The following is a 144,179-nucleotide window of genomic DNA, read 5'->3' as shown; positions in this document are numbered from 1 at the left end:
AATCATGCATGTAAAATGTATGGGATGGAAAGTTACTAAGTACATTTATTCCAGTTTAAGGTACTTTAATTGACTATTTACATTTTTGCTACTTTTATACTGATACTCCACCACATTTCAGAGAAAAAATATACTTTTTATTGCATTACTTTTAACAGCCATAGTTATTCGTTAAATTTCATGCAAAACATATGATCACTTAAGTTACGATGCATTTATTTCCTGCAAAATTCTTTTTGTTATCAAGTCATTTCAGTCTATATTTGCTAACCACATTTTTTCCCCTCAAAACATGTAATAAGAATAAGAATATTCCACCCTGTTTTCAGTTCTAATCAGTTTGTTTCAAACATTTAACGCGTTTAAATGTTTCTTAATTCTCAAGCAGCAGCACACACCTTGAAATGAATATGAAAGTTACGTTTTTAGAACCCAGAACTGTCTTTATAAGATTGTGTCTTTTGTACCGTTAAAGAACGAACTGCCCAATAGTACATAAAGTAGTCAAAACTAGCTCCACCTCAGCCAGTTAGTAGTGTAAACTGCTGCTCACACATTGATGCATCAGCCCACTCAGCAATAAAAATGAGCTGGTAGTGATTCACAGTGAGCTGCTCAGTGATTCTTCTTCTCTAAATCCACAAAAAGAGGAAGGAAATCCAGAGTATTTATTATGTTAAGGATACATACAAACGAATGACGAAAGAGGACATACACGTAAGGTGTTTAATACTGCTGGAATATAAAGAGTGTATGCACTCAAGTACTGTATATTTAGATTCGAGTATTTCCTTTTATTCTAACTCCACTACATTTATTTTACAGATATTACAGAATCCAGATATTTTACCAAAGTCAGAGTATCAATACCACAATTTAAATACAGTCCTGCAAATAAAATCTTACTTTAGTAAAATAATACATCAAGTATTATCTGCAAAATGTAGTTTAAGTTTTTTTTTTTAAAAAAGTAAAAGCATGTAGCTGAAATGGGCTGTGTGAGTGCTGCAGATGTTATGCATTACATCCACTAGTACATACACCACATATAAATAAGTCATTTTATTCTTATTTATATTACTGCATAATATGTTCATTATAGGTTAGAAGTCTTAATCTGCAAAGTAACAACTACTGGTGTTAGATAAATGTGGTGGAGTAAAAAGTAAATTTTTTTTCCTCCGAAATATATTGGAGCAGAAGTAGTAGAAGTATAAAGTAGCATAAAATTTTAAAGTAATACTTTAGTAAAGCATTTGAGACTTGTAATTGAGTAGATGTACTTAGTTACGTCCCACCACTGGTATTCAGATCCTGTAGGGTCTAGGGTATAGGGTCTAGGTTTTTACCCTAGAGTATAGGGTAAAAATACTCCATTACAAGTAAAAGTCTTGCATTTATGGTTTTGCTTCAGTTAAAGCAAGAATTATCAGCTAAATGTACTTGAAGTGTAAAAAGTAAAAATATACATTATACCACATTGTCTCCTTCAGGGTGTCCAGTCATCACCAATTGCTACAACATGGCTGGTATTGTTTTCACCTGTGAGTCTGTGTGTGTGTGTCATGATGGTAGACTGTGGTCCTGGAGACAACCTCTGTAGCAGGGGATCCCACAGAGGAGGTTTTCAGTACTCTGGCAGGTGTAACACCTGTAGACAGATTTTGTTGCCTTGATAGTGTCACAGCTGTGCAAGATACAGAAAACTTTACAGCTAAGTAGTAGAGAGTAGTTGACATGTGTGGTTGCACCATGAATATTGAGTACTCTTGTAATAATGTAGTAATGACTACTGAGGAATCATGGGTTGCGGTGTCGACGTGTTGACGGGTGTCATGGCTGAGGTGGTCACAACATGGTCTCTTGTTTTATATTATATTATGGGATTATTATTAGCTAATACATTAACATACTATCATAATATTATAATCTTGCAGGGGATCACTACAGCTGGTCAACATGTTGACGTTCCAACCAACTACCATATTATTACATAGTTACAAAATCTCTCCGCAGACACATAAACACCCGCCAGAGTACTCAAACCCTCCTCTGTGGTCATTCTCACAACAGTAGGTGTCTTCCAGGACCACATTTTGCCCTGCTGATACACATACAAACACACACACAGACTCACAAGGTGAAAAAAATACCAGCCACACTGTTGCAGCTGGTAAAAAAAACCATGTAAGGTTTTTTCTTAAACCTTCAGTGAACTGATAAAGTGATAAGTTGTTAAGTCTTCCAGGGCTCCATAGAGGCAGAACAAATTTTGGCTACTATATACAGACTATTACTGGGTAGTTAAATCTGTAACAATGCGCCATCATAAAGTTTATATGTAAAAATACTGAACTGCAAAATACTATCAAATAAATGTTAAGTAAAAAGACTTTTACTTGGGATGACTCATTTCTGCTTTGCACCACTGCTGCATTTACATATACACATTAGTTAGCGACAGAGACCAAAGCTGCACTTCAAAGCAGATTTCTAAGATTATTAACTATGCTATATAGCTGCAAATGTACTTTCAGAACGTCAAAGTGGATGCATATGTCTACCAAAAAAAAGTAACATTTGTACACTGTTAATTACCTGTTTTTCACACTCAAGTCAACAAGGTAGAAATGTGCGATCACACCCATGCGTCACCCAAATGTACTTTTCAGCTTGTGATAACCACACGTCTTAACCACTGTTTCCATCATGTAAATATTCCACTGAGTCACCTCCAGACTCTGTAAAGTTACAGAAGTAAATACTTTTTACAAAACATTAATTAAAGAAAGAAATTTAATAGGAATAATAATTCAAGCAAACTTTAATACATAAATATTGTATCTTCAGTATATGTCTGACAATATTATTGTTCCTTTTTGTCGTCATTCTGTTGTACTTTGTAATTGGATTGTGATCACCAGAAACAGCTGCAGCAGATAAATATCTAACTCTTTGTTAGGAAACAAGTCAACAAGTTCAGAATCAAACAGAGACTGACTAACATGGTCTATAAACAAGATGTTTGAGAGCAGGATGTTAGTATTTGTTTACTATTACAAAGTGGTGGAGTGATCTGTGTTGTTGTATGTAATGCAAATGTGTCATGTGCTCCACCAAAACACTGAGGCAGACTTCACAGAGGTATCACGTCCGTTGACCACAGGGTGAAGTTTCGCCTCCAGCATTGGGGAAGACAACGTGTCGAATGTAGGCAGGCTGTAGTTAGCAAAAAAAAGTATGGTTTCACTAATATAGCATTGTGTTCTCTCCTGGGAGAGGAGCTAAGCAGCTGTTATGACCAACAAAAAGCAGAAGTTGTTATGCTGATATGATTATTAAGTTAGTAATGTGTCAGAGAGCAAACACATTAACACACAGCATGTGTCTTTACACATTAATGCAAACCCCATACAACTGTTATGTTAATCTTAAATCAAATGTAGGCTATCTATTAAATGTCAACAGTAGCTACCCCACCATTTTTCATTTTTGTGAACATGCACACAAACTGACACTGACTGACTGACTGACGCAGTTATGCCATTGGTCGGCTGGCCGAGTGTTGGAGTTTGCCCATTGGCCGTTACTCTTTCAAAGTAAATTGGTGCAACATCAGGCGACATTTACAGGCAGCGTTGCCAACTTAGTGCCTTTACCTCTTGAGGAGATGGTTGCATTATGGTTTGTTTGTAGCCTTAGATGTTGCTAGGCAAGTGAGTGCCTTCAAGGTGTTATTTCATATTTTATAATCAGGGTTGTCTAATATTGAGGCCAATATGGAGGATTTCTTCAGTGTGTCATAACTCAATCTGGAACTGAGTATATTACATGACTGCCTGATCAGTAAAAACCATGAAGGTCAACATGGTTTCTATTTATTGCTAAAATCACAGACTAGAGAGAAAATCATTCCACTCCTCCCTCTCCCTGTTCTGCTACTCTGTTGTGTTCATTGTCTCAGGTAATGCAGGAATCAGGAGCTTGCTGGCCTGTGAGTCCACCATAACGATGTGTTCCAGCAGCTACTATCTTGAAGCCTTGGTCTGAGAGGAGACGTAAACCAGTAGCACATTTGTGTTTTAACAGACAGCCCCTCCAGCTCCCATCCCTGACTTTGGCCTTCTCTGATTGGTTAGAAGGACGAGGCTCATGCAAAATTTTTGAAAGGAGATGTCTGCGCGCAGCTGCCAGGCTGTTTAATGAGTCTGGGTCACAGAAGCCTTTGACACCGCCTCTACACATTAAGATATGTTTTGAATCATATTTCAACAAAAGGGTTTTAGAAAAAAAAGTTACACACTGTGACTTTAAGATGGGAACTCTGTGGCATGAGGAACAGTGATGACCTAGTGTTGACACATCCTGTGCAGTTAATTATTATTTTTTCTTTTCATTTCTGCTTTTTCCTCAGATATAGAAAAGATCCCATTCTTATCACTGCTAATGAGGCTGTGGATAAACACAGACACTTTTTGTCATCTGTTAGCAAAAGGATCTCACCAAATTATTGATTTAGTGATGTCACAGTTCACCACATCATCGCCTGTGTGAACAGGTAATGCACGTAGACCACATAATAATACATACCGGTGTTATATTTTCCTATTTGACTTGAATATAAATCCCCCAGCACTTACCAACATCAAAAATGTGTTTGCAGATGTAAACTCTACACTTTTTTTTGGTGCTGCTTTCAAGATTACTCAGCAGTCTGCACTACTGCTATTGTGCAGGAGCACAGATGGTGGCATTTACCAGAGTTTTTCACACAGTTCCCATCAACGTTCATCAACTTCCTCAGGACAACCTGTCCCTACCAAACTATTCCTTTTAAAGCAGAAAATACCTCTGATTAAGAACTTCAGTCATGTTACTTGGTGCTGGTCTCAAGCCCTGAATACACCCACTGATTACTCTTTCCTCCAAATCAACCTTCCTCTGCACCAACACTGGCTTCTCTTCTAAACTAGCGTCACATGTCATTAGATAATCAAAATCCTAACCCTAACCCTCTGCATGTAAGAGTGCCATTGCCTGCATCTGAATCTTGACAGAAAATTCTTACAGAATTCACCACCTGTACTTTAAATGTGTAGAAACAGTTCAGTTTAGTATCTCCCGCTTATTCCGGAATCAGGTCGCAGTGGCAACAGGCTAAGCAGGGCTTTCCAGACGTCCCTCTCCCTGGCAATGTTTTCCAGCTCCTCCTGGGGGATTCCAAAGTGTTCCCAGGCCAGAAGAGACACATAATCTCTCCAACGCATCCTGGGTCTACCCCAGGGTCTCCTCCCAGTTGGGCCTGCCTGGAAGATCTCCAAAGGGAGTCTCCTAGGAGGCATCCTAACCAGATGCCCGAACTACCTCAACTGGCTCCTTTCAATGCAAAGGAGCAGGGGCTCTACTCCGAGCTCCCTCCGGATGTCCAGGCTTCTCACCCTATCTCTAAGGCTGAGCCCAGACACTCTCCGGAGGAAACTCACTTCAGCCGCCTGTATCCGTGATCTCATTCTTTCGGTCACTACCCAGATCTCGTGACCATAGGTGAGAATCGGAATGTAGATCAATAAATTTGGTAAATTGAAAGCTTTGCCTTTCGACTCAGCTCCCTCTTCACCACAACGGTCCGGTACAGTGACCACATTACTGCTGATGCCACACCAATCCACCTGTCAATTTCAAGCTCCATCCTCCCGTCCCTTGTGAACAAGACCCCAAGATACTTAAACTCCTTCGCTTTAGGCAGCAACTCTCCCCCCATCCGGAGGGAACAATCCACCATTTTCTGGCTGAGAACCATGGGCTCAGATTTGGAGGTGCTGACCCTCATCCCCACCGCTTCACACTCAGCTGCAAACTGCCCCAGTGCATGCTGAAGGTCACGGTCTGTCGTCAACAAAACCACATCGTCTGCAAAAAGCGGAGACACGATTCTGAGGTTCCCAAACCGGACACAATCCTTACTTTGGCTGCACTTGAGATCCTGTCAATACCACAAACAGGACCGGAGACAAGGGACAACCTTAGTGCAGTCCTACACCCACCAGAAATGTGTTTGACTAGAGCTAGTCTGCGCCACCAGGCGTTAGCACGCCTGGGGCCCTGCCTTTGCCTGCCACCCGACTGGCAAAGCATCCGACCCCAATGCCTATCCCCGCAGGTGGTGGGTCCACGGGGTGGCAGCTCTATGTAATTTGTTCAGGCTGAGCCTGGCCGGGTCCCACGAGCAAAAGCCTGGCCACCAGATGCTCCCCTTCCAGGTCTGGCTCTGGAAAGGTGCCCTGGTTCCCCTTGTCCGGGTGAGGTGGCCAACTCTCGAATATTCCGTATCATTAGGGTTTTGTTTTGAACCGCTCTTTGTCTGGCCCCTCCACTAGGACCAGTTTGCCTTGAGAGACCCTACCAGGGGCTATTGCCCCGGATAACATAGCTCCCAGGTTCATGGGGGCACTCAACCCCCCCCCCACCACGATAAGGTGTGTAGAAACAGTAAAAATGTTATTGTTAGCATGAATTTGGATTCAAGATCAAGATATTATCCATCTATATGCAACCTCCCCAAACCCTTAATCTGATATGACTGAACGTTATGGAAAAAATGCTGATTTGCCATCACTGTCATTATTTCTAGTTGTCTGCTGATACGTACACCGTGTTTTCATTTATGTAATTGTTCCTCCTGTCTATACTGGCTTCAGAGAGATCCTTTCCTAATGTGATTTAAGTGATGGAGACAAAACTTACATTCTTTTAGGCCTCAGCAGTCTGAGTTAGAGCCAAATTGCGTGGACATTCCCTCTAGAGTGGGGGCATTTAAAAAAAAAAAAAGAAGAAGAAGAAAAGAAAAAGACCATAACTGATTGAACTTGATTTGCCTAACTTAGACTGCCCTATATTAGCTTCGGCTGATCTTTAGAACTCCATTGTGCACCGAAAGACCCAATACCACCTGACAAAATACTTCTCAATGCACATATGGGCATGTGAGTATTGATACTGACAGGGACTCTTGCTAATGCTGAGGTAGATGAGAGTTAGGAATACCATCCTTTAACTTGTATTAAAGTAAACAGAGGCTTTCAAGCCCCAATAAAAGAGAATTAGCCTCATTCCCATGGAAGATTTACTTGAAGTCTGACTATTTTATATCTGTTTTTCTTTATGCACCTGAGTTTGCACACCAGTGTTTTGGGTTGGAGATGTTTTTCCCTTCAGGGCAGCAGCTTCTTTAATCCCCAAACAAAGTGACCAACTAGGTAGTTCAGCCTGCTTTACACTTAATGTGGCTTTGGTACAATGATAAGAGTGGCAGCACAACATTTAACTGTTGAGACATGACAGTTGGCAGCAGAGAGTAACTGTAAATACCCAAGCACCTAAGGGTGTAGAACCTAAATGCATAACAAGAACAATGATGTAATCTCAGTGATATGTCTGCTGTGGCTCTCTAACAAATTAGTCAAATATTTGAGGTGGCGTAAATTTTTTACACAATGTAGGTTTAAAGAAACACTTATGGATCTTTAGAATAAGACAGAATTAAAACTGTACAGTTGTGGGTGAAACAGCCAAACAATGAGCTGAAAGCTCTGTAAAGTTGAGGGGAGCTGAGGATTCAGGTGATTTTTCTCTGTTGGTTCATTACTACAAGCATCATCTTTTCACACTGATATATTGTCATTACAAAAATATGGATTAAAGGTGCTTTACATAAAGCAAACACCTCATGCATGATAGTTTCAGAGCATCTTGTGGGTCGATATACAATTAGATGGCCACAAATGATGCTAGCAAATAAGGTAGGAGAAAAGTAAAATGCTCATCAGGTACCAGTGTGCTCCAACCTGTCTAGCTGGTTAACAGAACACACACAACAAACAATGCAGTTGTGTTTACAGTACAACATACAGCGCTTGAAGATTTAGTGAACCAATTAACCTCTGAAAACTGCACAAATTTTCAATGGAGCAAATGAGCGAGGTGCACAATGGGTTAATTATTTTTCTATACAGGCACATAGTATGCGCATATGTGTAAATCTGAAGATTATTTACCTTTACTGCCCATTACGAACAGAATGGCTTCAAGAGAACGCAAGCAGCAAGCAGGAAGAGAGCTGGTCATATGGCCATATGACTCACCTTTCTGGTCCATTTCCAGTAACTGGACATACTGCTGGTGCATTCTTATTCCATGATCCATTTTTCTCTCTTCCCAGAAGTCAGTGATAGCAATAGTGAATGACCTTCATCTGTTGGGATGACAATACATGATCTCAAGATCCATTGACTCCTGCTTACAATGAAATTTTGAGTGACATTTAGGGGCAGCTGTCAAATGATCGCATGATTTACGTGTTGAGCAGGAACAGCCAATCAGTGACAAGGATTTATACTACTTCTGCCATATAGCTCATTCTTGAAAAAAATTATTCCTTACTTTTTACTTAACAGTATTCTGGGGTAACATGTTATTTTTATTATCAAAAAGGTTAATTTTATCTGAGTGAAAGCCTTAACGTCTCTGGTAACAATTAACAAGTAGAATCAATTAAATATTTATAGAATGCATTCATAGGAATTAAGAAAAGAAAAACAAACTGAAACAGGTGCTGTTTACATTACAGAAAAAAGCGAATTTTAGTGTCGCATCAACAGATGCAGAAAACGAATACGTGCAGAGCAATAAAAAAAAAAAGCGCAGTTTAATATTTGTAATACTTATGAGGGCCATATGCTGTAGTTGACAAAGAGTTAACACTGACAACAAGTCCTGTCCCAGCCTGGGAAAAACAGAGAAATTTTTGAGCTCCCCAGGGAGATCTAAACACCAAGCCTACTACTTACTAACACCAACTCCAAATCCCCCAACCTCAATCCCTCTCCCTCTCAACTGAGGTCCACTTTGCAGAGTTTGGTCATGTGACAAAACCTCAGATTCCCTGATAGTTCAGTGTCCCCCCAGGGATCTAATGAAAACACCATTTACCAAAGAGAAAAATGCCCTTTCTCCTTAACTCTGTGAGACATCACCTCCCCAATTTCCTTGCGTAACATTTATCAACTAACTTGGGATTCAAGAGAAAATCAATTAGCAGTTTATCTCTGTACGTATGTGTGCGCGTGCGTGTGCTCCTGTTTGTCTCTGTATTTGAGTGTGGATGTGCCAATAAGTATCACATTCTCTGTTTCTCTCCTACAAGTGCAGATCTGTATTTTGTTGTTTATTTTACTGTTGCGGTTTATGACTGTGCATGCTTTGCTCTCACACGAGTCGAGCGCCAACAGTTTGAAAGCCTTATTAAGGTTTAAAGATCCTCTGTGTTCTAAATAAGGGAACAGATCACTGAGCGACAAGTCGGGATTTGTCCATACTCCCCTGTCAATTCCTACATTCCTTCAATCAAATTCAATGATATTACTGATTCTAAAAAAATGAGACTGAAACTGCCAATAAAGCCAGAACAGGCCAGCTGTGTACATGGCTGTGTTTGCTCTAGAGACACAGTCCAGCTAATCATACATCCCACACAATCTTCCCATGTTAATAAGGAGTAAACTCTCCTGGGAGTCAGGTTACTCCCCCACTTCTGTAAAACAGTATGGGTTAAAGGTGGAACTCTTGGGATGAGGATGTAATCTGGATTTAACCTCTATAAACATTCCAAAAATTATCAGCGGTGGGATCAGTTGTTGTGAAGACATTAAAAAAGAGTCCATAAACACTGACAGACAACTGATGGCAAACAGTAGAAGCTGCTCAGCTGTTCTGCAGCCTGCTCCTTTAACGAAAAGCTGATATTTTGCAATTATTATGTTCAGCGACAGTGCTTTAGAACATTCAGTAACTATCAGTATATACTGTATATTTACATACAAAAACCATGTGTGTGCTTACAACTAAATTTATTTAATGTGTACATAGTGCTTATGAATGCTAAATTGTTACAGTGAAGGGCGTCTAAACAACTGGGTTACGGTAAGGAAAAGATTGTCCACACAGTAAATATTTAAATAGCAAGTTAGCCAAAGATACTTATGTCAAAAAAGTGGAACTGGGGATTGAGGAGCAGATGTCCTTTGTTCTTTGTGCCGAGTTCATTCACTGTTTGCTCTTGAGGTGAGGTGGTTCCCTCTGTTCTTTGTCCTTTGTTTCTGAGTTCATCGAGTGAGTAAATTTTATTTGATACTCCAAGTCAAGACTAGTAAGTGGATAGCCAAACATTTTATGAATGAATGAACTACTTACAGTGAAGGTGGTTATCAAAAACCTGATGCAAGTCAGCTAAAGGAAGTGTGATTTCAGTTCTCTGTCTGAATGAATGCTATGCTTTATGTCTTTGTCTTTGTGTATCTACAGTCTCTGAAACAAGGTGATAGGTTTTACTGTACGTCCTGAAACATGTCTTAATTGAATCTGATCAGAACATGTCAGCATTAAATTGTGCTTGCCTGCAAAATGTATTTAGAATACCATCTGATTAGACTGTCCAAGTGATATTTGGAGGTGGTCAGAGCAACATCTAACTATGACAGCAGTGTGAACACAGTTGCATCCCTGATACATTAAGGAACTGCAGAGACAACTATATCATCTGCATAAGCTGATGTATGTGCATCAACCACATGTCAATGTCATTAAAGTGAGAAACCAGTCATGGCAACATTCCTCTGTACGTTCTTAAGCAATAACAGAGCAGTATGCTGTAGACCTCCATTGATGGAGTGTAAATAAGAGAAGTTGACAAATTCCTGGTTTATATTTAGTAATAAAAGTTCCCCAGAGTTTCTGCACAAAAGTGGAATCTGATCACAGTGGTCACTTGAGACCCAGATAGGACCATTAGCACAGATTAAACACAGTGTGTTTGGGAGCTTGCGATCCTGGGGTCAATTCTAGGCACCCATGGGAAAATCCTACTGTTATCTTATCAGAAAAATAGTAACATCTTCCGAATAAGATAAAAAAGGAATAATAATAACAGTAGTTTATCTATAGAATGTTTTTTGGGTCTTGAATGTGATTAATGATACTTAAAAATGGATTGTGAAAGAGACTGGAAGTCAAGATTTGTAAGATTTGTGATTTGTAAGAAATGCTTTCTTCTGGCCAGTTAACTGGAAGTGGGACAGAAAAGTATAATATGCAATGCTCTCTGTGATACTAAAAGACAGAATTGATTTCAGTTATTCCTCAGTTGATAAAAACTAATGCCTTAACATGTTGCTTAAGAGTCAAGCCACAGTCCAAGATAACACTGATAACACCAGATTTTTTGTGACTGACTTTTTGTTAAGAGTGATTGGGTCAAAAGGTGGCTGTGTTTGTTTTAAGAGGTGTTCAGGACTGATAACTTTTGGGATGAATTTGGGGAGGTACTTACGGGACAGCCAGTGTTTTACACTAAGCGGCTATGCAGTGAAGCCAGTTTGCTAATGTCAGTAGGTTTAATTGGCAGACACAGCTATGTATCATCTGTGTAATTAAAGATTAAATGAAGTCATATTGCCCAAGAGTAACACGTAAACACAGAGTAAACAGGTCCCACAGTGGTGCAGTGGACACCTGTTTCTATTTCTATATGTAACTTTCTTGGCATCACCTTGTGAGCCAGCCATCTGAGGAAACTGGTTCCAGGGGATACACATACACACACAACACACTACACACACAACAAGCTTCAAACTAAGGCTGTTCCAAAGCGAGTTAAGCAGTGTACTGTATAATACACGAGATATCACAGCATCAAGGCCATTCATTTTAATGGCATGAGCATTTAACCTCAGGCAATAAGACTTGTCAACAATCTCGAGTGCACAGAGGCAAGGAGCCACTAACCCACTGTGTTTTCCGTTCTATATTCTCACTTGGTTTTTATGTACTTGTTGATACATGTACACTGTGCCTCTATTGTCAACCCTATCTTCTAGAAATTACATTACAAATGACACAATAAATTGCAACATTAAATATGTGTTGTTAGTGTTCAGAGGCTTTCTTTTTTTTTTTTATGAATGACGTGCTACTTTTCTTAACAGCAGCGGATGCACTGGAAGGTGGTTGGGGTGAATGCTGGATGTACAAAGCGCACAACTGTCACACCACAGACTGGAGTTTACATCCAAAGTCCTGTCTGTGGTCAGGTTTAGGCAACAAAAGCACTGAACTTTGTTCTGTGCTAAACCAGACCAGGATCTTTCCCTAACTTTAACCATGTGCTGGGAGTTTGAGTTTAATTGCATGGAAATATAGAGGTGTTACAGTTTAATACATATGACAATACATTCTTTTAATCCCATCCATTAATGACTACACCTTTTGAAAAATGTATATTTTCAGAGAAAAATGAACACAGGTGGGCACTGTAGCGACTTCTTGTTGTGACCAGTCAAGTGACACTAGCAATGTGCAACTTCAGCAGCATTATAGCATCTGGTTGGCTCAAAATGAGTACAGCTTTATTGCTTGTTTAAATGGATTAAAATATACCAGTCATGTATTGTGTGTGTACAGTAAATAATAGCAGTGCACATGTGTGTGCAGCTTGGCTGTGCAAATGTTAGTGAAACCCGATGAATCTTGATGTTTTTAACTAATCATTTTCTTTAGCGTTTATTTTACTTGAGTAGGCACAGTTTGATTATCTGTTGATTGACTGATTATAATTATTATACGCTGATGTAACGTTCTTTGTTCAGTTTGTAGGCTTTATTGGTTTATGCCTGAGTCAACTGTGATAAAAAAAAAAGATTTTGGTGCTTATGGGTGAGCTGGTTTAAAATTAATCTCAACTGAAACTAGACACAAGCTTGACGCATTTTTTGAGCAAGATCAGAGATGTTGTGAAATGATGTCAACTTCCAGTTATTGCTATCTTTCCTTAACAGAAGCAAATATGTTGCTTGTTTTTTTTTTTCAAATGAAAGTTTAATGATTAACCCATACAAGTCCGATAGCAAATCAAAATCCGCAGCAAGGTTTTCATCATGTAACTAATAGATTGTATATCTAAGCAAAGGAAACACTTGGAAAAACTGTGATGTTAATGTTTAACCATTCAGAAACAGAATGTCTTCCCAAAGCCTGTTATTTTACCAATTATTTACCAGAAGAGATGTACTCGTGGGGGAAAAAACAGCTTTGCTTAAAACACAGTCATCGCAAATGTGCTGAACATAAACGTTGACAAGCTGGTTTTGAGATTATTTATTTATTTAGTTAGTAGAAGTAGAAGAATGTAGATGAATGGGGAAATTGCAAAACAGTGAACATGAAGTGAATCCAGATGACTCGTCTTTACTGACTGATTTGTTTACTGTAGGTTTTAGTCTTTAATGCTTTAAATCAAAATCTGTAAATTTGTTGTTTTTTTTTCAGAAGCTAAAGGTAAAGTTGTCAGTTTTCTCTCCAAAAAGTATATGGTATAAAGTTATTCAGTTACAGAGGAATAAATGTGATTAGTTACTCCCACTTCTGAACAGATGTAACGTTTCTAAGTCATGACTCATTGCCTAATGGCACTGACTCTGTACATACAGCCTGTTCCGTACTATCTTGACAACACATGCCTGAAAGAAAGACCACTGAGTTTTATCTTTACCAGCTGCAGTATGAAGATTTGGTGTGTGTGTGTGTGTGTGTGTGTGTGTGTGTGTGTGTGTGTGCGCGCATGTGCGTATGTGTGTGAACCGGCAGTCCTGCAGGAGTCGAGCCGCACTGTCACACATCTGACCCGCCACTTGTTTTCTTAGACAGAGACAGATCCTTCCTGACTTCCTGGATGTGAGGCAAATGAGGGGCAGGCACTGAGCTTCCTCTGGCATCTTTTCCCTACACGCGCACTCCTCTCCCTCTGTTCACTTTAAGACATTGTTTTTAATCTGTCCCAAAGTTTTCCCTCTCAATCAGTACATTCATAAAGAACCCCAGACACTTATGGCTATAATTATGTTCATCAGCTCGACACTCAGGTGCGGTTTTAACATAAGCTTTAGAGGAACAAGTCTCGACAGTTGCAAACTATTCCCCTCCGGCAGCTCGAAGAGCAAACATCAAGTGCCTCACATCCCACAGCTCTCACAGTATTTTTGTATGTGCAAGAGACAGAGACGGGGGGAGATACATTATATAATTACCAAATTAAGATGCATGCCAAAACCTTTCATGAACCTTTCATCCTATACACAAACACAGCTCAGGGTTATATGCCTGTACTTCACCTAGGTTGACCCTGAATCCAACATGCCTCAGCAGACACCAACTCTGTGAACAGTTGACCTTGTCTGACCTTGTTTTTTACACTGCTGAACCGTGGCCATCATTTTGCATGTCTTATGAGCAATGAAGCATACTGCTCTGAGCAAACATTTAAGGGGAAATCTACCCTGAGACCTGTGTGAGTGTAAATGTTAGTTTTGTAGTATGGTGTTGTCTCTTCTGATGTTAACACCTTAACACAAGTTATGTTATGTGTGTCTTACGTTTACATTATGATATGACTTTATTGGGTGAAATCATCAGGACAGCAGACTGTATGTTGTGTTTCTGGGTGTATTTTTCCTTTTAGTTGAGCAACAGATGTTATTTCTAAGAACGATTTACTCACTTGCATTTTATATCAGAATTTAATGAGACAATCATTAGTCTTGAGCAGCAGGAGCTGGCATCTGTTATGATACCACAGTGCCACACCTGTCCTCTTCTGCATTCCTTGACAATAAATGTGCTCTGATGATGACGGTTGCACTTCTACGCTACTACGTGCCAGTTTGACTGTTTACAAATGCATGCATGTATATGTATGCATATTGGCATGTCTGCACATTTTTGTTTGTTTCATGTTCTTGGGTAGTTTTGTTTCATTTGATGAGGTGAGATAAACACTGAGATACGACTTCTACAAATGTACACACACGTCTCTCACTCACTAACTCAAGCACTCACTGGCTACTGTTCAGGTGTTTTCTTATTAGTGCTTTCCACCATTTTATCCCCCAGGCACCCTACAGGTTACAAAACAAAATATAATAACTGCTGCTACCTACGGGGACACAAAGGAACCTTTGTCTGACTAAACTGGCACTCAGACTCATCTGCATGCCAGCTATACGGGGGAAAATAATCACCTTAATTTTAGATACTTCCAGAGTTTCCTCAGGCGCTTGTCTTTTCGCACATTCATCTACCGTCAAATAAAAATAAGTCTTTTATCGGCAAACAAGCTTTATAAAAGTACTGACATCTATCAAGGCCTTTACTGTATTTGGCTGTTTCGCTTTGTGGATTTGTTTGATTTCTGTGAAATGGGTGTGGATTGTGGCTATCATCTCCAGTAAGTGGATACACTCAAGCAAATCTAAAAAAAAACAAAAGACACAGAGTAATCATTCTACTGTATTTGAGTCCACAAACTAGATTTTCTTGCTTGAAGGGTGTACACATGTTTAAGTCCTGTTGATACCTTTTGACTGCCAAATTATTGTTGAATTATTATCTTAACAAAACAAAGTCATATTTGTTTTAACTGTCGGGTCTTTATGCAATGCGATTTTTATTTGATGTTCTCGCCATCCTTTTCTGAGATGACTTTGTTCTACTGCACAGTTTTGCACTGCAGGAAGGTGGGGGCTGGGGGTGGGGTGTGGGGGGGGGTGGGGGGGGTACATTGCCTTAATCCAAAGACCAAACAGTCCTTCATTAAATGGAAAAAAAAGAGACAAATTATTTTCCTTTATTTTGACATTTTGAGCTGCACCGTTGTCTTTCCCCAGTCTGAGTCTGACTCCATTGTGGCCAGTAGCATTTTTTAGAGGCTGTGCCATGCGTCATTGCTCCACACACGTCATACACTGGTCAGGTGGCTGCCTGCAACCAACCAGTAACTAGAGCAGATGGAAGAGAGGACATCAGAATGGTTATTTATATTGAGTAAATATGTTCAAAATAAAAAGTGTTCCCATTAGAACTGCATATTTCTATATAAAAACTGATGTATGTGTATTGTTTTCATGATTCCCATAGTGACTTTTTTTTCCCTGTCCCCTTCCAGTCACATGATGAATAGTAAAATTGACTCCTATCCCACAGGAATCCCACAGGAATCCCATGGCCCACAGAATTCCCGCAAAAATGTCAGCTGCTACTCTGGAACTGCAGTGATATGATATGACATCAGTCATGTCAGTCAGAAACATGCTGTGAATATTTATGCTACAGTTAGACAGACTGGAGAATGCAGCCTGATGGTGACACAAAAAAGGCAAGGGTGGGCCATTAGTAAGCAAAGCAAAGTTCATGGAAATGTGGCCATTAACTTTTAAAAGACCTTTTTATGGACCAAACTGCTGACAAATTACCCTTGGCATTAGAGGAATAATACTCACAGTTATGATAATATATAATGTATTTCATTCCCAGCACCGCTTATCCTCCAAGGGTTGTGGAGGGGCTGGAGCCAATCCCAGCTGACATTGGGTAAAAGGCAGGGGCTGACATATATAGCCAAACAACCATTCACTCTTACATTCACATCTATGGGCAATTTAGAGAATCAACCAAACGTGAATGGCTCTGGATTGTAGGAAAAAGCTGTAGTACCCAGAGAGAAGCCTTTATCTTAATGAGGGACAAATTCACACAGAATGTAAAAATACAAAATTACATTAGATTAAGCACAAAGTATTCCTACAGTTTTTCTGTACTTCCATGTTCACTTTAGAGACAGTGTTTCCATCCACCTGTTTTTAAGCATATTTTAAATTTCCATTTGCAGCCGAGGTGGAAAAGATGGCTTGTTAAGTCTCGATAGTCTTGATAAAAGCAAAATGCTACAAAGTGCAATGGAAACAGATGTAGTGAATTAATCATGACATGACTCATGAGACCGAGGGTCCACTGAAGAAACTAAATATTGCAACAGATAAAACAACAGGCATGCATAGACCGATAAGGAGACTGTAATGCTACAAGAACAAAAACATAAACATATTTCCATTTTGTTTTCTGCCTTTTGAGTTTTAACTGAGACTTGTTGATCTTTTCATCTTGCTGTATCCTGCAATGGTTCAATTGCAACTGAGAATTATTGTCACCAACATCAACCATCAACTTGTAATATTTGTATATTAGAGGTAGATGGAAATGCACATTAGTATGAATTTTGATTTTATGGATGATTAAATAATTCTGTTAATACTTTCTTGGGGGCTATATTGTTACAAAATTATTCATTTTGAGTTTTGTATCTGGCCACCTGTTGAATAGAATTTTCAGATTTTGGTCTCCACCAACTCCTGAGGGAAATATCTGGCTCTTTACTGCTACTAAATGCTTCACTATAGCTCACTAGCTTGTCAATAGCTTTATCTGTCTGCCATTCGGTGCTGGGCTGGTGGCATACAGTCAGTTTATCAGAGCTTTTTCAATCAAAACAGCTTCCTGCTACGAACAGGAACCAGGCTGAGGTCAGTGGTGAGCCTCAACCAGAACAGAATAGTTGTAGGCTGAAGACCAAAACAATGAGATGATAACATGGCTGAAGGGAATTGCAGAGGTGGCGATCATTCTCTGTGCGTTTATCACTGTTCTTCACCTTTCACATTAAACACAACCTTTTTTTTCCATTGTTAATATTAAAAAAAATGTTTAATGCAGCTTTATGTTTTCTGAAAGATATCTCTATATAATGAGGGAATACAATTTTTAAAGTGAAAAATCTTTCATTATACTACCTCTCTTTGTTATAGGTGCATTTGAAGTGATTTTACTTATTAGAGAAACAGGAGAAGAGTACTGAAGTAAATCATTAATGACATCATTTACAAAAAACGTAACGTTAACTGATGTGATCTGAAAAGCAGAGGAAAATAATCCATGATTGATTTTAATTATCAGAAATCACCAGCGTCTTCCTTGACAAAACATTCACTGTTTAATATCAATACTGCTATGTGCCTGTGTGTGTGTTTCTAAGGACAGGATATGTCTGTATAGTGAGGTTTTCCACGCCTGGTCATAGAATGTTGTGTTTATTGGAACATGGATGAAAGCTCTAACACTTTATATGACTCTCTGACCTCACATCCCGACACACAGGTACAAGTCCTTTCCATCTGTGCAAAACTATGGTCCTCTGGACAGACATTCATCTTTGACACCCCATCAAATGAAAGGAAAAGGATATACAGTAGGTAAAAATGTGAGAACAAAGTGTTATGTAGGATGTCTGTGGGACCCTATCAATTGTTGATTTCCAAGCTGTTTTTTAATTTTAAATATAGAGCATGAAATTCACACTGTACAGAACCAATGCCTGATATCAGTGGAACTTGCTAAAATTTCAACAGTTCAGCTTTAAATCTTTTTCATATCAATTATGATAAGATTGTGCAACTAAACAGGGATGATCCATGCTGTGTAGTTGAGTTTTATTGCGCAAGCTGTAGAATCTGAGGCTATTATCAGTGAAAAGTGAAGGGGAAAAAAGCCAGGGAGGAGGAGATAGATCGAAGCTAGAGTGAAAATGTGGGAAAGGCAAAAGACAAATCACTCTGTGCTTACATTTGTCTGAATTTAACTGAGCTTTGCAGGAAAAGACAGCAAAGTAATTTTCTTTGTGCTGAAGAGAAACATTGGTCAGGCAGTGTGTTTTGATGTACCACACACTAAGAACTTAAGTCAATATCCTTAAAAGGCCAGCGGTCTTATTTCTGCTAACGTGTTTTATGTTGGTATGAAGACCTAGAATGTAAAAGCTTCTTGTTTCTCTTGATTTACAGGATACCCTGTGTGAAAGACTTAAAAAAAATGTTTGAATGTATTTTCTATGAGCCTAATAAACATGACTTCGCTGATTGGCAGTTTAACTTGGGGACAGCAGATCAAGCTGTAAACACTACACTGACATACTGTGTATGACCTAATAAACTTGCTAGTAAGTTCCTCATTTATTCATCCAGCAGACACAGAGCAAAACCACAGTTATGTTTCTGATCACTTAAATGCAAATCCAGTACTGACTCTTTTTGGCTCTGTTTTGTTCTCCACCAACTCCTAAATGCTCTGCTGTGTTCACTATATAATAGTGAACTACAAAGTGAGGTGATAATTCTCTGTGGGTTCACATTATATGCAGTCATATGACCCATTGGTGATATATAAAATATTGATTAGTGCAGCTTTAAAGAGTAATAAGGTGTAATGTCTTTTTGTCAGTTTTCATGACAACCAAACAAGCCAACAAAAAGATCTGAGTTACAGCCTGCACAGCTTCAACTTAGCACTAAATGTTGCCATGCTATCTATAAGCCAGGTAAATCAAAATGAATATGCTGATATACTAAATTCTGGTGTACTAAAAATGCTGATATACTAAAAAGGAGCATTACATTGCCTTAGCTTAGCTTTCTGTTTTGTGTTTGAAAACAGGGGGGGAGGAATGGAGAAAAGATTGAAAGCCAGAATTTAGGTCAGACCGAAGTCGTGGGAGCAACATCAGCTGGCTAATCCAAAGAAACACAAATCATATTGGCTCCCTTAGTGTCACTTGCCAGTTTCTTATTCATCCTTGACGTCCCTACCCACCACACTGCAGATGTGCTGCTGACTGTTATCTTTTGTTGTGCATGGTTTCATATGAAGTTGTGATGAGAATCTCTAGTTTTTTTAAATTTAATAAAAGATCAAACATAAGATGAAAAGACTCACACCACATTTTTCCATGAGTAAAACTTCTTTCAATCAGTTATACAGATCAGGCTACTGATCAATGTAGGACCGTTGTTCTCTTCGTTAAAAGGAAGCATTTAAGTCATGATGTTCTAAATGTTCATCAAAATACGGTGAATAACAAGGTGCGGTTGCAGAACACCCACAGTCTGTGAAAGATATACTGCCACGTCATACAAGATAGATGTATGTGTATATTTTCATGTGTTCTTTGTGGAATGGCAGGGGGCCGTTGGGGCCTGCAAGTAGAGTGATGAAATATTTGTAGAGAAAAACAAAGCACTTCCTGTTTGAGGCGGGCAGCTTGCACAGGCGGCTTCCTGAGTGTCAGACCAGCTCGGCCAGGTTGTGCTCGTTAGCAGCCAGGAACACAAGACGGAGGTAAAGGTCGGGCAGAATGTCATCCATCTTCATCATGGAGCTGTGAGGCATTGTTGCAAAAACAAGCACTGGATTTATGAAAACAAAAGGAGAGCCTGGTCTTGGCTCATTGAGAGTGGGCTGTATGACTGGCGTTCATGTGTATCCCAGGCTGGCGCACCTTCATGGTCCATCAAGAAGCTCTCATGCTCTGTCAAACCACAGTTCTCACCATGTTGGTTACGATTGCAACATTATGATATAGCTCATTTCTTGAATCACTGTTGTTTTATTTCTATATGCAATTCTGCCAACTGTGCCAAGGCTGTTTATGTGAATAATCATGTCTGACTTAACAGTCAAAAAAAATGCTGCACTTGGCTCACTGGGGTGTGAAAATCTACAGAGCCCACCTGTTTGTTCTCTTACAGTCAGTTGGAGTTAAATCCAACAGACTAAGACTGAAAGACATCTTAGATATAAATATATTTGCTATTCAAGCCAGAGATAAAGATTTAGATTATAAAAAACAATTATATAAAGTTATTATTATAAGATATAGATTTATCATATCACTATGTCACATATTTTTTCACCAGTGCAATTTTGTAGCATCTACATTAATCACTTGAACGACTGATGATGACCAGCTAACAGTTGGATTTCAGGCATGTTAGATAATTTGAGTGGCATGTTAGCCGGTTTGAGTATGTACATGTTGCAATTTCACACACGTTATATTCACACTATCTGTATAAAAGTCCTTTAAAAGGACTGCACTTATATAATGCTGTTTTACCTTAGTGGTTTACAAAGTGCTTTACATTTTTTACCTTTTTATTCACCCATTCACACATTGACAGACCAGAGGCAGCAGAGCTGCTATGCAAAATGCTTGCCTACCATCAGGAGCTGCCAGGGACTGAGCCTCCAATTCTAATGAATAACCCGCCCTACAACCTGAACAACAGGAACAAATGACTAAATACAGCATCTGTATATTTTGAATACCATGAGTATATTAAAAATATAAAAGGTTGAACAAATGTGGAGAAAGAGTAAGTATTCAGCAAGGCAGTTTGTGAAATACTCATCAGTATGTACATGGACACGAATTTTCCACTTTTTCAGTCAGCTATAGGGCACTGAATGTAAACACTGAGTTACAGTTTTCTAGCTGATAAGTTTTCAACATTTAGCTCACTTTCCTCACATTTAGCTATTTTTTCCCCCTCACATTTAAGGGAAAATAAAAAATAAAAAAAATATTATGATTAAATAAAATAAAAATCTAAATATTAAATCTACTTCTAAATATGAAATCTAAATATTAAATGTTAAATCTAAATGGGTTGCCAAGTGTAAAGCTAACTATTTAGAAAAGATGCAAATGAGCCCCGCCCCCTTGCTTTTCACCCCCTTTCACTTCCTGATTCACAGTCAGTGGTGTGGGCGGGTCTGTGTGCCCTGAGGCTACTGCAAGGGGTGGGGCTCATTTGCATATTTCCTACATATTTAGCTTTACACTCGGTGAACCATTAACATTTTACTTTCTGCACCCCATAAAAATATTGTACTTATTTCAATTGGAAACATATTTTTTGAATGAATAAAGCGTTACATTTATGAACAGCGGCAGTTGTGGCAGTAGATCTTTTACTGTCGTGAAAAAAACTTAAAATACCTGTAAAATATGTACACGCATCAGTACATCAAATTTTGTGACTATTTCACAAACTGCCATGACAATAGATTGCAAGCTGAAATATATTCGTTAGAAATTTAATCTGCGTGTCACGGGAAAAAAAAAATTCGTGTCTGTGCACATGACTCAATAGATTCCCGTGACTATTTCACCAGGTGAAATTAGACTGGGTTGCATGTTCACACAAGGCAGCAGATAAATATGCATGTACTAAAAAAAAAAAAAATCCTGTGTAGGTGGAATCTGGATATTTTGCAAAAGTTGGACCCAGTTTGCAGGGTGACTTTTTAAAAAAATATTTAATCCCAAAAGCTTGAATGAATGAATAAATGAATGCTTTCAGTAGATTTTGATTCTGTAGATTTTTCCGTTTTTAGTCTTTTTTTTTTTTTTTTTTTTTTTAAATCTCCTGGTTTCACTCCCTAGAGCTCCTTAATTAGCACAGGTGAGTCTAATCAGCAGCTGATTAGTGCCAGGCTTTAAAAACCAGTCCTTCGTTCACTCCTGTTGCTCAGAAATGCAAAACAAATGCCAAGTTAGAGCAGTGTGAAATGTTTGTGAACTTTAGCATGAAGGCTTCATGCTCTAAGTGCATGGTTAGAAGTTGTGGATAACATTCAGACATGAGCTACTCAGTATGTTTACTGATTATTCCACAGATGATAGAATCTGTCCTTGAATTTTGTATTTTCTGGTTAAGACATATGGGAAAAGCTTATATTATTCAGGATATAAAAGCATTCTCTAGACATGTATAACATGCATTTGGAAAATGCATCTCTGCTAAAATTTTTGCAGCCGTTTACTTCATATGGCCTCTTGCCTGATTAGTCCGGTCTGTATGTTGCACACAAACCAACTAGACAAGACTTTGCAAAGTTGGGTTAGAGATGCATAACCCCCCCACCCCCAAAAAACAAAACACATTTAACATTTAAACATTATGTGAAAGACTTGGATATCAGCAGGTTTTTTGAATACACACAAAGATCACACTGACCTTTTCAATTAGGTCACGTGGTGCGTGTAACATTAATCTGAGCATGCACGGCTGCATGTAAATGGAAATATTAGTAGAATATCCATTTTCATTTAAACAGCTGAATGGGAATACTGTCTTTTTTTAGAATTAAGGCAACCTGCATATTTTGTGCATGTAAATGTGATTTAGCAAAAGTCTGACACATTTAAACCCAAAAGTTCCCTTATTTAACACACAAGCATAAAGTAACACAAGAACTGTGTGTAATTAACTTCTGAATAATAAATATAGAAAAATGATTAGTTCATCGTGTCTATAAATTTAAATAGTTGATTAGAGCCACTGTCAACAGTCCTCTAAATCCAGTCTTTTGTTCTGTTGCTGCGGCTGTCACACAGTTTTCTGTTATGTCATTCAGTGTTTTGACTTCAAACTGAACATAGATTGACAAGTAACAAAAAATGGGATTTTTTTTTTTTTCCCAGTTTGCTCTGACATCACAGCAGTGTATTACAATACCTCAGAAAATGCTGTCAACAACTAACCACTTAATTGTGCCACATTGTGTGTTACCCATGTTAACAAGGGAAGTTTGTTTTAAACATTAGACTTGTGAACAGCCCTGAGGCCTGTACTATGAAGCAGCTTCAATATATCCCGCATATCTTTTTGTTATCTGGCTTGACTTAACCTAACAATCACAGTCTGGCTAAGCGACGTTTCGACGCTGGTTATGAACTCATTAAATCAACCCGGGATTTCCCGAGCGTGTTCACGAGAGAGGCAGAGTTGTTAGTTAAAGACAGTGTTGTCAGAACCATGAGCAAACTACCTAATAGAAGTAATAATGATAGCTGCATGTCGTTTTGGTTCTGGCGACGTCCAAAAATGACTTAACAAGGTGAAATATGAACAATATGATTACATGACTAAAATCAAAACACTAGAAATAATTCTCAGTTATCAAAGTCAAGCTGAGAATTTATTATAAATAAGTATATGCTTTTTAGTTACCAAGTGAGCTTTTTTGCTCTTGTCTGATGGTGATTTTAATCTGAGTTACTCTGAATACGTGAAGCAGATCAAACAGTTACAGTAATGTCAGACTGTTTCTGCTGCCAAAGCAGAGAGGAGAGAGTTAATGTCTGATGGGGTTGATCTGACTGAAATGTTCAGTTATAATCCTGGGAAATATTCAATAGTGTGTGGATAAAAACATCTTTGTTCAATCAAAATGACAATATAACAGTTCATACGTGATGATTTAGTGTGAAAATCTCTCTCTCTGTTTATTGTGGACATCATGGAAAGACAGAAACAAAACAATTCCACCAAGTTATAAAAAATATCTATTGATCTTTATTTGTCACTTTATTGTAAACTCAGTTCCTGTCAGGATCCTCCAGAAATAACACTAGTTTTCCAGTGATCTGATTGGTCAGTAGTAGGGCTGTTGACAGATTTTGATCCTGTCCTCTGAAGTTAACCTGCCCTGGAGCAGGCTAGCCATTCAGCATAAGTTAAACCTTAAGTTACCTCAGTTTACCTTATGTTTAGACTGATTAATGCACTTTTTGACAGTCTCTTCATGATGTTGAATTTTATTGGCTAGCTACAGGTTGGCCACTGGTATCAACCCATATGTAGTTCAACTTGTTTCTTACATTTATCATCATCATTTTGTCTTCTGAGATTTGTTTTATACATGTACATGAATTATTTTTGCATACTTTGTGTTTGCAAACTTCGTTTCCTCGGATTTCCCCTTGTTGACTTCAACTCAAAAAGCCCCTGTACATAATTCTCTTACTTTCATCAGCATTGATTTAATCTCATTTGCAGGTGTTCTGACAGGTTATATCAAAGTGTCAGTGTGTCTGAAGATGAAATACAAAATATTCATCAGGCTACTTGTTAAACCTGTTAATTTTAGGGAGATGACATGACACTAATCCTGGATATATCTTATTTCTTTTTCTTTCCAATAAACTGCTTCCCTTACTTTCCCTAGTTCATCATTTGTTTCCATTTCCCATTGTGTTCCATTTGCTGTGCTGTTATTTTCATCCTAGGTGTTGCCTTGTTCCATGTAGGTTTGCTTGTGGTGAGATTAACTTGCCTGCTAGTTTTGTTAGCAGAGGGATGTTCGCACGTCACAATTTACCTCTCTTCACATCACCGCTCATGCATATCTATGTGTCCTTAGTGTCTCATATTTTCCTCTCAGACTGGCACTATGACACAGGTTAAATCAACAGCATACGTCCATCGAAATACGTCAATATATCATTTGACCTGGAGTTAGAATGTGCAAAGAGAAACTGAAACATTATCACGTGTAATGTCATTTAGTGATTTTTAGATGTAATTTGTACCTACAGTACAGACCTAAATTTAGTAATCATTTTATGAACTGTCAGTGATCAAAGCCATGGGGACATAGGAAGTTAATTAATAGAATAAATGAGCATGATAAATTACAAAATGAAAACAAATAAATAAATAAATAAGCAGATTAGTAGTTAAAACTAAAGTGGTGTTTTTCAGAATGGATTTATTTAATATATTTTACATAAATGTATCTACTTAGACATTTCCTCCTTTTATTCATTCCGGTATTTATTTATTCATTCAATTATACATATCCTCACATTCATTAATTTACATTTTGTAATATTTCCACAAAAGAAATCAATAAAAATAAATGTGCATTAGCCCATTAGGTTTTATTTTGCCAACTTCTTTGTATAATGCATCATGCTCATTCATTTACACGTTCATCATGCAGTGGTTATATTATTATAGTACATTAAAGATTTCCTGTGGCCGCCTTCCTTTATCACCAGTAAATCCTATGACAGACTGTGGACTGTGCCATGAATTTCATTTCCTGGCAGTTTTGTAATATAGTACATTCCAGAGCCCTGATACATATTTGAGTGGCTTGGGAATAGGTCTTGATGAGATTTCTTTGAATGATGATAGTTTAATGACATCATTTGTACACAAGGTTATGAGCAACCATACCAAGTGTCCCTGTTTAGGTGTTCATGCACATCACTGGGTTTATGCAAAATCTAACCTCAAAAAGAAAATCCCTGCTTTTTGCAGATGAAGTATGTGGCAGCAAATTCCATTTCAAATTCTTAAGATTGTTGACCCCTGCACTATCTCAGTATTTTTAAGTCTCACTGCTGCTCCATAGTCCACTGAAACCAAAATCAAGAACTGGGCTTGAAATCATTATTCTTTCTCTTACAGATCATCACATTGTCAGGATCTCAACCAAACCAGAAATTGAGCTATTTAGACCATTAGGTGTTTAGTATGTTGAAGTCAAGAATTCCCTGACTTCCCTGACACACACAACTTTTCTTCTTTATGCTAAGCTAAGTCTCCTCTGGCTCTGGTTTCGTATTTGCCACACAGACACAAAAGTACACAAGGGGTTGTCAATCTTTTCATGATACTGTTGGCAAGAAAGTAAATAAATGTACATCTTAAGATCACTCACTATCAGTACACTCAACCTCAAGTTATACCATGCTTACCACCCCACCCCCCCTCTGTGGCAATAGTGAGTCGTCTTCCAAGGCTGAATTATAGATCTGTATAAAGCAGGTAAATGTAAGCCAGCGTCATCTTGATACATTGCGGTGTCTATGTTTCTGATCTATGTGCTTTCAAAACACCCACAGGCAAACTGTGTGACCACCCACTACTGTCCCTTGGACTGAATCATTTTGAAGAATGTGCATGTTTATTAGCAAGACTGGAATGGAAAAAAATGCTCCCCATCAGGGCTTTGAACAGATTAATTGATAAGCCTGTCTTTTATAAATGCTACAAACATGATAACATGTAAACAAACCATTATTATATTATTTGTCTACTAGATAACTATGGGATTCATGCCTTGGGCAATGAGGCATGCTGGCCTAAAATTTTTAGATGAGTGCTTCATGTCGTCATCATCATGTTTGATTTTAAAATTTTCCCAGTGTTTTTCATGTCATGCTTATTAAATTACTACCTACGTAGATGCTCTTTCAGTCCACACATCTTCCACATCTCCTGCATTTGTGCCTTGAAAACATGAAATGATGCAGTTTTGAATGTCACCTACTTGTAGGAATCAATTTAAGAAACACATGTTTGCTTTCTTGCAGAGTTGGATGATAAAATGGATCCCAGTCTTATGTCTAAATATAAAGCTACAGCCAGCACTGCTACTGTAACAGGACACCACAAGTAACCTGTAACACCACAAGCTGTTTCCAGACTTCAGTTATATGCTGATTGAATAAAGAGATTGGTGTTTCCAGTGTTTATGCTAAGATAACCAGTTCATATAGATGACAGTGGTATCTATCTATCTGAACATTAACTTTTACGTGAAATACCCTAATAGTGTTGTGGTTTACAAGTTAAGTAGTTTTTGTTTTTGTTTTGTTTTTTTTCCCATTATGAGAACTTGACCTTATTGGAATCAGTTGAAAAAAAGCAAACTTGCAAACATCAATTAAGTATACAATTTAGAATATTATAAATGATAAAATATGAATGAAAATTAACTCAGTTGATCACAAACCTAATTTTATGGCAGCCACATCTGCTGAATATATTAGTTTTACACACAGTCCAACACATGAGGTAATTAGTAGGACAGCTCTTATCACCAAGAACATGAGCCATAACACTTGAAGCTGCTGAAGCACTGAAGTGTCTCAGATGGTTGACATCATCAGTAAGCTGCTAATTAATTAATTTAAAAAACAGTTTTCAACACCTGCAACGTGTACAGAGAAAGCAATAGTCTGAGCTCAGGAAGTGACAGAGCGAGATGAAGAGAATAAAATAAGAAAAATCTGTGCAAGTACCAGATAAAAATGGGTGGAAATGGACACCATATTGGACAAGCTCGACAAGCATGCTGAGTCGGTTTATTTACCAGAAAACTACACTTTTAACTCAAGTAGGAACTTAAGGAAATTACTTACCAGTCCACCAGGAATCACTTTTCTCTATCAACATTTCCTGAGTAACACTGAAAATGATCGTCAGCCCTTCTGCTGAACTCATTCATGCAATTTTCCTCATTGCTGGAGGGATGATAAAATAGTTTGATTGTCTGGCAGGTTCTCAATCGCGGAAAAAAATCCATGTTGTTCCCAGGCAGTATTTTAATGTGCCCTCGTCTTACATCACCATAACCAGTTTAGACATGAAAGGGAATGTATACCTTAGATTTATGTAACAAAGTAATGATGTGTAAGTAGAGAGTTATGTTCTGGATATGATCTGTATAACTGAATGTACTGTACTAACTGAAAAAATGGGGGTGATAGTACCACCTCTCATGAAAAAAGGAATACACCCAAACTAATTTCTGTATATTAAAACTCCTTTTTTGAAGTTTGTTTATGAACCACATCATTGTGAAATTAAATGAGATTATGTTTCTGTGTGCTAATCAGCTGATGAGCCTAGTCCAGTTGAAATAATGTGGACGTTGATAAGCATATGTAGTTACGTAAAGAAGTATGATGGCCCAGTTTGACACTTCTGTGACAGCATGCATCGATAGCCTACTGCTGAAGTATCCTTGAGCAAGGGGACAGTGACCTCTGGCTCCCCGTGTTGGGAGACGTGAGAGCAAACTTCTTCCAAAATGTTCTCATGATTTAATTTTAGCATTTCTAGATTACATCTGGATTCAGGATCCATTTTGAGAGTTTGCGCAATAGCTGTAATTGAGATTGTAGTGTTTAGAGATTAAAATGAGATTGGATCACCTTTTTTTAAGGCAAATCTGAGGTGGTTATGTTTTTCATGGAACTGAAAAAAGTGGAAAAATATTGTTGCAGAGACGTAGCAGTGGGTTTGTCTCCAGCCAAGATATCTGAGGAGAACATGTCTGTGGTATGATTTTAAAGCTTCTTATGACAGCACTAGCCCTCTGGCTAATTATTCTATATCTCTTTGAGTAGTGACACTACTGGTTCTGTGCTCCAAATCATTTAAAGATGGGGAAGAGGAAGGAAAAGGAAACCCCCACCATTAACAGTACACACACAAGGGTAATAGCCCTGATGAATGACACCTTTTTTTTTTATTATTGCTTAGTAACATCAACATCTACATGTTATTGGAAAACAGAATGATGCTATTTCTACACTAACACCAAAAAAATAGAGAGAGACAAAACACATTTACAGACAACTGCTGCACAAATGGAAGAGTCATAAGCTCTCAAATCTTTTTGTTGCTCTTGTTATCTGTTGTCAAGGAAGGAAGCTACAGCTAGCTGGTTACTTAAGAAGTGTTACAGCACAGTAAAACCACAACCACAACAATGGTTGCTTTTTTTAAGCAAATGAGACATATGACGCATCTTAATTAGTGAGCTTTCGAGGCGCTGGTAGGCATATTCTGTTAACTCTAGTGTCCAGTCTCTATGCTAAGCTAAGCTAACCAGGTGCTGGCTGCAACTTCTACAGTCATGACTTTGGTAATGTCATGTTCTACTCACCCTCAGCAAAAAGCAAACTATTAATTAATTAATTAATTAGTTTTCAATTAATTAATTCTTTACACTATTATCATGTCACCTGGCCCTCAATAGATATATTTTTACATACATGATAGTAAAATGTCATCATCTGAATACAGTGTGACCAGTAGCATGTATAAAGACTGATATGAAGTCTTGCTGCATATTGTGTCTGTCTCTTGAGCTACTGTTCCTCATTTCCGTGGGAAAGGAGATGGAGCCACACAGCACTCTGAGTGACCCTGGCGAGACTACGTCTGTGGATGCAAGGATGCAAGCTCTGGTGTCCCCTCCTGACCAGCGAGGGACTCCAGGCCAAATAATTAGTGTGTGATCTGTCGAAGATACAAATGCTTTCCCAGAGAAAGTGGGGACATTTAATGCCTCTCTAATTCCATGGGGGGTGAGCATGTTTGTGGGCACGCGTGATTATGGACTCACTCAGAGGAGTGAAAATCTGTTTGGGATCCTTTCTTCGAACTGCCAGATGAGCACTTCATTCTGTCTGTTGTCAAGAGCTATAATAGATTCTCTGCCATGTGTAATGCCCCTGGAATGACGCATCAGGAGACAGCTGTATTGTCCCATCTCTTAAACAACTCCTCTCTCATCTCTGTACACTGAAAACACCAAACCTGTGGTGGAGCAATTAGTATTTTCCCTGTGTTTATCTCTCATCTATCATATCTGAATATGTTTAAGTCTCAAACTATTTTGTTTAATGCAGACGGGAAGATTTAAGAGTAATTTTTAAGTGTTAAAATTAAAAGATGCAGCAGCTCGGACAATTGTTATAAAACATTTCATTGTTGGTCTTCATCCAATTATAATTTTTGTGTTTCAAAGGTCTTTTCTCACCAAGGGAATAAATGTTGAATCAAACATTGAGGTTAAGTTAAAAAGAGTTTGGTAGTAATCTTTGCGACAGTTTTATTTGAGACTAGGTGAGTGATAAGTGGAAATAGGTGATTTGGTGGCTCTTTTTGGGGATCAGCTTGCCAAACTATGCATAGCAGACCACTTGCTCCCATGTGACCTTAATATGCCATTTGATTTTGCCCTGACGATTGCAAAAAAACATTTCAAAAACGTTCCCAAGGATGCCTGTCCCTAGGCCTTTTAAAAGTTGGCCTTACTTGGTTTTGTAAACACTCTGTCCCAAAAAAATGGTTTTGGTCTGGAAGGAGGATCAGCACAGTAACAAGCTGGCACCCCTGTCGGCAGAAGACAATAACATTGGCCAGGCCTGACCACTGCTGCCACACAGACCAGATTACACTCAACAGACACACCAGGTCTGGTTCAAGTTGTGTTGAGATGTTGGGAGATGTAAATGAGGAGAGACTGCAAGGCCCTATGACACATTAAAAGCTCTTGAAACTGTATTAATGACAACATACAATATTAAATAAATTAATAATAAATAATTAAAGCTGCTCTAATCAATATTTTTATATTAGAGGATCAACCGACTGTGTGTAATGTGCAAGGGGTTGCTCATAGTAATTAACCCACAGAAAATTATTATCTTTCAACTCTGTACTTACCCTCCGCTTTCCATAGCTTTTTAGTGTCTTTTAGTTCATTGTTTTGTTTTGTTTTGTTTTGTTAGAGATTAGCTGGTGAAGAATTTAGCAGCAAAAGGATCAGATATTTCCACTGAGAGTTGGCAGAGACTCAGTTTGTTTAAACATCCCCTCCTTGATTTAACTTTATGATGAGTCGTTAGCAAGTTTTGGCTTTGGTTGGTTTCCCCTTAATTGTTCCTCTGGGAATAAGGAACTAAAAACACACAAACATAATGATAAAACCAACCTGCTTAGAAAAGTGCACAGTTGCATGAGAAGAACTTTAGCCCACTGGATCTTGTGGGCTCAAACAGGAAAGATGCTGAGAGGAGATATGTATTAGTCCCCAGATCTTTGGCAAGATTCAGGCTGCTAAGCATAGAAGTGATGCAGCTGCAGTAACCAACTGCTTTATTGGTTGTGTAATACTGATACAGTTGACATAGAAGCTTTCTCTGTGTCCACACCTTCTGCAGAATTCAAGGAAGGTCATGTTCACCATATGCAGTTTATACCATGTATAATCTGTAATTCAACAGTTAAAAAGTAAAAAAAAAAAAAAAAAAAAAAAAAAAAAACAAGAAGAAAAAAAACAGTACATTGTGCTTGTGAAAAGAGATAACAGCTCTATTAATTAAACGTCCTGCCTTGATGAAGGCCTTGAGATGTGTCTGAAAACTCAAAAAAAAAAAAGCTCTAGTATGTGGGCCTTGAGTAACAATAGTTTTTTGTTGTTTGATTCACTCCTTTCTTTGAACTGTTGTTTCCAATGTCAATACAATTTGTCAATTTGAACACTTTTATAAACAGTTTTAAATTAATTTGAAAGTTAAGCATCAAACTTAATTACTTTACTCACCAAGAGCTGTCTCTATCAATAGAAAGCAATGGCAATGTTTTGCTTCTAGTGCAATCTGTTCTTTTCTTCTGCTGAAGTAAGCATGCTAACCAGCTAGCCCAGGCCCAACAAGCACAATTCATCAATTTCCTATAGTGACTCACTGTAGCGTCCAGACTGCCCTGAAGAAGCTGTGCTGCACATAGGATCTATTCTAACCTCTAGCTGAAGCTCTTGGCAAGTGACCATCACCACCAACCGCTCTGGGCAAGAAATCATATTCTGCAGCAGAGAAAACTTGCAAATAGCCCCTTTTTAAAATAAAGGCAAGAAAATAACCTTTATCACTCATCAAACTTGGTCAAGGCTCATTGCAAGGAATTTGATAGGATTTTATTAACCATAACCCTAGGATGGCAAACTGTTACCTTAATTGTTGACACACAGTTTGTCAGTTACTGTGTATACTAAGCATTTTAGAATACATAAACTTTCCTGGCTCTGACTAGAGGAAACTGAATAAATGACTGTCTTTGAAATAGGTAGTATTACTATGATCCTAAAATATAATATCTACAGTATTTGTAACAAATTTTCTCTACCTGTCATCCAAGGATCTAGAAGGTTTTCATATCCTACATGGTATCACTGTATTTCATCATTTATTTTCTTGTGGATATATATATATAATGAGATGACATTGTGTGTGTGTGTGTGTGTGTGTGTTTCTCTTTACTCAATTATTACTATGCATATATTTTTTACTACGATAATGTTACTGTAAATACTTGAGGGACATGTGTGTGAGTCTTCAGTCATGTGTCGTGTGTGTTTGTCAAGGTCTCCCTGTGAACATTTCAAGGGCAACATTTCCAGTAAAGCAAATGTTGCCCTTTCCAAAGAAACTGTCACTGCGTTCGACCCAGACATTAGACCTGTGCAATTGTGAGATCACTGTATAAACAGCTAATCAAACAGAGAGACCTTCCTGATTATTTCAGATTGTATCTTTGAAAGCAAATCAAAGCAGTAAGAAACATATTGACTCTGTATTGTAGCACAATAATCAGCGACTGCGTACAGAAAGTTGTGAATCTATAACTTCAGTCTGTTACAGATTTACCTGTGTACTCAAGATTATCAATATGTTAAGTTAGGATTTGTGAAATGTGTAAATATGTGGCTTTAAAACTTGGAAAAAGTCATAAGTCATAAACCCTCTATCAAAAGTCTGAGTAAGCTTTTGTAAATATCATCATGTTACAAAATTATCCTCCTGTAATATTGACATATTAAGAAAAACCCCAAGGGGGAAGTTTGATTAAAGTGATAAATGTTTAACAAAATATAAAAAAACACTTGTGACACAGTACAATTCAACAGCATCACAGAGCAGTGCATGACAATATGTTCATTTTAATTTAATTTCATTAACCATGGGCTGTTACCATTGTAACAGCAGTGCTTTGTAAATAAAACAACCCACCAATCCCACGGATACCAATCTACACTGTTTCATGGGGCAGGTCAAAATGAAGGCAGCCAAAGGAATGTATGATTACGAGTGTGCCCATGTATAATTTGTGTAAGAGCTTTGGATGAACATCTGTCGACCCGTCAGTAGATAACTCGCAGCTAAGGAGTCAGATAAGGACTGATCGAGCCTTTAAAGTGAGAGGAACTGGAACAAAGACGCACAGAACAGAACATCACAGTATGGACATGAGGGTTTCTTCCGCACAGAACAACATGTTTCTACATAGAAAACACGGAGGCTGAGAATGTACAGAGCTGACCACAGGAAAGACTGGGTTGAAAAATGAGAAGCCTTTGCTTTTCACTGGAAATTGATAGTTATAATGCAACCAGGATGTCTGTATCCCCACATTTTCCAGTAATGGAAAATACTGAATTTATCTATGGTATGTATTAAATCACTAACTTTTGTTACTTTGTTTGGCTTATTAGAGAATATTTAAAGGTAAATTGCATGCCATTACTAAAAACTTCAAATAGGCTTTCAGAATATTTACAACTCACGATGATTGATGGCAAACTAGATGTTGCATTAATAGGTTTTATAGTAGGACCCAGCCAAGAGCACCAGTCAGTGCTTTGGTGTAATGTTGGCCAAGGAGTCTAAGAAGTGTAGTCGCAGTGTTTTCCTTTGGTTTATTTACATCACTAAGCAAAGCTGGCTCTATTTGCTGCTAGAGCACACTGTGAGATGACGGAGAAGGTGCTGCCATGTGTGAAATTGTGCTGCAGGTGCCAAGTATTTCCACTAAATGATGACAGTGGATTTGACGTGACCCAGTGTTGTCTTAATGCCCTTGTTGAAATGGAAAAGTAGGCACACAGAGCAGAGTGCACATGTGTATGTTCACGTACACCTACATAAGTATGTTAATTCCCTGCCTCCTCAGCATCCTCATCAGCGCTAAATGCATAACTGACTCAGACTTGATCGTAATCTCCGCTCTTACCTTAAAGGGGTAGTTCCACATTTTAGGGAATATGCTTAGTTAAACGAAAAGATTAATGCCACTCTCATATCTGTTTGCTAAATATGAAGCTACAGCCAGCAGCTGGTTAGCTTTTCTGTGCCCAGGGGTCCATTTTCACATAATCCATCTTTGAGTACCCTCACTTGTGATCCAGAGCACTTAAGTGTATTCATCACCGCCAGGTAGTAGACATCACAAAGCGCATCTCACGTCCGGGGGGGGGGGGGGGGGGGCATCAACACAGTACACTTGACCTGCACTTGATGTGTACTTTTTGTGATGCCACTTTGAGGTGTTACAAAGTAAGTGTATCCCACAATTCATCATGGTTTACTGCCCCACACCTGTCCAGTTACTGGCAGTAGCACACCCATAGACTGGTTTTAGGACCAACAGTAATGAGCAGATTTGGAGAAGTTTAAGGTTCTGACACATTGGATTATATGATGGATATATTAATTATGCTAAGGTTTTAGTAGAACCTCCACAGATGATTATCACATTATTTTATTATCTGTCCTTCTTGATGGAACTGCTACTTTATATCTGACACTGTCAACATAGAATTAAATATCTTATCCTTTTATCAAAGACTTTATTGAAGCCATTTCATCCTCAAATGTTTCATCAGATAGAAACCATCCAGACTGATATCATGTCATGTCCCTTTAATGTACAGTAGATCTACCTGCTTCTAGATAACTTGCTATATTACTCCTCTCAGCCCCTGAATGTCCATGATCTGATTGTAACTGTTCTACTGTATATTACTACTTATTTATTCAAACAAATCCATCTGAGCTGGATTGAGCCATGAATATTTGTATTTGTGGGAGTGACAGAATGTCCTTATGAAACAACTGTGTCCATGAGAGCCTCGACAAACTTCCCCACACTTGTGGTCTTAACAAGCACTGTGGCAATTATCAGGAATTTGGCGTTATTTCAGACTTGACTACTTACAAGTACCGCAAGCGTGGCTACCATACCGGGTATAGTCGTTTCCTTTCCTTCTGTGTGTCATTTCTTCATGTTGTGGAACCACAGCTCCACACTCTGGTTGTATTTTAATTACAGATAATGGCCCACTACAAAAATTCAGATGGTCTGACATTGCACTTACCCCCATTAGAGTGCTTCTGAGGAAAAAGAGCTGACATTCAGTTGGCAGATGATAAAAGTCTAGCATGGTGCAAAAACAAGACCTCACAGATTGTACTCTTCTGTGTTTTCTATAATTTATAGAGAGAGCATTGCCCAAACCTTTACTCTGCTTGTGAATTCCAGGTAATGACAAGTTTGAATGGTTTAAGTGAGAATCAGAGAGGAAGTGCATGTTTTAATGATCAGGGTGTTATCATGGTTAAGTCAGTGATGTAACGCTGACTCAGAGAGATCAAGTGTAGAGAGAGTAAAAGCTGAAGTCTTGTGGGTGGCCGTGAGAAGTTCTCCTGTGTGTCTGACAGGAGCAGCGGGGAGATCTTTACCTGTGACGGAGGCAGCATCAGGTGAAGAATGTTTATGTAACAACTTGAAGAACTCACTCCCACAAAGTTTAGTCATCAGGATGTGTGCCCACGAAAAAACCAAGACACACTGGCAGTTTGGGAGAGGTTACAGTGGTAATAACACCTCTCAGTGTGTAAATCATTCAGGTGTCAATTCAGTATGAACTTGTTTACAGTGGGATAATGTTTCTTGGTGGAATATTTTGACATTTCAAGAAATGAATACATTAAAAAATGTGAGAGTGCTGCAAAATAACAACATACCTGCCTCCTTTTAAATATGTTTCTTCCATAAATACTGTAAATACAATACTGTAACAAACATACAGTAGTTTAACAAGGATGAAGGTAAGACAGGATTCATATACATTTACTTGAAGCCAGTACAGAACATTTACTCAAGTACACTGGTTAAGTTCAACATTTAGATACTTTACTGGAATATTTGCATTTCATACTGCTTTATATATCTAAATCACTTCCGTTCAAGGGGGACATAGTTTCCCCCTCCTTGATCAGCCACAACAGTAAAATGCTGCTCACATTCATTCATTAGCAATTGTGATAGATAATATATAAAACAATAACACTCCCAAGAGACATTTTTCTGCAGGAGTATTTTTACTTTTGACATCTTAAGTACATTTTGCTGATAATATTAACATACTTACTTGTTACTGAGTATTTTACCAGTATGGTAGTGCTGTAAAATGATTTTATCACTGACAAGTAAAGGCTCTGAGCACATCCTCCACCACCGCTTGAAATAAGGTCCAGATGTTTTGTAGCTACGCAAGAATTCAACCCAGAAGTATTCAACACATAGGGTTGTTTACTGTCATTCTCTTGTGCTAAAGAGAACATGATAGGATTTACTCAGATACTAAATTTCAGGTATACAATAACTTTCATACGTAATAAACTGATCACAGATGTTATGTATTAATATCTGTATTTAAATACTTGATGTGAAGTAATGTGGCTGTGCATGAAAAGAGTAGCAGTGAACTGTCCATAAAGTAACTGAGTGGCAGTATAAAGTAAAGTAATCTGCATTATGAAGCTGCTCTGTGGCTGCTATAAAGTATGTGTATAGTAAAATCCAGAATGCATGTTGTTTGTGGTGTCAGTGACAGAGACTCACCAGCTGAGAAAAATGATAAATAACTTCTCTGCAAAACTGTTTAAAGTGACTGTAACAAACAAGAATGGGGTTCTTTGTTTTGTCACTGTTGATCACAAGCTCACCACAAGAGGGCGCTGTGAGACTAACTGTGGCAACGCCTCTCCTGCACTCTGATCTGCAAGGTACTGAATAGAAGCCCCATGGTCTCGATGAAAAACTGTCTCCTGAATATTAAAAACAGATGACATTATGAAACATTACTCGCTGTTTCTTTTGCTGTGTCATCCTGGAATTTCACTGTATTTTACACCACTCTTTAGCACTGCAATGCACATTTTTTTAAAAATCTTTTAGTTGTGAAACATCTGTGACATCTGAGTATTGCTCTACCCCCTTTAAAAAAGATCTAATGCCCCCGGGATCATTATCAAAAAGCAATATAACCTCACTACACTAGCCAATAATACCTTTCCTTTCTCAGTCTCAGCAGGAGGTCACTTTCTAAAGTGCAGATTAAAGGGTCATGGAGGGGGGCTATTGACTTTGTCTCTCCTCTCCTGTGAGTGCCAGCCTAAAAAATATGGCAAGCTGTATTCAGACTAACAAAGAAAACAGAGAAAAGCTCCTAGTAGCAAATGTACTGAATCTTCATAGAGCTGACAGAGATGTCTGTATGGTAAGAACAATCTGTTTATGCATCACATTTAAAGCTTTAAGTTAGCTTCCATGAGGTCTATGTTTTCTGCAACTGGTCTAATCAATACAAGACTAAGACTTTACAGCCATGCTAGTGAATATAGGCTACTTAGGAATAGCAGTGATTTGAGCTAAATGCTGTTGTCAGCTGCTCACTGCTCACTTAAATATTGAGACATTTCACTCAAAACCACTACAAACTCATAGTGGCATTAAAGAAAAACTCAGGGGATCACCAGAGTCATTTGGATTCATCCTCTGGGAAACATGAATGTCTGTTCAAAATTTCATGGTAATCTATCGACTAGTTGTTGAGATATTTTAGTCTGGACCATAGTGGTGGACCAAACAACAGGCAAACATTGCCATCTCTACAGCCATGCCACTAGCAAGGTGACTAATCTTAAGTTAGCAGACTGGTTCACCAGTCTGAAGTCTGGGCAGCCATGTTCCATGCCCAGCAGTCATCCACCACAGACGCAACAGGGTTCAGCTGGTTCAGACAGACACACACACACACACACACAAAAACCCACTGCTGTGCACACAGTTAGCTTGTCTTTGTGTGTTGCATCCAGAAAAACAGGTCAGACTCTGTTATTTTCTGCCTGGCATTTTTAAATAATTCCATGCCAGCACACAACACTGGACAGAATAAGGTCTAGCAATCACTGAAAGGTATGACACAGTTGTAATGCTGAATGCTTTGTATATACTGTACAGAGTGTCATAACTGAGAATGTAAAACTATGGGCTCATATGAACTTTGATTGATTGAACTCTGCCTCACTTCCCCTCTGTCTCTCTCAGTCAATTGTATGGCCAGACACACACACACACACACACACACACACACACACACACACACACACACACACACACACACACACACTGGAGTGACACATTGGTGTTGTCAGCTCAGCAGGGTGCCAACTGGCCCAGAGAAATACCACAGAGATGCCAGGCAGGGAAGACAGAGGGACTTCTCATGGATGCAGTATAGTCTGTGCACCTGTGTGTTCCCTCCTAGGATAATGTGTTGTACTTCCTTACTGTACAACACATTTACATATGATATTGTTTTTCCACAGAATTTTACAGAGTTAGTATCAGTGTGTCTGTTTTCAGATTATATTTCATAGTCCTCCACACCACATAAGACAAAAGATTGGCTATTTAAAAGAGGAACATGGACATGTCAGTGGTGAGATCATTTTACTAAAGTAACAGTAGTAATACCACACTGTAACAATATATTACAAGAAAAAATCCTGCATTCAAAGTATTTTCACCAAAATGCATTTTATCAAAAGTAAAAGTACTCATTATGCAGAACACTCTCTGTCTGAATTATATCATATCTTATTATATTATTTAATTATTATTACTAATGGAGAGACATGTAATCAGTATTTTAACATTACAATTGGTCAAGGTGGATCAAATTTGGATGACTTACTACACAGCTAGTTGGTATAATCTATAAAAACACATCATATATTATAAGCTGTTTATTTGTATTTTATGTGACGAATAAATGTAGAGGAATAGATGGTGATATTTCCCTCTGAAATGTAGTGGAGTAATTAATTTCCTTCATTGCATAACAAATAACTCATCTCTACAATGTTTAACTACTGTAATTCAAAGCACTCATAATGTGATACCTGTAATATAAAGATGAATTGTGTATCGACCTTGTCAAGGTGAACAGTTTTACTCCTCAAACACATGGTGCCTGCTGGCTGTGTCATTGCTGGGGCTTCTCATGACTTACTGGGACATCTAAATTCAATTACACCTACAGCTATACTAAAGATCTACATTGATTTATAGCAGTTCAAGTGTAAAATATATGTAGTTTTGTAATTAACACAAATCTAACAGTGAAAAGATATTTTATCCATAAACCCACTCTCTTCTGAGCAGCACCATGGCCTTAATTGTGGCCCCATGCCAAGTCAGGGCAGATGGCTGTCTTAGTGCCAACAAATCATGAAAAACCCTTTCATATTAGAGGTTATTATGTTGCTTTACAGGTACTTGACATTTATGTATTTGATTTAGAGATATCTTATGTCCTCATTCACAGCTGCTCAAGTGTAGTAAGCTTGGTGGGTATTTTGATGTAATATAAATAGTAAAATAGATTAAACAATAAAGAGATGCTAAAATCATAGGAATACTTTAAAGATAGAAAATAGAATAAAACCACAACATAATAAAACAACCAGGAGCATACAAATAATAAAATTCAAAATGAAGTAATAAATTAAAAGTGAGTTTTTAGAAATGAGGGGCATGGACAGAAAAGACTCAATCACCCCAAATAATAAAGCAAGGGGTTGGAACGATCAGGGAACCCCTGTCTGAGGATGTCAGGCTACACTGATGCTCATAGGCAATTAACACTTCAACATGGACTGTGACTCTGCAAAGCCTTAAAAATTAGTAGCAAAATCTTCAGTTCATTCAGAATCAATTCTAAAACTATTGCAATCTGATCTGCCTGAGTTTTTTTTTTTTTTTTTTTTTTTTGTGAGCTGTTGTCTTGTGTTCCAGGCTGGAATGAAGAGAATTACAGTCATCAAAGGGAGAGGAAATAAAAGCAGGGACTACTGTCTCAGTTGTTAAAAATTCTTCAAGTAAGCATGATTGTGCTACCCTAGAGATTTGGTTGTCAAATGACAGGTGGGAGTCAAATATATCACCAAGGTTGCAAGCAGACTCTGCTGACTATATTTTATGAAAGACAACCAAGTTGGGAGAGGAGGAACTGTAAAGGGAGGGAAGCAGGCAGTAATAAAACATCCTTTGATTCTTCATCCTTTGAATTGTGCTTACAGTCTGTAATTCACCCTGTGATACAAGTGGTAAGGTTTGTCATCAGCACTCACAGATACTGTAAGTGTATTGCACTTGTAGGCTAATGTACAGCAGCAGTTCCTCATTTAATATGGGATTATTCCATGTGGTTGTAGTATTTACATTGTTTAATTCACTGTGATAGAGAGCTAGGGTTGTGGTGAGCAGATGGTCTACAGTGGAGATGGCTTTTATATCTATGTGTTACTAAAAAGAAGATTCTATGTGAAATGACGTGAAGCATATTTACTTCAGGTCAATTAACCTACCTCTTTTGCTTCACAATCTAATCAAATTTTGATGTGTAATTGCAAATTTATATTTATACACCTACCCACACTGCTTCCTGCTGCCTCCTGCTTTTGGCTAAGCCATGCAAGTAAATTTCACCAGGAAAATTATGCTCTGACCACACTTCCAGAAAACTTGCAGGAGGGAACACAAGCAGCCAATCACAGTTCTTGCTGTCACCATGTGGTATGTCTGTCACCACCATAACCCTGACATGCTGTTAAGTTTTTGAGGAGGTGCATGTCAACTAAGGTCTAGCTTCTGGGCCTATGCATGAAGCTGCCACAGGTACAATGTAACCACTTCATGCAGATGTATAAAACCAGTATTGAAGACAATAACTAGATTTGTAGTGTCACCAGATTTAAGAGGAAAGCAATGCTATGTTTAGAAAATCATTGAAAATAAAAGAGGATCTAAAATTGAGCCTTGGAGGACACCATAGGTGAGGGAGGCAGGTGTGGACCTCTATCACAAAGGCAGGAGCAAAACCTGTATCCGTACTGCACACCTACTTTTTCAAACTGTTCATTAAAACACAAATGCAGAACTCAAATCAAGCAAGATCAAAACAGGTCACTAACTAGTCGTCAGGAACAGAAATCTGTTTAATGAGTGGGATTCCAATGCTATAAAAAGAGTGACAGTCATGGAAAGCAGAAGACAAAATAAGAGAAAAAGGACTAAAACTGAACACTGCACTACATTTTTACTGGTACTGAAGTAACTCAAGCAAACTTAAAAATACTGCTACCGCAATGTGTCGTATTAGGTTGAATGGCAATTAGCTGCATTTGCCAGCTGAACGAGGTGATTTAAATGACTCTTTGATATGTGAATTTTCAAAGCGACATGAGAGAAAACAGAGAGCTCTGACAGAGCAGGTGCATTGTTTAAACTTATTTAATATGTACAGGACAAACAGACAAGTAACTATCAGCATGAAAAACATATATACAATATAGAGGTTTTATAGGGGAAAATTATTATTAAGTTTGAGTCAATGTACACGCTTTGGTAAAAACCCCTTTTATGTAAGTGTTCAAATATTTTTGCCCGAATGAATCCTGTTGTTTCTACATGTATATTTACAGTTCTTTCCCTTTTGTTTCTTGACTGAATAAATCCCTTTGGTTTCCAGTCTCAGTGAGTGCATTATACAGTATGTCTCACTCCTTTGTTGTTTTTTATAAGTGACCTGAGGCATCACAGGATTTGATGTTTTGTAAGACCCATAAGGGTTTAAGGTTTTGAATTATTAAAATCCTTCCATGTTCATTTTTGAGCTGCCTGTCTACACACAGACACAAATGTATGCAAACAAAACAAAATCCTAGCAGTCCCATCCATCAATCCTCAATCCAAAAAGAAAGAAAGAAAGAAAGAAACAAACAAACAAACAAAAACACACAGAAACAGACATACATGAATGTCCATCTCATTCTTGTCTAGGAGGGGTCTAGGAGACTTTTGGTTGCAGCCTGTTGTATTTTTAATGCTTTCTTCTTTCCCAGCTGTGTATGATGAATGTTTGATACAACCTCCCGTGGCCTGAGGAGAATATGACCAGGCCTGGCCGACCAGGCCACAAAGGCTCTGAAATATTCACATCCAGGATCTGCTGAGTGGACTCCTGTTCCTGATAGCCTTTTAAAGTCAGTAACACACCTGCGGTGACCCCATCCATGAGATTCAATCACATCAATGAGGCTTGCCAGAGGGAACTCCAGCATGAAGGTCAGGGTTTGCATGTGCGTGAGCGCATGTCCCTTTGTATCTAAGCATCCTGTTCTGTCTCTGTCAAATCTGTGGCGTCTGTTCTTGCAGCAGTCGGCTACAGCTCTGAAGTCTGTCTGCTTTCACAGGGGGCAAAGTTTCAGCTGCTAGATTATTATCCTGGGGAAAACTGAGCATCTTTTATGTTGATATCATAAGATAGAATGGCTTATTATTCACTGCCAACTATATTTAACATCTACACATACTACACACACTATTTCCTTTCTAATAAAATATGACAGACTGCAGTCCTGTGTGATCTCCATTCTTTTCATTTGCTATTCATTTGTAGCTACTCATCTTTAACCCCTCCTCTGATCTGATCTTTCTTTCATATGAAAACTTGTTTTTGGTTAGATGGAGGCTTTCCACAATCAAAGAGATTCTCTTTTTTCTGACGAATATCCTATTAGACTGTGAGGGACCAACCTGAGTCACATCAAAGATGGATACTGTGATCAGACACTTGTATCTATGGCCATTATTTCTAAATATGAAGGACTGGTGGTATGGTTAGAAGCAAAACACTTTATTCATAGATGGGTCAGTGACTAAAGAAACAGAAACATCATGTGTGAACAATGCCTGGACCATTTTCTGACATTGTCATATATTAGCTGTGTGGGTATATGATCTTGACAGAGGTATGACTCTGGGAAAACTGTGAATGGCAGAGTGCACAGGCTGTACTGTGGTGATGTTCTGAGTATTCTTGACTGGAATTCAAGAAATTTAAAATCTAATTAGGTTAGATTAAATAAAGCTTTATTCATGGGCCAAGAGGTTTAAGGGGTTGACCATGAACTAGTTCGGCCATAGTCATTCCTCATCTCTCCCCTGTTTCCTGTCATCTCTTGACTTGTTGCTCTAATGGGAACTCTCTAATAAAGGCATTAAATGCCACCTAAACAGCAACTGATTTTATTTATGCTCTAGTTTATACTTACCAAAACAGCTTTAATGCACTTAGCTGATTTTTATTGTACAACAGCACTTTTTGTGCTAAACTGTGGCTTTGTGTATATGTAACTGAAAGAAAGCAGTCATCACACCAGAGCATCCTGTTTTATACACAGAATCAACCTCTGGGTTCATATTTGCATTAGCATCATCCCTGTAAAGCAAACTGTATGTCCTCAGATGACTGAGTTCAAACCCCTAATTAATAAAAGAAGTTACTGGGACTAAATTATTTTTTTTAAAGTTAAGACTGCAGAGGAGACCATAAAAACAGAGAAACAACTGGAATCTGATAACTCTGCTGTAAATAACAGGTTGCTGAGCTACGTAGCTCATATTCAGAGCTTGTACAGGCTACTGAATGAAACAGCTTGGACTACCAACAGATTGTATAGACTACTGAACTGAAGACAGTCAGTGTCAACACTAAATGTTGTGTCAGTATGATCTATGCAACAAGTCCTCCAACCCGAACGACCATAAAGGTCGTTGTCCCTCTCTGATTCGACCCAAAGGAACATGTCCTGAGATAGTGCACCTACAGCAGCAAGCACACCAGACCTTCACTGTCAAAGTTACAGTAAGAAACATGTGGTCATGCTTATGGGACAGTCATGGTTTGGTTAGGTTTAGGCACGAAAACAACTTGGTTAGAATTAGGAAACAACTGAATGTTTGATAGTTTGAATTGAAATACGTACTTTGTCGTGGTTACAATAATAATGGGTTAATAAAAGGTTGTGGCACAGTCAAGGATAAAAAAAAACAACAACAATGACTCTCAGTTTCAAATGGCAATGTCCTTTATTTCTCCTGTCATGATTACTATGGCCACTAGAGATCGTCTAACAGACAACCCTAAGTATGAATCAAAATAAGCTGCTGCAGAGACAGGAAAACAATCTCAACCTACGCACTGAGGAAAATTTGAACAGTTGCGTTTAGAAAAAATTGAACGAACCACATCAGTGACAACGAATGTTTGAACTGAACTGAAAATCATTCGACAAATTTGACTCAGCAAAAAGATTGCACTGCTAGCCCCTCCCATAGGTGTGGCTAAAAAAGAAAATGCTGGAAAACCAAATTTTTGGTAATACAACTGAACAGCATCTTTAAACAGAGCCCTCGATGCTTGATAACTGCCTTCCTCTTTCAAACCACACCTCCCCACTCTGTAATGCAGCTTTATGTTAATTTAAAAACAGCATGGCCCCCCTTTAAGAGGTAGAACAGTTGAAAGTGTATGTGAACTTCAGTACAAAAACAGCCAGTTATCATTTACTGGTTTTACATGCAAAATGAATTAATAAAAGTCTTGCTGAAAGTAATTTTCGAGCTGTCTCACAACCTATATGCTCCCTTTAAATCCAGTTCAGAGCCAGAGTATTTGTTTTGTTTTGCTTTTAAATCAAGCCAAGAGTTTTGAAGGGATGGTCTTAAAACAGCTTTAGTAATTATTTTTGAATGAGCAGTATCCTCACTATTGAAAAGTAAAATCATTTGTAACAAGTGATTGATGGATATGTACAGCACAAAGCATCAAATCTCTCTGACTTCCGGAGGCGTTTGATTCGTTGCGAATGACATCAGCTGCGGAGTGAGTTTGCGAAAAAAAAAAAAAAGCCCCGGCGCCCTCTTCTCTCCCCGGTTACCGAATATGACACAATGTCTGCTGGTATAAAAAGCTAGGGCCACTCCTATCAGGCCTCCACTTGTATGTCTGGAGACCACTCCGGTGCTCTGCAGCGAATAAAGGGAGGAGGCTGCTGTTGGGATCCTGCCTTTGCACGGGAGAGACAGAGACAGAGACAGAGAGAGACCAGAGAGGAGAGAGGATGGCCACCCTGGTAGAATCTGCAGAAATGGAGACTTTAGGCGGTCAAAGCCACACCGGGGCATCTCCGACATCCTCCAGCCCCTCGCAGCACTTCAACGACAGCAAATTTTACCTGCTGGTGGTCATCGGGGAGATCGTAACGGAGGATCACCTAAAGTGTGCCATTGCGGACATAGAGAAAGGTAAGATGGAGCTTTGGGAGGTGGGTGTAGGCCACCGAGAGCTGAACTTGTCATCTTGATAACAACTTGAACAGAGATGTATATCTCTGAAGTTCGTCTTAAAGCTTTACAAGCCATGTAAGCTGGATGCACCTGTTTGTGATGTTCAACTTTACGCACGATGCGATAATGCGAATTACGCATATTAATGAGTAATTAACAATATCTGAAGCGATTTATTTATTTATTTGGACAACCATGATAATTCGATGTGATGTTGTTCAGCTGTTCATAATAGCACTACTGAACAGCCCCTCCCAGTAACACCGCCACCAGCCATCGCCAAATAGTGACACTTCCCACATCTTTTCTCCCACAAGTACCCTCTCTGCCACCCACCCGCTTTTGTTTAGGAACAGTTTAGCTCATTATAATTGTCTTTTTTTCCCTTGTCATATTAATACCATCAGGCCCAATTGTTGTGATCCACACACGTGGGCCAGATCCTCTAATAAAGCTGACAACAGTGATTCAGCATTAAATCCGGTCTATGCGTCAACAGTGCATCGCATGGCATTTCTTTGGCTCCAATGCAGCTGCGTTTTTCTTCCGCGGCACCATGCCAGGCTTTATTCAGGTGCGTCAGGCTTTTGTTTTGTGGAGAGCGGAGTGTCCCACGCATCAACTCACAGCCAGGAAGAGACAATAAGGTTATAGGTTTCTCACTGTTTGTGTTGTTGTGGGGGGAAAAGAATGTCTCCCCCGATATAGCGGAATAAATCAGCTTTGTGTTTTGAGACTAGAATGATTATGATTACGCTGTAGTCATGAATAAAGTCCCCGTCCATCCTGTGGAAACACATCTCCATCATCATCATCATCATTATCATCCCGCATCCAGCTCTCTCATCCCACACCGGCTGGTGGGCGTGGCTCGGTCCGCACTGCGGTCCCTACGGCAAGCCACAAGGACCGATCTTCAAAGTGAGCAGGGCGTTTTAGAAATGCCACAGCTGCTGTAGTGCCTCCATGGCCTTAGGTGCACTGTTTGTGTATGTGAGAGAGAGGAGAGGGGCGACGAGAGTATGGCGCAGTTACAGTGTCGGTGTAACATGAAGTACATTTTACAGGCAGAAGGAAAGCTTCTAAAGTGGGAATTTGGAGTGATGTTTTTCCTTCAGTTTGTGACTCTGACAAAAACAAGCGCAAATCAGCTCTGACATTTATTGGTTAGTGTTTAAAGTGTTTGCTTCCTATTCAATTGAACTAACATTCATAGATTATTGCTTGGCCCTAAATAAGCCAAATCATTCAAAGCCAGATGATTCAAATCATTATGTAATATGTATTATTTGCACCACACTGTATGAGCTTCCACTGCAAATGGTTCAATTTATGTCAAATTAGATGTTGTTTATTCTATAAAATGTATTTAATTTTGTTTTCATTTTCTATTTTCATTCATCAGAATTATTCTGTATTATGATATGCATTATACATGTAATATTATTCTTGTTCATTCTGTAGTTTATTGATTGGACAAAGAAAGAAAGTACTATTTTTTTTCTGCTGTTAATTAGTCATTAGTGCCACACCCTTTGTTTTATGTTTAGACCAACTATTGCAGAAATGAAATAAAATGTCTACCTTTAATGTGTTATTAACCTCAGAGGTAACAACTTGTTTAAAGTCTTTTTCTTTCTCTTACCACTTCATGTCATCATCTAACTTTGCAAAGGCTGCCATTAGGCCTCCATTCTGGAGAGAGGATGATGCCACCATGACTCAGCTCAGTGCAGGCTAACAGTGCCAGGGCTATAGATATTTCCTATTATAGATTTTGTTTCTCATGCCAAACCACTATCAAGTCTATACATGTTTACTCTGAGATTTTCCAGTGAACATGAGGTAAAGGATCAGTGAAATCGATGTGTGGGTGAGGGTTAGACTTTTCACATTTATTGCCAAGTCCTCTATGCAGTGTCTGCTGCGTGTATTGATTCATCGGAACTAACATATTTTTTTCTTCACTGGTGTCTTTCCTTCCCCTTGCTCTCTTTTATTTTCTCTCGTTGATTTTGTGTTTGTTTGTTTATGTTGCAGGGATCCGCTCATGGGACACCAACCTTATCGACTGCAACCTCGACCAGGAACTGAAGCTGTTTGTCTCTAGACACTCAGCTCGTTTCTCCGCAGATGTCAGAGGTAAACTGGAAATAAAAGACATTTTCACTGATAATTTCAAACCAGCAGTCTGATTAACGCCTTAATATGTTTCTAATAGCCTCAACTGCATCCTGCACAAAACCTGAGATACACTCTTTCCTAGTGATGGAAGAGGTATGAAGATCATTTACTTAAACGCACAGTATTCAGTTTCTGCTGCTGTGGGGACTCTCAGTCAAAACAATAACAAAAGATGTAGTTTAATGACATCATGAAGTAGTTAGGATTTGTTTGGTGTCAATCATTCAAGATGTTTTTACCAGCGGTTGAATTATCCACAGAGGTCTTTTCCTCTCCAAAACAAACAGACCAGGTGACTAAATCCAGTAAAAACACAGAATAAAGCAGTTTCACATTAAAAATTAATGTTTCTCCAACAGTGTTCAGTGGAGCTGAGCTGTTACTAACATTTGGTCAGCATATTTCTCTGATAACTTACGTCTGATAACTAAAATCCTTCATCCAGCTAAAATATACAGTTACAGATGACTAAGATCAAAAAAGTGTAGCATAAAAATGTGGCTTAAAACTGGATAAAAATTCCACAACACTGACGCATGCAAAAAGGGATATGACCACACTGACAGATGACCAAATGAAACAGAATCTGTAATTTTGATCAGAGTAATAACCTTGATAACAGATTAAAATTACAGATTTCTCCAGGTTTGAAAATTGCTAGAAACATTTGGAATACTATAAGTAGGGTAAGTAAGTAGTAATATAAATAAATAAATATTTAACATAGGTCTAGTTGACTGCATAAAAAATGACACATTATACCTTTAAGTGAAAGTAAAACCTGCAACAAGATAAAAATACACGTCATGCATTCAGCATCTTACTTAAGTGAAAGTACATATGTATTAATAGCCAAATGTAATAGTTATAAGTGTTCACTATGTGCATTGTGCAGCAGAATTTTTGCTGTGGTTAGTTGAGGTGATTTTGATATTATAGAGCGGTAGGTTAATCTGCAAAAATCTTCAAATCTATAACTTAATCCTTAAAAAACATTTTCACCTTTTTTTTTTTTTTTTACAGGATAGTTTTTAATCCAAAATGTTCTAGAAATGAGTTTGTAATGAAACAAGATAAAATAAGGCAGAAAAATTTTGATATTTGAAAATATTGAAATTTTATATTTTTCACTGTTAATGTGAAACTAAATTGAAATACATAATCTGCAAAATATACCAAATAACAAGTTTCAGAAAATGTAGTAAAGTACAAGTGCAATATAGTAGAAGTATAAAGTAGTGACAAGTGTTAATACTCATGTAAATGAATTACCTCTACTATACTTATGTGCATAACTTGAGTAAATGTACTTAGTTACATTCCACCATTGCACTTCTCAGCAGTGTATACTGTCATATCACAGTCAGCTGTTACTTCTCTGCAGTGTACTAAGCAGAGGGGTTTTATTACCTATCCTTGGATATGCCCTCTCAGCATTTTGTTGCATGGTGCTTTTATATAGCTGTATCATTTGCAAGGTGAAGGAGTGGCTCCATAAAGATGGAACAGATCCAGTGTGTCAGGACATGTGGTCTGTCTGTGAGCTGTATGGCCTTGACGGTCAGCAGCAGTTAAAGCCTCTGCTTGGCTCTGCTCCATATTGAATATGACCAGCAGGGTTTCATGCTTCACAATAGTTTGATGCAGCAGACAACTGCTGCTGCAGACTAAATCATCTGATTTACTTTAATCCATTAATATTCCTGTACAAAATCTGAGAACTGGCCTTACAGAAGTGAAATACTCTTGAGAGAGACGTAAAACATGGTGATTTATCTATGATAGCACTCGCAGGGACTCCAAATCCCCACTCCCTTTCATCCTACCTTGTTTGTACCATTTTCCCATCCTCCATTCTTCTCTCCCTGTTCTTCCTCCTGTGTGCTGTTGCCTTGCAACCCAGTACTAGATGCGCAGTTGATTTGGGAGTAATTAGCAGTGTAGAATCCCCAGTGGCAAGTGTCTGTCCATGAAAATAAAGAAGGGAGGAGAATAGAGAGGGTGAGGGGAATGGCTGGAAAAGAAAGAGGATGAGTGAAAGGCAAACAAGGGAGCGAGGGAGGAAGGTCAGTGAGGTAGGAAAGTGGAAAACATACAGTAGCTTAGAAGAAAGAATATGATGTAGATAGATGTGAGAGGTAAAAAAAAAAAAAAAAAAAGCAAAAACAGTAGAGGAACAATATTACAGAAATTTTAAGTTCATTTAAGTGACACATTGTGGTTATATGCTGGAATTTCTAGGGGCAATGACTTCCCAAAGTCTTTACAGAGATTTCAGGAATTCACTGGTCTGTAGTGATATTGGTAAGCAGATTTTGTTATAATTGGATAGATTTAGACTTGCTGATTCCCCCTATTTTCAGCCTTTATGCTAAGCTAAGCTAACCAGCTGCTAACTGTATCGTTATATTGAGTGGAAAGATATGAGACTCTGGTATTAATCTGCTCATCTGTCAGCAAGAAAGAGAAAAAGCACATATCCCAAAATGTGAAACTATTCCGTTAAGTTTGTGAATGACTCCAATCAGAAAATAACTCTGTATTTCAAGATTAAGGTGGTTGATCAGTAAGCTCATCTGCTGACCTTTATGAGGTATAACTTCAATATTAGCTCAATACAGTATATTTATATGCTGAGGTGAGGGCACAGTGCTTACAGGAAAACACAAACCAGCAGGTGGTACAGCAACAAAGGAGGATGAATGTAATTATCTGTCTGTTTGATAGATGGCTTACCATCCATCACACTATGTTATTGCAGAGGAAGTCTAGACCCCACAGAAAGGACGAGGATGAAGGGGGGAAAAAGGGGCCAGGCAGGAGACTCCCAGTGTGTCCCTGATGGATATATGACACTTCCGGTTATGTATAGATTTCCCAGCACTCCATGTTCAGTGCCAACAGCACTGAAGCCTAAAAGGCAACTGGAGAGTTAAAAGGCCATTTCTAAACCACAAAACCATTCAAGACCCTTGCTTATGAGACTGTTGAAGACAACACTGCTGCTCATGATCAATAGTAATTAAGAATTATGTTGACTCTCTTGAATAAATTTGCCAGAGATAAAGATCCTCCCAATATACAAATAAATAAATACAAAGATGCATTTCCCCACATATATTAATAGCTGGAAGTACAGGGAAAGAAAGTGATTATTGTCTTTTTCCTACCATGTTGTCATTCAGTTTGACAGGATAATTCCTAAAAATAAAGAATATGAGGGAGTTTAAAGCTGAATGTTATTGATAGGAATCAATACTATGACACAGGTGATTGACTGTTCTGTGAGTCAGCAGGTCTGACAGCAGTCGCAGTGCCATTAGCTCCAAGTCCAGACATGTTATGTATGCTAGTTCCCTTTTTAATCCAGTTGTGTGGGGACACCAGAACAAGTGACATTGAAAACTGTGCTCAGGGAGGCCCCATCTTTGCTGCTGAAAGTCACCAGGGTCAATTTTTCTGTTGTGGTGGAAAAGCAAATGACAGGAAGGAGAAAGGTGCTGACACGCACAGGGGACCCACCTGAGGAGATAAAATTATAATCCTGATGTGCAAGGGATTTTTTTGATGCGAAAGGAAGGAGGCACTGAATTTAGTTGTTCCACTGATCTATTTTTGGTGTGGTGCCATCCACATTGATGTTCCCCTGTCTGGTTCAGTCTGTGGCTGGCAGGCTATACCAGTCTTGCACTTTCTATCCAGCCAGAAGGAGAATGCTCAGTGATGCATGTCACATTACCTCGCCTCCCGCTGAGACAGAGCTGCACTGGGCACTAAGGATTTTTATATCGATCAAGATAATTGTCAGGGTCAAGCAAGCTCCAGTGCACAATCTGTCATTTTTTTGACGAGTGAGCTTAGGCACACAGCAATTTGGGGGGGAAGGGGGCTGATAGTGGTGGTGATGGTGGCTTCCTTGTGCTTCACCAGTCCTTAACATGTTAGGACTACTTTCTGTTTTATCACACAAAAGGCCAGGAGGCAGGGCGTTACCCACAGAGAGACACAAAGAAAAACAGGATGCCTCTCTATTACATTAGGCAATTGCAGATATGGCTTATGTACTGTAGCACAAGCAGGATGAACAATAGACATCATGATTGATTGCGCTCTCATTTCACAGACCACTGAAAACTGTTACCTCTGTCTCTTGTTCGTAGAAGAGCTCTGGTCATCACTTTAAGACTGCTGCCTCTTGAGAACAAAGATCATTGAAGCTGGTTTCTAGTAGAGTCAACTGGGATTGTAATGATGCTGGTGTTAGTCTGACAAAAATCTCTACTTCACAGCTAATAAAAGGTGCATGCGTGTGTAGGCTATTGTGAAGACCAAAAATGTACCAAAAGTCAAATCAAGGGATATTATCTTGGTTTTCATCAGGTAGAACACCAAGTAAATCACAAACAGTATGTAACAGTAACACTTCTGGACCTTGAGGGGATTACGAAAACAAACAAACAAAAAACACAAATCGAATCTGAAATAAAACTTTTACTACTGCCTGTGTCGATGCAAAAAAAATACAAAACTACAGCCATAATAGCAACTGTATGGCTTGACTTGATAATATTAACATGCTGATTTTTAACAGATTGTTTACCATGTTCACCATCTTAGTTTAGCTTGTTAACATGCTAGGATTTGCTAATTAGCACCAACAATGTAAAACTTATGCTGAATGTCATTGGTTCTGCATTAGGGAAAAAAAACAAAGTTTTGAACATACTGATATTTAGGCTTAATGATGGCTCTGGTGGAAAATTAAAGGGATTACCAAAGTGATTACAATTCACCATGACAGGAGCATGAATGCCTGTGCCAAATTTCATGAAATTCCATCCAAAAGTTGTTGAGACATTTTGCTCAAAGCCATAAGTGTCAACCTGCTGGTGGAACTATGGATCCATCAAGTAGATGTCAAGATATTTCTCAGGATGAGTGTGTGGCACTGTCAGAAGATGAAGAGGGCTTCATCTTCTGGGAATCATGACTGTCTGAACACAATTTCATATCAGTCCATTCAAGAGAGGTCACAAAATATATCACAAAAAAATCTGAAATGTCAACTTGATGGTGGCACTAAATGAAAAGCCAGGGGATTGCCAAAGTCAGATGTGTTCATCCTCTGGGAATCAAGAATATATCAAATTTCATGGCTTTTTACTGTAAGCTAAAAAATATCAGCCACCACTTGATTCCCTCAGGTGTCTGCTGGTTCTTTTTAATCCAGTCACATTGACTTATAGTTTGCAATAGCTTGTTCATTTATGTGAACTAATTTTCATTTTACTGATATAAATGAAACTCATGAAATTATGATATTCACTTGAAAAGAGACAACAAGATCATGAAACATTTTGATTCAAAAAAGTAGCTATTTCGCAATTTAAATATCTGTCAAGATATTGAATTTATCCAAAAGCTCAAAATTAAAGTCACACCAGGAATATTTTTCCCTCCAGACCACTGGCTTCATAAAACAAATGGAGTGCAATATCAGAACTGCTACAGGGTTTACAAGTGCCTGGGAAATAACTAAACCCAGAGTCATTATTTCTACCTTCACTGAACTCCCCAGATTATTAAGAGACTAATAGTCATATACTGCAGAGAAGCAACTTCACTATGAACAGTGAGTGAAAGGGTTTTTCCATATGGAGTGACAGCCCTTTGGGAGGAAGCAGCAGGGTTAATGGCAATGCGCTCCATGATGAGAATCTGCTATATGAAATATGTATGGAGGAATCGGCCCAGCAGTCAAATAACTGCTGCAGTATCACATCTCTAGGGACGAGACACAGTCTGCCTTCGATAGTATGCTTCTGAATTTAAAGCTCATATTCCAACACCTTGCTGCCCTCTCAACCTCACAGGGAACATTCCTGTTTGTCTAATTTTCACCATTCTAGTGGCAGGATTTCCTTTGCTTTCACCAAAGGAATTTGATCTACATTAGCAAAATAAAACCTTTTGTCATTTGCCTCTAGGAGAATTCATTGATTTGTCTATTGAAAAAGAAATGAGATAACAAGGAGAAGAAACAAAGACGCATTGTGTGAGTGACACCTGATGTGTTAGGGTGAATAATAATGCTGGAGATACCCTGTGTGTCATGTCTCATCAGCTGGGTCAGAGAATAACCCCCTAACACACACACACAGAAACACACACTGTGGGATTAAAGTCATTATCATAATCAATCATCCAAAACCTAGGATGACTGATTATAAGCCTGTCACACCTCAGTGTTCTGTGTAACAGCTCTGTCTCATGGCAGACTAAACCATTTTTAGTCCCCTTCATACAAAGACCAAACAATTATTGGATCTGTATTGTTTGTCATTTGATAGCAACTCAGTCTAACTACAGGAGTCAAGTAGAGGTTTAACGATCAGTTGATGAATTGATTAGCTGACTGTCAGAAAATCAGTCAGACAATGAATATGCTATAATTTAATCATTTTAAAATAATTTCAGCTTTTCTAAGCAAAACTAGGGATAAATCCCCTTCTATCTTGCTAGATGATGCTTTATGACAAATAATTATTGGGGAGGAATTTAATCCAGAAACAGCTTTTAACTGCTGAGGCAGTGAGATTCAGGGTATTTCGGAGATGTATACTTCCATCCCTAGAGATTTCATCCATCTTAGTGATAAAGAGCTCTACTCTGCAGAGACCATTAACATTTACACAGCCATACTGGAACTGCCAGATCGTCTTTGTTTGATGAATTAGTTGATAAATCTGTTGAGCCCTGCCCTTTATAAGAATTAGAGGAGTCACGATTTATAAGGACTTTGTAATCAGTGTTTAATCTCATTATGATGGAAACAACTGTGAGGATTACATTGGTTGAAAGTCATAGTAGAAGAACAGGCATAAAGCATAATGATTTTGCTTTTGGTGGTTGGACTTTGATACAAAATAGCAAAGAGCAACATGTCCCAACTGACCAGTCAAGACACAGAATTAGTTCTTTTACATCAATAGAAGATGACTATTCAGTGCAATCATGTTACAGGGAGAGACTTGTTGTGGTTAAATGTTTTCAAGCACATTATGACACATTTTCTGCAGTTTATATGGACTAGGGCTGTAACTGATGATTATTAATTGAGGTGTATAAAGTCTCAGAAAATACTGAATACTGCCTTTGCACTTCCCTGATCCTCAAGATGATGTCTGAGGTACTTTTGGGTTTTTGTGAGAAAAATGACATACATTATCAATTATGAAAATAGTTGCTGATTTTAATTTATTGTACTTAACTTGTGAAAGGGAAACAATATAACATACAGGCATTAAATTAAAAACAATCATGTGGTATGATAGATTTATGTGACTATGATTTTTTTTTTTTTTTTTTCATTTATCAGTAACTATTTCTATTTTGTTTTGCAGGGCAGAGAATTCTTCACCATAAAAGTAATGTCCTGGAAACTGTGGTACTTATTAACCCTTCAGATGAAGCAGTCAGTACTGAGGTAAAATTAACTATAATTGTTGTTGACAATCAGTCATATTGCTATAACCTCCTCCTTATTCTTTCTGTAACCAGGTATTCATCATCTATACTCTATACTTACAGCATGAAAGGGATTATTATTCAGCCTTGTCCACTGTCCACTGTGTTTGGCCAATTAGTCAATTGTGTTGTATGAACTGCTGTTTGTTACTGTTGGAATTTAAAGAAGTAGGAACAATTAGAAGCTCAAGGGACAAGACTAACATCTCATTTACAACTAGAATAACAAGTGCAGGATCTTCCCCTTTGTTAATACAGTGAAGCTTTTGCAGTATTTTGATGGGAAGAAAGAAATAGGAGGCACAGGAGCACAGATGACACAGATGATTTTCTCCTGTGTCACCGCTCCTTTTCAATGTTGCCTCAACCCCCTGGCCATGTCTGCAGTCAAACTGTGCATTAATAATATCTCACAGCACAGCAGGATTGACCTGGCCAGCCGCCCAGAACAGCTGATGTTGCTGAAGTAGGAAAAAAAGAGAGGGAGAGGGAGAGAGACAGAGGGATGAAAGGAAACTTAGCAGAATGGACAGCAAGTTAACAAGTCAGTTAATTAGCTAATAGTGTGTTGTGAAACTGGTGACATTTTTAAAACATTAAATCATTAAGCTGATTGCTGCAGCAGTAAGGATTTGTATTTCCTGCCTGTGTGGCCAGTATTATTATTGTCTAATATTCTTTTTCCTTGTAAAGCATTTGCAAGAAACAAATGACTAGTTTTTTTTCCAAGGGTCACGAAATGGTTTTCTCATTATTTCATTCACACCTATGCCCATCTGCTTTCAATGCTATCACAGAAAACTGTATAATTTTCCTCTTTTAATTTTTCCAGGTTCGTTTGATGATCTCAGACACTGCCAGACACAAGCTTCTGGTTCTCTCAGGGCAATGCTCTGAAAACACTGGTGAACTGATTCTTCAGTCTGGATCCTTTTCTTTCTTCAATTTCATAGACATATTCACTGACCAAGAGGTGAGCAAATACATACATACATAATAAGTACACAGATGACCTATAACATACAAGATAAACCATTAATTATTGCAAGTTGTACAACCCTTTATGGGTTTTTTGAGTACATTTTAAAAATCCATGGTGGTTTATCTCCCAAAAAGCATTACATTCTAGCACAGCATAATAGGCTTAAGAATTACTGGCACATAGATATAGCATGTACACATACTGAAGTTGTGATTGCAGAGCATTATTCATTTCATTTGATTGATTCTAGTCAATATAGAATTTAAAGCCACTTAATTTCTGTCATGCCTAGATTGGTGAATTGCTCAGCACTATTCACCCAGCAAACAAAGCCAACCTTACACTCTTCTGCCCTGAACAAGGAGACTGGAAAAACTCCAACTTGGACAAACACAACCTGCAGGACTTCATTAACATGAAACTAAACTCCACTCTCATTCTCCCTGAAATGGAGGGCCTCTCAGAATTCACTGAGTATTTGTCTGAATCAGTAGAGATCCCATCTCCTTTTGACATGTTAGAACCACCAACCTCAGGTGGATTCCTCAAACTCTCCAAACCCTGCTGTTACATTTTCCCTGGTGGCCACGGTGACTCTGCCCTCTTTGCTGTAAATGGCTTCAACATGCTCATCAACGGTGGCTCAGACAGGAGATCATGCTTCTGGAAGCTGGTGAGACATCTTGACCGAGTGGACTCCATCCTCCTGACCCACATCGGTGACGACAACCTGCCAGGCATCAATAGCATGCTGCAGAGGAAGATTGCAGAGCTTGAGGAGGAACAGTCACAGGGTTCGACGGCTAACAGCGACTGGGTGAAGAACATGATTTCTCCAGATATTGGTGTTGTGTTTGTGAATCTTCCAGAAAACCTGGATAACCCTGAACCCAATTACAGAGTGCGGAGGAATGTTGAGGAGGCAGCGTTCACTCAGCAGTTCCTTACCAAGCTAAATTTGAGGATAGAGCCTTTGCAAAGGCCTGTTGGAAACACTATAGAGCCAATCATACTTTTTCAGAAAATGGGTGTTGGGAAGCTTGAGATGTATGTGCTTAATCCATCAAAGAATAGCAAGGAGATGCAGCACTTTATGAAGCAGTGGACAGGTAGTGAAAAAGACACTGCTTCCATTCTGCTGCCAAATGGCAAAGAATCTGAGTTCCCTGTCTCTTACCTGACTTCTGTCTCTTCACTTGTTGTATGGCACCCTGCAAATCCCTCAGATAAGGTTGTGCGTGTTCTCTTTCCTGGAAATGCCACCCAGCATCACATCTTTGAAGGTTTAGAAAAGCTAAAGCACTTGGACTTCTTGAAGCAGCCAGTTGTCACTCAAAAATCAATGTCTCCTAGCATGCCGTCAACACCGACACTAAAGCAAGCTAAGATGAAACACAGAACAGACAGCAAAGAGAGCCTGAAGTCTACCCCAAAACCATCACCAATCAAGAGCATCAGGAAGGATTCAAAGGAGGAAGCACCAGAAAAGGCAAAGGCAGATGCTGAATCAGCTCATGAAAAAACACAGAAGACAGAGAAAAAAGAAAAGGTCCCATTGAAAAAGGAAAAGGCAAAGGCACTTGAGAAAGAATCAAAAGCAAAGTCAGAGCAAACTGTGCAACATGCAACTCCAGAGAAAAAGAAATCTGAAATAAAACCTAAAGCTGAAAAGGAAAAGATTATTAAGAAAGAGACCAAGGTGTCCGTGGAAAAGAAAAAGGAGGTTAAAAAAGAAGTAGCAAAGAAAGGATGATATACACAAACAAGAAAGTAAAAAAGATGAAAAAGTAAAGAAAGAGGAGGCAAAGAAAGTTCTTAAAAAGGATGTCAGAAGAGATTCACCAATGAAGGAGAAGAAGGAAGAAAAGAAAGAACAAAAGAAAGATGTCAAAAGGCCCTCTAAAGACATTAAAAAGACCACTGAAGAAAAGAATCTTGCACCAAAACCAAAGCCCCTGAAAAAAGACGATGCCTCAAAGAAAGATGCAGGACTACCATCAAAGTTAAAGGAGAAAGGAAAGCCAAAGGTTACGAAAAAAGAGACAAAGGTGGATAGTGACAAAGTTGCAGCTAGTGCCCTTGCTGTTCCAGATGATCCAGAAGCAGTAAGATCTCTGATGTCCTCACCAGAGGACCTCACTAAGGACTTTGAGGAGCTCAGGGCTGAAGAGTTGGTGGAGGATGATGCGACGGTGCAGCAAAATCAAGAAGAAGAGCCTGCGATGATCCACCGTGAAGAAATGATACAGACCAAAGAGTCACCTGAGGCTTTAGAGTCTGTGGACGAAGGTATAACAACAACAGAGGCTGAAGGAGACAATGAAGTGACCCCAGATGAACAAGTTGTTAAGGGAAAACTCAACGGAAGTGCAAGCGAGAAGTTTGAGGACGAGGGCACTGTAATGGAGGAGACATCTGAGGGAGGAGATTATGAAGAGAAGGGAGAAACAGAGGAAGTTTATGAACCACCGAAAATGGAATTAGAAGAAGATAAGCTTACTCCAAGTGAAGATGAACACCAAGACAGACATGATGAAGTCAAACCAGGGGACAGTCTTGAAGATGATGATATTACTAATAAAAATTTAGAACACCTCATAAGTGAAAGACAAACAGAGAAACAGAATCTGTTTGTATCTGCCACACCCAAAGTGTCCTCACCTGTTTCTCCAGCTGCATCTATCCATGATGAAATGCTTCCAGTTGGCTTTGAGAGCTCAACAGCTTCAGATGATGAGAACCGAGATGAAGCCCCTGAGGATTACACCGTCACCTCTGGCTGCACTCAGTCCACCATTGAGATCTCCAGTGTGCCTACTCCCATGGATGAGATGTTGACTCCCAAGGACATCATGAGCGATGAAACCATCAATGATGAGACTGAATCTCCTCCACAGGATGGTGACAGGTTTGAGACATCAGCACCTGGAGAGTACGATAGGAAGAAGCTTTCTCCACTCCAGGATATGGTATGTTTAGATCGCTCTAAGAGTGAGGCCACAGAGGGCCAGGACTACAGCCACTCCTGCCTCCACAATATCTCCACCTTCATCACTAGAAGAAGATAAATTCTGTAAGGACTTTCCCTCTGCAGGGAAAGTTGAAGGGGTCACAGTTCAAGAGTCACATGAGAAGTATGATGAAGACACAGCTAGACTTAGTTCAACTTCTACTGCATCACCTCTTATTCGTTCTCCCTCAGTGGACCGCAAGGATACGATTGATTCTCCATCACTTTTTGCTGCTCCAATAGAACTGTCCACCACACTGACAGGGTGCACCAGAGCAACAGTAGATTCCTCCATCAGCCCAGATGACAAGACACTGGAAGGAGCTAACTCACCTCAGTCCTCTGGTCATACACCTTACTATCAGTCACCAGTAGATGAAAAAGTACCTCTACCTGTGTCAGAAGACAAAACAGAGGGTCCAATAATTGTGGAGGTCACAAGTGATAAAGAGGATTCCTCCAACAGAGTTACCCCAGAGCCTGATGAGCCAGAACAAGAAAGTTACTCCCCTGTAGAGAGGGTAATGTCGTCTCCAAAAAGCCCACCTCCAAGTGAACCTGATTCCCCAACAAAGAAGGAAAAGTCACCCTTTGATGTAGATCAGAAGAAAGCTGTAGAAATCAGCCATTCAGCCTTGTCCTCAGCACCAACAACCAAACATGAATCTGACACCAATCCCTTTACAGCTTTCAAAGAGGAGAGCAAAATGTCAATTTCAGAGGGTACCACATCAGACAAGTCAGGAACCCCTCTGGAGGAAGTGGTAGCAGAAGACACATTTTCACATTTAGCTTCCGCATCCACTGCATCCCTGGCCACCAGCTCCTTGCCAGAGCCAACTACTGACTCTCCTTCCCTTCATGCTGAGGTAGGATCTCCTCACTCAACAGAGGTAGATGACTCGCTGTCTGTCTCTGTGGTTCAGACCCCGACCACCTTCCACGAGGCTGAGGGCTCACCATCCAAGGAAGATAGCCCCAGGCCCATGTCTATCTCCCCAGACATCTCACCAAAGTCGAAAAGCAGAACCCAGATGCAGGACACAAAATCCCCAGAGCACTCTACCATGTCATTTGAGTTTGGTCAGGAGTCCCCTGACCACTCCTTAGCCCTGGACTTCAGTAAGCAATCCCCAGAACATCCATCTGTGGGAGGCAGCTCCCGTGCTACGGAGAATGGCCCAACTGAGGTTGACTATAGCCCCTCAGATGGAACAGATGCAAGGCCATCTGGAGAACCTAGCTCCACGGTGGAGAAGCCTTTGCTTTTTGAAGAAAGTGATTCAGTCCGTGCCACTTCTGCAACCCCATCAGATGCATCTCAGTCCACACCCTCTGTTACAACCCCATGCCAAATGACAGATATGCCGCATGCCGTTGCTGAGCAGACAGATAAGTCCCCAGTTACCCCTAAGGCATCCTCTCTCACCCACTCTCCCCATTCCAATGAGCCATCCCCAGTGCTGGGAGGTCCCCCGGCGAGAGACAGCACCAGCCCAATTTCACCATCTGTGGAGAGCATTTCAAATATATTTGACACTCAGCAGAAATACAACAAGTCACCCTCACCTCCCAAAGCTACTTCTCCATCAAGTTCCTTCACCTGTTCAAAAGAGGAGACACTTTCCCCACCAAAAGAGACTAATCCCTTTAAATGTGAGGATTCTACATTTGAGGCAAAATCCCCTGTGAGCCCCAAAGTTCCCTCCCCATCATATCTACCGCTCTCCTCTGATCTGTATGATTACAACTCTGCCTGTGGCTCCAAGGACCCAGACTCCACTAAGAGGAGCCCCCCTGCTCCATCAAAGACAGATGTTGATCTCTGTCTAGTCACCTCATGTGAATACCGTCACCCCAAGACAGAATTATCCCCATCTTTCATCAACCCCAACCCTCTAGAATACTTCATTAATGAAGAAAATGCCATGGATGAGGACAAGCCTCTGGCCAAGTTAGGGGGAGGGCCCCCACCCCCAGGGGGTAAGCTTTCTGCCAAGCAATGTGAGGAGACCCCCCCTACATCCATCAGTGAATCTGCCCCCTCCCAGACAGATTCAGATGTTCCACCAGGGACAGAAGAGTGCCCCTCCATTACAGCAGATGCTAACATTGACTCCGAAGATGACTCTGAGACTTTGCCTACTGACAGAACCCTGACCTACAGGCATGCCGATCCACCTCCGGTGGCTTTAAGGGACTCCGCTCCATCCTCAGGCCACCACGATGTCTGTATGGTGGACCCTGAGGCCCTCAAGGCTGAAGAAAACCTCAACAATGCTAACATAGATGCAGGAGAAAAGAAGAAGAAAAAACTCTCAAAAAAGTCCTCATCACCAGCCAGGAAGACTGGTCTATCAAAAGTCAAGGACACAAAGACTGCCTCTCCAAAGAAGAATGTCGGAGAGGGGAAAGATGCCAAAAATGCAACCAATACCTCTGCATCCAGGGGTGTGAAAAGTGCCACATCAGGTAAGTACAATGTACTCAATGTCATCATAAATAACACTGTACTACTTTATACTTATTTGAGAACTTATTTGAGAAAAGGTATACTTTTGCCTCTTTCAGGTACTGGCAGTGGCAAGGCACCTGGTGGATCATCTCTTCCCAACTGTCCACCCATGTACATGGATTTGGTTTACATCCCTAATCACTGCAGTGCCAAGAATGTGGATGCTGAGTTCTTTAAACGGGTGCGCTCCTCTTACTATGTGGTCAGTGGCAATGATCAGACAGCTCAGGAGCCTAGTAGGGCTGTCCTTGATGCTCTGCTGGAAGGAAAGGCCCAGTGGGGAAACAATATGCAGGTGAGTTTCAAGTATTAATCTGAGAGTTACACAGTATGTAATAATGTGATACTGCAAATGGACACAGAGCTCTATATGCATTTGGCATCTTCGGCCACCTTAATTTAAAGGTGTCTGAAGGGGTTGGATGTATAAAGATTATATTCAGTAGATGAACAAATTTTTCTGGCTTGGTTTGATTGGTTCTCTTTGGTCCTCTTTTCATCACTTTTGCATTTAGATGAAATTCTGGTTACACTACATTAATCTGAGATAGAATGCAGTATATAGCAGGACTGAGCAAGGAAAACAAATCAGAATATACCAGTGTCAAATTATGAACCAACCTTAAATTATGTTCCTACCATCAATCTGACAGACTTTAATAAATAACTTAAAGCATTTCCACTTCCCTGTGAGAACAATGCTGGTAAAACTACCGAGCTCTGCCTGCACACATCTTAATGTCATTTGTCAGTTAAATCTTCACAGCTAAAAAACAAAAAAATCATGTTCATTTATTTAAATTCAAGATGACACTACCATATGATGTGATGTGATATAACATTATGTGACATAACCTGATCATGAGGCATAAGGGAAGGAGCAGAAAGAGCATTTGTGTTTGAAAGGATGGTACTTGACATTTCTTAGTGCTTGAGCTCCTCCTCCCTCCTCTCTAATGTCAGGTCACTCTGATTCCAACCCATGACACTGATGTGATGAGGGAGTGGTACCAGGAGACCCACGACAAGCAGCAGGAGCTGAACATCATGGTCCTGGCCAGCAGCAGCACCGTTGTCATGCAGGACGAGTCCTTCCCGGCTTGTAAGATAGAGATGTAGGTCTGTTTTGTGAGAGATCTGTGGATCTGGAGGCCTAGTGACTGATAATGAGATGGATCATTACTTGTAGAGAACAACAAATCCATGTAGCATAAAACCTAAGCAGACACTTAAACACTTATATACTGAAATGATACTTCTTCTGTACTAAACCCTGAAAAATAAATATCTGCATTGACAACTAACACTAATAGAAATCTGCTTTGGGGGGCTCCATGCAAAAGACAATGTTTTCTATATAAAGTAATACATCCTTGACATCCTCAAGGTGTTATCTGATTTTTAGGTATAAATGGATTGTACTGGGAGGAAGTTAGAAACCAAAAAAAACAAAACAAAAAACAGCCTAGCCGTGATTGTCCAGTTATGCTAACTCTAGTACTCAAGTAATGATGCTGTTGTTTATGTACCGAGTTCTTCTGCATCCCCAGATCAAAATATATGAGAGCTTTTAATTATGTTAATGGCCTATGGTATACTTGTTATCCACACCAAAGGATAAAACAACATTGTCATTGCCTTAGGGAGTCAAAATGAATGTAAAAGAACTGGTGCAACTAGCAGAAGAGTAGGCAAACACTACACACTGGAGGTAATCCTTAAAAGGACTGTTAAATGGTTACACAGTTGACTGATGGTAAATATAAAATAACTTGAAGGGATACTCAACACATGATTAGCATTAATATGATGTCTGACTTCATATTCATCACTGGAGAGACAGAGTGCCCCTACCATTGTGAAAGTCAGCTGGGTTTTATTTGATTTAAGGTGGTTGTTTTTTTCCTCTCTTGTCTGGTTTATTTTGCTGCTGATTAATATTTATTTATTATGTTGAATTAAAATGATTCTGCGTGACTGTCCAGGTAGCTTTTTACATTGCGCAACAGAAAAGTTGCCTCAGAATGCTCTCCCTTGCCTTTGTCACATCTGTAAAATCGTATCATTTTCCACAATGTTAATGCTTTTTAGAGGGCTGCCTTTTATTTCAGATTGTCTGTTTTATTTACAGGTTTGAGAGTTATTTCAAAAAGAGAAAATCTGATCTTATTTGTATTACCTGTTTTTTATGTAATCATTGAGCTGTGGGGGAGCTAGCCTTTTCCCAATGTGAAGCTGGTGAAGCAGGATATTTTCATAAACCTTAAAATGTCTTGTTTTTCTAAAGCATTGTACTATAATTATAAATAGCTTTGTGGCTGATGGAATGGTTGAAAGATGTGCATGAGTTATGATATATTAGGATTTTTTTCTCTTCTTTTAATGGGGATTTTGCTCAGAACAACAGGGCTATATAGGCTAAATAAATAAATGTGAGGAGCATTTAATGATTTTTGCAAGTTGTGCCATGACATTGTATACTACAGTAACTCAAGCTGTTGCCTGTGGCACTGTATCACTGAAAAACTTGATTTTGGGTGCAGCACAGTGTAGATTTTCAGGTTGATGTGAGCATTTATGGAGGCTGAGAACTCCTTGTGACATTGGAGTTTCTCCTCTTTAGCCAGGATGAAAAGGAAACAGCCTCCAGTCGAGGCAAAGCCTTGAGAGGGGCAGCACACAGAGATGAGAGTGAGTGACTTGTGTGTTTTCAGATGAAAGTATGTAAAACTCAAACTAGACACTTTAAACACAACCGTGACACATACCAAACTAACTGTACAGAGGCCATAAATCAACAGGCCAGCTTCTGGAGAAATATTTAACAGATCAGCGCACGATGATTAAGAGGCTTTGGTAATTTGGGTTTTTAGATCAACTCACCAAACTCACCAGATATTTCTGAACTTATGTCAGGTGTTCATAATACCACTATAGACCACTTTTCCTGTAAGAGGAACCTCAAATCAACACCATGACCATACTGTCAATCAACAACAAACCTACAAACTCTGAACTGACATCTCTCTTGAACTGACATCTTTTCTCTGTCTTCTTTCTCTACACTTGCTCTATTTCTCTCTCTCTGTCTATTTCTCTCTGCCTTTTTCTCCTTATCTTTCTCTTGGGAGAACTTTAATAATGTTTGTCTGCAGCTGTGTGGTATATTTGTCTTGTGATCATGCATCCTCTCTCTGTCCTTTTTCCAAACTCATATATAACCTATAGCAATTAGTTTCAAGTGAGTATTCCTTAGAGCTTTCTAATGTTTGTGTGCAATATTTCCTCTACCCATATGATGAACCTGACATAAGAGGAACTACTACTAAAGAACAAACATTCAAAAACAACCACAATAAAATCTGTTGTGAAAAATATGGAATTGTGTCTGTCTTCTCCTAGCTATTTACAAATCCCAGTGGTGATATAGCATATTATAAAAGGCAGTGTGTTATTTATCAGTTAGTTATTAGTGGTCACTGAATCAACCATACTTTTTGTATGCTTTGTATAGTGGGTTCACCTGTCTCATTAAAACCTAAATCCATATATAGTACTATAGGTGCACAGTACAAAGATTATATGGCCTATGAATGCTAATTACAAACAGACATCCCTAACTGGTTACAAATACACTCCTCTTATAATGGTAGAGAACAGAACAGTGGCTGCCAAGTTAATGTCATGTGCTCACTGATGATTGGCTGTAAAGTGACAACGTGGCCCAGGAGGGAAGTAGTTCCTTTTGGCCTCCTTGGTGACAAGTATCCCTGAGTGCCAGGCAGGGGATTTATTGTCTCCACAGAAAGATAATGGCGATGGACAGAGACGATGGAAAGTACTGAAAAGTCCAACTGCGCTTCATGCGCAGTTGGACTTTCTGAATTTTCTTGATTAATTCCTGGGGTTAATTTGTCCTCCTGGGCAGCCACAACTCAGCAAGTATGGAACAACTCATTAAATGGAATATTATCATAATGCCTGACATGCACATCCTTTGTTGTGGGTAAAAGGAGGACACACCTGCATTGGCATAACATGTAAACTGGCTGTAGTCAGCACTAGCTAGCTTAAACCAAGGACTGTGCTGTGAAGCAGCAGTGATGAGCCACCACTACTGCTTCTAATGCAAAGAGAATGTGGTGAAAAAAAATACATGCAGCTCATGATAAATTAAAAGATCTAAAAATATATAAGGACATCTAGAATATGAAACATGTCAGAGGGATAAAATAATCATTTAAAGCATATTTAGCTCCTCCAGTATGCAGTCAACTGAAGGGTGTCACAGCTCAGACACCCCAGGGATACTGAATGAGGATGAATAGAGCAGAGCAGGGTAAGAGGACATGTCTCCTCATTTCAGCATCCTTTTGTTGTGCAGTGGGGGACCATGAGTCCACACGTTTGATGTCTCTCAGCAAGGGAACACTCAGCTGGTGAACCAGACTCTGAGAGCTGTTTCAGCAAATATACTTCACACTAGTAAGAGGAAAGCTTTTCTGTTCCACTCTATATAGTATTTCATTATCATACACAAGTTATGCAAATGAGAGAGCACCCGTAGTACTATTTATCCACACCCAACATGCAGCCACAGGCATTTATGATTTAGAAGAAAATCAGTCGCAGTGAATAGGCATGCATATAAATGTATGTCATAAGTCTTGCAAAAGATTGGAAGCTAACCTATTTAATTGTCTTTCAAGGACAGTGCCTTCATAACTGTGGCACACAGGCTGACACAGTAATCAGGACCAGCTGTTTTTTTTTTTCTGTGCCAAAACTGTTTCAGCAGGGACATTTATTAATGATGATGGGATACCCCAGGCACTTTCCAAAACCAAAAGGAAGGGCACACAGGGATAAATCAAAGAGGATGTAAGAGCTACTATCTGTCGGCAGAACCTGGATGTTTGTCAGGGGAAATCAGATTCTGAGTGCTAAAATAGACCGCCTACAAACAGTATTGCATTATCTGAGCAACTCGACAGGAGCTGCCGCCACATTAAACTCTCAACCTGTGGCTACAGATGAGCTATATGTAGGAAAAACTGTTTTTAAATTCATGCAAATATACATATGCAGAGAGAAAGAGAGGGGAAGAGAGAGAGAGAGAGATCCTCAGAGACACATACACCTTGCAGGATACCATAAATTATCCAAGGCCCTGTGTCTGATTGGCTGAGCAAGCAATCTCAGCTGGATGGGCTGAGATCTTGTTGCCAAGGCAACAATGGGGAACCTCCCTGTCCCAGCCCTATTTTCTCTGTGTGAGATAGTCTGTCTTAGGAGTTAATTTAAGAGGCACCTTAATCATTGGAATGAATTTTTTACAACATACTTACACCTTACTCCAAAAGGCTGCAGGTTTAGCAATTATGTTTCCACAGATGTCTGCTCACAGCCTGTAGTGGTAACTCACATCTTACCATTAAATCCTGTGTCGACACATGCACACTGTAGATTTGTCTTTTTGAATTTCATTGATCAAGATTTGAGTTTCTCTGACACAATAAAACAAAACATTAAGTACATCTACAAGGAGTCAAGAGAAATCTAAAAGTATTTTGAGTGTACGACCTTCACAGAAAAAATGCAGCAGCACTCTTGTCTAAGGATGTAAGTCCTTGGTTATGTAATGCTGTGTAGGTCAGTGGGTACAATAACTCATGGCAGGGTTTAGCTCTCACTGAGGCCACCCATACTAAAGTAGAGGAATGAATGTAACTTACTTTAAATAACGTTTGCTTACATGTCTTTCAACATAACATTTGGATCAAATACAATGGCAGTGCTCTGTGTTTCTGAACAGTTTGGCCTCAGTCACATAATGAGTGGCCTTTTCATATGAAATTGCTTATACTCATTCACACTACTTTTAGCCAGATACACCAGGCTAAAACTAATGCAAGTAATACAAGACTTCTGCAATTTAGTGGTGTTTTGGCTGTTGTATTTGTAAACACAATCCCATCTGTTCAGACAGAAAAATGTGTAACAGCTCCAGAGCTGAAGCAATTAGTTGACTGATTGATTGATTAGTCAAGTGTCACACAATTAATCAGCAGCTATTGTTATAATCAAGAACAAAAATTTCTGCCTTAAAAAAAAACCAAAAAAAAAACATGCCAACTTTGATCCATGAGAAATCATGGGGACCTTTGACAGGTGTCTGACATTTTATTGACTAATGATTATTTGACCAATTCAACAAAATTATCAACATATTCCTGAGGGACTTGATTAGTATCTGAGGGACTCTACTCAATCTCTGCATCCTTTTCCTTTCCAATATAAATGAAAATACAATGAATACAATTTATTATATACAGTTTATTGTTCGTTTGTATCACTAATTTTATTACAAATGTTAGAGACAAATACGGTAATGATGACTAATGCTGCCAAAAGTAGGCCACATTTCTGCCCCACACACTTATAATGCATTATTATTATTATTATTATTATTATTATTATTGTTGTTGTTGTTGTTGTTGTTGTTGTTATACACATTAAACATTCACAGTGAGCGCCACACTTATTATCAGACATGTTTAAAGTGCAGTGTAACGGCACCACCTGCAGGTTAAAAGGTGAACACCTGATTATCAGCTGTGTTGCTCAGAAATAAAATGCTTATCAAATGTCAGCCGAAGAAAACATTAGAAACATCAACAAAAATCAGCTTTGGGTAACTGAGTAAAAACAAATGACGATAACACTAAGAGAATATAGACTTAAAACTTCTTGTACTCCTGTACGGGCTCATAGGTCGCTGCCATGTTGGACGATACCAACTGTAAACTGCGAATTATACATTGTAAAAGTAAACAGCTAGACGGGATATCTTGCTCTGCACTGGCACTCTATAAAATATTAATAATAGGGTCCCAGTAGATTTTAAAACGTGGTCAACTATTCCGGCCAGCAACTGGCGTTTTAAACTTCTTTAATATCTTCAAAAACATCCCCTTTGTTTTCATTGCTATGGTAGAGTCAGTGGGCACTATGGCGCTGGGGAGACTTAGTAAATGCTATCGGTCGTTACTACGTGAACCCGTTAAAGGGGCATTTTTAGGTAGTTTACAGCCAGGATGGATTGAAAGATGTATCGGAGGTAAGGCAAATAAAATTCCTTAACTTATGTCCTGTCTGAAACACACATGTCAATTGAAACTTCCTGGTTTACAGACAGAGAAGCTACATTAGCATCTTGGTATTAACCCACATGTGCACAAGGGTACTGTAATGTTACAATAATTGTGCAATAATTAGAGAATAATAATGGAGATCTTTACTACTTTCTGTTAATTGTCAGACCCACTGATAATGAAAATAATTGTTGTTGCAGCCTCACACTCCAACAATGAATTACTACCACTTGGCCTAGGTTTTCTGTTTGCCCATTACAGGACACAGAAAAAAAATTGACTGAACACAACTCTGAAATACATTCACTCAGCATAAACACTCATGGTCTTAAAACAGAATCTCTGTTTAAGACAAAAGGGAGGATCTGGCGTAGTTGATATTCACTGATATGTAAATGAAATGTAATGATGATATCAAATGATATGTAATAAACCTGGGGATTTTGGGAGTCCCTGGACAGCTGCCCTCTTTGCCTGGGTGGTGATCCAGCCTTGTATCCAACAAGGCTAAGTCATGTTAAAATCAACTTAAGTTGATTTTTGTTTATTTTTGGTAGTTATTGGCTCAGTTGGGACATGGACTTGAAATGCTACCATCCTTATTTTGTACCACACAACACAGCTGCATTTTTTGTAGTTATTGATGTCTGAAAAACTTTTCTCTGCAGCTAAGAGGCATCTGTTGTCAGAGGATATTGTCAGACTTCAAGACTTTCAGCAAAGGAAGCTGGCTGTGGCTCACCTTGCCAGTGGTTCACAAGGTGAAGTAGTTCTTGTCACTGGCACTGAGCTGCAATAAATTGTGTCATGATGCACAAAGGTTTATGTTTTTATCTAATTTTACAGGAAATTATATTGAGCTATTCAGGGAGAAGCTACAAAGGAAAAATGAGCTGATACTGAAAAATGAGCTGAAGCTCCTCATTCACCTGTGCCAGTCTGCAGATGACATGGTGATAGCCAGAGATGCCATCTATAGGTATAGTACATCTTTGACAGATTTGTAACACACAGACAAGCCATGTAAGACCTTTCAAACACATCAGAAAGAAGGAAATGAGATTATACCCACTGCATGGAGCAAAAAATATGTCCTCTATGTGGCTTTGCCTTTCAGCATGTATCAAGTATCTTAATTCTTGATCCTTTCATTTTTACTCACAAGGTATCACGCAGAGAACCAAAACTTTGCATTTGGAGAGTTTAAGTTTGGTCCTCTCTTCATGAGACTGTGTTATGAGCTGGGTATGGAGGAAATGGCTGCTGCTACACTTCTAGATGAGGTAAAATATTACATCAGCCACTACTCTGGCTATTGACAAAGTGTGTTTGTTGTGTGAATTATATATAAATAATGACACTTTCTTGCACTTGTCTGAACAGAGAATGAAAGGATTTTTCAACGATGCAACATCCTTTAATATCACCATAGACATGCTGTTCACAAAAGGCTCTTATGAAAGTAAGTGACAGATTAACCTTAAAGTGTTTTTTTTTAATTTGTTCTCACATGTTAATAATATTCCAAATGTTAACTGGTGCAGGTGCTCTGGAGGTACTAAGAACCATGAGGAAAGAAGGTGTACCATTCAACAACGACACGCAGATACTGGCAGTTGGTACCTGCTACAAACTGGTAACTTTAAGATGATTTGATTTATAGTTTTAATAAGAGGGGAGTATGTATATTAGATGTATCGGGTGTTTGTTGTGAATTGATGTCCTGTTTTATGTCAGAACACAGCGGAGTCCTACAGGATCTGCACTGCTCTGATAGAGGAGCGACAGAGCAAAGGGCTCTCTATCCCCAGACATGCTTACTGCTTTGCTGTAGCATTAGCACTTAGGCAGGTTAGTTGAATCTTTTTCTACACTGATCATTCATGCAAAAAGATCCGGGGAGTATTTAAATATCATCAATAATCTGTTTTTTTTCTTTTATGTTCCAGAATGATGTCAAGAAAGCACAGTCATTGTATTCCCAAATTCTGAACACAGACAACAGATTATGCCAGAGTTTGAAAGTAAGGGCACATCATGTAACTGTGTTCTTTATCACTGTATGTATTCTTCATTTATTAATGTTTCTTTTATTGTGGTTTTAGGTTTTAATACTAGTGATGTCAGGAGCAGTGACAGATGCCATATCAACCCTGTCTGCAGCTGTGTTGCCTGATAGCCCTGTTTTTGTGAAAAAGACAGAATTTTCACAGGAGGTGGTGAGTTAAACGCCTGACTGCACAGATGCTACTTATACTTAAAATAAATGAGGATAGTGTAAAAAAAAATCCTGGCAGATGTTTGCAGAGTTTTAGTTGGAGATGTGACTTGAAATAGTTAATAGAAGCTACAGAGATGAATATATAAATGATTTTAGAACTTGCTGGGACAGAGTGGACTCAGTAGTCTCTCGTGACCTCTTTCACAGGTGGATTTGCTGTGTTTGCGGACTGAGGGCGGACCACACATGATGGAAGTGGAGCAGGTAGTGACTCAGCTCAAACAAGGCGGTCAGGTGACTCAGCAGACCCTCGACGTCATGCTGTGCCACACACCCAGAGGGAGGAGGAAAGCAGAGCCAATAATTGAGGAGGGGAGGATCAGCCGAAGGACTCTGAGGCCACTACGATCCACTCTGCTGTCAGAATGAGGAATCCTGCCACAAGTGTTAGAGCTGGTCACTTAAACACACGCTGATGACTTCATCTACCTCCCCTTAAACACAGACACAGTCATCCCTCTGCAGATTGAACTTTGGTCCCATTTATATTGCCGGCCTTATCCAACATTTGATGAATAAGGTAACAGTCCAAGTTTGTGCAGCAGGTATTTAAAAGTAAAAAAACTTCTAAATTGTTATGCATTTCCTTTCAAGGATCTTCTATGGATGATAGGGATGTCTTGTACATGAAAATGTAAATGAGTGATTAAAGACGAATCAGACCTTAAATAATGAAAAAAATATTCTTTGTTTTGATGTGTGGGGATGGAGGAAAAATCAGGTTTGTTTTGCCCACCCACTCACACAGAAAACCTAATATAAATATCAACTTCGTTTATTAAGCTGACAACCATGCATATTTGATATATCCAGTTCCCACTGTATTATCTCACTGGCACCCACCAGTTTGTGCCTCTCATATATTACCATTTCATTTGAGTCACAGAGCTGAGCATCCTTCTTTCCAAAAATAAAAACCTGGTGTTCTTTGAAAAACCCAGAAGGTTGTTTAACAGCACTTACCACAGCCCTGAAGGTTTTTTCAGAATCAACACTGACTACTCTACCTAGAAACAAAAAATATCCTGTCTGCTTCACGCATTTTTAAGTTGCTCCACTGTTTCCTTATTGAGATGAATATGGTTGTCAGAAATTACATATATGTTCTTAATTTGTATGACATGGAACCAAGTTTTATTATCAGTCATATTTGTTTTTATAGGTGTCACATTACATATACATTTTTATACAAAATAACATGTTCCGACATGTTCTTGTATTATACAAAATAAGCAAGGAGATAGGTAATTTTCAGCTATCTTTATAGGAAAGGGCATAGTTGGAGCTTAGGAGACAGGTTTGAAATCTGTTTAATTGTGCAATGAACAGAATATTATCAGCCAGATGGTCAGAGTCTGGAAGAAATCTGGAAATACCTTCAGATGGAAATGTGCATTTGCACAATAGATATTTGATCTAATTTATGGCAGGACCGAATATGGCTTGATGGAAGATAAATAGAAGTTTCTAATAATTTTTGTCATGATTTAACTTATTGGTGGTAAAGGGAAAAAAAAGTCAGGCTTTTTTCTGTTTTACCAACCTGAGGCCACACTTGGCAAGTCGTTTTTTGTATTAATATGAAATTATTCAAATTAGCAGACATGCCGCTCATAAGGATTTCATCTGTGATCAGCACAAATGTGTAGTGAAAATTCATTGCACCCTCTGCTGATAATCGGGACCCATGTAAACAAACCATGACGCACATGAAATCCCTCCCACAATGCACTGCTTACACCTACGGAGTAGTTAGGGAGGAGAACAACGGAGAGGCTAGTCGGACCCAAATAAAACCAGGTGGAAATTGTGTAGTTGTAAGTCACCGGGAAGCGTGCTAAGGATAGTTTTTGTCAATTTACAAGACTGCTGAAGAGTTGAGGCCTGATGCAGCGGTGGTATCCACTCCTAGTGGCAGCTGGTGGCTGTGCTTTTTAGCATCAGCTAGCCGGTTAGCAGGCACTCACTGACGGGGGAAGCCGTGTGAAAAGCTGCTGGTAAAATCAAACAGCAAACAACGGGAACAAACAAAGGAAAGAAAATATTTTAAATTAATATTTAATCCTCGAAATTACGTCTGACATTACGAAAAGGGACTGTTGTGTCGCAATAAGCAAGTTAGCAGTTAGTTTGTTGAGACTAGCCAACTTTACGTAGCTATTGTTAGGTGGTCCCAGACTGACATCTGTAAATACTGGCTTTGGGTAGCTTTAGCTAACATAGCTAGAAAGACACAATGAGCTCTGAGGAGACTGCAGCGTCCACTAAAGCCGCTCCGGAGGATGATGGCATGACATGGTGGTACCGATGGCTCTGCAAAATAGCCGGGGTTTTGGGAGGAATATGTAAGTAGTTGTCAAAGTCGAATTGCTTTGTCATTTGATAAGTAAATAAAATAGGTTATACAAACCATACATGTATTGTGAATAAAGCATTTAATTGTGCCGTGTGCCAGTTTTCCATGACAATTAGTTTGTGCTGTTTTCTGTGACAGGTATTAATAGTGACATATAATTAATAAGGTTTATTATGTAGACCCCGTATAGTTATAAGGGTTCTGAGAAGAGACAGAAGAATGGGGGCATCACACTACTATTTAAAAAAAACAACAACATGTATTTGACTGTGTATATCTCACTTAAGTTGTTCAACCAGGCTAGACAAAAGCTTTGTCACAGCCCATTGTCCCCTTCGCTGCTGCAGCTACTGCCGGGGCACCGTCTGGCTGGTTTGCCTGGTTAGCTCATGCCGTAACAGCTTGTTATTCCTAAATTAACTTTATGATATGAATACGTCCACAGCAGGTGCTTGGACTCCTCCCTTCAGGAGTTCAGCGTGAGACAGAAGTGATTTGTACTGCTGGCTTTGCAGTTTTCCAGCAGCATTGCAGCCTTCCTGCCTCTCCCTCTATCCTTCTCTCCTTCACAGTGACACCAGAGTCACAGTGCCTGTATCACATTAACCAACTGGGGCACTGCATATTCAATGGGCTCTGTATTATTAAGAAGGCTGGATGGTCTAAAGGAGCAGGATATACTACATAGTTCCTTCACTGTTTGTGACATTGTGGGCTTGTCTGGCCTGCAGTGCAGATAGACATCAGGCATATTTACCCTATTAAATCACTCTGGAGTCTCTGCTTCAATCTATAGAATTACAGAATGCTTGTGAGTTACTATTGTGATTTGAATGTGAGAAATGTAACATTTTGACAGGAAGCACAGGAAGCTCTGTTCTAGAGTTGTAACATTCAGTTGGTTTATCAATTAGTGGATTGACAAAAACAAATCAGCAGCTTTTTTGATTATAAATGAATATTGTTTGTCATTTTTCAGTTTTTCAATCAAAAATGTTGAAAATGATCTGGTTCCAGCATCTCAAATCATGTCAATCAGACAAAACAAAATAATTGAAAACATCCCCATAGCCATTTTCACTGTTGTTTATCATTTCATTCAAGGATTCATTGATTAATGGAGAAAATAATCACCAGACTGATTGATAATTAAAATAATCAGCAGTTGCAGCCCTAAATTAGTTGATAAATCAATTAGGTGATCGACAGAAAAGTGATTTTGATACAGTTTTCACCACTAATGGACTGTTGGCTGGAAAAATAAACCATTTGTAGATTCTGCATTTGAAAGGGAGTATTTTAGTCACTTTCAGCCCAAGTGCTATGTTGCCATATCAGATGATTTCATTGTACACACATCCAAATAATAATAAGTTTAGTTACATACTCAAAATCAGCTGTAAGCATACTCTCATGCTTTTTTGTGGTTGATTGTGTTATATCAGTGTGAATACAACTGATAATTATTCTTTTTTTATACCTCTAGGACTGACATTGTTAATTAATTTGTAGCTGATGTGTTAATTATATTAGCTGACACACTTCTACAATGTGTGATTTTCTCATATCACACATTATTTCAGAACCCACAACCTCTGAACACACCATCAGTGGTCTACTCACCTATTAGCTTGTGCTGCTTAATATACCTGCAGCTCATCTCATATTGCAGTATACACGTATTTCAGACAATGGATAGTCAGACATTGGATATAAGCAGTTCTATCAGCTTTGTGTGTAGAGCAGCACTCCCCACAGTCTACACAGGTATGAAAGCTCTACAGTGCAATAAGTGATGAAAGCTTCAACACAAGCCACAGTCATGGCAAATGCTAAAAATGCCTCTGCTGAAATTATCCAAAATTATCATTAGAGGAATCTTTCTGAAACAAATGATCTTGTACGTGAAAAATGTAACCTGCTTTGATTTTGACATGGTGGTAATTGGTGTTTCAGATTAGAAATGGGTAATTAATTTTCAGGCCAAGCATGTTTCATAATAGCTTTAACATCTAGATGTGAGTGCTGGATTCCATCATTTTGTTTGTGTTTTTCAGATGTGTTTCCAAAGTGCTTTTTATGTAATGCAGTGTAAAGCCAAATTGTAATGAGAGTAATGTGCTGCTCTTGAAAGGACATTTGTGTGTGTGTGTGTGTGTGTGTCTGTCTGTCTGTCTGTTTGTTTGTTTGTGGTCCATTTACATCTACATACTGTACATGGTCCATATGTTCCACATTGCTGATTTTCTTGTGTTGTATATGATGTACAGCCAGTCATTAACTAACCAAGCAGTCCCAGGATATACATGAAACATGAATTTGTAGTTATCATGGTCATGAATATAGAAGTGATTGAACAGGGTCTCTTAACAGTCACATCTTTAATTTTAATATCTATTCTTTCATTCAAGATAATTCATAAATAACACAGCAGTAGATTGATAGAGTACTTTAATAATCCCAAAGGGAAATTGCAGTGTTGCAGTGGAGTGCCTAATATCTAATGACATATCAGCCCTTTTACTTTATCTTTTGTTCTGTCCAAATCATGCAGCCTGTGCCGTCTCAGGAGTGTGGAACTGTGTCACTGTGAACCCTTTAAACATTGCTGCCGGAGTGTGGATGGTGTAAGTCTTTAACACTGTTACACTTACTTCAATGTATCATGTATACATTAACTAATTCATTTTCCATAAGCCCTAAACATTTTAATATGCTGCTGGTACACAGGAGCAAAAACAATACACATAAAACCACTTGATTTAGGTGATAATAGTCACCAAGTCTTTGTTTATTCATTTAAGATCCATCGGAGCTTTATTTTGCAGATTTCCAGTTTTGGTAATACATGCATCTCACGCATTATGTGCTTGTATTACCTGTTCATTTACATTCCTTTATTTGTACAGTATTATCTTAATGGATAGTAAATAGTAGTTCCATGTAGCCTCATAGCCACACCTGCAGCACTGCTCAAATGACAATGAGTTGGAGAGGACTTGTTGGCATGAACACATGGTGCGAAAGGCTGCACTGATTTGTTTTGGATTTTAAATATGACTTTTTAGAACATGCCCTGAAAAAGCCACAGATGGTTTGTTTTTCTGGCCTGCAGGAAACTGTTTGCATCACCAGTTTAATGAAAGTTCTGAAAGATTGATGAATGAAAATTCCAGTCAAGAGATTGTGAAATCTAAGACTTTGCATCTGTTCTTTGTAATAAATTAAATATTTGGGATATTGGACTGTTGAATAGATGAATCAAGACAATTGAACACTTCTTGGACACTGGGAAATGGCCATGAACAATGGACCTTTTTCACTGTCACTGAAAATTGTTTTACACAATCCAGTTCATTGAAAACATAACCATGAAGTTGATCTGTAGAGAAAATGATCTTTAGTTGCAGTCCTAGAGCCACGGCATGTTCTTTGCATGTATGTTTTAGTTAAAGACTGTTATTCAGATGAGACATCACCTTGGGCTTTTGGAAACTGTGAGAGATTTTTCAACATTTTCCGACATTTATGGACTAAGCAGTTAATGGTTAAAACAACTGACAGTAATTTGACAGTAAACACGAGCAAGAGCACAGCCCAAGCCCAAGTTGTTACCTTAAATTATGACAGACACTATTCTTCTCTAAATCTCTCTAAGTCTCTCCAGACCACCATCGTTTGAGCCACAGTTGTAAAGTGTCAGAGATGGAAGTGCACAAGATAATTTCTTTTTTTTCTTTTTTTTTTTTTGTCCTCTCCTCCTGTCTCAAGGTTGAATGCCTTCGTGCTGTTCCTGTGTGAAGTCCCATTCTGTTGCCAGTTCATAGAGTTTGCTAATGCAGTGGCAGCCCGTGCAGACAAACTCAAACCCTGGCAGAAAGCCTTCTTCTACTGTGGGTGAGAACAACTATGTATTGCACACAGTTTATGTCATTGGAGACTGTGCTGAACTATATGAAAAATTAAATTTTTGGAATGTGAATTTCTGATAGTTATTAACATTGCATAAGCTGTCAGACATGTGGGAATGTGGTTCCTTTATCTACAGCATGTACCTCATATGATTTACTGACTTTTGTTTTTGTCTCTTGTTGGCTGTCCTCTTCGGTTGCAAATTTTCAGGATGGCTCTGTTTCCCGTATTCTTGAGTTTCTCCTTTACAACCTTGTTTGGGAATGCCATCGCCTTTGCTACAGGAGTTCTGTACGGCCTTGCATCTTTAGGCAAAAAGTAAGATGTCCGGTAGTAGTTGGTAACATGTAATAACATATTTTTGCTAGTTTATATAATTTAATCAGTATCTGTATGAATAAAACTTATGCAGTACAGCAATTTTACAATTACTCATTCTCTTTATGTCTCACTTTAAAACACTCTTCTAAAATGTGACATTATAACAGGCTCTCATATTAAATGCAGTACGCTACATTATAATCAGTTAACAAGATTTTTATTTTAATGCGTGGAAGTTCTAACAATTCTAATGAGGCTCTATATTCATGCAAATTAACTTTTGACAAGGTCAGCTGGGTAATAACCTTGCAATTAACATTGTCATCTTCCCCTGTCACACCTGCTTTTTGTTTCTTTCTACTCACCTCTCTCCCTCCTCACATCTTTTTATTACCATCCTTCTCTCGCATCCTGTCTTCCTCTCCTCTCTCTCTCTCAGGGGAGACGCGGTGACTTATGCCAGACTGCAGCATCAGAAACAGGGGGACGAAGAGAGGATGGCAGGGACGACAAATGGTGCTCCGGAGTGAGGAATCTGCCTCACCTCATCCTCCTCCTCCTTTGTTTTCCTCAGCTCTTTCTTCAGTTCCTGGCCTCCACCCATCCTACCTCTTCCTGCATCTTCCCTCCCTCACTATCATTTCTGTCACTACATAACAATGGTACCAAGTTTATTTATTTAACTGCTGCATTCTTCTTGTCCTGACCTAACAGCATCCAAACAGATTGATGTTGGATTCAGTCCATTATTTGGTACCTGGTGTGTAAATGGGGTGATTCCTTGACATGATACCATAGATTTTAAGTTTTGTTTTTACATTTTTAATTCTTCTTATGGTTTCTATTTATTATTTGTTTCCCTTTGTTGTTTGTTGCTGCTGTTAGTTGTAAACCCTCTTTGCAGGAAAAATGTGAGGTACGTGTTTATAGTCCAGACGCCTTTCAGGAAATCTGAACAGAAATTAATGTGATTGTAAAATGTACATAACTGACTTCAGGTTATTCACTATGACTGCAAGGCTGTGATTCAGAGTTGTCTGACTTAGAGAGTGCAGTAGGTGAAGATAAGTCAGTAATCCATGGGCATTGTGAAGTTTGGGGCCATTGGGTTTACATTCGACACAGACCATCTGCATTTAATGTATGTGAAAGTATAAATGCGTCATATCAAAAGGTCTGGGAATGTTCCTTTGATGGAAACAGCCTAATAGAAGAGAAAATCTGTTTTTGTATTGGAATCCTAATTTAATGCAGATTTAGCAGCCAGTAGAATAATATCCAGTTATTACATATCTATTTTTGTTGAAAGAAACTGCCTGATTTTTTTTCGTTTTTTAAATCTTTCAGACTGACGATTACAACGCAAATCTATAACCAAAAGTGTTACCATAAGTATTTGTTTCCCTCTTTCTATGTCATTAAATCTGACCTCATCCGGACTGCTTTTGGGTGTCTGGACAGCCTCGAAACAGTTTCTGCTGGTAAGGATATTTGTGATGATCGTTAAGTACACGGTTAAGGTTGAAGCTTGAAGTAGAATTTACTTTCATCCAAAGAGAAGTATTGTGCTTGCTGAAAGATCTTTGGAATTACTCTGGAAAATCCAGCACTATGTGTTTGACAGGTGCTTCATGCAAATTACAAGTCTGAAATATGAATATAAACTGAGTGATTTTGTGTGACAGTATCACACCTATTCTGCACATGCAACTCTGAACTGCAGCCTGAATGCATTTATAAATGTAGATTTGAGGCATTATGGGTGTGTTTAAAATTGGGGAATGTATCTGGTATACCCAAAGATAGACTTTTAGATTTTTAGTTGTTTTTTTGCTTTCATATGTTCATTTTTAAGCTCAGTTAAAGCTCCTGCACTAAACTTTTGGTAGCATGGATAAAGGTGGAATCTTATTAAAAGCTTTCAGTGCATTGGTCTGCTTGTTTACGTACGGTTCCTCATGTTTGAGCAGCCAGCAGCCAAGTTGTGGCTGCAGATTTTGTGGTACATTATGTACTGAAAAACTGGAATGTGCGCTTACTTAGTCTCCCTCCATTTTGAAACAATGTTGTAAGTTTATTTTTTTTCAGTCACTGAATATATTCTGTGTTTATTATAAGTCTTAATTAGTACATTACTCTACCAAAACCCATTAAATTTTAATGAGGGGAAGTGTCTTGATTCAGGGACTAATTGGTCTGTATCCCACACAGTCATCAGAGCCACATCTTGCCTTTGTCAGTCAAATGAGGTATGCAGTGGTCAGCAATATACAGTTTGTGTTTGTGTTGTTTTGTTGCCTTGCCTCTGTTTTGTCATCTGTAATAAGGATGCTTTGGGAATAACTGTTTACGCATACCTCTTACAGCTGTTTATGTCTTACGTCTGTTACTAGCTGGTCAGTGACTGGGTGGATTATTCACACATTACCACCAGCTCTCAGGTGTCATACTTAACAATGCACAGCGTACAGATACAGTTAATAAAGTAGTGTATGCATAGATCATAGATATATGGTAGCTAGCATAAGCATGGCTCTTATGAAATCACTGTACCAGAGCCAATGGAATAGCATTTGTGAGGCATTCACAACCAGTGCTCACAAGTAGTGAAACACTACATACACACCAGCGATATGCTACAGTCTGAAACTACACACTCCTATACAGTTTGACTGTGATGTGAAAACACTGCTTTCCTTGTCCAAAGCTATCCATCCACACCTCCAAGTTTTATTTTATTATATGACATGCATCCAGAACTTCTATGAATTGACTGATTCTACACCTGCAGGTGTTGAGTGTCCTCCGCTGTGAGGGGTATGTGTATAATGTGTGTCGTGATGTGAATCCTGATCCTGTTACAAATTAGTGAATTAAACAAACTTGCTTCTACTACCATGGTGTTGGCTTATTATGTTTTGAATATATTTAGTTCATGTTAGGTTTCAAGTTTCTTCATCATCCCTGTTGCATACAGGACAACACTTTGTTTCCAATAAGATGTTACATATATAGTGGCAAGAAAAAGTATGCAAACCTTTTGGAATTTCATGGTTTTCTGCATTAATTTGTCATAAAATGTGGTCTGATCTTCATCTAAGTCGAGGGTATTGACAAATGTAATGTGCCTAAAATAATAACACAAAAAAAATCTGACCTTTCATGTTTTTATTGAGAGCAACCATAAAAACCTCATAGTGCTAGTGGAAAAAGTATGTGAACCCTTGAATTAATGACCTCAAAAAAGCTAATTGGAGTCAGGTGTTAGCATACCTGGAGTCTTGTTAAGAAAATGAGTTTGGAGGTGTGGACTAGAGCTACTTTGACTGATAAAAGCCACTCAAACTTTTTGAGTTTGCTCTGCACAAGAAGAATACGCTTATGTGAGCCATGCCTCGCCAAGAAGAGCTTTCAGAGGATCTACGATCAAGAATTGTTGATTTACATAAAGCTGGAAAGGGTTATCAAGTAATTTCAAAGACTTTCGAAATTCACCAGTCTACTATTAGGCAAACATCAACAAATGGAGACACTTTGGGAATGTGGCTACTCAACCAAGAAGTGGGCACCCAGTCAAAATGACCCCAAGAGCACAAGAAGACTGATCAATGAGGTAAAGAAACAACCCTGAGTGACAGCCAAAGATTCATTGGAGCTGGCTAACATCTGTGTTCATGAGTCTACAGTACTTAAAACATTGAACAAGCAGGGTGTCTATGGCAGGACACCACAAAGGACTTACTAAAAAGAACATTGCTGCATGCCTGAAGTTTGCGAAAGAGCACATTGAGACTCCACAGTGGTATTGGCAAAATGTTTTGTGGACTGATAAAACTAAAATTGAAACTATTTGGAAAGAACACGCAGCATGACATCTGGTGTGAAAAGGGCACTGTATATCATCATGAAAACATCATCCCAACTGTAAAGTATGGTGGAGGAAACATGATTTGGGCCTGCTTTGCTACATCAGGCCTGGCCAGCTTGCAATCATTGACGGGAAGATGAATTCCCAAGTGTATCAAAAAATTCTTCAGGATAATGTGAGAATGTCTGTACGTCAGCAGAAACTCTGTAGAGGTTGGGTGATGCAACAGGATCATGATCCAAAACACCGGAGCAAGTCCACAACAGAATGGCTTCAGAAAAACAAAATCTGCCTTTTGGAGTGGCCAAGTCAGAGCCCAGACTTCAATCCAATAGAGATGCTATGGAATGACTTGAAGAGAGATACACATGAGATGTCCAAAGAATATGACAGAGCTAAAGCAGCTAAAATTTCTCCTGAACGATGTGCAGGTCTGATCCACAGCTACAGGAAGCGCCTGGTTGAGGTTACTGCTGTTAAAAGGGGGGTGAACCAGCTATTAATTCCAAGGGTTCACTTACTTTTTCCACTATGATTTTGAATGTTCAATAAAGACATGAAAGATATAAATAAATAAATAAATAAATAAAATTGTGCTGTTATTTTAGGCACATTATATTTGTCAATACCCTTGACTTAGATGAAGATCAGATCACATTTTATGACAAATTAATGTAGAAAACCATGAAATTCCAAAAGGTTCACATACTTTTTCTTGCCACTGTAACTCCAGTACATCCACATGTCAATCTTAGATTTATAGTGAGGACAGGGAAAGTCCTTCTCATATCAAACTCTGCACACACATCAACCAGCAAAGCACAATTAAACAAGGCACCTGCGACCTGTGCAATGCTTTGGCCTCTCTGTTCGTTGTCTTGTGCTGCATATCAAAGTGATGATCTCTTTTATAGGCTATAAATATTTCTCATTGCCATTCAACCTAATGTGACCCACAGTGTTTGTAATTGTGATGAACCTGCTTCAGAGGAAGGCGTGCTTTCAACATTTAGTCTTCCCTCTGCACATGAAACAGTGTTTGTGACATGAATGACACTTGAGACCAGACCTGTGATTACTGGAACCGGACTGCATTTATTTGCATTCTGATATTTTTTTCTTGTCAGAAAAAAAGTGTGTAAAGGCTGCTGGGAAACAGCATTTTGGACTAAGACAACAAGAACAACAAAGGGACATGAATTAAAGTAATAGCTTCATGTTTGTCATGCATAGGACCATTACTAATTACAGTATGAATAATTACACCCAATGCCTATGTTTCCTGAGTATGTTTGAGAATGAAGCTGCTTGATGTGCTCATTAAAATAGCTTCTCTACTATGGGTCAATCACTCATAAAGAAAAATCATTCACATATTTTCTGGAATAAATCACCTATACAGCATACAGAAATGGCAAATTCTTTTAAGTAAGTGAAGCAGTGCACAAGTCAGAGTACCATCACAATCTTCTTAAAGGTTTATACTTATTGGTGTCAAGAATTTTCTTTCATTTTTTTTTTTAAACTTTTATTAATGATCAAAGCACACCATTTGAAAGAGGATTTCAGGTCACAAGAGCTGCAGAATTCTTCATAAAATTACAGTCTCATCATAAAAATCCAGGTCACCTAAGGTTTGCAATTCCTCAAATTTTGTTTATATACCATTGTGTGTTTTGATTGATTGTTTAGATCTAAAGCAAGACTTGTTCATAGTGATGAAACGTAGCATAAATCAGTCTAACATGACATGCCAGGAACCTAACCTCACTAAGGATATAATATCTATTATATCTTTAACAGTCAGTTTTACTGTATCATTCACAAATATTACTTGAGTCATGTTACGGTGTCTATTGCAATCCTGCCTGAATATCATTACTTGGCATTCTTTAAAGTTGCTTGGTATCTCTGTTTGAAGGCTCCAGTTGTCATAAATCAATTTTCTAGACTGAGTGATGTATGAGACGTGCAGCGATGAAGTAGCTCCTCCACCCCACCCCACACCTCCCTTCACACTTCCCAGATTCCACCTGTATGGGAATAGAGGCGTTCTCTTTTTTCCCTCTGTTTTCTGTAAATACTACTGAACTCACAGGCTGCCTCTTTTCTGTGGTTTTTCTTTGTAGCAGCTGTGAACCGTCTGACTTCACTGCAGTAGAGATAAATGCAACATAACACTGTTAAGAGCAGATGGAAATCTCTCGCTTGCCACTGCGAATAGATAAATGACACCCAGTCTCTTATCATCAGTCATGTTTTCCATGACTGTCTGGCATCATTAATAAAAGCTGCAGCGTATCAGTGATTTTAAATGCAGAAAATTGAATGCCATATTTTGTTTAGACAACATTTAAATGCTGTGACAAACTGTATTGGACACAAATTCCAGATGTTTCCAGCTGTCTTGCCCTCACCAAGATGGTGTCTGTGGTGGTTTCCTTATAAACAGTCTATTGAGCTGTCATGTGACTTACAAATTACCATAAATACATATGAAAATGAGTTTTTACAAAGATGTAGAGAGAAATATAAATGACCATGAATACAAAACATACAATATTAATACAATATAATACAATCAACATTTCAAAAAGCTCCTGTCAGTGGACAAAAAGGTTAAATCAGCTCAAATCTCATCCTGTAGCCTCATGTTTATGCGTAAAATCAAAACAAACTCAAAGTCTGACCTTAAAGGTATGTTCTGACATTTTGGGAAAGAAGCTATTTGCATTCTGGGACTTGGCAACCTGGCATCTGCTCAAAGCCAAGAGGCAGTTCTTGTGAACATGATATCTCAGTAATGTTGCAAAGGAATACCTGGCACAAATGTTCGCTTGCGATATCTCAACCCCATCTTGAGGGAATTCCTTAAAATTTTGCAAGAACTGCCATTTGGTCTCAGCAATGAACTAATTAGATTCTGGTGATGAAAAAGACAAAGGTCAAGGTCATTGTGTCTGCGCAAAACATGTTGTTGGCCACAACTCAAGCATTTACACACTACTTAACTGTACCTGGACTGGTTGGCAGAGGCATACAACCATGAGGTGGTTATTGTAGTTTGTATGGAAGATATCACATTGAATAGTGAGAAGTGGATTTTGAAATAGGCTAGCTGTCTCCTCCTATTTCCATGAATGTGCTGTAGCTAGATAATTATTTGTTGTGACTTTTATTTTCTGCTTCTCTTTGTTTTAATTTTATTGATGTTTCCCCTGCATATCCTTTTACTCATGGACATGTCAACAAAAAAATCTCTTCTCTTCTCTTTCTTGGATTCTTTTGTGTGGATGGCTGACGCTTGCTCAGTTGTATTGTTACATTGCACGCAAGTCACATAGTCTGTATACATCACCACAAGCAGTATTAAATCAATGCCTGTGAGACTGACCTCACACGTGGACAGAATGTTTTAAGGTTAAAGGCCATTTTAGAGGTTTTTACTGGTAGTTAATGCCTGTTTAATTAATTAATAAAAAATGATAATGACCACCTCTCTCTATTTAATTAAACCTGAATTATGTCAGCATTATCACTCCCTTGTGTTGGCTAGAGGCATTTTTTTCCTCACCTATAAACCATATTATTTTTCGATCTTAATATCTTGCCCTTTGAGTGTAGAGAAGTGGGATTTAGCTGTGGCACCTGACTGACCTTTTGTCACATTAATAGATCATAATTCATTTTATTTTCAGGGATTAGTCTGATATTAAGTGCATCTGCTGCTGTCTCTAAAGTGCAAGTCCAAGTATGGACAAAGACTTTTCTTATTAATCTTAAAACACATCTGGAAACATGTTTTTTTATTTATTTTTTTAAAGGCTTTTTAACTGCAGTAATTTACAGTAAGCAACCAACAGGGGGCGCCATAGCATCATTTCAGTAATAGATCCCAGTTTTAATTAAGCATTTAACATAGCATTTGATTAATTATGTTATGTGTCATTACTACTTGTAGTACAAAGGGAGGACACTCTGTATAGTGAATGAACCTGTGATGCAGTGGCAGCAGTAATATGACAAAAACCCGGCAGGAGGGTTTGGAGGCTTGATAAAGGCCAAGCATCATGAGAATCAACACTCCATCATTTCCACTTTATTGCCAGCAAACAGCCATTTACCATCTGAACAGAGATGCCATTTTACAGTCATCAAAACAATTTGTCGTGCAGGTAAAAATGGCTGTTTAGTGATTGAACTCTTGTTATCTACTAACAGACTCGTCAGGCTCCTGTGAGAAAACTCCAAGGACGATGGAAATGACCAAATGAGGTTTGTGTGATGAATCTCAGCCATTTGGTCAGCATCCAGGACTCTGTAATGTACCCCTGAAGAGCAAAATACAACTTGAAATATTTCTTTTATGGTGAGAAAAATAGCCCAAGGCTCATTGCCTACAGTAGAATAAGTGTGTTAGGCAATAAGAAATAATGTAGCCTGGATGGGAGGATGAAAAAATAAGCTGTTTTATTCAGGCAATGTTATATGACATGATCAAATATTCATCTATTTAGCCCTTTTATGGAGACAGACAATGGTGCAAGATTTACTCAGATAATTTACATGAATAAAAGCAGCAATAACACAAACTCACTTCAAGTAGAAGTCCTACATTAAAAAAATTACACAAGTAAAATTATAATAAGTAAAAATACAAACATATAGTGACAAGAAAACACACTTAATGTATCAAACATAGTTATTCATCATACAGGATGTTATATTATTCATCTAATGTTATATCACTGGATCATAAGCAGTACTTCTATGTTGTAGCTGGTTGTGGTGGAATCAAAGGAAACTATATTCATTGTTTTATGTACTTTTGGGTAGTAATTAAAAAGTATGTGGATGTATTTTTTAAAACAATATTTAGTATAATAATGGCGTGTCAAGTAGGAGAACGTGCCAGCCTTGTCAAGCAATGTTCAAGTCCCTCGTGCACTTAAGTGCTTGAGTAAAATATATATCCCTGCATTCCTGATTTTTTTTTTTCTGCAGGATCTTCTCACAAACAGATTCACTTCTCTGGAATAACTGTGTCAAATTTTCATCTCCAGAGAAGGGAGGGGGGACTAACTTGTCTGCTGGCTTTCCTCCCAGCTCCGGGTTGCATCATGCCTGGGAACTTTGCTCCAATGAGGGACTCGCTTTGTGCTTTGTGGAGGGAGAGGGAGAGAGAAAGAGAGAGAGAGAGAGAGAGAGAGAGAGAGAGAGAGAGAGAGAGAGAGAGAGGCGGGTGCAGCGTTGCCACCAACAGGACTGGATTAAAAAAAAAAAACCCCACAGCGAGCAAAGCAGGCAAAGCAGCATCACCTGCGGAGAGAAACCGCCGCTTCTTTACGCTGGATTTCCCCCGGGGCTTTGGAAAACAGACGTCCTCCACGTTGCTGCGGTTTTACGAGACGCCTGTTTGAGAACATATCTGAGAACAATTATTGTCACCACTGGGAGAGGGGAGGAAGGGAAGGGAGGGGAGGTGGGGGCGCCTAAATCTGTCCCCCCTTGAGGACAGGACCTTTGAAGCTCAAAGCAACAACAATGGACTGCATTTCCACAGGGAGCTCACTCCTGGAGCCGCGCGGAACACACACATGGGATCGTAGCGTTTCTAACACAGTCGACGTTTCCCTGTTTACTTGTTGAGCGGTGTTTTCCTTGTGTCGGGATCTTTAGTTGGAGCCCGCGATGCCCGCGAGGAACAGGTACAACCTGGTGGACGATGTGGCGGACTCGAGGGTGCCGCTGCACAACGAGGAGGCTTATCAACACGGGATTTACTTCCAAGCCAAGGTAAAATAAAAACAGTTTTCCTCCTTATTTTGACCCTGTTTAACCACACACACACACACACACACACACACAGCCCCGTTCAGAGTTGAATTGTATTGTGTTGTTTTGGAGCGGAATGGCAGGTGCACTGGACCCGTTGAGCTGGGATCCAACGTTAAGTTTGAACACATGGGGTAGTGTCCTTAAACACACATGTGGTTTAATAATGCAAGTGTGTTACAGGAATTGGAGTTTATTTGCTCAAAGTGGAATTTCCACAAATGGAAAGACAAAGTTTACATTTTGTTTGTGGTATAATAACTGAGACCTGGTGTAGATGTCCATGTTTATGATGCTCAAAAGTGAACTGAACTGAGTGTTCTGTCAGGTTTTCCCAAGTCATTGAATTATTAACCTTTTAGGAAAGCAGCTAGACAGTACTCAGTTTTTAGTGACCCTGTTCACTGACTGCAACTACTGTTTTCATGATCTTATAGATCAGTACAATTCGGCACCACAGTTTTCCATATTAAAAAGTGACCAATTGAAATATAGCACGTTTGGCACTTTTGCTCTGATAATGACTCAAATAACTAATTGAATCATCAGAATATTTGCAGATAAATCCTCTGTTGTTGGACTAATAGTTGCAGGTCTGATTCACACACACCAGCCTGTAACTTTTTCCCGGGTTGTCTGAGCTTATTTGCACCACATTGACAAGCTCTTAATTCATGTTAGGGGTTGATCAGGAAACAGAGAGCATGGTGGTAGAAAAGGGAGTGTTGCTGGTCCAAAGTTCAATCACCAGGTAGCCTGTATTGTGCTTTTTCTGTCTTATTAGACCTGCTTATTAAGCAGCGTGCTCATCCCAGTTTGTTGGTCTAACTCAATATAACACAATCATATTATAAATCCATGGTGCAAATGTTTTTTTTAGTTGGATATGCAAAAAAACATAAACACAATACTAAGGCGTGAGAGTCGACACGCAGCCACTTCAATACGCATCCATCCACACACATATAGCGGCACACACCCAAGCCACAAACAACTCATTAATAAGACATTGCAAGTTTTTCCCTAAATAGAGAAGCAGTGGTTGCCTTATTTCAACTTTACAGTTTAGGTAGTTTGTCTGACTGTTTTCTTTTTGTATGCCAGTGTATAGAGTGATTACCAACACATATTGTGTTTGCCTTATAAGTCTAAAAATAAAAGTCTTCTAAATGATCCCTAATTTTGCTGCAGCCTGATCCAAGGACTCCTGGTGGTCCCTGGGAGCCGCTGTTTACTTAGTGGCACTTTGGTGAATGCAAATGGAGCCGGAGAAGCTGCACACTTGATGGCAGTGATCGGTCACAGTGCTCAGCGAGGATAGCTGAGGAATTTAAGCAGGAGTGGTTGATTTAATTTCATGATATCACTGAGTTTGTCGCATGCGATTATGGAGGATTAATTGTGCAGCTGTGGTGTGTTGGACAATCAACAATCTCATGTTTCTGATTGTTTGCCACAGTACGTGGGGAGTCTCGACGTGCCCAGGCCCAACAGTCGGATGGAGATCGTGGCAGCCATGAGGAGAATCAGGGTAAATACAATGTCAAGTGTGTTTAAAACCAGAAGGATACGCACACACCCATACACACACACACTCATCTTCAGTCCAGCTGTGATTGCTCCATGATGGAAGACAGAAACTATCTTTACAATAACAGAGTAATCACACACAATACAGAGAGTGCCCTGCTGTCAGGTGAAATTTGTATTGAGAGTGTAGTGACGCACGTAGTGGCTGGACAACAGATCACGACTTCTGACGTGGGAATGTGATGCAGGGATGATTTTTGTAGAAAGGGGAGGAAAAAAGCAATAAGAGAGAGGTGGATTGTGTGGCTGTCTTTGCTGAATAGTACTTTGCCCTTTCTAAATATGTCTGTGAGAGTTGAAGAGCACAGTGTGTGAGCATGCAATTGCTGCATTTGATGAGAGTCAGTTTGTGGCTTATTATTGGCGGGCTCTGTTGAGCTGATAGTTTATTAGGATTTCACAAATGAACCTTTGAGATTTAGGTTTCTTTCATTTCTCAATGTTATTCATTTCATAGTTTTTTTTTTTCCATTAAGCTATATCAGTGGTGTTTGCCTGGGGATCATGTAATCATTTCCCCCTCTTATTGTCCCAGCAGGCCAGCCTTTTCCTCCAGAAGCTAACACAGAGCCGTATCAGACAGCCGGGGTGGTTCTGTAATCTAAGTGTGACTCACTGGACGAGCTTGGTTCAGACACGACAAGGCTCTTATCCCTGGCTGAGTGAATATGCAGAGAGGAAATGTGTGATTTCATTTTTGGAGCCACTAAAAAGCCATAATGTGCATTTATCCTCTGAAAAATGCATGAATTTTGAGGCACAACATTCAAACATCTTTACCTTTTTTGGGGAATCCTCCCATGCTCGCTTTCAGGACTCTTACTTTGTTTTGGCTTCTGTAGTGTGAAAGAGTGGGTTTGTAGGTGACTGCTGCTGTGTTGCTTTAAGTGTAACACTGTGTGGAACCCCAGTGTTAGAGAGGCAGACCTAAATCCATCTGCAGAAGTAGGTCTATAGAGCTATGAGTGTGTGTATCTGTGTGAGAGCGCTAAGTGAGCAGGTAGCGATTCCCAAACTGATAAATCAGTAAGGTTGTAAAGTGAACATGATCTTAAGGGTGATACGCTGCAGGCTGAGGCAGAGCATGAAACAGGAGCAGGTACAGGCAGGCAGAGAAGAAGATGCTTTTAATTGCTACAAGAAAAACATTATTCCTCTGAAATAAAAATAGAGAACACTTATTTATGTCTGAGTCTGTGTGCTCACATGTTGGGTTTGTCCCTTTATGTTAAGATCCCTTGAGGTCCAATGAAAGCCTTGAATCAATAATGAATGAGTTAGTGTATTAAGGCTGTAGCTCTCAGCCTATTGTATAGAATATCTTTGTTTCTGAATGGCTAATGAATAAAGCAGGATGATGCTTTATAGAGTCCCCAGTGACAAATGTCAACAGGAGAGGAAACACTGATCCATTAAAAAAACAACCTCTGATTTATTAATTTGTCATGTGTAATTAATGCAATCTCTGCTAACAGTGAGTAGAGAGATAGACTTATGTTACTGCACTGACTGCTGGATGACTCTTATTGTGTCATCTTTGCAGTTAAAGCAAGATTATTTGTAGTATTTGTTCAGCAGTGACCACTGTGGGAACAAGTAGTAATCACAAGATAATGGAAAAATAAATTTCACTTCATTTTCTTAGTTGAGGGGTTTGAGGAAGTGACTTTATTTTAAAGGAGTCGTTCAACAATTTTCAGTTTTTGTACTGATTAAACAAACAAGATAAAATTAGTCAATTAGAGAGATTTAGTTCATAGAATGTGGCTCGACTGCATCAATAGAAAGAGGTGGACCCAGTGTATAATTCTTCCTTTATTTTTGAACCAAAAAGTATTAAAATACTCATCTGTGTCATGCTAACATGTATTGCAACAAAAGCAAAAGTCATAATGTCAGCGAACTGTTTCAGTAATGTCAGCTACAAAACCACAGTATCTATCTAGAGGCTGCTATCTGACAACAGCTAACATTAGCTATCACCAGCTGTTCATACCAGACCAAGTAAGGCTGTAGCTGTAAAATCATGTATTGAAGTGACAGAGGCTGTGTATCACTGCTTGTTTCACTGCTTGATTCAGTGTTTTTTCTTCTTTCAAAAGTTACTCGGTCTTGCCTTTAAGTTATATGGAATTGCTGGTGCTGTTTGTGCCATCCCAGTTTCAAACACATGGGAAGGTAAAGCCAATTTTTGTGCCAAGCACTTCTGAATCCTCTCACACTGTGCCACACTGTGTGAATGCAAACACATGGACTGTTTTAGAGGGCAGGCGTGCGTGTTTAGGATTGGTTGCCAAGTCAAATGTAATTAGCTTTGTGTAGATGGATATTGACTGGCCCTCCTGACTTTCTCCTCGTCTCTTTTCACAAAAGCAAAGGCCTGGTCTTTAATTTAAAAAGCGCAAACCCTTCAGCCGAGGGACTGCGCAGAGACTCTGCTGGAGTTGAGTGTGATTAAAGAGTGTGAGGAAGGAACTGATGGCAGTGGGAGAAAGACTTGGGAGGAAGTCCTGGAATCGAGAGGGGTTGCGTGGTGGTTGGCAGAGCCATAGTCGTTTCATCTCCCTCAGCTAATCTCTTTAGTCTCAGTCAATGTGAGAAAACAGGAGCAAACACGAGAGGGGAAGAGAGGGGTAGAGCAGACAACACAGCCCGATCATCTCTGAGCAAACAGTAAATCTGGGTTTGACAGAGCAGAGGAGCTGTGCTAGTTGAGTCAAGTCTTCAGCCGTTTTACAAACGCGCGCGCACACCTGCCAGTCCAGCGAGAAAGTGAAAAGATGCAGTTTTGCATCCTGTGGATCTTTTCAGAGTAGTTTTTTGTTAAACCTTTTCCCATTATGGCTGACTGGTCCTACTGTGTTGGTTTATAAGAATTTGTTTCATTCAGTTTGACCAGTGGCATAGAAACCACCCCGGCGGTGTGCAAGTGCATTCAAACGTGTGTTTCTATGTGTGAATGTGTGTGTGAGCTCCACTGCTCCATAATAGCAGACTCCTCGCATTTTTAACAACCTCCTCAATCGATTAACGAGGCTGAATGACAAAGGCTGGTGTCGCTGCATCCACATGGAGAGATTTGGTGTAGTCATCCACAGCTCACCGCCTCAGAAAAGGACGTGTCTATGCACTGGAATTTCCTTGGGAAACAAACATGCACTATTTACAGGAGGCCACTGTCTTGCTACAAAAGGAAACAAGTTGAAGGCTATTCTCTGCTCCTCACCTCGGTCCATGTTTCTGCCCCCCCCCCCCCATTTCCAACCCCCCTCCCTCCACTGCTTGTTTTCTTTCCATCCCCTTCACTCTCCTCCTACCAAAATAGACTGTCTCGATTTAGCCCATCTCGGGCTATCTACTCAGTGCTGACAGGAATAGATTTTTAGGCTGAGGGCAGGCTACGCATGCTTCCCTTTGAATTTTGATCGTCTCTAATGGGATTTTAAGCCTCCCTCACATATCCGTCAGGATGCAGCCCCGTCTTTCGGACTGCCAAGAGTCTCCCTGGAAATTACATGGCTTCCCTCTCTCTACATTTGTCCCTGTGTCTGTCCAGAACATCTCGTGAGAAGATCTCTGTCAGCTGTGTGAGAGAAAGAGAGAGAGAGAAGCAAACCTTATCTTAAACTTCAGAGAAGCAAACCCTTTTTTTTGGGTCCTGTCATCTCAGTATGGGTCCACTGAGTCTGTGTCAGTCTTCTGAGAGCTCACTGAACTGTCAGTCAGGATGCAGATGTTTGGATGTTGAGAGGGATGTAGTGGGAAAACAGCCACTCTGGACCTGTCAGAGAGTGCAACAGAAATTTTAACATTACTTCAGTTTTACTTTGTGTGCTTTTGGGCTTGCTATGTCTTAGACTCTACTCAAACTGCACACACACACACACACACACACACACACACACACACAAAAAAAAAAAAAAAATTAATAGATTTTGAGAAGCAATGAGCGTTCCATAATTGTAAGTAAGTAAATACTGGCACACAAATATTGGCAGTGCATGCTCCAGTTATGATCTGGGCTTGATTCTGTCAATAAAAACCCATGAGATTTTACAGCTGCCAAATTCATCAAGCATGATTAAGGCACCAGTGTTTCAAAGCACGTGTGTTCATTATTAACCATCTTGTTTCTCTTCTCCATGCTCATGTGGCCACCTGTCACTTATTCACACAACACTGCTGCAGCAGTCAACTGATTTGGCAGCAGCCAAACTCCGCAACTTCCAGCAGAGAAAGACAGAGATGTCCATATTTCACTCCCCCTTGTTATCCTTTTTCGGTTTTTCTCATTCTTTCACTCAATTTTTCACGGTCAGATTTTGGCAGCTGGCCATGACGAATGCTTAGCCTTGCCTGAAGGCTGCGGAACACACAAAACACACACAGATTAGTGATAGCATCACAAACAATATGACCATGCATGTGTGTAATGCACAAGTGAGGCATTTCACTCTCAGCCTAAAACCAAAGTTAGATTAAACACAGATGATGACTTAACAACACAACTGTGCAGAGCTGATCAGGAGTGCAGAACCCAACATAAACGATTCCTAAAGAACAATTACACACCCTGCATGTCCCAGAAAACCAAGAGAGAAATGAGAGCACAGCTTAACTCCAGGGGGGTTACAGATCTATAGCAAAGTGGGGGCGGTTGGTTGGGTGTTATTCTGTGTGCATTCGCTTGTGTGAATATGGGATATGACTGTATTTAGGGAGGCATGACACATAATGGGGGGCATTGTTTTCACTTTGTATTCATACTAGCTTAATGGCAGATGTACAAGAGCATGGTACGTGACCCATATGTGTACTGGATTAGATGTGATCTCAGCTTTGAAAGAGTGCAGTCACCCTTTGTTTATCCAGGCCCAGAGAGATCTGGGGGTTCCATTTTTCTTGATAGTCATTTCAAAATAAGTCACAATCCATGATCAGTGTTTAAAAGGAATATCTTTGCATGATCTGCTCTGTCAAAGCTCGGTCTAGTGGTTCTAGAAACTTGATGGCAAGAACATTTTAGCACCACTGAGTCACAGTAACTCCACAAGCTTTCTTCTGTTTTCTCAGGTTTTCCTCACCCCTGACCTTTTGTTCTCAGGATTGTATGTCATTTCATTCAGTCAGCTTGCTAGCTGGTTTCTAACTGACAATTAGCAAGTGAACATTTGTGGAGCATCCGACAGCAGAGGTTAAATAAATGTGAATGGCGCAACACCGCTATTAAGCTATAATAGCTTCTTCCATTTGGGACACTCTGGCTCTCCGTTCTCTTAAAGGTCAGCACTATCAAGACAGTTTGTTGTTAGTCAGTGGTGCAAATATGTGGCTCAAAGTTGAAACAACGGTAAAAACACATGGATTTACTCCTCATGCTTGCTATCTTACCAGTGATGGCCTTTAAATAGGCATCAACACTCCACTCTTGTCTGGTCCGCGTCTCCTACCTCACTTTGGTGACAGGCTAGCTGGTGAGCATTCAGATTTGTTGTCATTGTAGAAAAAGACAGTACTTTGTTTGTTGTACACAGACCTGTCTTTGTTGGTAATTTTGTAAAAAAATCTAAATATTTCCACATGCATGACTATTCAGTTATCCCTGCCTTGTGTGCTAGCATCCTCCGTTTGTATTTATTAGGTTAGTTTGCTGATAGGTCAATAGGTCAGCATTGTGTCAGGCTGGTATTGAATTTTTAGAATGCCCTCTGCTGGACCACATGGCAAACTACTTCAAACAGTATGAATATATTTATACTCATATTTAATATTTATTTTCTTTCCCATGTTAGAAGTAATATTTTTGAATAAAAAGGGACAGCCCTACAGTGTACTTGAGTTTGATTGTTTTTTTGTTTTATTCTCTGCTTTGTTTCTGCCTCTTTTCTACTCTGGTGTGTGTGAGGGATAAATATACTGAAGGGACAGCAGGCCTTTGCTCACATGGATGGACAGACAGGTGGTGAGTGGTCCCTGCTTCCACTACCAGCATCATGTCGCACGCATACACAAACACACAGGCTTCTGCTTTCATCATCTGCCCTAAGGCTATGCCAGGTCTTTCAGCATCACAATTAGTCAAGTCTTCTATACTCTGATCTCCCCCACGCTAACCCAAAACAAGCTCCGTCCTGAGAGAAAGACATTCTCGAAAGCCATGAACTCAATCCTGCTGCAGAGCCTGAAGGCACATTTTCTTCATACACATTTCCTGACCATTGCTCTCTGCAGGCTCAGCACGCAAGGTTGGCATAGTTGTGGCTTTTTGGTTCTCTGTATCCGTTGGAGGAATGAAAATCTAGTGTGTGGTCATATTTCCAGACTCAAATCTTTATTTTCTAAAAATAACACAACACAGATGTAAGCACACTTGTATGACTCAGACAGTCTCGATGAAAAAGTCAGAGAAGTCCTTAAAATTCAAATGTTACACCAATTGATTGGGGTTGACATTTTCAACCAGATCAGCAATGTTCAGATCAGGCAGTGTTATTTTTACTCGATTTGGGGATATTGCAATATGTCAGCAAATCCAAGCTTATAGTTCCATTACAGTGCAAACAACCCTGTGGAGCTCATAGCCAGAAATCTGAACAGTCCTAACAATCTGCCTGCCACCATTGCCGCTGCCTGCTGCAAAGCCTTCTGTAGCTAATCTCAAGTACAAACACAACTAAAGTCAACAAAGCAGGAACTGGACACGCATATGTGTGTGTGTGTGTGTGTGTGTGGGTGTGGGTGTGGGTGTACTGGATGGGTATTGTGTGTGTGTGTGTATTGGATGAGTATTGTGTGTGTTTGTGGGTGTATGCCTGCACCTGTATATTTGCAGTCATGTGAGCTAATTTGCATCAGGATGCTCTTGTGTCCTTGTGCCTGCAGAGATTATTCTGAGAGTTACTGTATACAGGCTAGAACATTCTGCACATGAACAGTGGGTAGACAAAATAACAGGAACACCTTACTGTATGGGACATTCCAATACAAGAGCAACTTAGCTTCAAAAACAACGCTGAATCAACACCTCTTTGACACAGTCTCAGTAAAAACTGAAACACTGGATTCTGATGTAGGCACTGAGATAATTGAAACTTAATTGTTGGCTACTCCTGATTTAACTGTAAAACAGGGAACTTTAACTACTCCAGATTCGCTTCCCTTCACAATAGGAAGAACCCTAAAATTGTCCATTATTATTATATTATTATCATAGGTTTCCATACAAGTTTACCTCAGTGTATTTGGTTTATTATGGTTTATTATTATAATATCCTGACAACCATTGGATGGATTTGCTGAAATGTGGTACAGACATTCACATTCGCCACAGGCAATTTTAATATTTTAAATACTTTTTCAATACTGGGTAAAATTATAACTATACTAAATGACCAAATTGCACAACTAATAACCTTCCCATTTGTCACAGCTGTACCTTGTGCTGATGAGTTATTCTTAGCATGCTAACATGCTAAACTAAGACATGGTAAACATTGCCTGCCAAACTTCACAAAATCAACATTGTCATTGTGAGCTCATTAGCTAACGTCAGAGTACAGCCTCACAGAGCTGCCAGCATGTCTGTAGACTCTTAGTCTTGTTATCATGTATTTTTGCTTCTGAGCATCTCTTGTAGTGAAAGAGGAAGTGGAACTCTCTATCATCATAGTGTTTGCGTTTTCTTTTTTCTCCTTCCTCTCTGCCAGTCACTGTGGCTGTGTTATGGTCAAAGTAATTCCCTGGTCTGCAAATTTACAAATTTGGTTCGGTCATCCTGATTGCCCCAACAGAACGATTAGATTTGTTCAATTGCACGGTTTGCCTCAGTTTGTCTTTTGATGAATGGTGCTTTTGTGTTCTCACTCCCTCCTGGTATTATTCTGCAGATCTGAATTAACCACAAATGTCATGCCGCTCCTTAGGTTTCCCTGGCAACTAGTTCTGCTGCTGAAACATGTCTTTCTCAATATCTTAGTGTTTGGGATGGGCTCAAAGTTTGGACGAATGTAGAAACTAATGCTGTTGAGTTTCTCATAAATATATGTGATGACAAATTAAAATGTCACATTTCTTTCTCCATATTACCTAAAATAAACATGTGTCAGGTTTGTAAGTTGTGCTGCTCTGCCTGGGAGCATTCTTTCTTAGCATGAGTAGGCAGATAAACTGGGCCTATTGTATTACGGTATCGTTTGTTGGATAATGATTGAGGAAAGTGCTGCAGGCTTTTGAGCTGGCAGATAGGCTGCCCTACTTCTAAATGTGATTTGGAGTCGTGTGTATGTGTGTATATATGTGTGTGAGTATTCATCTCACTTCTCTCATCTTGTTCCAGCGTGCTACATAGAAAGCCTCAAGGTCTCATTCTCCCGCTCCTATCGTTCAACCTCCCTACACTCTGATTCTCTTTTTGTTTCACTACCTTGATCTCTCTTTCATTGTAGCTACATTTATTCTGTGTTTTTCCTCTCTTGCCTCAGGTCTATGTTGGTTTAAACATGCAGGGAGCAGTGGAGGTTTTGGAGCTTAAAGCTCAAGTTAACATTAAATTGCTACTGACGTCTTGGTGTCAGCACCTCCTTTACCTGCTCCATACTTTTGTAGCTGTAACATCTTACTTTTGACTATTTGGAATAATTCAACACCCTTCATGTTTTCCAAATATGGAGACAGCAAAAGCATGGCATATGAAAACTAATGCTGCTGTCAGGCCCACGCGGTGACATAGAGTGGCAGCAGTCTCTCTGATTCTTCAGAGGGTATAACAGTCAATCTGCAATTTTGTGTAATTCTGTGGTTTAGTTAAAAGTACTGAACAACAATGCAGAATGCAGACTGGAGCCTCTGTCTCTCTCTATTGATTACGATGAATTAAAATACATTTTTTTTGCAGCCCTGCAGAATATATAAATATTGAATATATGATATAAATTACACCTTTTATTAAACAGTTTTAACAGAAACTAACCATAATAACCTTCATTAAGGTATACACTGTAGGTGTACTGTAGAAAACTGGCAACTGAGTGGATATACTGTATAATATAAAAGGACAAATAACATGTTGTCATTTGTAGTAATGTTTAATATATTTCTGTATATGTAGAGTGAGTTCCTTTATTTACTGTATTGAAGTATGTATAGGTTTTTTAGGATTGCTTTATGTTATGTCTCTCATACACTGGGTACATTTCCACAGTGCACTCCACATCTGCAGTACAATTTGCCATTTTGTCTCTCTGTTGTCACTGAATCCATCATTTTATCCGCCGAGTATGACTGATGTGTAGTTCATGGACGCTTTAAGGAATCCGAGACTTGTCAGTGAGATTGTGTTTTGTGTTTTAGTCCGTCAGGGCACAATGGTTGCTCTTTGTTATACTCTAATTGGATAACTGTTGTGAGCAAACTGCTGCTGCTCATCCTGAGGACTCTAAACTGCTTCAACACTGCCATCCACACACAGCTGCTAACAAGATAGCGTATTCTCGGCCGCCCAACTGACAAGGCTAATGTGACTGTCAGTCAGATTAACAACATCTTCGTCTCACAGAGGACCATGTCCCTGCCTGTCAGACTCTGTCCATTCATTAATATCTGTCACTTAAACAGCATAGGTTTTTAATAGATAGAATGAAATCAATGCTACATTTTCAGTTATTCATCAGCCAGAAAAAGAGCAGGGTTTTTATGCTGTGTGATATAGTTTGGTATTGTTTATGTAACACGCTGCTCTGCAGTAAAAGTTTGAGAAACTGTTTTGTTGCTTTCATTGTTATCATCACTTGCATCAACCCATCAGGGCAGAAAAGCTGAATGGATAATGAGGGAGGAGACAGCCCATAAGCCGTCTAATCATATGCACTGGAGGCATTAGCATATTTTTAGAGCAGAATCTCAATTTCCCAAACTTTGTACTTTTTTTCATGTTTTCTTGAGCTTCCTTTGAATAATTTGATCCCAATTGGATTTCAGTGTACTCTTTGCCTTTGAATGGTCTGGTTTCTCAGTCTCTGTCAGTGCGTGATTGGGGGTTATAGTACAGCCTGAACTCCTAAGATTTCTTTCTTGTCTTTCTCTGTTATTGTCTGTGTTTCCCTTTTGCCTCATCAAACAAGTACAGGAGTGTGTTGTGATGTCTCAGCTTTATCCTGGCTCCATTATCCCGGCTAAATGTATTACTGAACTGACCTTCCATCACATCCTTTGGTCACACTTACAGTGGATATGAGACAGAGATACTTTCTACCATACTCCTGTCACATTTGGACAGTATTACATTAGCCAAACATTCCTGAAGGTCATATCAACATTTGTCCAACTGAATATCCTGAATATCCTACAAATACAGTAACTGTTAGCCTTCAACACTGACTGTGGCACACTGGGTTTCCAGCAGGATACCGTGATGTGGACTAAAGCCTACATTTTTCTAGACTGAAATATCTCAACAGCTAATAAATGCATTACCATGAAAGTTTGTACTGATAGTTTGACTTCCACTGATATAACTCAACATCTTCTCAATGGATTTGCACATAATCATGGTTCCCAGATGATGTATCCTTTAGAGTTTGGTGGTCTATTGATTTTTCATCTAGCACCACCACAAACTTTATATATTGAATTTTGAGTGAAAAGTCTCAACAACCATTGATTGCCAGGAAATTCATATTGCCCATAAATTGTAATAACCTTGGTAATCCATATCTTTCATCTTGGGCCTTCATTCTGTAAAAACTTAAATGTGTGAATACTTTTGTTTATGTTGAAATACCTGCAAAACTAATGACATTCTCATCAACCTCAACTTTACTTTGTCGACTTTTAATCTTATTTTAGGTCAGTCTTGGTTATCACACTGCATACTGAACACTGCTTATCTCCAGAACATCCCCTCATTCTACAGGCAGTCATTGTTTTTTAGCCATTTGCTTGCTCCTGATTTTCTGTTGAGTCTCAGCAAGGACCATAAATGAGGACACTGAATAAGCTAGTTGATAACATTCAATCAAATGAATACAGGCCAGATCTAAGCCACTTGATACACTACAGGTGCAGATATTTTGTGAAGTGTGCCATAATTTGAGCTCTGCACTTCGGTGTGAATTCATATTTACCTTGACAGGCAGAAGGAAGCAGTCAGGGATGAGAAAAAGATGCAGACAGCAGTAAGCAGAGTGGAGCTGACTGTCATCAATCAGTGCCATGTGGTGGCACACTTTGCCCAACCTTATGCTGTCAGACAAGTTGTTGTTGGTGTGGTGGGCTACATGAGGAGCTGTCTCAGTCCCCTCAGACATGGATTTAAGCTACTCATGATTGAGCTTTATGAAAGCTCTCACACACTCTTAAAGCCTCTTCCAAGGGGCTTTTTGGGACATGTTTGCATGTAAGGCACAGATGGTGCCCTTGATTCACACCCCTTGTTTAACCCCCTAAAACAGGGTTAACGTGTGGTTAAGCGTTTGGCCTCAAACCTGATGCATTGTTTTAGTAAATGGTTCATCACCTACTTAGTTATTGTTGCCTTTGTGTTTTCTTGTTCTCCCTGGTTTCCTTTCATCATGCACCTGCTTCACACCAGCTATGGGGAGCCTCCCCAGTGTCCTGTCCATTCACATTGTGTTTTCTGTTTGGCTGATAGCAGGCAGACGTGTAGAGCTACAGAAATATGTGCCAGTATTTCCAAGTTAATTATACACACAAGCCAGTCCTAACACATTCTAGGTCATCATCAGTCAAATTTTTGTACTGGAATAATCAAATGGTTAATTATGCTTGTTTTTAGTTTATTTTCCTGACTTGTTTTCCTGTGGCCAATCTGACACATTTGGAAAGTGTTAGAATCTTTGATGTAGTGTAGGGCTGCAACTAACAGCTATTTCATCGTTTATTAATCTGATAATTATCTTGTTTGTTTAATCTATGAAATTAAAAAAAGAAAAAATCTATCCATAGAGTCCAAGCTGACATCTCATCTCAGCTGACATCTGTATCTCAGAACCCGCAACACAAGGATCTTTGGAGTTTTTGACTAAAAAATGACTGGAACTATCAGCAGATTATGAGAATAATTTGATTCATTCATTTTCTGTTGATTAACTGATCGAAATCAACTGAACGTTTCAGCTTTAGAGCAGTGTCTATACTTTATAAATGGCAATGATGTAAAACATGCCCATAAACGTTTCTCTGGGGAAAACCCTCAAAGTGCAGCATTTGCTGCCTGCCCCAACTAAAGGTCATCATGTTGACTATATACAGTAGTAGCATAAGCCTACAGTATATGGGTGTAGATTGGTGATGGGTGACCCCCTGCGCTGGGTGCTAAGGGGATTTTAGGGCCTGTGAACTGACAGCATTCGCCCCAGTAATCCTATTACTCTGACTGCTGCTTTGCCAGACTGCCGCACTGGACAGAGCCACACTCAGCATCTCCATATCACCGCGGTCCTTGTGTTAACCTCTTGCTGCAGGATGCTGTGTTGCCCCAGTGCCTAATCTCATCCCTCAGCCTACCAGCCTGTCTACATTTAGACACACGGTTTGCTTTCAGTTTTGGTTGAAATGTGAAAAATATGTATCAGTCTCGACAAACCAAAGCTAATAATACTTCTTCTTTGTTGTAACATATACTCTTGGCTGAATTAATCCTGAATGATATCCACACAGCCTCACTTGTTGAGCCAGCGAAGCACTTTATGAATAATATGCAGCTATTTCAAGCTCTAGAAAGGAATCTTACTCTTCAAGAAAAAGGTCTATATCTGTAGGAATCCTATCCTAATGTTGTCAGACACTCATAACACAAGTGTTTAACAATCTGAGCAGTGAAAACAGGCACTTTAGTGGATGAATTTTGATGTAGACCAATGCCCAGTTGGATTACATTGCAGCTCTGTTTTGCGGTTGCTGGGGATACCCTTCTTGCTCAATAATGGATGATTGCAAAGATCACCTATCACTCATTTACACCCACACTCATGGGGAAATAAGGCCCAGGTTCAGAAACCCCTGAATTGTCCCTTAAGGTGAACACAGCAGACCAATGTGAAAACAGCCTTCTGCTGTCAAACTCTACATGGACATTATCCATACTTCTTATTCTTACAGGGCACAATCATCAATCTCAAATCACTGTAGTCCTTAAATCAGTTGTCCTGTACGTTTTGACACCAATCCAACATCATTGTACTTAACTGCAGTACCGCAGGTGTGTCTGTGAAACCTTCTTGCCATAATTGATATTGTGGCTTATTTTCTTTCTTTTCAGTGTATGTACTGTGCAATAACTCAGAGAAGGATTAAACTGATGATTTCTGTGTCAGATTGTCTGCAGAATGCAGGTGTAGGTGCAGCTCTGCTTTTCTGCTTCCCATCTCTCCAGGAGTAAGGTCACGCCTGACTGATTCCTCTTTTTTCAAACATGTTGAAGCCCATCTGAGTTCTTTTGTCTGAAACACAGAGGAGATTATAACTCTGTGTTACATCACTTTGGATTTAGGTTTTTTGTAAGTTATGAAATAATGTAAGTAATAACCTCGATTCATACTTCCCCTTCAATGAAAGTGAGTGTTGGCATGCTTAGGTTGTTCCTTTGTATTTCCTCCATGTCCCATGTGACTAACCCTGAGTAGCCGCTGTCAGCGCTCCGGGACTGGCTGTCCTTTCACTGAGCCTGTCAGCGAATCACTCAGGCATGGGCCCATTCTCACTGCAAAGGCGCAGACACCGGAGGAGTGCCTGCCTGGGCCCGCAGTGGGGCTTAGCTGCTTCCTCTGACAAGCCTGCTTCAAGCGTAGCTGATTCCCCTCCAGAGGTACGGGGCTGATTCATCCCGCATCGCGTTCGCTGTTTTCCTCAGTGGCAGGTTTTCCTCCTGACCTTGGCTGCTTTAATTTGAGATGGAAGGACCATTATGATGATCAATCAGGCGTACCACATGGTTTGTTGTAATGGCTGCCCAGAGTGTGGGAGCTTTGATTCTTTCCCTGCTTCTTTGCAGACAAAGTGTATTAACGCGAGCCACGACTGATCAATTCTGTCTGTCAGCCACTATAAACACACTTGCAGCGTAAGTAATGAAAGTCATTTATCTAGAAAAGTCGCAGCTGTAGCTCCCAGATGGAGTGGGTGCAGTGTCAGTGCCAGCTGTGGTTGTTTATGTGTCTACAAGAATTTTATCGCTAAAATCAAGATGTGCTGGAAAAAACACAAAGAAAATTGCAATGAAAGTTCAACAGAAACCGATCCTTTCAATCCAAACCCCAAACTCTACTTGGAAAAAGTCTTGATTTCATAATAAAAGCCCCGGTAATTCTACGCCCTTTCGGTAAATTCCAGCCTTGTGTGTAACCCTGCTGTCATCGAGAAGCCCCCTTTAAGCAGCCTTTTTAGCAGGCTGTTTCCTGCTAGCACTCTCTCTCCCACAGGACTAGACTGCTGCTGCTGCTCACTGGAGGCTGCCAAAAGACTAGAGCCCAGGAGTCCAATCTATAATATCTGCACTCAGGCGGAAGCCTCTCACATGGGCACAGACAGGCACCAACACGCACCTGAACACACACACTTTCTTTTTAATTTAATTTATTTGCCTATCTAGCTGCCGTTTCTTATCTTTCTCTCTTTTTCACACATACAGTAACACAGTCTGTGTGCACAAACTCAGACTCTCATCCATTTCTGATCTAGGCCAAGGTCGTCGTCCGTGGTGACTGTCGAGGTAATTGCTTCCTCTTACACACTCCTGCTGACTAATGGTGAGACGTGCCAGTTCATTCTGAAGGTTCAGGCCTCTCCACCGTCACAGGAGTCACTCTGTCCTCCTGGTTTGGCCGCGAGGCTGAGAAGCCTGTCGGAGGAATACCACACACAGGGAGCGAGACTAGTTGAGCAGCAGCGATTTAAGCGCCACATCTTTGTTTAAACTAATAGGACTTTGTAAGGTGCAGCTGCTTGAATGCCAAAATATGTGATCTCCTTCTCAAAAAAAAAAAAAAATTAGCACACGCAGTTGGAGTTTAACGTAGAATAAATTTGCTAATTTAATTTCAAATTGTTTCCCGCTTTCTTTGATTTCCATGAAGTCCTTTTTTCATGTTAAATGCCAGGCTGGTTGGCAGCTGTTGTGTTTCTCAGCTCAGTTCTGCTCCCAACAGTCATCTCTTTGTATCCTGCAATGAGGAAAAAAGCAGTGAAATTCCTTGGAACTCCCCAAATCCTGGGAATTTCTAATGAAGGAGTTGCTAGGTTGCAATCTATAAGGCCTATTGTGGACTCCTGTATGGATTCAATGGTACTACAGGGAGCATCAATGACCCACAATGCACCCCGCATTCCACTGCTTTTCAGGATTGCTGAAGTGGAGTGGGGGTTGACCATAATTTCTTATTCCATGATTTGGTTTGCAAAACCTAAATCCAGCTCATTTATTCGCACTATAAATATCCACCAACAGCAGGGGGAAAACAAATTTGTCCTTTTCCAACTTTGCAGTCAAAACCTCTCTGAATCCAGACTTTCATGCTCGAACCAAATAACATGAACTGTAAGACTCGGTGGCCTTTCGTTAAAAGGTTGTTGACAGTAGCCAGGAGGTTTATTTACAGTATCTGCAGTACAGTTACTTCCACATAATGACTGGGATCACTGCTTGCTGAACTGCTTTAGGAAAGAGGATGACAGCACCATAACTGTGGAGTTTTCTGGAGTCCCTCATGTTCTCTGAGACTCAACCCTCCCTGTTCCTCATGTTGTGCTGAGTTTGATTAGATAGATAGATTTTTTGCTTTACATGTGCATGGAGTGTGATTAGTTGTCTAGGGCACCACGGACAGATTACCAATCATACTCAAACCTGTTGCATACACTGGAAGTGGATAATAATTAGTTTGGGTCTTAAATCTGTGTCTTCAAGAGTGGGTGTTTTGAATTTATAGAGTCTACTTCCAAATGGCACCACTCCTAAAACTGAAGGAATAGGGGTAATGGGGGCAAACAGCTTGATAGAAGCTAGCAAAAGTCTCTGAAAGCACATAAACCACATCTTGTCGTTTACATTCTTGTATGGATAAAAAAAAAACTGAGATATAACATGTTGAATAGAGGTGCTAGTAGGGGGATGTTTTTTGTCTTTGCACAGATCCAGGCTAGTTTCTTCCCCCTGTTTCCAGCCTTAATGGTAACTCTAGATAACTGTCTTCTGGTTGTAGAGAGTAGTATCAAAATATTCCACAATGTTGAACTGTTCATGTAGTTGCCCTATATCATAAGTATATCTGCAGTGGCAGCTATATATTAAAGACAGAATTAAGTTTTAATAATGAGTATTGAATTTAATATAAATTATAGATTGTTAATTGTAAAATAATTGAAGATAATGAGCAGTAAGTTTCCTCCATACTGAATGAAGCTTTACTCCAGTACTGTGGTAATGTATTCAGTGAATATTGCTCTTGTATATTTAAGGTAAATAGACAAAGGAGCTTAAAGCAGCTGATTTGGAAGCTGTCACCCTCAGCTCTTGATGACTTTCACCTATTAAATAGTGATTATACTTGGCTTCACTCATAGTTGGTTATTCATGCTACAAAAAGAAGCTGTTCTGAACCTGTCACACCAAATTCTATTGTCTTGGCTCGCTCACATATTACTAATAAAAAGTGAATGACCTCTTGTCTCCTCCAGTTTGAGCTTGTAATATATTTGTCGCCGTTTTAAATTTATAACACAGGGATCAAATATTCTACAGAGAGCCAGCTTTCCCTTCCTCATTTTGTGCACATAGCTCCAGCCATCACTATTCTGTCTGACACTTTCATAATAGATTGCAGAGGAACGCTGGCTGAAATTTGTTACGCTGTCTGGGAAGACTGATGAGTCTGACGGTTGAAATGCACACATCCAAAATGAGAAAGATTTGAAGTAAATGTTCTCAATCTGTTGTTTTTTTCTTGAAGCTTGAACATTGCTGTAGCACTGCAACACTCTCAGTCAGCATTAGAGGCATAGTTTTAAGGCTTTAAGACAAATCTTCGAGAGAGCATCTTAGAACTTAAAGCCTATGTCCTTTGCATGAGTGTTCAATCCACATATTAGTCATACACTTTTCATTACAGCTCATGTATTATTCCTTAAGTCTGTCTTCCTACATTTCTCAAACATAATTCAGAGAGTTTCAGAGTCTGTAACAGCAGAGTAAAGTAAACTAAGCTCCTCTCCAGAATATTTTTATGCCTTGCTGAAAGTTTTCTAACCTGATGTACTGAGGCTTAGGGGAACTTGTGTCATGAGCTTTTAATTGTTTGTTCCTCTGTTGATACCAGAAAACCCATAACAATGCAAGTGCATTAAAAGCCTGAATATTTCAAAACACTTTGCACTTAAGCAGAGAAAATATAAAAATTTGATACTTTGGATGAAGTTGCAAAATCCCATTTTGCCTCACCAGAATGCTGGCCATAAACTGTGAATTATGAAAGAGCTGTGTGTGAATGTTTTGACACTAATGTGTTAGTAAAAGTAGTTGACTGACTTTGCAGGTGTGTTAGACTTTGTGATTTGGAGGCAGTCTATGTATGGACAGGGTGTTTCCCACTCGTACATTAGATTGGTGTTGCGTATGTTTTTTTGCCTCCAGATGTACTCTGGCTGTGTTTTGAGGCTACATAGCAAACTAACTTTGACCAACCATTGCACTAGACATTCAGTGTTCATCATTTTAATTTTTTAAATGTGCTAAAAATTTGTGCTAAATTTGGTTGTAAACCTAACTATTGAGAGATAAGTAGAAGTGTCAAATAAATGAAGTTTAGATTCATTATATCATCTTATTGGAGGTAAAGGAAGAAATTAAAAGGCTTTTCTCTTAGCTGTTTAACCAAATGATTTGATGTTAATGGATGGGAAAGTATAAAGCCTTACATTTGTTTCTGGACATTAATTGTTTAATTTCTAATTAATGATAACTGTCTTTTTTGGGTGGTGGTGGGGTCATATTTTATGGTGTTTTACTTCCTTTTGTCAGTTTTGGTGCTCTGTGTCTGGCAGGTTGATACCCAGAAATCATTATTCTGCTCAGTCGCCTTTCTTAGAATTGCCTCATCTCATTATCCGCACCAGGGCAAATGCTGTATTTTCAGTGCCTGTGGGTTTTGTACATGGTTTATAATCACACTGCATAGAAACAAATGAAGCCCAGCACCTGCTTCTTGGTCTCACACTCGGACACTTTCCTTTCATCTACTACTTCACTTTGCAGCGTGAACATTTCTACATTCCTCCTCTTCAAACCCTAGCTAGCGTCTCTGTGGTGTGTTTCCTCCTCTCCCTGTCTAAACCTATTCTCTTTTTAATCAGCTCTCTCGGGATTCAGTTCTGTATAATTAGAGACCGAAACTTTAATCACCATGGATCCAGGGCAGGGAGAGCAGGGCATTTCAAATAGACACAAGCAGAAAATTAACATGAAAGAAAAATATGGAAACGTAGGAACGCATGTCACAAAAATTGCTTCATTTAAGTCATGACATTTATCCACTGTCAGTCTGCGCACGCATTCACAGACAACGGGGGGCATATCCTAGGTTCACACAAGACAAATAAAAGCCAAACTATCTCATAATCATGTCTGGTAGTTCTTGACTTGTTCACAATGCTTAGCTAATTGTTCCATGACTGCATTGTGTGTCTGGATTAAAAGGTCACAGTTTGCAGGAGGTCCTTATATAACAACAGCTGTCTCCTCACCTCCTCTCTTTCTGTCTCTTCTTATCTGATCACCTCTTTTTCCATCTTCTCTCCTCTTTTTACACTTTGCTTTGTCTCTATACTGGCATTCATTTTGCCCTTTACCATATACTTCTCTACCCTCCTCCCTTTACTTATTTTTCTGGCTGGTGAGAAGACCGTTCACTTTTGCTTTATATTAACATTTTGGCAGAATGTGGTAAACAGCAGACTGGCCATTTATTATTGTCTGGGAAACTCTGCCAGCTCCAAGTGCTGCCTACTTTCTCTGCAGGAGACTTGAAATTGAAATTGCCCAAACTATACCTCAATGGTGACTGTGGGCATGAGCCAATGACCTGTGGTCGCTTCATTTTATTTACTGTTTAGTATGAAATATAACTTCAACTTCACTGTTTTGGTTCAGCTCAGTACCAAACAACAGGCATATATAATTAGTGACTAGCTGTGAACATAGTGGAGCATTTAGCAGTTAAAGAGCCAGATATTTCCTTCAGGATTTGGTAGAGACAACAAATAAAAGAGCTAAAAGAGAGTGAGCGTTCACTCATCACTGAAGCTGCCTATATGTGTCTGCTTCTGGGTCCTCCCTGCCCACGCTCCAAACAGCAGTTGTGACACACAACATATTCCTGCTGTCTCAAGAGGCCAAAAAAAAAAAAAAAAATCAGGAGTAGTGAGACATTTTGGGAAATGTGCTTGTTCGCTTTTTGCAGAGAATGAGGTAAGAGTCTTGATTCTACTCTCTGTAGGCTAAATATGAAGCTACAGTTAGAAGACCATTAGCTTAGCTTACATTATGGACCAGAAGCAGGAGTAAACAGCTAACCTGTCTTTTACATCTTAAATCTTAAGGTTGAGCCAGGATAGCTGTAAGCTCCTGCTTCTGCTCTAGCCAAGTTAAGCTGTGTAATGGACCGATATAAAAGTAGCACTGATCTCCACATCAAATTCTCAGCAAGAAAACAAATTAGCTTATTTCCGCAAATGTTGAACAATTCTTTTAATTGGTGTTAAAAACAAAAGCTTCCAACCAAGCTGTTTTCCACTGCAGCTGACTTGCACCCCACATCGCTGGCATGTTTGACCTTGTATGAAACCAGTTTTATGTCTCAGAAGTGGCCTGACTGTGTGTGACTATAGGCTTTGATGGCTGTTGGCTAATAAGAGTTGGACCCTGCTTCATGTTTAAAAGTGACGCTGATTGGAGTCGACAGGCCAGACTTGCTAAGTTCCTCAGCAGAGAGCCTGACCAGCTGACGGGGTGGAAACGTGTTATTCACTCACGCAGCCACAGCTGTTGTGTAGCACTCAGCAAACAGAATGGAGACAAACCCATATCCTGGGCTTTTTACTTAAATGTTGTTGTATAATCTAGCTGTTGTGGTTTATGTGTGGTGTCCCTAAGAAGCAAAGATGCGGTTCAGCTGTATGGTTACATGATAATTTCCTTTCAGTTTATAACATGATACTTATGAGCCATGAGATAGCTCCTCAGGAGAGGGATTAATAAGGTAAAACTGACTGACAACCTGTAATGTAATAATATTACCTCCATAACATAAGAGTCAGAATACAACAAAACTGGGGCTCTTGGATCTGTTGGATGTTGTTGCTCATTACATTCAAGCAATGCTGTTTGTCTTTGGCATCCAACTTTTGTAGTGTCCTTCCTTTTCTCTCTGGCATCAGAGAGCTGCAGAAAAGTTTTTTAGTTGGCTTGGCTACAAATATTCAGCAGACTTAATCAGATCTCTCATTGTGAGCTGCCAAGCTATTAAAGATGCTGATATATTAAAGTGCACTGCAGATCATGTTTTAATGCTGACAGATTGTTCCCTTTTATGCCCTTAATTCTGTCAGCATGCCAAATGTGCTCAGGATATACACCCAGGTCACTCTTGCTGCTATGAAGAGGTAGAGTTTAGTAGTAGTTTTTAGAGGAAAGTTTTCCCATTGCTCTCCAATGTTAGGATTTCTCACTTTTCACTGTCTTATATGATGGTAATTGGAATATATTTGGAATACTCTACCTCTAATGCTACTCTAATACTAATATCAAAATTGACTGTGTTTTGTCTGCTTTCGTAGTATGAATTCAAGGCGAAGAACATCAAGAAAAAGAAGGTCAGCATTGTGGTGTCTGTGGACGGAGTCAAGGTGATGCTGAGGAAGAAACAGAAGGTAAGTCACTAGTGGTGAACTCTGAGTTGTGAAATGATCATTTTTTCCAGGGATTCAGTATTTCAGCTTAAAATCTGTCCAGTTTTTACATATGAGTAATAAATATGATAAATATGTAACTTCTTTGACATAAGATGTTTTATCAGTGTTTTAATCCTGTCTGTTTCATACACAGAGGAAAGAATGGACGTGGGATGAGAACAAGATGCTAATCATGCATGATCCCATATACAGGTCAGTCACACCTCTCAATCTCTAAATAGGCAATATACTGTATACTGTATGTGAAACAAATCACGCTATCTTTGCAGCTTCTCTTATGCACTCAGGGGATTTAACTGTCTGATGTTCAGTCCAGTTTGGTCTTTGAACTCTGCATGTTCTTGTTAGAGTTAACCAAAGTAATTACTGTGAGTAGACAGTATTAATATAGTGGTAATTATGTCCTCCAACTCAGCCTCTACGGACAAAGCTGATGCTTGCTTTGTAGGCCATCACATGTACTTTACCATACAGGATTAATGTGCTTGAATGTACTATATGCCAAATGCAGTTACATTCATAAAATAGCATAATGAATAATCAATAGCTTGTGCATGTAGCTGGTAGAGCATATGTTCGTATTCTTTGAAGTAGCATATTTTTTTAAGGAGGCATTCTATTCACAGTTTGTATTTGTATTTGGTGTTTTTGCAAATATCTCAGTATGCATGCCCAAAGAAAATGCAGTTATTAGAGCATCAACATCCTATTATATCTACATTGTGTCAGTGGAGCCTGTCAGCTAATTATCTATGTGTCTGTGTGTCTGTCAGTCACTGCTTAACAACTCACAGCAATTAAATCAAAATGATACTGCTTGTCATGTGCTAAGAAGACGTGGAAAATACAGAACAGAAAGTGTGAGCAGATATTAAAGTGTGATTTGTGGAACAGAGAACTGTGAAATGAATGTCTTTTTCTTACATCATGAATGTCATTTTTTTATAGCTAATAAGCCAGCCTCTTCCAGAAAAATGAAAATCTCAGCGACGGAAAGCATTGGGCAGCCACTTAAAAGTGTCTTAACATTAAACATCTAACTAGCTTGTGTGTGCACTTAGAGATTTGTGTGTGTGTGTGTGTGTGTGTGTGTGTGTAAATTATGTATATATCTGATGGAAGATCTCAAGCCATATGTCATCAAGGGACTGTGTGTGTTAAATATAATTACCCATGCGTGTGTTTCTCTGTGTGTGGGTGTGTGTTTGTGCAGTTGGGATACGGAGTACTCTCTCTACCATGTGACATTCGGTAGTAGATGGTAATAATTTTGTTTGCAGCGTTCCCATTGGGGATGTTTTTCAGCAGCAGAGCTGCAAATGTAGATGCAGATCTGACCCTTCACTCTGTCAGTTTTCTGCAGCCTTGGTGGTGCTTGGTTGTTAGCAAGGACAAAACTGGAGGATAGCATACTTGTATAAAACTTTAAACTGTAGATAGTCCCTTTACATTTGATTTATATCTGAATTTCATGAGTTCTTTCTCCCTGATTTTGTTTGGGGTTTTTAATATAATTTGTCATGTAATTAAAAAAACTTCATCTATAAGATTTCGGACTGTGTAACTTTTACACAAGTATTTCAATTTGCTGTTATGTTTCCAGGATTTTCTACGTGTCTCATGACTCCCAGGACCTAAAGATCTTCAGCTACATTGCAAGAGATGGCTCCAGTAACTCCTTCAGATGTAATGTCTTTAAATCAAAGAAGAAGGTACAGTAGAATGCACAGTTTCAGATTTACACCATGATAATTAAAGCAATAATCTGACAATTTGGAAAATTTGCTTATTTCTTTTCTTGCTCAGGAGAAAGGATTGATATCTATACTGCAATATCTGTATGCTAAATATTAAGCTAGAGCCAGCAGGTGATTAGCTTAGCTTATTAGAAAGGCTAGAATCTGCCTTCCAGCACCCAGAGAGCTCACTAATTAACACGTTGTATCTCGATTATTTCATCTGTACAAAAACCAAAGTGCATAAGTTCTGGTGTCACAGAGGGTTATGTGCCATTTCTATATCTTGGCCAGGAGCAGTGACTTCCTGGAGTCTTCCTGTGTGCTTAGTCAGAACACAAGGCAAATTGTAGAGGGGTCGCAACTGGATCCAAAGTCAATGGAAAGATGTAATTAGATGTGGATTTGCTCCAGGCAACACAATTTGATGTGAATGTGTCTTGGGGTTTTATGAATCTGCTTCATAAACTTACAAAGACAGAGAAAACATGAGAGAAAGACTGGAGGGAAATAACCAAAAGAACCAGTTTCTGGTGAGTTCTAACATCAACCAGAGGCTAAATTGAATACAGATGCACATACATGGGGTCTACACAGTCGGTAAGTGCATTGCTAGCTTCAGTAGCTTATATAGCCACTGTACAATTAGTGCATTGGCCCATTTTTGGTGAAAAAAACACAAATAATGCAAGGCAAAAATTCTCTTTGGTTTCTGTCTGAACACATATATAAGCTAAGCTAGCTAGGCTAGCTGTTTCCCGTTTCCTATGCTTATCACTAAGCTAAGCTAATCAGTGGCTGTACCATATAAACATGAGAGTGGCATCAGTCTTGTCATCTTCTTATCTAATAAGAGAGAATAAGTGCATTTCCCAAAATGTCAAACTATTCCTTTAACAAGTAAACCACAGAGAGTGATGTGTTGTTCTGGTTACTTAAAATACTGAAAATGAACTACCGTGAAGGAGGATGAGATACCAGTTTTACCAGTGACAGCAGCATCAGTAAGCTTTAATCTAATGCAGCCATGAGACATGTTCCATTTTGAGTAAGGCTCTTGCTCTTGCTTCTTAACAGGACAAATCAGTGCACTTTTTTCTCTTAACACCACATTTGCTGTCGTCATTACTCATTGATGTAAAATTCCCCAGCTGAACACTGCAAATGTTACTCTGGCATATACAGCATGCAGATTTAAATGTGGCTCTCTGTGTCCACCTCCCTTTGATTTAGGGTTGTTTGTATTCTGCGTTGTCCGCTTTTATCTTCTATCTAACAATTAATTTCCTGATTTTGTTAGCTGAGTTAATCGATTTTGGTTTTTAATTTGATCTACAATTCAATTTCCGGTGGCTTAGTTAATATCCGGTAGCTTTACAGATCCATAGATTAAATGCAAAATAGATGCAAGAATGTAGGGATTACAACTGTATATTTGAGGCAAGTATCTCTTTATACCTTTCCTGAGTTTAAGCTCTTCTTTCATGTGCGTCGCTGCAGTCATTGCAAGTGATATTATTAGTCTCTGAACTGGGGGTATTCAGCCATGTGCCAGGGATGACTGAGAGTGTGCATGTTTAAGTCCGTCCAAAGACAGTAGCAGGTGATTTTACTGATTAACCTGTGACCTGTGATTGACCTGTTATCTCAGTCTCTCTCCCTTCTTTCCCTATTAGACGCAGGCCATGCGTATTGTGCGGACAGTCGGTCAGGCCTTTGAGGTGTGCCATAAGCTCAGTCTTCAGCATGCTGAGCAGGATGCAGACGGACAGGCAGATGGAGAGAGTGATAAGTCCACAGAGGAGTCCAGCAGTAATGGTAAAACCTACCTTTAATGGTTTACCTTTATTTGCTATGCACAAATTTGCCTTACAAATCTACACACGGACAAATTATTATACCATGGCTGATTATATGACTACAAAAAACTGAATGAAAATGCAAATTATTATTATTTCTATTAAATGCACAGTATTTTAAACTAGCAATAATACCCTGAGAACGTTGTTAACAGTGAGCTGATACTTTTGCATTGCTCGCAGCTAACTTTGTAAGCTAGAGTCATTTTGTACTGTTTAGTTTCTGTTTAGCTGTGTGCAAACACCTGCTGCTGAGCCTTCCATCTGTTAGGTAATAAACTTCAGCCAACAACCAATAACATGCCAAACAGAAGAAATAAAGCACACAACTAAGATCAAATTCCTTTTCTAAAGTTCTTTTTGTTCAAGGATATTTTTTGGATACTTTTTCAGTGCAAGAATGTTCCACATAAACCCAACTATGTTAGTAGATATTGAATTAGGTTGTTTTATTTCCTTCACTGAATTAGGAGAGGCTGTGGTTATCAGGTGGAATGATCACCATGTTCTCCACTTTTAGTTTAGTGTGTTAAGTGATAATTGTGAATTAGCACTTTAATGCTAGCTCTGTAAGTATTTGGTCATAAAGCAAGGCTTCACAAAGTGAATACTACCTGCTGGTGGTGAATAAATGAAGGACTTGAGATATATAAATGTAAAAGTGTAATGTTAAGAGTTTTTAATACATGACATTACACTTTCCAAAGAAGGAAACCCAGAGAACAATCATGAGAACTGCTCATTGAATATTCATTGAACATTGAACATTATCAACATTAGTATCATCAGTAAATCTTATTCCAAAAATGCAAAAGAACTATCAAATTTTATAGAATTTGGTTAATTGGTTGTGTTGTGTTGCATTTTATAAAGTGAATTCATTGTGGCTTCACACAAAAAACAGTAATGCAACCATCCTTCCTAGAGAAGCATGCTTTTACCTTATTCTACCTTCAACATCTGGTCTGAACAGTGTTATTGTGGAGAACATGTTGTTGATGAGCCTTAATTGTTCATTTTGGTCACATGAGGACCTCTAAAGCTTGACATTTCCCTTGTTTAGTTTGATTCCATGCCTCTTTATGGCCTAAATGGAATCGTCAGACCTCACTAGTTCATGCATTTAGCACAGGGATCAAACAGTAACAACACAGATGTCTGGAATCCGTGTCATAGACTCTTATTCATTATTGTTCCGCTAAGTTGGATATCTTAGGGCTTTCAGAAGAATTTCAAATTCCACAAGTTATATTTATGCAGTAGTTATACTTATGTATTCATATGACATGTACATCAGTCATCAGTAAAATACTATGGGCTAGTGTGCATAATCACTGGCTCTGGTATCTTTATTTTGATTTTTTTTTCTCTGGAAAATCACATTTCAAGTTTATTTCTAATAATAATCTTGATGATAATCTTAATTAAAGAAAAACAATTTAAAAAGTTATTTGATACGCATTATGTGATTTTAACTGAAAAAATTACCTCTTCAATGTCAATCTGGTATTTTGAATTTTGAAGTACTCGTTTGAGTGCTAGCATATTCTGAGCACGTCTATACAAGAACAAAACACTGCACAAATAAGGGATACAGGGGTATTTGACATTTTGGGGTCATTGACTTTCTTGCCAAGAGTTAGATGAAAACATTGCACTAAATATGAAGCTATTGCCAGCAGCCAGCTAATTTAGCTTAGCACAGCAACTGGTCTCAATCAAAATATACAGAAGTTTGTCATATAACCTGTTGTAAAACAACTATTTGTCCTTTTACAGATTAACAAACAAGATAAAAAAAATTTGCTTGAAGATGATGGTTAGTGGATTTGACACAATCAGGCTAGCTGTTTCCCCCTGTTTCCACTCTTTGTGCTAAGCTAAGTTAGCTGGCTGCAGGCAAAAGCTCCATATTTAATGTACAGACAGTTCCTAAAATGTTGATGCTTTTGATCCAAAAAAAAAAAAAGCCTGGAGGTGACAGCAATGTTTTGCTTACTTTCTCTGTCTTTCCCTCTACAGGACGTAAACTGACAGCAGCAGAGCGAGGGGAGGAAGAGGAGGACGGCAAACATGGAGGAAGACGAGGAGAAGATCCCTTAGCTGGCACTTCACTGTGTGAAAAGGCAGTCAGTGAAATTCTGCAGAGTCTGGCTGAACTGAATGTGGTCAAACCAGGACAGACCATCATAGTAAGATACTGTCAGCACAGACACACACACACACACACACACAAACACACACATATTGTACTTGACATATTATAGTTGTCAAGTCTTGCCCTCAGAAAGCCTTACTTTTTAAACTTTTTAACATCAAGCTTTGATTAAGATTTAATGGTAAAACACATAAAGAAGAGGAGGAAACTGCCATTTGTCTGACATCATGCTATCTGCTGTCAACTTCCGTTTGGAGTGACTGACTTGTTTACGTCTTAGCACCGTAGCCTAGGATACAAGACAGTTTTTTCCCCTTTTCACTCTGCGTACCTTTAAGATGAAACACATCTGTCCCTTTTCAACATTCAGCATATGTGAGAACCCATCATGCACCAACAACGCACATTTTCAGAGAGTGTCTACTGTAACGTATTCATAGTGTTCGTGCTTGTTTGTGCACATGAAAAGTGCCACAAACAGTTGTGATAAGAGTGAGAAAAGAGACCTGAAGGGAGAAGTCAAACCCTGCTTTCTCTGTCACCCACACAAAGCTGTCCAGTCGCGGTGTGAGGTGGGTTTGATTGTTGGTTTAAGAAAGTTACAGCAATTGTTGGACGCATCCCACCTCCAATTCCACTGTCAGAAAGGTGTGTGTGTGTGGGGTGGGGGGGTTTCCAAAGCTGTTCACCCATCCGACAAGCACTTCGATTAAAGCATACAATCCCCTTTACTGTGGCGATATTTCTTGTCATGGTCAGGGAACAACAAGGCCTTACGATAGCAAAATGACTTTGTAAGGAGAGTTCACATTCACAAACTCACATCATAAACACCACATTCATATAACAGTTTATTTTCATTGTAGCTGCGGTGAAGGTAAGTCTTTATTACCAACACCGGCAGTGGGGGTGAGATAGTAGCAGCATCCACATTTTAATGATTACAGGTTTCCTTTCTCCAGACTGTAGCTGCAGGACATCATCTCTTGATTCATTAGTTTGGCGTGAGTGTGTGTTTTGATGCTATTATCTGGGCCTAGTGCTGCCAAATGGCTCATTGAACTATGAAAGTGCAGCATAGTGCTTTGTCATCTACTGCGGTACCTGACCAGATCATTGACTGCAGTTCTCCATGACTAATCACTGCTCCAATTTGGCAGCAGATACTGCAGGTATGAGATGACCCGGTCACTCTTGCATGAGGTAAAAAGACTACATTTTCGTTCCGCTGCATTTTAGATTTGGCAGGCTTAGGAATTGACAATTATCTTTCACTAATATTTTGACAGTGATAGGATAAAAAGATGCAAACATGCAGACTTTAGTGTGTCATGATTTGGATTTGTCACCAGAGCAAGTGTGGCAGACAGCTGTTATCGTGCTGCTAAAAGAGAGAGAGAGGGATTGGAATGGGGAACCTGAATATTCCTGCTGGCTGTGAAAGGGGGACACCTAATCCCAAAAACCCAGTCTGTTCCCTTTGATTTCTGAGAAACGCCACCATAATCCCACGAGGGGTTCACGAACATCTGCTCCATGGAGATAAGCAAGGAGTGAGGGAAGGAGGCAGAGAGAAGAGGAAAAAAGGAGATGGTGAAGAAATAATGAGATCAGAATAACAGAAATGAAGACAATGTATATGCTGGTTGTACTGGTGGTTAGAAACATTCAACACAGTGCTAGACAAAACAAACACCTCAGAGACTATGAGGTGCTAAAATCAACTTGCCATAGTTTGTACTACCACCTGATCACTACTGCGCACACTCTGGCTCCAAATGATGCCACAGTTGCAAAATGGCAGCAGCTGTATCTGGTATATTATGGCTTCATGTTTTGCACAGTGGAAGGAGGTATACATACATATATGCCATCTGAGCTGTAGCAAACAGTCACTACCTCTGCTACAGCGGCTAAGAAGCTCATTGACTCATAATGGGCAAGTGTCAGTTTTAGAAAAAACTTAAATTAATTACATTTTTATCCATCCATCATTTTTCTGCCATTTATCTGGGTCACGGTAATGTTAATTAATTATTGTTATATACATCTGGGAAACGAAGTTCTGTATAAAGTTTCTATACAAAGTTCTATATAAATGTCAAGAAATTCATGCACTTAATAATTAACTGATTGTAGCTAATGTGTTCTACTGCTTTTCCATCAGTCTTTGACTGGTATGACCATGAAAAAGGTATTAAATTGCATACTATGTAGCATTAAAAAAAAGTCTTAAATTAAATTTGTCAAAAACAAAGACCTTGTAATGATTATTTTCATCATCAGCTCAGAAAGCTTATCCTCTCAATCGACTTTTTACTACTTAGAAAGTGGCTTCTACATGAACACAATATGTTCCGCCAAAGTTTGAACAGTTTCACTTTTATGCATGAGAGATTTCTATGTTTTTGTCTGAGCTCTTCTGAGAGGTTTCAACTGGGTGTTCAAAAAAGGCAATGTTGACACGAATATTTAATGTTATAGAAAGATATAAGGTGAGCAGATACAAGGACACATATTTGTTAATGTACAGTATTTGTCATCAACTACAACTCCCAGTGTATGAAGACATAGTTTATGTTGTTACAGCTGTGTTTTATTCATTCATTATTCATTAATTATGTGTTTTTATACCACAGAAGGAGTTAAAGTTGTTGACAAATAACACTTATTTATAATGTGCTTATAACTATACTATGGAGTGTTCTAAACCATTTAATGAGTGTTTATATACTGATTAGAAATGTGGAAAGTTATGGAAGTTAAAGTAAAGTGTTACAGGATTATCTGTAATTATCAAAAATATAATTTTCTAATGCCAAGATACACCTTCACCTTTTTCAGTTTTTCCAAATTTCATTCTTACTTATAGTAGCTGAAGATATACTGAGGTAACCCCTTTATCTCAGATGCAGTTGGTTGAATGAGCTGTTCTTTACAGTGTGCTACTTCGCCCTCTAGTGGCTTAGTGAAGGACCTACAATATACTGTGACCTGTATGACAGCAGGAGCAATTTATGTGACCTGAATTTTGTGAGTTCAAGCATGGCTTAATCATACTTTTTCACTGAGGCCATCCACACACACACACACACACACACACACACACACTAAATACATCTTTTGGTCAGTGCTGATATCCCTGGAGGCAGAACAGAATCACACAATTGCCCCATCCCTACTGTGTGAGAGAGGAGGTGAAATCCAAAGCTGCTTATGGAATGTTCTATATCTCCAGGACAAATTCGTGCTAACAAAGATCATCTGGAAAATCATCTAAAAATCCACAGAGGAAAGAAACTGAGAGAGAAAAATGGAAACATATGACGAGAGTGTATGATATGGTAATGAGCTTAGAGATTATTGCAGTTCTGGTGAGAAGTTAAACTGGGGGAAGGGGCTCCAGTGGGTTCCAGATCAGTGGGTCACAGTCCTGGTCACAGGGACTCCTGCTGGTTTGTTCATTGCATTCCTCTGATGTCCAAGCTCTAAAAATAGCTCCTTATGTGCTTTATATAGCCAGGGTGAAAAGCTGTGCTGTAGGTTCTGAGCCCAACACTGAAAACCACTGGATCTTTGATGGTTTTCAAGAGAACATTGTGTGTCTGGGAAAATGATGTCAGAGAAATGTACCCATCATTTCAGCTGAAAGTATGTTGTTAGTACTACCATTATCCTTCCATTAAATAGAATGTATTCTTTTCTGGGTGTGTTTGTCTGTGGTCAGGACTTTGATCGAAGGTCCCTCTTCACTGTGACATCCCAAGGCATTACTCCTAGCAGCCCTTGCTCTCCATCTCTCACTCCACTGGCATCACAGCACTACCTAGCAGCTTCTTCAGCAGCAGCTACAGCAGCAGCAGCAGCACACACAGGTGGCCGTGGCGCAGGTACGAAGCAGACGTTGACAATCATACATGCTTGTTGTCTAAAGCACAGACTGTAGACGTGGATTAAAACGGCATTGAGATATCTTGGAACCATGTACTGTGTTCGACCCATAATACAAAGTCATGTTTAGGGCTAACTCTTATTTTCATTACTGTTTTTCATTACTTTCTGGTGTTTTCAATCAATTGTTTAGTCTACAAAATGTCAAAATACTGAAAAAATGCCAGTCATAACTTCTCAGAGGCCAAGATAACATCCTCAAATATCTTGTTCTGTTGGACTAAAGGTACAAAACCTAAAGATATTTAATTTACAATGATGTATACAGAGAAAAACGGAAAATCTTCTCCTTTGAGAAGTAGGAACAAGATCATTTTTGGCATTTTTTTCGCTATTTTTGCCTAAAAAACTGACTGAAATGATTCACTGATTACCAAAATAATTTGTTGGTTATGTTCCTGTCAATCAACCAATCATTTCAGCTCCTCTCAGATTTGTTCCTTGATAAATTCCCAAACATTTCTCTTCAGTTTTTCCACACTTTGATTAATGAGATTAACATTCCTCATCATCTTTGCCGCTTAATTTCAAATTAGTACTCTCTCTTTAGAGAAGGCTTCAACAGAATGAGTATTAAATAATAGAAACTTGTTGCTGTACTCTCATGTTTTCTGTAAAAACTAGTCATTTCTGTATCTTTCCAATTTACCCTGTCTCTTCAATTTCAGTGGGCCTGAACCTGACAGATTGAGCCTGACTCACATTGTGGATTTACCTCATCCAATAGGCAATATTTGGCTCACAACAAACACTGAGCGTTATTTGGCCTATTCATTGACACTGATGACATTTTGTTTCATTTTCGTTTCAGTTTTAGAATATCAACAAGGAGATTGGCATAGGCCTCTCCTGGTGAGGGCCACACACACGTTTTTTGCTGCAGCCTTGTCACGATGTTGATATTTATACCACAGATGTGTCGCCCTGATGAAAAATACCTATAGTGCATTTTCTCTCTGCTTCAGGCTACTGCACACTCACGGATATACATTTGGAAAAATCCTTGATCTTAATTTAGCAGAATAGAGACAAACAGAGGTGATCTACATCTTGGTGGTCAATGCACAGTACACTCCTTTAAATATCAGTCAGTTATTCACAATAAAATCCTGATATGCTGTCTGAATTTCATGGCACCACCATGTTACCTCTGTGTACTGGATGTCTACTGACTGTCCCACTAGGTGGCAGCACCAACACAGTTATGCAAGGACAGTTGGTGCAGCATCAGAGAACACCTACCTGTGCTGAAATTAAAAATGCACAAATGTTTATAATAAAGCATCTCAAGAGATTCATCAAGCTTCCTCTCTACAACATCTGAGGAACTGCTACACAGATTCATATTCACTCAAGTATTTCATGTCTGATACAGTTAAGTGCACTGCTTAATCAAAGTCGACCCCTCAGTTACTGATGGACCTAATAGCTACTCAGACATTAGTTTGACTCTCAGGCTAACGATTATAGATATGAGCAGGATTATGAACCTTATTTCATTCAGTATTATGCAGCAAAACCTCTTAAGACATGAAAAATAACTATTCAGACAAACATTACAATGGATATTGTACCCAGGGTTTCAAATCAAATCTGAAATGTTCACACACACAAACAAGCACACCTTAACCTTAGTTTTTCCACTTCAGGTGCAGTTGTTAAAGGATCAGATGGCAGCAGAGACCGCTGCCCGTATGGAGGCTCAGGCCCGCGTCCACCAGCTGCTGCTGCAGAACAGGGACTTGCTACAGCACCTGGCCCTGCTTGTGCAGCAGCTGAAAGAGCTGGAGGCTCGCGCTCCAAAAACAACACAACCAGGGCAGCCACAGCAGGAGCCTCAAGCTAACGGACACAGTAAGTTACTGGGCAGGTGACTTGTAGGAACAGTGTAATCCCTCAGACAAACACATGTCGGGTCAGGTTCCCCTCGTGCTGCAGTACTCGTTGCGAACTCCCCTGTTGGCATAGGGATGATGTAGACAGTCATGACACAACCAGTGATCCCTCACTGACTTTCTGTCAGCAGACATTGTCGGTTGTGTTTGATGGGGCAGAAGCACAGCTGCCAGGAATTGAAGGCGAGTGCTTTCCCGTCTGCACCACCTGGACATCCTTAAAATGAGCAATTCACTTTCATCTGTATTGAGGAGAAAAAACACTGTCCCCCAGGTGTGAGCAAAATCAGTTTGAAGCCTTCTTGAGTTCTCTTCAGTGTTGAAGATGTCTCAGTCAGAGCATCAAAGGAGGCACTGAGATCACACACAATGAGGACTGATGCAAAGCCTCATTCAGTTTAGCATGCATTTTAGTTTAGCACTTTCACTTGATTATGAGGTTAGGTGACAAGTAAGGCAAACACTTAAGTAATTGCAGTTCATTCTAAGGGGAACCTGAATGCCTCTTCAGGGTAATCCATCCATAGTTGTCAAGACATTTCACTCAAAATCACAAATGTTAACTTCATGGTGGCACTAGAGGAAAAGTCATTAGGGTAAATCCTCTGGGGACTGTGAATGTCTCCAATTGTCAGCCTCATAAAAATATACATAGAAATGCATTTGCAACTACAGTTGTGTTTATTGCAGAAAATATTTCTGGGTTGTTAATTTGACTTTGTAATGATTGTTGAGATTTTACAGAAGCCCGAAAATGAAAATCAAGAGCTATCACGGTGTTATTGTGTTATAAACCACACTCCTCTGTGTAACACAAAATATCTTTACACACAATAGCATCTCTATATTAAACTAATAACAGATTATATAATCACAGTGGATTTAAAACCACATTCTGTCAGCATTATCTCACAGTCACAGACTTTGTTCTCTGTGAGAGTTTTGATTTTGGTGCACACACACACAGGCGCACACACACACACAGGCACACACAAAAATACACAAACTTTGTCCCAAAGGAGGATTTTGTGGAGGAGGAGGAGTGTATTTACAGCAGCTAAAAGAACGGCCTGTCTTGCCAAAATAATTATGAATAACTGCATAACCACACACACACACACACACACACACACTCTGGGCAGAGCTGTGTGTGTGAGGAGACTGTGTACATTTTGATTGTGTTTTTATGTACATGTGTGTGTTTTAAAACTGACGCATCATGTTTCATGCTTGTATTAATCATGTTAGTCCTTCTGATAGAAAATGCTAATCTTGCTAATCTCAGACATGGCTGGCCTAAGTGCTGCCATTGGCACACTTCCAAATCCTCTTCTCAGTGATGAGAGTCATCACTCAGAGATTTTACAAAGACGCCAAAGATTTTAAAAAGACCACAAAGTAGTTTGAGTTTGAGTTCTCTTCTTTATCTTGTTTTTCATTGAGACATTTTGCTAATTCGACTTGTTTTATTCATCCATTCCAGACGATCAACAATCATCTGTTTCTACATTAGCAAAGTCTCTGTCTCTAAATCTGAAGAATCACTACAGCCAGACCATGGACCAGCTCATCACCTCCACGCCCGCGTGGCTGCTCCAGACTTCCCCACTCTCCCCCAGCCAGGTGGACTGTGCTGAGTCCTACCTCAACCTGCTCAACCTGGAGAACAGCAGCAAAGCGGCTGTGCCAGTCAACGGGGACTTGGACCCATTCATCAGGGCTGATGGGACAGCGGACAGCAAGGGGAGGCCCTCCAATGAGATTGTCCCGTTTTCATCGACAAACTCAGCCCACATGGATGAAAAGTAAGATGGCTGTTCTCATGTTGACTACACAGATGAGAATAATGCTTGTTAGTACTCTACCCCCCGCCCCCACAGAAATAACACAGATCATTCCACTGGCAGTGTGTGGTGTGAGCAGATCACTCAATGAAGCCATGACACTGTCATACATGTTGGGCAATTATCGGTATATTAATGGATACAGGCTTGTGCTGTGTCCCTGAAATTTAAGAATCATGTCGATAGGACATTCTGAGCCTTAGTCCTGTAAAAAATATTCATAGTGCAACCTGAAAAGTTTTTATATAAATGTACTTTGTCATTACTTTTTGTCTGTCTTTGCAGCTACAGTCTGCATTATGTTTTAGTGAGTGTAAACAGGAAGTATAATGTTGCCATAGAGTCAGTTAATTAGCTGTGGGTTACAACTTGAGCCTGCGATCAGGTTCTCAAGTTCTGGAGTTATAAAGAGCGCCCTTGTTACCATGATTTCCAAGCAGATTTCTGTCTGTTTATCTACAATAGACATTGACGATAATGATATCCTTGGAAAGTGTAAGTCACACAAAATCATAAAAATGTGTGTATCATGTCTGTGTGTTCAGGAGAGAGAAATTCCAGCACAGGATTTCAAGGTACCTTAATTGCCTCCATGAGACATTACCTGCATGCACATGTTCCTTCAGCATCATGCTGTGTCCCTGCCTCATGTCTCTCTGAACCCCACTACAACTCTACCCAAGAGTAAAAGATGTTAGGGGCTAGCTAATTCCCTCTTTGTGCTAAGTCATCATGTCAAACAGTCACATACTTTATATGAGCAATATCCATCCTCTCATCTAACTAGCTTCACATAAAGGGATAGTTTGGAGTTTTGAGCAGACACACTTTGCTAATGTGGCACCAGTCAGTTTGTGTTTGAGGTAACCAGGCTACACAGTGACATACGCAGCCTGTAGCTTTTAGTGTTATTAGCGGAGAACAGCTCAACTCAGCAGAAACAGCCTCCAGCTAATGAAAGTGTGACTGTAATCAGGGGATTACAGAACATGGGGAGAAAAGGGCCAGGGTTAGACAAACAAAGAGGGGATCAGGTTTGAGGTTGAAAGCAGGAGTCAGAGAGGCTTGTGAGAGAGAATGAGATTTAAGAGAAACACGGAAACTCCATCAGCTTTAGCTCATAGCCCAGTGTTTCTATTCCATGAAATAACTCATTTGAGAAAGCCATTAAAACATGTGTCGGAAGAGTAAAAACTGAATGGAATCATTTTCTTTGGAATAATTTATGATGAATATGTTTTTGCTTTTCAGGGATGTTTGAGGTTCTATTTCTCGCTGTATAGCACATTTTATCTTACGAAGTGCTTTCCCTACTGTACTTTTGACTTAATGTCTGAATGCTGTGACATGCAGTTCAGTGATACTCAAGCAACCCTTGCCATATGTGGCATCTGAGTGCATATGTGTAGGCTCAGCATGTAATTACTTTTTAATTAGCTTTTAAATGAGCTTTTAATCTCTTTAGAGTCATCACAAAGACCAGCTATGGTAAAAAAGAAAACAAAAAACATTTACTACATATGATCAAGTAGAGCTCTCAAGCAAGAAAAACTCTTAAGTCCTTTTCTTTTTTATCACCCTCCTCTCGCTCATTCTCACTGAATTTGTTTCTCCTCTCGCTGTTTTCTCTCTCTGAAAGCAATCCTCAGTGAAATCTCCAAGGAGAGCATGTTAAAGTTGATTTCAGAACAGACAAGGAGAAAAATAAGGAGTTGGAATTGACTCAACGGTGTAGTGTGTATTTGGCGTGCTTGTGGATGTTGTAATTTTGTATGTCTGTTTTGTCTGTGTGTATGTGTGTGTGTGTGTGTGTCTGCAGCTTAGCCAGACTCACATCCTGTGGTTTCCTGCTGCACAGGCTCCCAGCCAATCCGAGCTCCCATCCCTTCACAACCTGAAACCCTACCCAGCGGCTACATATGTCAGAATATACTTTTTTCTTTTTTACATAAGCAGGGGGAAAAAAAATAAAAGGAGAGACAAAAGGGAACTACAAATCTCCTCCAAAGAGAAACATCGTGTTACTGTACATTTCCATCTGAACATTAGTTTCATCTGGGAGTGTGTTTGTGTGCCAGGCTGAAAACCCCCTTTTTCCCTTTATTTGTAATTATGTAACAACCAGCATTTCTTGCCTGTCTGCCACTTTTCCTCCTTAGCTTCTCTGCCCCACCACATTTTCTATTCTCTGTCCCAGTAGCTTAGAAATATGCCACCAGGGCATTTTATGCTCTTTCTCTTAAGTGACTTTCCTCTCTTTGCCATCCCCCTCCTCCTTATTTGGCTTTTGTTTGCCTCCTCTCCTGAGTGACATCATCTTTGTGTATAAAATTTTATGCTTGGCGTATACACAAATGGCATATAAAAATAATGAAAAGTCAGGTTATTCTGCACAGAAAAAAACACTGATGATCATCTTCTAGTAATCCTGCAAAGAATCTTAGTTTATGATATGAAAACAACTTTGTGACTACAACTCAACTAGATCTTTTAATCTCACTAAAGCAGAGGAAAAATAAGTAAAACAATGTGAGCTGGAGAGATGGAAACTTCAGCGCCATTGTGTCATTGTGTTTCTCCCTGCCAAACTCCTTTGCATTACCTTTGACGCAGTCCAACTCCTGTACCCGTGCTCCCCCACCACATGGCAAATTTTATTGCTTCCATTTGCTTTTGTTTTCTGGATTTCCCCAGCGAATCAATGTTTATAGCCTGAGTGGCCATATTTTATGTTCTGTGAACTAGCAGACAGATACTCCACTGCCATCCTCTCTCACCATTTCTCCTCCTCCTCTTCATCCCTTCTTCACCCCCCCACCCCCACCCCAACACTTCTCGCACCCTCACAGGTCTAATGCTCTTCTTGCAGAGAGATGGAATCTGTTCACTTCATGTCATTAGTACAGTTTTGCTTTACAGCTTTACATCACACCAGCTTTATCACCCTACATGGACCACTGCCATGTGTGCATGCCAGCTTGGCCCACTGACTCAAGCAATATATGCATAGTATGTGGGCATTGTACTGAACACTATATCTAACCACGTAGTGAGTCACACTTTGCACAACAAACAGAAAAATCTGAGTGGGTTCAAAACAGGATGTTATAGTAGACTTAAAATACACTTTGTGGGCATAACACTGAACTGTGTTATTTGCAACTTTCTGAGTCATCAACCTCTTAATGTGACACAAGAAAATGTGACTTAAGAGTCTGTAGTCATGCTAGCAGCCCTGTGAGGCTGTACTTCAGTTGCAGATGTGCTTTGAGCTAAATACCAATGTCACCACACGTGTTCATAACAATGCTAATATGCTAATGCTAAGCAATCATAATGTCTACCATGCTTATCGTGTTAGGTTAGAACGTAAGCATGCTAACATTTGATAATTAGCACCAAGCACAAAATACAGCTGAGTGTGATGGGGGATGTCGTCTGTGTTTTTGGATATGTGGTCATAAATCAAAGTACTGGACAAACTGAAATTTTGTCTGATGATGATGCTAGATGAAAAAAGTCAAGGGATCAGAAAGGGGAAAGTAAATGAATTTGTGTACCACATTTCATGATAATCCATCTAATATTGGTAGAGATACACTCTGAACACCACAAACGTCAACCTCATGGTGGCATTAGATGAAAAGTCGGGATCACCAAAGTCAGTAGGATTCATTGGGAACCATGAATGTTTGTAGAAAATTATGTTGAGATGAGTGAAAAATTGATGTGCTAGTGGTGCTGAAGTCTAGGGATCAAGAAAGTCATCAGGAATTATCCTCTGTGGACCATGAATATCTGTGCCAAACCCATTGACAGTGCATCCAGTTGTTGTGGAAATACATACTGGAAACAGCAATTGTCAACCTCATGGTGGCACTAAAGGAAAAGTCAGAGATCACTATAGGATTCCCTCTTTGGGAAAAGTTTTGTGGCAATCCATCAGATAGTTGTTGAGATGTTTCCATCTGGACCACAGTGCTAACCCGACCAACACTGTCATCCCCAGAGCCACGCTGCTAAAAATTGCATCATGCCCACACAGAACAAAAACAGACACATATGGCGGCCAGCTTATATGAACACCCAACTATGTATTATTCACAAATGAGTCATGCTTCCTCTGGTATGGTATAGACTGCACTCTTACACGCTTCCTCTCTGACAGTATTGTGTGTTGTATAATCACATTTCCTGACCTATCTCGTGATCTTCTCTTCCACTTCTATCCCTCTTTTTTTATTTTCCCTCTTCATCATTAACATTGTCTGTGTGTGTCAGAGCTGCACCGGCAGCCTCGTAGGCCAGTAATTTGATTGCAGCGATGTGATGGGAGTGTAATGGATGATGTTGTTAGGTGTTTGGGCGGAGCTGGTTCTGTCTGCTGGATTTAAACACTGCCACACAGCATTGTTCAGAGATACAAACTGATGTTTTTAAGAGGTTTGTGGCAAGATTCATATGCTCTCAGTCTGTCAGGCTGAATGTAATACCTTTAGAGCAGGAGAGTCGGCCTGTCAGTCACTGAAAAATGTTTGATTGAGATGCTGTCAGGCAGGACTGATCTTTAGAATACAGTTGTTTGGAATTATAAGTTTTCCAGACACTTTATAGACCCTCACATTCATCCACCTGCATGCCTAAACATCCTGCATGGACGTCGTACATACACTCAGATGGTTGTGTGTTAATTGCTTTGCAAAAGCAAGATGCTTTTACAAAGACCTCTTCTCTGAGTTTAAACCTCCCACTTGTTCAATCACTTTCTTTGTGTCTCTGACTTTCTGTCTCAAAGGTATGTAAGACTTCTTTTCAGAGACACAACTAAGATAAACATGTTTTACTGATTTCTTTTATTTGTCTCCACCTGGCAATCTGCAGGCTACTTGTTGCTTTTGAAATAAGAAAGTGTTGCTATTTCTCGTCCTATTCTGTTGATTGCTGGCTTTGTTGCTGTTTTTTGAATGGTGAAATAAACAAGCATACTGTGCTTCTGAGTCATACGTTCTGCAAAGACCACAGGGGGTTCGCTTTAATTTCTAAAACACCTTTGCTGCTTTGTGTCTATATTGATTTTCATGTGGCATTTAATTATCCCAGGAATAAACAACTATCAGCAGTGAACAGCCTGACGCACATCTCGTGTATTTCTTAGCTATGTACTTTTCACCTACTAATACCTAATACTCAATTTACCTTACTAATAATTTTCTAAAGGATAGATAAGATTTAAGAGGCTTTTGAAAGGTTACCTTTCTGTTAGGAACAGTTCTCCATTAGCATTAGTGTAGTATGAAAAATGGACTTGGTAGTTTAGTAATTTTTATCTGCATAGCCCAAAATCACAAATTACTAAATTGCATGAGAGAGCTTTAAAATGTCCACAGCTAACAACACTTTCTTTCCACAGACCCTCAATTTTGATGAGAGATTTCAGCTATGTTTAATAGTAAAATGATAACTCAGGAAGTTTGAAGCTCATTCACATCTATGTCAGCTGCTGTGTTGTCCTTTGGTGTGTCTGCAGAGGGAAAGCATAACCTCATACTGGTGATTCTTTTCTATGGAAAGTGGCAAAGGTTTATCCAAAAAGTCATTAGGTTTGTTGCTAGTTGCTTTTTTGGAAAAAGGTCGCTAGAGGGGTTTGAGAAACTGGTAAATCTAGTGACAATGGCACCAATTTGGCAACACTGTAAATGCCCTCCTGATGTCGTAATAGGAACTGCCAAATCTTTTTTGAGAGCAACGGCCAATGGGCACACCCCAACACTCTGCCACCAACCAATGGTGTAACGTCATCACTCAGTCAGTCAGTCATGGACATTCATGTTTCTAAGTCTGGCCTTGCTGTCGTCAGCCAAAAAAGGATAGGAACCTCAAGAAGATTAATAGTGGATGTATCCGTCTTCCAGAGCAGTCAGACATGCAGTGATGTGTATACAGAGCAGACTGAAGTAGCAGTAGCAGAATTAGAACAGAGAGAAACAGAATGACAATAAAAGGTATAGATAAATTACAACCATACAATGTGAAGTATATATTTATTGTAATAAGTTAAAGATTTCCAGGTAACCCATCACAGTGAACATTTAGATTAGGACATGATGATATTTAGAATATCTCATGCAATTAAATCCTACATAGCTTGTGGGTTTAGGTTTTTATGGAAAGTTTCAGCACCTGCAGCAGTGAACAGATCTGCATTAATTTGCTGCTACATGTTGTCAGAAATTGAAACCTTTAAGACCAAAAAAGGATAATGTGAATTTGGTAGTTGTATTGTACTCTAGAGGTTGCTGCTGGCAGCTGGTATTCTAGGTAAGAAAAGAGAATGACTCTGCACTAATCTGCAAAGATCTTTTTTTCTAACCAAGTATAATCTACGTGTAATAACCAAGTCTAAGATGTTAGTTTCCTGTAAGCACCACCCAAGAAAAGTTTCTAAAAATGACCTTTCTTGTAGCTGTTCCCATATGCTTTGGGAAATGGTCTGCAGTAATGTTAAGTATATACTTCTTGACCTGTAGTTATAGCCTAGTTAAAGTGAATTTTGCATCTTTTAGATTATTCTTTTTTGTATGTAGAAAAATGATTAAAAATTGGTGCAGTCTTTGTCTTGCTTTCAGCCCACTCATCTCAGTGTTTCCAGGTTGGATCTGTCTTTTTGGAAACAATGCCTTATTGGAAATGTTAAAATCTTTCACAGAGTGGCTTTAATGGCCTAAGACCTGCAAAATCACTGGTGTGGCCTGTAATTCTCTTACATAGCTCCCTGATCCTCTGTAGTCTAACTGTTGCCTCTCTTTGGTACAGGTGCGAGGACCCGCTCCTGCTCATCCTCTTCCTCATCTAACCATCCCTCATTTTCCTGTCAGTCCGCCCAAACAAACAAACAAACTGAACCCCCCAGAATAACTTCCAACCAGCAGCAGCTGCCTTAAACCCACAGCTCATGCGCTCCATCGACCCCCGTCCCCATCCCTGTCCCTCTCATCGTTTGCTGCACCAACCTGCCTCTCCCTGGGAGCCCGGGGAGCTCTCTGCCACTGCCTAAGCCCCCTTCCTCTCCTTCTCCTCCCCTTCTCCTTCTTCTCCTCTCTGCCCCTTCTCCTCCCTCTTATGTGAGTATTACTCATGACAACCAGCATGCAGAACCAGTGTGTGGCACAAGCATGGGACTGGGCATGTGGTGGATGAACAGTGTGGGTGTTAGCTGGCTCATGTGTGGGTCTCACCAGTGATTTCTCTGCTAATGACTGCATAATAACGTCCATTTACATGCGGATGTGGTTCTGCAAATTCATAACCACATTAGCACTGAGGTAATCAGTGAGTCACACATGTCTTGTGCACGGTAGCACTGTCTGTGTTTTCCACACTTTGCTGGACTGTGAGCGCTTGTTTTCTGTCTCACACTTTGTGCCAGAATAGTAATGTACTTGTCAAGATTTGGTATTATTTTGTCAGTGGAGGTTTAGCCTGAGCAGTAAAACTGTCAGAGCTGAGGCACAGGCAGAGGAGAAGTACGTCTTGATGTACCTGTCTTACACTCGCTGTGTTACAGTGGCATTTGTGTTTTGTTTTCGTGTGTTTTTTGTCTTGTGCATGTTTTGCTTCACTGAATCTTACCAAATCACCATCATCCAGATGGAGAATGTAATAAGCCAAGCCTCAGGCATACAGCATCAGAGGTTTCACATACTGTATGGCTGCATGTTTGACCGGCAGCCAGTAGTGGAACAAAATAAGGAAATAAACCCTAGCTGGTAATAACTGACAAAAATAATATTTAGATAAAGAGGAAGTCATCAGAATTCTATTATATTCACAAGCAGAAAAACAAACCAGACGGACAAACAATAAACACATTATGTAAAAAGGATAATGTGAATTTTGTGGCCAAATACGTGACCAGTGTTGCTTTCCCACAGCTTTTTCTCTGATGTCAGAGCAGTTTAACACACCACTTTACAGAACATGAAATAATCTGTTTTCCTCTACATTACCACAAAATGATAATCCTACTTTGGAAAGGAAATCCCGATGAATTGCTCTCTGTGGCGGTTTACCATAAGTCACTGCAAGTTCATTTTCATTTCACGCTGAAATGAAAGTAGTAGCTGTGCAGGAATATTGCAGATATTCTTTTTTAGCAGTAATACGCAGTAACATAAGTATATGAGAGCTGTCGTAAATGCTCTGACTTGAACAAGCTCCTAATAATCTCCTTTAGTTGGAGACCTCATGTTGTACACTCATGGTATAATGAGCTGAAAGATTTGAGTGCTGTGGGCCATGTCATTGTCAAAAGTCCTTAGCTTGTCATCTGGTCTGTGCACATAAGAGAGGAATACATCACCATTTCCTAGTCAAAGCAAGTAATCTAATCTCTCTTATAGAGAGAGACCGATATGTTTTTTTCAGGGCCGATACTGATTATAGTCAAGGAGGCCGATAACTACTGGAGCCAATATTCATTTGCAGTAAAAGTGAAAATATTGGCATCAAAATTTTGAATAATACAAACTCCAACACTTAACTTTGTTTAAATGCCTTTAAGCATACGTTTATTAAACAGCTTTTCAGATTAGCAACATGTTAAACTTGTTACATGTTAAACAATAGACATCGTTTTAAAATTCTAACAAAAAGTGCAGGGAGCTCCCAGGCTCGGCAGCATGTCTTATAGAGTTAAATGAAAACTTAAACAAATAAATAGCTCCCTAAAGTTTTCTACAGTAAATAAAGAAACATATATCTGCTCTCTGGAGCTTCTCCACCCAGCAAAACCTTTTCTCCTCTCCGCCGTGTGTGAGAGCACTGTGCATGCACAGCTTTCACTGCTGATTGGCTGTTGCCCGTGCTAGCATGTAACCTGTGAGTAACCATTCAGATGCTGTGCTGTGGGTGGGACAATGCTGGAGAGGGCCAAAATGCCCAATATCCGCACCGATAATCGGCCCGGCTGATAATCGGTCTGTCCCTAATCTCTTATATTGTACAGCTCTAAAGATCATATATAAAGAAAAACAAGTTTAGCACTTAAGTCTCAGAATAGCTTTCCTGTTCTTGCTCTTTGCAACAGAGAGGCTGCAAATATTGATGCCCAAAATTGCCCAAATATGTTATGAATTATTAAATCAAGTGGATGGAATTGACCTTTATGTCAGTTCATCTGTCCTCCTTTGTTTTATAGTTGTGTGAGACAGAAGTAAGTAGACTGGAAAAGAAAGGCTACAGGGAATAGACACCAGTTGCCGAGATGCATGGCAGGTAGGCTGAATGAGACAGAGACAGAGTAATAAAGGGAGTGGTAGAAAAATGGAAAGGAAAAACAGAGGAGAGCGAGATAGAGCAGTGAGGCGGAGAAGGGGAGTCAGTGTGACAGAAAAGAGATGTGCTGAGTCAAAGTTATGATAATGAGTCTGGGAAGGAAGAAAGCAGTCTGCTTCTTGATCGAGATGCAAATTGATCTCCACATCCTGGCAACACACATTCAAAAATAACAGCACATGAAACCACAGCAGGATCGAACTTTAAGCTGTACTGTTTGTGTGTATAAACCACAAAGAAACTGTTGTCCCAAGGGAGAGAGCAATACAAGTAGTAAAGTATCCGAGGGTTTCATTTTGCTTTAGGAGAAGGCTGCTCTATCACTCAGCGGCACATTATTAATGTAATTTCCCTCAAACTAAACTAAACCTTGTTTCTTCCTCATACATATAAACTGTTTGTACCTTCTACTCTCACTCAAGCAAAGAGCAGATGCTTGGCAGCTTGACCCAGCCAAGCTACCTCTGGCTGCTCCAACTGGCTTCTTAGGCAATAACTGTATCAAGTAGCTACTTTGCTAGTTGCTAACTACCTAGCCAGCTAAAGATTGAGAACCAGTTATTCTTTCAAAAATTATTCAGACAGCAAATCTTAAATATATTATTTTTCACAGCAGATGTGTTCAATTTAAAAGCACAGGTGTAATTAATTATGGCTGTGTTGGTTTAGGTGTGCCAGTTCTACGACTACTACAAAAATTAATGAAATTAACAGTTGTAAAATATAAGGTACGATTTGTTTAGACAATAATAAATGTGGTATTAGACATAAACACGAGTCTGCAGCCATGGGAGCTTCTCTTTGAGGCTGTACTTGAGCTAAGTGGTGCTTTGAGCTAAATGAGAATGTTGGCATGCTAGCATGCTCACGATAATGTTAATGTTGATTTTTAGCAGGTACAATGTCTAGCATGCTCACTATTTTGGTTTAGCATTTTAGCATGCTAATGTTTCCTAAGTAGCACAAAATGAAGTACAGCTGAAAGTGAAGGGAATTAGTGGTGCAGGTCAAAACTGAGAGTACTGGACACATTAAAATTTTGCTCTGATGATGATGATAGAGGAAAAGTCATGGAAACACCACATTTATAGTAGCAGTGGAAAATTAAGTCAGGGGATCAAGTCAGTAGGATTCATCCTGTAGACAGCGGGGCAGTCAGAGTTTCACTGCATTCCTTTTTAGAGTTGATACTGACCACAGCAACAAACCAACATAGATAACAAACAACTAATAAAAACTAATGATACTGCTAATGACATTGGAGTCAATGGAGCTGTTGACTTGACTTTTACCCTCCAGTGCTGTGTGTGTTGCTTAATTTGTTAGAATAGGAAACAGTGGATAATTACTGTATGTCTGGAGATGGTTTCCCTGCACCATTACAACAAGTCTGTCATTACTATAGTTGTCAACACCATTCTCGTACAGAAGCAGAGACAGTAAATATATCAGCGAGTCACATAAGTTCATTACTGAGACCAGGATTCAACCACAGACCGGATTTCGCAGGGGAACGAAGTTAGCAGCAGCCACCAGTGTAATGTAGATGGGAGGAGTCAGGGAGGAAGCGAGGCTTGTTAGCGAGTGTGTGTCAGGACTCATTTTCCAAGAGAATGACTGTGATTGTGTGTGGTTGTGCGCACTGGTGCTTATCGTGGCATTACTGTGGTACTATTGGGGTGACTGCAATGTAGCTATTTCTGGTGTCTTTGTGTGCGTGTCTGTGTGTGTCTGTGTGTGTGTGTGTGTGTGTGTGTGTGAGGAGGGGAAAGCCTGTAGCTCTTTCCTTGCTTGCTTACCCCCCAACCCTTTTTACTTTGGCTCTCTTTCTGCTACTGTCTGTCTATTTTTTCAGCAGGGGAGCTGTGGGATGGAGATAAGTCCCTAGACAGCTGAAACAACAGGGAGCCAGAGAGAAAGAGAGAGTCACTGTCTTATCTAGTAACAGCTTACGTCACAGTATGCTCAGGTTAATGGGGTATAGTGTGACTGATGGAGAGGAAAACTGGCTTGAGGCTTATTCTCATACTCCTTGGTACAGAGAAATGGCGCTGATACTGAATTAGAAACATAAAGAGCAACATAAAGTGTGTTAATGGATCCACTGAGAAACCAGTAAAGGGATTTCATCAAACTTCACTAACCAGTGCATCTGTTCTCTTTACTTATAGGTGTAAACAGACAATCCCTAAACTTGACCCTCCTCCACCCTCCCTGAACCGCAAGCGGGCCAGCAGGACCTTGTCTCCGGGGTCAGAAGTCACAGCTGTGCCTACGCCAGGAGAGGTCACCGCTAATGATGTGACCGCCAGCCGCAGCAGCAGCCTGTCATTCCCAGACATCACCCCCAGCTCCCTGTCGTCCGCTGACTTCCATTCCCTCAGCAACGGCGAGAGCAGCTCCTGTTCAGCCAGCGAGGACTCCGGGGTCCGCTCCGAGACCAAGTCCCTGCTGTCACCCCTGCGTGACGACGACGACCTGTTCGGGGACCGTGGGACCTTTTTAACGGCCTCCAGCGGCTGCGACAGTCCCGTGGAGGAGAGGAGCGAAGCAGTTCTATCTCCGTCTGAGCCGTACCCCACCGAGCCCCCCGCCCTCGCCTCACACTCGGACACCTATGAGCACCCACTGCCCTTCTCCTCTCCTGTGGATGATACCTGCCTTCACATCAGTTTTTCTGAGGATGAACTGCTGGAGAGCAGCCAGGAAGACCCTAATGTCCCACAGAGGAGTTAGGAAGACAGGCTGATATTCCGCTGGAGACCTTTCACTATGTTCTTCAATCAGCTTTTAATGCAATACTTACTGTCAAACCCTCCTATGTTTGCACTGGGCTCCATTTCAGGACCTTTAATTATTCTGTCCACTCGTGACACAGTACAGACATAGCATTGCCAGTTACTGAAAAATAATCTATTGTATAAATTATTAGCCAATGGACAGATTTAGTATTTTTGTAATGAAATTAATGATCTAATTTACTTTTTAGTGACTAGAATGTTAAGCAGAATACATGTAGCAATTCTTGCACTGTTAAAGTCACACATCATTTACCGTAAGCCAATGAGGGAACACATTTTATTTTTGCTAGTAGTCTACATTAAAACGTTATTTTGTATGACGCTTCGCTGTGGTGCAAACTGTTGTGGAAATACCATTTTCTGCAGAGTTCTATACAGTGCGATGATCACGCAAATGTGGATGTTGGGAAGAGCCTCGCCTTCTGAAAAGCACCTGAGTGGATGATGGGTAGGGAAGAAAAGAACAAGAAAGTCAGTAAAGGGAAAGGGCAGGATAGAGGTGAGCAGATCTAGTTGTGTTTTTGGTTTATGCACATCCACTTGTGGCTGTGTTGTAGGTTTTTGTTTTATCAGAGTTGAGTGGGAAATAGAATGTTTTGTGCTACTTGTATTTTGGGTTTTTTCAGACTTGTAGGTCTGACATTAGCAGAATAGCCAAAGGAGATTTGTATTCTGTGTGTGATTCTGTGTGTAGCATGATTGCAGCCCTTCAAAACTAAAAGGATATCCGCAATGAAAATTATTTTAGTTTTGAGAGACAACACAGGAAGAATGCAAACCCTCAGTGAGCTAACGGCCTTGAAAGCCCTGGATTGCAGCTGTATGAGTGGGGAGTCTGTTATAAAATGAACCCTCAGACTCAATGGGAAGATAATTGGGGAATCACAGAGGACCTTGGAGAAAGACAGCTTGGCAGATGAATTTTTTCTTTTCAGCCTCTCTCTTTGTGAAATCCTGAATGACCAGAAAATCTGTTTCATTTAGAGCTCTCAGGACAAATTAAGCTGACACTGTTGCCACACATGCAATATAGATTGTCCTATTGTGCTTGTAGTTTAATCTAAATGTTGGGAACATTGATTTAAACTTCAGTTGTGTTAATCAGTATGAAGCTGCAATGATTGGTCAATGAATCAATCAGTAGATTACCAGAAAATTAAGCAATCATTTAATGCAGCTGTTTTGATCATCAGTCAACTGTCCTTTTTAAGCAAAAAATACCAAACACTAACAGGTTCTACTTTCTCCAATATGACGATTTACTGTTTTAAAAGTTTACATTTTGTGTTCCAAATGTTCCAAACCATCAGCCATCAAGAAAATAACTGTCAGATTAATCGATAAAGAAGACTGTTGTTAGCTGTAGCCTTATATCAATAAGATAATTATGCAAACACAACATATCATTAAACAACTGCCATTGTTCTTAAGTGATGAAGACATACGAAAATGAGATGAATGGAGCTGAGGCGATTAATTGATTAAGTTAACCAACAGAAAGATATCTATTGATTTAAGTCATTTCATCTCAAATGAGAATATTTGACAGATATTTGATGCTTTGATGATGATGTTTAAATTGATGGAGAAAATTATCAAGACAACAACCAGCACATGAACTGAAGAATTATTTGTTGTAGCCCTACAGCTGTTTTTTTTTTTTTTCTAATTATTTTACATGAAAGTGGAAAGGTTCTGTTGTGTTTTTAGTGGTGTTTCATTCAGTTAAGTGCACTATTGTAACCGATGACAGGTAGGAGACAGGTAGGAGTGATAATTAATGGATGCGAGAGGAAAAGCAGCTGAGTTGTGAGAAGAGGGGTGTTGTAAAGGTGCAGGTGTAAAATCGTCTCGGGGAAATCTTTTTACACCCAGAAACGAGGCTTTTCTCAACATCACGTGTGGCGGGGCGCTATAACAGCAATAACACATGGAAGAAAAAAAATAAAGCGGAATAGTTGAAGAACTTCAGCACAACATGTGTTTTTTTTGTTTTTTTTCACTTATTTATGTGATCTGTCTCTATTTTTGCTGAAATTACCTGTTGTCCTATGTATTTTACCTGCTGACTTCTTTGTTGATACACTTCTTCAGTGTCATTTCCCCTCACTCCAGCATGGTAAACATAATTTTACCCACTGACTGAATTGAATGTACTGTAGGAAGATCAGGCTTCAAACTGTAAAGCATTCACATATAGTATTCAAACACGGGCAGCAGAGGAAATCATAACAAGCAGTTCACAGGTGGATTTAAACCACACAGTAACAATGCAGCTAGAAGCCTATTAAAAAAAGGAACGTTTCATCTCTTTGGTTTGAATGGGAACAATAATAGTCTGTCTGTTCTCCTCCTCTGCCCTTTTACACTCTGCATTAATTACGTCTCCTTACATTCACATTTGGCATTAACAATTCATGTCTCTCAAACTCTTTCCCACACGCGTAACATTTTCAAGGCTCGTTGAGACTTTCTGTCACTTTCTCTGAGTTGCTCGGTTCCTGAGGAGCCTTTGGAAAGTGAGCTGTTTCTTCTCTGTTTTCCTCGAGCCTACAAAGCTCGCCTCTGCAGTGTACGCTGTCGCCGCGAAGCAGGAAGAGGTGACTGACAGGCTTAATGTGTTCAGGGCCTCGGTGGGATGCAGTAATGAGAATGGAGGCAGATAGGAAATCCTTCAGCCCTGAGGTGTTAGAGCTGTTATTTCCTCTGCACCGCTCTGATCTCAGGAGTGCAAACACCACCTCTGGTACAGGCTAAACAAGAGAATTGGTGAAATGTGTGGTGTGTTTTATTTGTGGCACAGGAGTCCATTTCTCCCCCTGTGCCTTCATGCCCTCCCTCAACCTGGGATTCTCCCCCTGGATAATCAATAATGCAGGATGTCTGTGTGGCTCAGGATAGCAGAAGCTACTCCTTCCACTTGATTGTCTCCTGAGAGGCAGCCTCCATCTCTGGAGGTGGCCTGTGTTCAATACCAGACTGCATCTGATCTGCGATCAATTCAACATACCTGCAAAGAGCCAGATAGCTTGATGCCCACTGTTAACCTTAGCTCTGGGTCTTTACATAGCTGCTTAAAGTAGATGGCCGTTGTCCTTTACGCGCCCATTAATGCTCCTGAAAAGTCATTAGTCTTAGACAGGAAAGAGCCCGTCAGTGATCAAAGCTTCGTAAGCGAAGCTGGTGATCACAGACACAGGAATGAACTCACATCACATGAATGCACATTTTAACAGCTGCTAGTAGAAAAGATAAGACAACCGATTTGGCTTTCTTGTCACTTGTAGAGCGATTTTTGAAGTCATTCAGAGGTGGCTGAGGACTACTGTCTAATTATGATATTGACATCATGGTAGAAATGTGCCATTTTTCTAAGGCAAAAAATAGAAATAAGAGAAAAAATAATGGCTCACTGAATAACATTCAGTTTCTTCTTTCATCTTTCACCTTATTAAAAATAATTTATCCAGGATTATACATACATATGGTAAACAGATGAATGATGAATGTTTGGCTGATTATCTCTGCTGGTAATCATACAGTCTACCTGACCTGTGAGGGAAAGTTCTGAAACCTTCTCAGCCACAGACTCACCAAAGGTTAAAAAAAAAAAAAAAAAGAGAACATACGGCAGGGGCGAGGGTGTCTCAGTGTTGATCATCTTTCATTTAAATGCAAATTTGAAATATTGAAAAGCATCCTCATGATCCCAAATCATTCTGAAACATTAAGTCTCCATATTCTCTCTCACTCTGCAGCAGTGAGTGAAACCTCAATGTCACGTTCCCACTGGAACTGAGTCTGGCTTTTCGGAATCAGAGATTAATCTAACGTGGAGAAAGTTAATACCATGAAAGGGACAAAATGTATTCCAGACAACAGCAAGAATTCTAACATCTGTATTTACTTATTATTCTTTCTATTTGGTGTATGAAACTCAACAGAAACAGTGCTTCAGACACAGTGGAGTATACCTCTTCAGCCCTGTCTAGCCAGAGTCTGCTCTCACTATGCCATGGCTTTATTAGGAGGACAGACATTTCAGATATGTAAACATGGGCGTGAGGTAGACGGATGGAGCTGGGAATATGGAGAGCTAGCCAGCTAGAACATGCCTGTCATGGAGCTGCTATGCCTTTCCATTTGTTTTTTAAAACTCTTAGACAATAAATGAGCTCTTTCATCTTCAGTGTGACATTTAGAGTTTGCTGGTATTTATCCTGTGTCCTTTTTTGACAGGAGAATTATGTATTTGGAATGGTTAACACTGCCATTACTCTTTCTGTCCTCTTCTTAGATGTAATATTGCCACTGAAATGCGCACAGAAACACACACAAATGCTTCTAGCTTAATGTGAGGTTAGACAGGCGTAATGTGTTGTTTTTAGTGGCTGTGTTGCTTGTAGAGTCTGTGAGGCACCTCTGGATGAGGGGTATCTGGAGTCAGGCCCTGGAGGAACGCACAATCACCCCCAGGTTCAAACCATTTCCTTTCCACAGAAATATTTTTGTCTGAGGTCAAGTGGAGGGGAAGTAATACCCCAGGTATATCCACGCACTATCTTTACAACGTGCCCAAAAAAGTCAGTCACAGTATGAAAACCAAGCTGCTCTTGTTTGCACCAGGCCCTTCTGTAAAGCTAAATATAGCTTGTGATGACCAAGACTGGGAAGTGATGTTTGATTTATTTTTTTAGCCAGCAGGGGTTGTCCAAAGAAAGAAACACCACCTCAAAATTTTTGACTTGTTGACAGGAGCTCTGCAGGAGATATTGCATCAGAGCTGCTGCTTGACCAGTTCTCCAATGATGGGTTGAAGTTGAGGTCAGAGACAGGAGGTGGGTTGAAGGGTGTGATGTTTCCGTTGGTTGCCAAAAAGTGCAGTTTTAGTATGTTGATGCAAATTTTCCTGTTACATAGCAGAATCCAGGCTGCTAAATTAATCTCTCTCTTAAAGGAATTGTTCGACACATTTCTTGCCAAGAACTAGATGAGATGAGAAGATCAATACCACTCTTGTATCTGTCATGCTGCCTCCAGGAAATAGTAATACTAAATGCGAGCCATATAAATGGAAGCATTACAACCTCAGAGTACTGTGTGACAAAGATTAACCTTCAAGAGCGCTAAGCACTACAAACCTGTGTACTCAAACACCTGCTGCCCTCTGCACCTCCAATACAGGACCAAGACTGAGACTCAGTGTTTGCCTGTTAGCCTATTAGCTTGTTAGTCTGTGAATATTACTCCTGATTCCTGCTATCTGCAGACTTTGGAGAGACTCACTGTTGCAGTTTGGTTGATAGAGACGTAACTTTTCATGCCTGTACTTCTCTTACATTTTCATTCATCCATTGTCTATACTGCTTATCCAATAAGGTTCATCAACTGGGGGGCTGGAGCCCATCCCAGTCGACATTGGGTGAGAGGCAAGGCACACTCTGGACAGATCGCCACTCCATTGTAGAACCATCTGCTACCCTTGAGTTGCTAGACTCACTGTGACAAGGTAAAGGAGTGAATTCATATGTGATCAACTTTATGTGGCCTGCAGCTTAATGTTTTAGGAGGATAAGAAAGAACATTGTTTTTACCTCCACTAAATGCTTCCATATCATGTTAATGATGCACTCTTGTGACCTGAAAGGCACACAGCATTAAATACTCAGAAACCCAAAGATACTTGAAATACTTAACACAGTCATTTAGCAGGTATATCTGGTACATTACCCTCTGTAACCCAAAACATTACATTTTTAAACTTAAAATACAAGCAAAAGGATTTGATTGTACGTACAGTGCAACATATTAGGAGGAATAGTAAAAGTGTAGTAATGCAGGGTGATAAATGTGCAGAGGAAAACTGCACTGAGACTTATCCTACTTACATTGTGTGAATAACAATGTAAACATCATTTTGTTGAAAGCAAAATATCCAGAGGGAGTCTCAAGAATATGATAATTGATGGTTTTGCACAGAAAGTAAGGAATATGGAATTACAGCATAATATTATCTCTGGCAGCTCTGACTGAAAAGCGCAGTGGTTTCTCCCAGCTGCTGTGGGCGATGGGCAGCAGCCTCGCATCTTCCCACAGAAGATCAGAGGGAAAGAAGGAGGAGTGAGGAAGATTACTCCATGTTACAGAGGAGTTAACATGGGGTCGGAGGTTTGGCACCTTTTGGTCTTCGTGAGCATGGATGCGGTGTGGCGCTGAATAATAATGTTAGTGTTTTTTTTTTTATGTGTGTTTATAATCCTTGAGCTGCCTGGGGAGATTTAATGTCTGTATCATTAGAGAAAGCACACACTGTACTATACCATAGGTCCAAGGCAGTTTGTTCAACTCTGATTATTTTTTGTCTGTGTTATCACAACCTTTAAACCTTCAGCAGGGTACAGGGTGATTATGAGAGATGGAAACTTTAGGACTTTGACTAATTAATCCTCTTACTTCAAAACATCAGAGGAAAAAAACTCACACTGAGTAACTTTCTCTAACTTAATGCTTAAACAGCCTATAAATATTACACTTCACAGCCACCAAACATTCATAAATCTCATTACACAGTCCTCATGTGGGAATGTGCAGAGTTCTCTCTGTATTTCCACCGAAGCTTTATCTTGACTTTGTTCTTTGATAAGAATTACATTTGGCATGCCAGGTAAATTGTCTTTCCTGCCTGTCGCCCAGCACATTCAACAATTTCAAAACACACAGTGAATGTAGAATATAGATTAGAGTAAGAGTAATAGATTCTCAAATTCACCTTTTTCTCTTGGTCACTATTTTCTTCCTTTGTGACAAGTTTATATTTGTGTAATATTTTGGACATTCAGAGATTCAGTCATTGACCCAACAAGACTAAAGCATGTTCACATCACACTGGAAAGACACACAAACATCAGAAAGCACTGTATTCACTCTAGTTTGTAGCATTGATCTGCTGGTAGAGAAAAAGTCAAGTCACTAAAGTCAGTATTGGCTTCCTCCTCTGGAGACCATCAGTGTCTGTACAAAATTTCATGGCAATTCATCTGATATTTGTGTGTTGGTCTGGACAAAAGTGGTGGACCCTGCCATCCCTGCCAGTTTTGGATTTTTTTGAATCACCAAACCTGCAACTAGATTATTTGTACATATGCTTCTAATCATGTTAGCTTGTTAGCTGCATACTGACCTGTACTGTGAGACCTTTAGAACTCTTATGGCTTAAATAACTATCATCCAGCCCATTGCACATCCACAGCCAACATTCATATTGTGTCCTTATTACCCACAGGCCTTATTATTATGCAGTCCACTGCGAGTATTCAGATATTCATAAAAGCCAAAAAAGTCAGCCATTCCTTCCATTTTAGAAATCTCTGTTATATGAGGTCAATTAAGGACCCTCCTTCAGCATTGTCCCTCTGAACGTGGGAGAAGACTGGGTGTAATTTGTAAGAACAATTTTGCCTTTCCTCTTCGGTAAATGTTGAAACGCGTCACAGCCGACAGAGCATCCAAGCATTACAAAACCTTTATTAGCAAATTCTCTGAATTATTTTAAAGCTATGACAGTGTTTTCACTTTAAACAATTAAGAGATTCATTTTTGCTGCCCCTCACACAGTAATCTCAGGCTTATTTAATTTATAAATTTGACTTATTTAACTTGGAAGACGGGCAGTGTAGTGGTTAGCAAGAAGGTTCTGGGTTCTGGGTCTGTGTGGAGTTTGCATGTTCTCTCATGTGTGGGCTCTCTCCAGGTACTCCAGCTTCCTCCCACTGTCCAAAGCCCCAACCCACCCACCCCCACGACCTTTAACGGATGAGTAGTATAGATAATGAATTAATGAACTTGGAAGAGTTCAATGCAAACTAAACCAAGTGTTCTCCCATGAGGTCCCCCTAAGTAATTTTGACACAAGATATCCTTGTGTTGGATCACAAATTTATTTTATCAGCTGCAGTCACATCATCTCTGCAGCACAGGCTCTCAGTGCTGCTTCCACCATCCGTGTAATTGAATCCTCTCTTCTCAACAATGAAGAAGTGCAAGGCCTCTTCTGTCATTCCTGTTTATTCTTATTTTTCCCTTTAACAGAGAGAGCATGCAATATTAAAGCCAATCAGCGGTGAAATGATTCACCACATGCCACACGATGGAATGGGTGGAAAGCAGAATGAGGTTTTTTCAGCTCATTCATTCAAGCGTCATTCAGGTGTTAAATATTCAAGACAATAAAGACAATACTTTAACATTGTAACTCTAGCCTCAGCAAAAGAGAATCAAGGTTTTACAGGAGATTGGAGTTATTGTCCCCTGCATTCAGTTTTGTCTTTTGTTGTTCTCTGTGTTGTTGTCTGAAGACATGTGTTGACAAGTCCGAAATCGGTTTGTGAAATAAATGCTTTTTTGTCTGAACAAGGCTCTGTTCCCCAGTATCATCAGGTTTCTTTGTGTTAAATCATTCACTTTAATGTTTTATTAATTTCATCAGTAAAATTATACAAATTACAGACCAAAACCTTGTTTAAGTTGTGTTGTGTTATTTGGGTTCCACGGAGTCATAATCTGTT

At 39.5% G+C, this 144,179-nt stretch overlaps 5 protein-coding genes across 5 annotated transcripts in view; 4 read left to right on the top strand and 1 right to left on the bottom strand.

The window, feature by feature from the left end:
* Positions 1-137, bottom strand: part of ptger4b (prostaglandin E receptor 4 (subtype EP4) b) — a 4,177-nt gene extending 4,040 nt beyond the window's left edge. Inside the window, exon 1 of the mRNA XM_018662497.2 lies at positions 1-137. This exon is cut by the window's left edge and continues 1,289 nt beyond it. The gene's annotated coding sequence lies outside the window, so the exon portion shown is untranslated.
* Positions 138-45,055: 44,918 nt separating this feature from the next.
* Positions 45,056-65,122, top strand: map1b (microtubule-associated protein 1B). The gene is given in 9 exon segments (XM_018662335.2): positions 45,056-45,485; positions 47,568-47,669; positions 55,115-55,197; positions 56,071-56,211; positions 56,513-57,979; positions 57,981-59,246; positions 59,248-61,702; positions 61,802-62,040; positions 62,709-65,122. Coding segments are annotated over 9 exon segments (6,093 nt in total). The 5' UTR covers positions 45,056-45,301; the 3' UTR covers positions 62,865-65,122.
* A 2,993-nt stretch (positions 65,123-68,115) lies between these two features.
* Positions 68,116-71,861, top strand: ptcd2 (pentatricopeptide repeat domain 2). Its single transcript, XM_018662336.2, has 11 exons — positions 68,116-68,133; positions 68,646-68,865; positions 69,568-69,660; positions 69,746-69,878; positions 70,065-70,182; positions 70,283-70,361; positions 70,444-70,535; positions 70,637-70,750; positions 70,849-70,923; positions 71,005-71,118; positions 71,328-71,861. The coding sequence occupies exons 1-11, from the start codon at positions 68,116-68,118 to the stop codon at positions 71,547-71,549; spliced, it is 1,278 nt and encodes a 425-aa protein (XP_018517852.2). The 3' UTR covers positions 71,550-71,861.
* Positions 71,862-72,880: 1,019 nt separating this feature from the next.
* Positions 72,881-80,661, top strand: cacfd1 (calcium channel flower domain containing 1). The gene is made up of 5 exons (XM_018662337.2): positions 72,881-73,525; positions 76,091-76,163; positions 77,308-77,433; positions 77,659-77,766; positions 78,209-80,661. Exons 1-5 carry the CDS (start codon positions 73,417-73,419, stop codon positions 78,297-78,299), a joined length of 507 nt encoding a protein of 168 aa, XP_018517853.1. The 5' UTR covers positions 72,881-73,416; the 3' UTR covers positions 78,300-80,661.
* Positions 80,662-86,867: 6,206 nt separating this feature from the next.
* si:dkey-34e4.1 (carboxyl-terminal PDZ ligand of neuronal nitric oxide synthase protein) lies at positions 86,868-137,586 on the top strand. The gene is made up of 11 exons (XM_051072813.1): positions 86,868-87,433; positions 88,932-89,003; positions 109,904-109,996; positions 110,172-110,230; positions 111,642-111,750; positions 113,451-113,592; positions 115,656-115,825; positions 119,622-119,681; positions 121,392-121,596; positions 123,121-123,442; positions 134,986-137,586. The coding sequence occupies exons 1-11, from the start codon at positions 87,329-87,331 to the stop codon at positions 135,548-135,550; spliced, it is 1,902 nt and encodes a 633-aa protein (XP_050928770.1). The 5' UTR covers positions 86,868-87,328; the 3' UTR covers positions 135,551-137,586.
* The last annotated feature ends 6,593 nt before the right edge of the window (positions 137,587-144,179 follow it).

The sequence above is a fragment of the Lates calcarifer genome, linkage group LG9 (genome assembly GCF_001640805.2).
Source record: "Lates calcarifer isolate ASB-BC8 linkage group LG9, TLL_Latcal_v3, whole genome shotgun sequence".
In the NCBI taxonomy this organism is placed as follows: domain Eukaryota; kingdom Metazoa; phylum Chordata; class Actinopteri; family Centropomidae; genus Lates; species Lates calcarifer.
Note: the sequence above shows the minus strand (reverse complement) of the source record. Positions and strands in the feature narration are given on the sequence as shown.

Bases quoted from the DNA above. Each gene is read 5' to 3' on its own strand.
- ptcd2 (XM_018662336.2), top strand. The intron at 68,866-69,567 runs GTAAGGCAAATA...TTTTCTCTGCAG, and splicing joins GATTGAAAGATGTATCGGAG to CTAAGAGGCATCTGTTGTCA. The intron at 70,362-70,443 runs GTAAGTGACAGA...TAACTGGTGCAG, and splicing joins CACAAAAGGCTCTTATGAAA to GTGCTCTGGAGGTACTAAGA.
- cacfd1 (XM_018662337.2), top strand. From the start codon at position 73,417: ATGAGCTCTGAGGAGACTGCAGCGTCCACTAAAGCCGCTCCGGAGGAT. The intron at 73,526-76,090 runs GTAAGTAGTTGT...CAAATCATGCAG, and splicing joins CGGGGTTTTGGGAGGAATAT to CCTGTGCCGTCTCAGGAGTG. The intron at 77,434-77,658 runs GTGAGAACAACT...GCAAATTTTCAG, and splicing joins AAAGCCTTCTTCTACTGTGG to GATGGCTCTGTTTCCCGTAT.
- si:dkey-34e4.1 (XM_051072813.1), top strand. From the start codon at position 87,329: ATGCCCGCGAGGAACAGGTACAACCTGGTGGACGATGTGGCGGACTCG. The intron at 87,434-88,931 runs GTAAAATAAAAA...TGTTTGCCACAG, and splicing joins GGATTTACTTCCAAGCCAAG to TACGTGGGGAGTCTCGACGT. The intron at 111,751-113,450 runs GTACAGTAGAAT...TTTCCCTATTAG, and splicing joins TCTTTAAATCAAAGAAGAAG to ACGCAGGCCATGCGTATTGT.